The sequence below is a fragment of the Glandiceps talaboti genome, chromosome 21, assembly GCF_964340395.1.
Source record: "Glandiceps talaboti chromosome 21, keGlaTala1.1, whole genome shotgun sequence".
NCBI classification, from domain to species: domain Eukaryota; kingdom Metazoa; phylum Hemichordata; class Enteropneusta; family Spengelidae; genus Glandiceps; species Glandiceps talaboti.
In genome coordinates this window covers 3962613-4101539 of record NC_135569.1, presented here as the reverse complement: position 1 = coordinate 4101539, position 138927 = coordinate 3962613, and the positions used below count along the sequence as shown (strand labels likewise).

The following is a 138927-nucleotide window of genomic DNA, read 5'->3' as shown; positions in this document are numbered from 1 at the left end:
TTTTTCTTGTCTCAAGAATTTCATTTTTGGTAGTGCAGCATGTGCAAGTTGATAATACTTTTGCCTGTAATCTGGGAATAAGTTTATTAATAAAATCTTTTTTGTTTCTTGCAGTCTGGGATAAGTTCAGCCCACGATGCAGCGGCCAAGTTATTTGAATCAAATCCAAACTTTGATGACTTGAGTGCCTCTTTCAGAAGTCTTTATAAACAAGTATTTGAATCCTCACATGGTAAGTCGTCTCTTCTTCTTTCATCTCTCTCACTTGTTGACTTCTAGTTCATTTTAAAAAAGGCCCATGATTCAATCCTAGGTTCTTGCCATTATTACAGCGGCAATCGGGGTTTCAGTTTACTAAGATAGACACAAACTAAAACTGTTGTTGTTCAGTGTGGTAGATTACATAAGTTGATGACAGTGGTGGTGTCTCTGCTATGCAGATGTAATCACCTGGTAATCAAGATATAGTATAAACTCTGGACATCCCAAAAATATACACTGCAAGATCATGGAAGTGATTAGACATGCTACCCTTCTGTGCACATAATTAAAGTTTAACCCATGTCCATTCGACAGCTTATGGCTACATGTCTCAACAATAGTTTTAGTAAGTGTCAAGCTTAGTAAACTGAAACCTAGATTGCCACTGTTGTATCTTATCAATGGAATTATAAGGATTGGGTAGAACCAATGTTTCCTATAGCTCTGTACTGTCAGAAAACCACTTTCAGTTATTCCAATTTTAATCCTAATCTGAGCTGGGCCCAATCTGAATGCATATTTTTGTTTTTAGCTCTCTCAAGCAACTGTTTTTACACCTGTATATTAATCCCTACATCATCTATGCCTATAAGGCCAGGAAATGCAAGAGTAACATTTGCTAGGAATTCTTTTCAAAGACATTTTTTGTACAAGAAATATGGAGATACTCAGTTCTGATATAAAATGCCGTGCTGTGGTTTTAGTGATGGACAAGGGGTGGAATTTTCATCAGTAGTTTTATTGTAGTGACGGTTTTAGGTTTTAGTGACATACCTTGAAAGTGAAATTTATTGTATGCATGTCATTCTCTGATTGGCTGTTTTTAATGTTCACACGTGACTTGAGGTTCTATTGGCCAATCATGATTCATGTATCATCTCAAGACGGGTTGTGTTTTATGGTCCAATTATGACTCCTGTATCATCTCAGATTAGGTTATATTTTATGGGTCAATAGTGATTCATGTATCATCTCAGGTTGGGTTGTGTTTTATGAGCCAATCAGCATTCATGTATCATATGAACAGTTGGTTACACTCCTCAGAGGATCTAAGTGAACGCTTGATTTGTATTAGCGTTCTGGATATGATGTTCAAATGAAATAACGCTCACTTAGTAATTATGTTGTCTGCCAAGTGTACAAGTAAATTTATCAATTTGAAAGTCATAAATTTTAATTTAGCTTTCTTTGTGAATCCATTAATCGTCAGAAAATTGTCAGGAGCCGACATTTCCTGCATATGAACAAATTTCAAATCACTTGTGAATCATAAATCACTTGGCTGTCCATAAAAGTATATAGAGTATGTATACTGATGATGTAGTAACATTTAGAAAAGTTTCACCATCAATAATCCAGTGACCTGTTTCTGAATTTGACATTTCAAAAATTGTTTCTGTACCAGAGTACCGTTTTTGAAACCTGTTAACGGATAATGCACCTGTGAAGTATACAAGGGAAATTCTTTTTATTTTGTTCAGCCCCATTTTCAGTTGAAATCTGGACCAAAAATTTAGGGGCAACAGGAACTATACCGTTCAAAATTGAGTCATTTTAGAATCCAATATGGCTGCCAAATACTGTATTAGGTCTAGTAGATTGATGGGAGAGGTTGTTGATTTCCTTGAAAACAAGAAAGCGAACACCAAATTTCTTTTATCATTTGAAAAGGACCAGGCTCATGCATGGTATTAGTTTGGATGCCAACTGTGGTACTAAACCACAGTGAGTGGACGTTTAATTAATGGTTACTGATACTGTATAGGAACTAGACTAGGTATAATGGCTCTGTCCTGGAATTTAACCCTATGATTGAATTGTCTTGTCCAAGATTACCAGTCGTACTACTTGATGTCTACTATTTTCATGTATATACAGCGCATTGCAGATTACTGTTCACTGTGTATGTTTAATATAATCATGCACAAAATCAATAAGCCACACAAGCTAGACTTTAAGATAACAAGATTGCAATTTTCATGCTACATATAGACTGAATGAAATAAACCATTTAGATGCACTGTAACTAGACGCAGGCGCATGGCTGCTAATCTGTTGATGTCTCCATTTGATGTCAGCATGGTGGAACATTAGTTGATTTAGACAGAATGTAGCAAGAAACTGTTTCTTGGTTTCTGTGTGGTTGTATCAAACAGCCAGTGAACACTAACCTGCAATACACTTTATAGAAGTTTTAGGTTGTCTTTTGAAGTTTAAATTTCACATTTTACAGTGGTAATGGTACCCTTACAGAGGTATTTTACAATGTATAAGGAATGAGATTTAAGAGACACTGTTTTTCAGTGGTTGGCATATTTTTATGGATTTTCAATTATAGCGCCCTCATGAACATGTGTGCCGTTACTTTTGTTTAATCCTTTCTATGGATAATTATTGATTCATGATTAGCGCCTTCACAAAAGTGTGTCCTTTTACTTTTGTTTAATCCATTGCTAATGTAAGTTTTGATATACAAATGTAGCGCCCTCACAATATACTTGTGCTTTTACTTTTGTTTATTCCAGTGCATCACTAACTTTAATACCATGCTTATGTTCATGACATGTGTTGGTCATTTTCACCATATTTATGCTATTTTAGTAATAGCAGCCATAGCAGAATGCAACGCATTACACCCTGCCACAAATACGCTTTTCATTTAATAACCTCAAATGAAATAACCCTCCTTACAGCATAACAGAACACTGCATTGATTAGCTGTGACTGCCCTGACCTTTGACCTTTGCCCTTTAATATATTGAACATGTGTTGTTTGGATTATGTAAGAACATTCCTATGTAAGAAAAAATATTGAAAAACAAGACGATATTGTATACTTTGTTTGAATAATTGTAATAATTTCAATGAATAAAGAATGTACGTCTGATTCAGATTCGGATACTTTATTGGTATATGTATAAAAACATGATAAAAGTGAACATCAGAACTCATTTCAAAATCAAATAGCAGGGTTAAAAACATCTCCAAAACCTTCAGAGGAGATAAGTCTATTGAAATGAGTTAAAATAGGTCACAGCTCAACAGATAATTAATGAATAAAGGAAACATTTAAAAGAAAAAAGCCAGTAATGTTCATCAAAATAGAAACGTTATAGTCACGTTGATCCAAAGATTGACCAAAGCAATGAAATTCTGCTCGATGAAAATAAAACATTACGTACGGCTATATTGAAAACTATTCATCCGATCACAAGATGATAACACTATTCAGAAATAGGAGAGAAAGCCTCACAATTTCTTTTTTCAAGATGACATAGGTTTTAGCTGTATGGATGATGCATGTCATTTTGTCAATAACGACAAAAAAAAAATAAATTCGATTTTGATTCGTAAGATCTTTCCTAATGACTTCAGAATTGTGAGGCACTGAATGACGGGTTTATCCTGAATGTCAGCTTATTATCAACTTTTTATGACTGGTGATATTTTGTCATACCAGGTTTTTTTGTAGAGTCTTTTACTGCAGTTGTTAACAACCAGCAATGGTATGAGATGTAGGCATTTACCATAACTGGATTTACTTTGAAATTACAGGCATCCATCAACAAATCCCACAACAGCATCGGCACCATCAGCACCATCATCACCACCAGCAACACCAACACCAGCAGTCACAGAGTGATTCAGGCTATAGCTCTGTCACCCCAAGTACTCTAGCAGCGTCTACTAACAGCCTTCAGACCAGCAACAATAACAACACAACAGGCAACGCAGGTAACCCCCAAAAAAATGCACCTCTTGTACACCTGCTTACTCTATATTGCCTTATTGCAAGCCCATTCCATAACATGATATGCAAATGTTGGCTGTATTACTTCTAATTATAGGGGTCACAGCTTCACTTCATTCAAAAAAAAAAATATAAAAAAATAAAATCCCTCTAACAGCTGCCTGCCTGCCCTATTGCTAATGGTATGATTCAATTCTATATAAACAAACATGGAACACACCACTAATAAATTAGGTGGCAAAGCATACTCTTGCAAGAGATAATAAATATTTGACAAAGCATTATTAATGTGTATAATATTGCTGCATAGGACTTGCTTTTGTCTGTGCGTTATACATGTTTACAAAAAACATCAACAAATTTACTTCCTTTTGCACTGTGTACGTTATACATGCTTACAAAAACAACCAACAAATTTCAAATAGTCCATAATACGTGGACACTCGTCTACGTCTGACACATTTCTCAACATTTATATTTTTGTCCCTTTTTTTTCACAACTGTTTCAATATATCTATTATGTAAACTTGTTTTCATTATTTGTTTTGAATTCTTAATTATTCATTGTATTCAACATTTTAATTTTGGTTTTCTTTGAAAATTTGAATGAATAATTTGATATGATGGGCATAATTTGAATACTTGGTTTTCAATAATTTGAATGACTGAATGAATGTTCTGATTTGAATAAATGGTTTGATTCAGTATAATTTGATTGAATGTTTTGATTTAATATGATTTGATACAATTTGACAGAATATTGTAATTTGATTTGGTATTTGAATGAATTAATTTTATTTGGTATTACAGTACTTGAATTAATGTGAGTTGATTTGATTTGGTAGAGTAAATTTGAATGAATGTTTTGACTTAATTTGATTTGGAATTATTGGAATAAATGAATTAATGAATGTTTTGATTTGATTTGTTGCAATTTTAATAATTGATTTGAGTCAGTATAATTTGAATGAATGTTTTGATTTGATTTCAGCTTCAAACAGTATCAGTTTAGGAATGTCAACGGATTGGTTACAGAATCTTGATCAGTTAAAAGAAAGTGTACGGATAGCAGGAAGTTGTAATTTTTCCGATATAGACATGTCACAATTCCAAGGTAAGAGACACACAGGAATAAGGCTATCTCTGCTACCGGAATACACAGTGATCTCTTTTTAAATATCTTTGTATATATTTGCTTTTGCTAAGATGATCTCAGACTGACTGTACATTGGGTTACATCATCAAGATACAACTCATAACACTCAAGTGAAATGTTTGCATGATTTGCCTCAATCATATAGTATCCGTATCAAGTGTAAAAGTATATGGTTTTGATCACCAGCCCATTAGCAGAAACAGTTTATAAATAGACAACATTAGAAAGCCCACAAACATGTACATATGTACTAGGTTTATAATTATAGCAATTGAAAGTGTATATGTTTACATTTGATATAAATGCTATGAGTGACAAATACACAAAGTGTGTTACTTCAGTGTTAAGGGTTACATATACAATATTGAGAACACGTTATCCAAGTTCACAGTTTTTCAAATTCCACTTTTACTACTAGTACCATTACTCCTGTACATATAGTTCAAGATGGTCAGTCACTAATTCTGTATACTTGTTATGTTCTCTCTCTCTGTGCAGGCCTCATGGAAAGCATGAAACAAGCAGATCTGAAAAACTGGTCTCTTGACCCAGAACAGTTTGCAGATCTGGCGAATTCATTGAATCAGTTCTTCACACAGGCAGGAATACTTAGCAGTGCAGACATGTTGAAAGCAAGCCATGTTTCAGAAGCAGGTACCTCATCAGGTAGTAGCTGACTGTCTTACAAGACATTATGTGTTATCAACTTAAGATGTAACATGTCTTGTCTTGTGTTTATGTCACCTACACCCTTTCCTTTTCTTTTGCCTTTCAACTTTTGTAGCACTTTTGTGTCTGATTTGTGGAAACTGTTTTGTGGAAAGTACTGTTTCTGAGTTCAATATATTTATGTATATTCTCTTGTGATTTTTGTTGTCATTTCAAAGTATGAAATGTTTGTGGACACATAAGTCATGTTAGCCTTATTCTGATATGATATACAAATATGGTACAATGTATTTACGATATGATACAAAACCACCCACTCCAATATATATAACACTACCCTGGTAATCAAGGCTTCCGTTTACTAAGATAAGCACAAACTGAAACTATTGTCACAACATGTTGATACAACAGTGATAAGCTATTGAATGGAAGTTGCTTTAATTATACTACTACTACTGCTCTTACCACTATAGTCTCAGTAGGACAGCTCTTTGTATTTAGTTCTATAAACTTGCAGTGTACTGTTTTGGGACTTCTAATGTTTACACTAGTTTGATCATAGGGTGACTACATTCACACATCAGAGGAACCGATATCACCCACTTGTGTAATCTACCACATCGAACAACAATAGTTTTAGTTTGTGTGTCTATCTTAGTAAACAGAAGCCTCAATTACCAGAGTCATATGATGATACAATACAATACAATACAATACAATACAATACAATACAATACAATACAATACAATACAATACAATACAATACAATACAATACAATAAGATGTGATGTGATGTGATGTGATATGATATGATACAGTACTATACATGAACTATGTAAATACAATACCCCACTGTACAATACACAATGCAGTACTTTGTAAACAGTACACAACAAATACAATACAATACAATACAATGTATAATGTGATGAGATGGGCAATACAATACAATACAGTATTATACAGTAACTATACAAATACAATACACCACAATACAATATATACTATTTATACAGCACACAATACAATTACAATACAATGCAATACAATTTATACTATGCAATACAATTTCAATACACGTATGATAGTTACAATACAAATACAACTACAGTGCATTACAATGCAATAATGTACAATGCAATTACAATACATATACAATGCAATACAGTACAATACAACTACAATACATATACAATGCAATACAATGCAAGTAATCCCTAATTCCCTTTAACCCTAGAAATTGTCTTTATTTTGACACTTTGCTAGGTACTGGCAGCATATACAGCAATAGTCAGCATAGCAGCATATCTGGCATGGGTAGATCAAGTCATTTAGGCTTTAGTACGGGCTCTACAACACAGATCAGTCCACAACAAGCCATGCAGATGCCACATCAGAGTACAGCAGGCGCCCCATCACAACTAGGCAACAGTGATGACTATGAAGACTTCGATTGGGATAAACTTCTTTAAATATAATTGCTTTTTTCAAAAATTTTATTTTTTTTGCTAGCATGGGATGCTTTTTTTGTAGGATTGTTTTGAGTTTTTCTGTTTCATGCTAGGTGTCCCTAAGAAATGTCATACTCCCTCGCAGGTTAAGTTGGGAAATGTTTGGACATACAGGCTGAATATTCTGAAATTGATTTTTTTTCACCAACAACAAACAACCACTCTGACATTTTTAGTGAAAATTTTTTGTGTTCACAAATTTGAAGAAAATTAAAAAATTTTCAAATCTGTTTTCAAAATTTTTTACCACGTTTTGTGATTTGTAATAAAAGAGAACTGCACTTGTGAAGTATTCTGACAACAAATTTCTTACTTCCGATTATTTGATTTAGCGGAATTTTGATCGCAAAGTCAACAAAGCGATTGACATTTCACCATATAAAAAATCAATTTTTTAATGAAAGTGAAAATTCTCCTTACACCAATATCATCAAGCTCAATAAAAATTCAATGCAAATTAATCATACATGACCCTTGACCTCAACAGAAGTTTGACCTACTTAACCTTTCACCTCTGACCCCACATAACTTAGCCCTCTGCTTAACCTTTGAACTATGTGATTTTACAACATCTCCAGTTGTCAGAGCGATACGAATAATTCAACATGTACAGAGAAACTCAACACAAGTTCTTCAAAAATCGCATTCCATGTTTTAATTGTAAACTTTTAACTTGTCTTTGTAATGTAAATCCATTCCTGCCTGCCTAAAAGTATTTTAAAAAAAGACAAAAATTCAATGAAATTGAATGTCCTTCATTGTGTACATGTACATGTATTATAAATTGTTGTTGTCTGTCGTAACGTTACTTATACAGGGATGGTCAAGTGACACAAGAATTTCATAATTCAAGCATGTTTTTTTCACTTTTTTAATGGAAATTCTTACTCTTCATTTTGGTTTTTTCACCCAGCTTTCATCTTTAATCATCTGACTGACTACTGAAAAATGTGATTTTTCTCCTTTTCTTCTTTCGAATTTCAAATTTTTGTCGTTAGGAATCAGTTCATGTACGACAACAGTTTCCACCAAAACTCTTATCATTTCAACCAAACAAAATATAAATCATCTGAGATCCTTTCCTGTTCAATGGTTTCACTTCCAAACTCAACAAATTTATGTTGTTGCTTTATTTTGCATAAATGATGCAACACCTCTCAATATCACTTATTCTTCCATACTTCAATTGACTCCGCATTTTTGAGCTCACGTTCCACGTTTCATACTTTACTTTCGAATACCGGTAAATACTCTGCAAGGTATGTAGCCGCTATCCAGGCCAGTCTTTCTCTGCGTTAGACTGTAAAATACATCGTGTAGCTCTGCCCTCACTGGCCTACTCTATCCGAAAGGGGTTGACCGATGTTTGAGGGCGCCCCGTCATGGCACACCTTACAGTCTTTCTCTGAGTGTTCACCTTAAAATGTGAAAACATCTTGTGTTAATTTTTTCATTCTTTGTCACTTCACCACCCCTGAATACTTTGTAAAAGAAAACATACAAAAAAATAATCTAAAATACAAAAGTTGTATCCATTTTTAATAGATGTAGAAAACAAAAATAAGAAAAATTTGAATCATGGTAAACTAAGAAACAAGTGAGATTCACAAGAAGAGAGAACTTTTATTGTGCTTTTTATTGTGTAGTAAGTTTTTAACTAGAAGTTTGCAAAAAATATATGAGAAACTTTTACTTACAGTAAATATTTGCCCCGCTGATTAAAAGAATGCTGTGTGAATGCTTTAAATCTAAAGATATTGGGTCTTTTTAGTATATATACAACAAATGAATACATTACATTGCAATTTACATGCAACATTGTGATTTGCTATTGAGCCAGGTGCACTTTGTTATATTGACCAATCAAGAGCTGTACAAAATCTTGATTTGCTATTGGGCAAGTAGACCTAGTTAAAGTGACCAGTCAAGAGCTGTGTACACAAAATCCAGATGTGCTGTTCAGTAAGTGCACCTAGCTACATTGACCAATCAGGAGCTGTGTAATGCAAAATCCTGATTTGCTATTGGACAAGTGCATCTACGAATTACATTGACCAATCAGGAGCTGTGCAATATTTGTACAATATTCTGATTGTCTTCTAAGCAGTGGTATTACATGACTAATTAGATTGTATGTAATAAAGTGTTGATTGGGTAGTACTTACACCTCATTGTTTTAGTAATCAGTCAGAATGAGTGATTGTCTAATTTGCATATGGGCATTTTCTCTCTCTCGCGTTTCAGAATGTATATAATGATATATATATTCATGGATGTTTCAGAAAGTACACCCTTTTAGTTCGACCAATCATATTTTAGGAATTTAGTACAGTGTTTTGATTGGATACAGCGTAGAAAGTACACCTAATCATTTTGACCAATCATAGTACAGCATTTTGATTGAAACTAGCCAATGAGATTATTTGATTGGATACTGAGCAGATGTACCTTGTCACTAGCAAATCAGAATGACTTACAAATAGATTGCATCAACCTGTTTGGCCAGTCATAGAAAAATCTAATACAGGAGTTTTGATTGGATACTGAGCAGGTGTTACCTTGTCACTGGCAAATCAGAATGACTGTTACATATGAATTGCATTTAGTGAGTTTTATATTTCTTTGTGTGTATAAAATAGTTACAAGTGCCAAGGGGATAAGTGAGATCTTCTTATTTCATAGCCCACTGCCTCCAGCTTGGTTTTAGGCAACTGTATATAGTATACAAAACTTGTTACTGATTGGTTTGAAAATTTGGAAATTTTTAGCAAGATGTAATTTTTTTTATCATTTTCAGAGGTTGTTATCTAATTTTTACGTTGCTGCAAAGAACGGGCATGTTTAAATGCCTATAAGTATATATCCACTTAAAATATGCATGCGTCAGAAACTTATGTATCATGCTCTCTGATTGGTGTGTTGTTTGAGATGCCAGCTGTCAATGAAAGAAACAACCAATCAAGAGCATTGTTGCATTTTCTACTATCATGCACTCATTTGTTTGTTAATGTTTCCTCCACTCTAAGATGGCAAGCAAATCCATCATTGTAAGGAATCCTCTTACAACAGCAGAACTTTGCACATATGATAAATATATACCAGAAGTTGTCTAAATGATTTCTAGAAAATTCCTCTTTTCAAATATTCAAAGAAATTTGATTTCATCAAAGTTTTATTGTGTTGTGTGTACGAGAATTTTACAGAAGATAGAGTTTGTATTTGGTAATATTTACTTGGCTAGACGATATAGTAAATCTCTTATTATATATATATGATGGTTTTGACTTCTAACTTCACAGTCATGTGACACAACATATTTAGTTCAGAATTTTATATATAATCAGAAATGTAGTATTACAATAGCTGTCTATGGCTGACGATGAATTATTATACTTTTTCACCTGACCTTAGATTGACCTTTCCGATGACTTCCGATGTGACTTTCACTCAGTCATTTGACATGCAAGTATGACCTTGAAAAGCATCATGGGACATGTCAGAATGACCTTGAAAAGCATCATGGGACATGTCAGAATGACCTTGAAAAGCATCATGGGACATATCAGTATGACCTTGTATGGCATCATGGGACATGTCAGAATGACCTTGAAAAGCATCATGGGACATGTCAGTATGACCTTGTATGGCATCATGGGAAAGGTCACTACAACCTCATTCCATCTCGTCTCGGTTACCCAGACTCTCACCAGTGGGGGCTCTTCTTCTACGAGAACCTATTGAGACCACATTTCAACTACCCTGCATTGAAAGTTACATAGTACATTTCTTCCAAGTCATAAAAAAAGGCCTATTTGTTGTAATTTAGATGTATCACTCACTTGAAAAGTGATGACTTGTCGCCAAAGTACCTAAATCGTTTAGCCTACAATGTTGGGCATGAAGTATTCCCCAGCATGCACTGCTCTAGAAGCTACTTCCTGTGTGGGCGAGTTGGAATCTCATTTCCCTAGGCTCTCACTTGGGGTGGTCTCGTAGGTAGAGAGAGTATGGGTAACCAAGACTACATTTCATCAGGACATGTGTGATCTATTGCATGATGGGACAGGTCACCATCAGGGCCTGTAACTTGCTGCAAGATCTCATAGTCATAGTGTGTCATGGGACATGTCACCGCGACCTTGTAGGACATCATGGAAACAAAGGTCACTTTGACCTCATTTCATCAGGTCAGGTCACTTTATGACCTCACAGTGCATCATGGTACAGGTCATTACTGCACTGTGAACTTAGAATTCAAACAATTCTCTGTCATAGTGCATCTTGGGAGGTCACAGATCATCACGATGCATCATGGGAAAGGTCACCTGATACATGACATCTTGGTACATTAATGGATAGGTCAAAGCTGTAGTGTTTAGAAAATGTTGACCCAAGACAAAGTTGTCTGTCTTCCAGGAAATAACAAATCACTCAGATTGCAATGTTTGTTGTAGTCTTTCAGGTGTACTGCATTAACAGAGGAGGTATGCATCCGTCCACATGATTTTATTTTAGTTGTAACGTTTTGGTTTTTTGGGGTTTTTTATTGTCTAGCTTTCATTGTAAAGTTTCAATTGCTGCAGGTTGAGAATTTTTTATGGAGTTTGGGTAAAAAGACTAGAGGCAATATTTAAAAAGAAAGAAAGAAATTGAATTTAGAAACATTTACAGTTTGATAAGGCAATGTGGAATGTTTTGATATGGCACAAGCTCTACTAATTGCTGTACTATGGTACATCCCATATGTAATCTATGGGAAGACAAACCAAGTGTACAGAAAATAGGGAAGGAAGGGTGAAGAAACAGGGTGAGGACAAAGCTGCTTTTGAACTTGAAATGTGACCTGAAAGACTACAAACAACATGGTAATGATATTGCACTGTGTCACTTGACTGTGAAGAGTTCTCCTCTTTTTATGACTTTGTGAATACTTCATTCAAAATTATTTCTCCTACAGCAATAGGTCAAGTATGACAAGACTGCTACCCCATTTACCGATAACGTCCAGGTTCCTGATAATTGCAACGTGATATCAGAATTTGAGATTTGTAAAAGCTGTTTGCAATAGACCTTTCCTCAAGTACAGCGCCCTCTAGTGTTGAATTCGACATTGATAGTGATGTGCTGCTCACTATGACAAACAACTTTTTCAACATAGTTTACAATCTCTTGTAACAGCTTTTTCAATCACGTCAAAATATAACTTTTCTGAGATGGAATGTTGTAACTGTTACTTTGGGAGACCGGGTTTCCAACAAATGTTTCGTGAACATGGTATAAAAAATGCAACTTACTCACATTTTGGATATTTCACTAATTATATGTTATTGTGACACTCTTCTTGATAACTTCAGACTTCAAATTGTACTTACCAACACGTACGGGGTGACCTCAGAAAAAAAAATGTTCTCGCAGACAAAATAGTCCCAGTTAGCTGTAACTTGCAACTCTTTTGTGTCAATTTTGCACACTGAATAATACACAAACAGATTTAGATGAAATGTTTCAAGCTTTCCTCTCTACCAGTTGGTTTATGGTACTGTGCACAGTGACTTGATGTCCATGTGTAAATATTTGTGACAAAAGTTTCCTTGTTTATCCAAAAATTGTATGTTTGTATCCAGTTGACAGGGTTTGATCATTTAGTGATCATACCTGTGTCACAATGTGAAATTTTATAATGAAAAACAAAAGTAGTTCAAGTTACAACCATAGGGGGCTGTAATGACTGCAGAACTCTTACCCATGTGTGAAAGTGTATCTTTTATTTTATTATTAAGGTAGTATTTGTATGTGGAAATATTTTTGTTATAGCTGATGTATACATTATTGTATTTCTTTATTTTAAAACCGTTTTATATGCCCCCAAGTTAAGTTAGTGACACGAGTGTTTGAAGTGTCATCATTCAAGGAACTGTTGATGGATCATGATGTTCCGTGAAATATGTACTCCCTAGTGTGATGTTGGAACTGACTGTCCTGTACAGTTTCTACCCTTGTATTATGTATATAGTGCTGCAGTTCTGTTGGTTTGTGTTTGCATCAACTTGTGGGGTCTTTTTATTCAACAAAGTGGTGCCGTTATGTTGCATAATGTGGGAATTTGAAGCTGTTCTGTTCACCAAGCTGCAACTTAAAGAGTCCGTTTGTTACAAGTGAGACTCATTTGTTCAACAAATAACTTATGGTGCCTTTTTATTCCAAACTACAGCTTGAGGGATCTTTTATCTCCTAAGCTATAACTTGAGGGGTCCATTTTATCAACAAGTTGCTACTTGAGGGGTCTGTTTGGTCCACAAACGCCAACTTGAGGAGTCGACGAACTCCAGCTTTTTTTTGGCTATTTCTCCCCAACCTGCATGTTGTTTGCAAATATCAATACAACAGGACTTTCCAGACAGTGAAAAAAAATTGTAAAAACTTCAAAAAGTCCAATTTGTGATAACTCACTGCCAGCAATCAATAATCTTGTATTGAAGTGTGTATGGCTATTATCAATGATCTGACTTTCAACATCTGTAGACAGTGTTGTGCAGTTTTTTTTAGCTCTAAACTATGTTATTTAGTGTAGCCACCACTTTTGTATACTGGAGAGGAGAATAGCATTTACACATGACAGCACAATCAGAAATTTCTTCCAAAGAATTGAAAAAAAAAAATCCTGAGTCATCAACCCCACTAGATCACACAACACAAACTTCCTCCCCCATGTCAAAATGGTATCGTCTTTTAGTGACATGTTAGTACCTCCCTGTGTTGAAATGGTATCTTCTTTAGTTTGGTACTTGTATAAGTGAGGTGTTCTGTACACACAGTGGTAATACAAAGTTGTCATAGATGTCCTAAATTGTATCTTTGTTATAGTCAATGTACCATATGTAGCACTTACACTGTAAATAAAACACAAAAAATGTTTTCTATCTTGAATACGTGTTTTGCTCTTTATTTTCCTTTGCTGCGTATTATTACATGTGTACCAGAGATTACTTGCACTGGTTTGTACACAATACTAGTGATATGTATATTACAGTGTAATACTGACAGCATCATTTCTTACATACATTCATATTAGAGTGCTATCATTTCTTTGTGAATTGGCTGCACACCCCTACCAGAGCTAGTCCGTGCACACCCCCACCCCCACCCCTTCCGTTCCTTTGCGAATATTCCTGACAAGAGCCCTGTAATTCTGTGAAGTGTGAATGATTTCAGACTCTTTATATCGAAGTATTGCAGTTTAGAGTGAACCATGACATACAATGTGATGATACGCTGTACATGAAGGCTTTGAATGCCGAGTGGGCAGCAGACTGAGATTTCATGGGACACACTATAATAAAACGTAATACACAAGTAATTTTATATTTTATTCACACACCAAGTTACATGAAATGTATCATGAACTTCAAAGTTGTACAATATTGACCATACATTCAAGTTGATCATATCAAAAAAAAAATTCAGTTATTCACACAAATTCCAATAATAAATTTTTAAATTTCCAATTCTAACTGGCACAAGCTTAGGCCATGCAAAGTAATATCTTTGTTTGACATCACATTGGATTTGCAAAACCATGGAGGGAGGGAGGGTGATTTACAAAATAAACTAATTATATATTCCAAAATATGCAAATTAGATGTACAATTTAAATATGAATGATAAACAGCAATGTTTGGCTGTCCGTACTTCTTTACTCATTATATGGATTTAGCCCTTGTATATGATATGTGATGGTAATAACAATGATATATGAAGATAAAATATGTTGAGAAACACTTCTATTAACATAACACACTTGGTATTCTTTATTTACCTCTAGGTGGAGACCCCCTAGAAATCATGGAACAAAACCACCTCCTTAGAAGTATCACGCTAAGGTGACACTATTTTTAAAAATGTTTCTGATTACGTTTTCATGGCAACTATGGCTTGGTCGGTCGATTTTTTTTAAAAAGTAAAAAAACGTAGGCTGGTGGAGTTATTCACCATATGGGTATAGGTCCAAGAAGGTGCTAAAAGGGTGTTACTTTTAGCATCGGAAGAATTGTAACCCATTGAAGGCTTCCCAGCCTCGAATTTTCGAGGTTAGTTAATATGCTAAGCTGGTAGAAATGTGTTAATTTATATCAACAGAAATAAGGAAGTGTCGGATATTTGCATAATCACCGAATGTGAACAATACACACTATGTTTTGATAAAAAGGACCAAAAATAATTACGTAATCGACCTGAAAAAAACTACGACTTGTTGGCGAAATGAATACAGAATATACAGACCGCTGATGGTAGCATGTTCGGAAGGTAATACTTCAAGAGGTACTATTAAAGAAGTGGCTATGTTTTTTGTGGTGTTTTTTTTAATTTTTTTGTAAAAGTATTCATGGTCTCTCACTAATACATCCATGCACATACACACCTTCTTTTGTTGTCGATGGTTATATAATGACATCACAGACAGAATATGCTAGGGGTAAAAACAGAAAACAATTCGGGTCACCCTAATGGAAGGACGGAGATCAAGGGTTATTATAGAAATAGTAAATGATTCTATCGAGTTTTCGAGATCTCAACGTCTTATCTTGAAAGCATTCGTTATGTTTTTCATTACTCGACCGACCCACATTTTCCGCTCATGGTGGCGATGTCGACACTTGTTCACGAACAGAGCATTGTTTTTTCATGATGGAAATTATTGTTAAGTCGTGGTGGGGGTGTCAGAGAACATTCCAATTGTGAAGAGAAGCCGTAAAAGGGCTTGTTACCAGGAATCCAGTAAAAAGAAGATAAAGAGGAGGAAAAGGAGATGCAGAAAAGCATGAAGAAGTTTCTTGTTTTCTGAAACATTTTTAAAAATAGTGTCACCTTAGCGTGATACTTCTAAGGAGGTGGTCTTGTTCCATGATTTCTTCAAAATTCCTCCAGCCCCCTCCCTTTCCCTCACAGATATCAAATGGTTTACCCCTTGCATATTCTATCTGTTACGTCATTTTATTACCATCGACAACAAAAGAGGGTGTGTATGCTCCAGCTCGCTATCGATTGTACACCTGAAGTCTAGCTGCAGCTGCAAGGTTTGTAAGTAGGACGATCACTTTACATGTCCACGGTGTCTACGAAACGTGGCCTAACCAAACTTCTCGTTGTCAGGATAGTATGCTATTGATGAGAAGCATGAGAAGAGCATGTCCCATGAACGTGTGTCAACTATTGACAATATCTATTCTTTTAGGGTTTCTGATATACACAGGTAAGGAGTACAAATCGTTACAGATTACTATTAATAACTAGACAGCTTGACTTTTAAAAATTGCTCTCTCCTAGCTGCAATAATTGTAGTGTTTGATGTGATTTTGAGGGCTTTTTCGTCTGTTTTTGTGTCTTTTTTCGTTCCGACGTTTAACCCGAATCAAACCTACAATTCCTCTAACGCAAATACAAATAGACGGAACCGATTCAGATCTGAATCGCAAAGTTGGGCGAACCTTGGAGGAATTTAATTCCTCCAAGGGCGAACTTTTCTGCTAAATTACGCCTTACCTGGCAAAGTATCGGACATTTCCTAACGCCAACATTAATTACGGAGCTTTCAAGACCAAAGAGTTTAGAGGTACCCCAATTCCGTCAAAATCGGCAAATGTAGCAAGGCATGCAGCAGTTTGAAACGGGTAGTACGCTGACCCCATCGCTCATGTTTTCAATGTGGTCTCGTCTATTTGCATTTGAATTCTAGCGTTTGATTCGGGTACGTCGGAACGAAATAAGGCACAAAATCACATCAAACGCTACGATTATTGCAACTAGCTCTCTCCATGCACTGTGTATTGGCAGGCACCGGTCGGTGACTTTACGATCTCTTTTTATGTTATGTTTGTGTTATGTATGCTAGCTATATCTACAGTAACGAGTTTCGAGGGTTTTTACGTTTTTGGTCGTTTTTGGTTGTCTTTAGTAAACGAAAAAAAGATCAAAAACAAACGAGACTCAAAATCAATAAACATTGCAATTATTGCAGCTATCCCAGCTGAAGGACGAGCGAAAAGCCAAAATATCACCGAGTAGTCAGCTAAATATCATTCTCTATACCCAGTGTCACTATATTCTATAATTACTTTATCTTTCTTCAACCATGGGTTTACTTCCATGCTTCATTCGTACATATTTCATTTCAAAAACCAATTACACCTGTTCCACTACATACTTAGATTGACATCACAAAGTCCTTTCAGATTTCTTATAGTTTGGCACACCTTTTTACCAATTGATTGAGGGGTATATCATGTACTAATGTCATATAGCCTACTATAGCCAAATTTATTGCATTCCAGTAATTATTATGTGCAGGCACAAAAACCTCATGATTACACTTACGGAAGGCATTCAGTTTAAATCTGGTTTCTTATGTAACGATAGTGATTGATGTGCTGCTTGCCGCACGTTTGGGTCATCATTGTTGAGAAGCGATAAATAGACAGGTGTTTGGCATAGAACATAATATGTGGATTAATTAACCCCAGTCCCCCTAATGACTTTGATCATTTCTGTGAAATGTAAATTTGGGTAGTAAAAGTTAAAGTGGCCATATGGATGAGAATTTGGTATTTATTTTGGATTTTTGTTTGATTAAAAACAACTTCACTATGTTTTTCTACTTGAAAAAATAATGTGAAAAAACATGCCAAGTCCTCAATAAACGGCAAAACATTGAACAATGTGTAAAATGTTTGTTATTGTATGTACAATAACAAACTTTTTACACGTTTTGCATCATTTTGCAATGCATTGAGTTATGAACATGGACTTTGTATATGTTCTTTCGCATTATTTTTTCAAGTATAAAAACGTAGTGAAGCTGTTTAATCAAATAAAAATCCAAAATAAATACCAAATCCTCATCCATATGGCCACTTTAAGTTTTGACATACACATCATATTTACTGCAGATTATAGTTTGGCAGAGGTTGGTAACCATGATGGTCTATTTTGTTGATAGTATCTTTAAAATCGTTGATGAGTGTGTTAACTTGTTTGTTGTCAGCAGAGTTTTTAAAGTCTCTGACGTCACTCTGTCATATCCAAGATATGTGTATGGCTGGTTGCATTTGAATATTGGTATTTGTGCATTTGGGATACATACATACAGAGCAAATCTATGAATTCAAGTTGTTACTATGATTCGAGTCTAAAATGTCTTTTCTCTGTCTGTAGTGCCAACTAACATGCTCATTACGCGGATTGTGCGTGGACAAAAAAATACTGAACGCAAGGTAAGTGCATAATTTTGGAAACAATATGTTAGTCCTTGACAAAAATGTAGAACTACATGTATATGATTATGAACATGCTCTCATGACATCTTAAATATGTTTTTCTTTTGTCACGTCACTTGCCTTTTTTTTAAAAAGGGAGGCTTAGGGGTGGGTGTGGTATATTTGTGGTCTGTTTCTTGGCCTTCCCTCAATTTCCATTCTCTATGAAAGATACCCCCCATTCATATATTTCAAAAACATGTTAGTCAGAAGTGAACAAGGACCCGGTACCCAAGGACTCCATTCCACTACTGCCACCATATAGAATGGGTTGTTTCCTAGTACCAGAGTGAATTTGTGTGAAAGCACTGCGTTAATTACTTCCCTTGTTTGGCAAAAACACACTGTCTAGACAATCATGATTCAAAAAAAGATTGATAACATGATTCAAAACACTAGTGCATTGAGAGCAACACTTTAAATTAAGCTCACCAGTTTTAATTTTGACCACATTCACTTTACATCAGCACAATGTCTATGAAAACACCATCACTAAAATTCATTAAAATATAATCAAAAATTCTTATCTAAAGAAAGTTTGTATTCATATTCGATAGACTGCCACTGTTCCACGCAGCTTCGATGTCCGTGAAATACCTGGCAGTTATGAGGAACCTGAGGGCAATGATCATCCTGAAAGTATAGAATATCTTGAACAACTATTCAATGTTTTGGACAAAGAACAGGTGTCAGGAGCACTGATGTCGTACCTACTGACGCCGACATATGAGTGTAAAGGCGATCTCCGAATGGGGGATGCACCGCCCAAAGATGGTGGTTGGAATATCTGCACAGATGTTGGTCTTAAGTCAACCTCTTGTATCGTCTATTCTGTAGGGTAAGTACAGCCCATTTCATATTAGTGTTCACTGGCTTAGTTTAAGAACACCATCAGTTCAAAATGTTACTTCAAATGTAATAATGACAGAACAATCCTGGACACAACCATATAAACGATGTCGCAATGCATATTGGGAAAATTGACTATTACCAACTAAATGGCAACCTGTATATACAGTACAGTTTTCGCATTTTTCGCGTTCGCTTTGCTTTGCCTTCGCAGTCACATCGCCTCATTATCGCTTCAATCAATTCGCTTCATAACTTGGAATCACTTCATGAAGGCATTCGCATCGCAGTCATTTCGCTTCGCATTCGCTTCTTGTTCGCATCGCATAAAAAAACAATGAAGGTCGCTTCACCTCAAACAACAATGAAGGTGAAGCGATACTGTGAAAGGTATGACAGTATTTGTATACATCTGTTTTCACTGCTGTACACAGTGTGCGAAATTAACGAGACCAACAGTTTTCAGCCAGGACCAAGAGTTTCTGAGCACTGCTGGTCCTTCTGACCAACAGCTCTATGGAATTTAGCAGTAGGGAGATTGTTATGACATCAAAGGCATACAACTTGTCCTGTGGCAATAAACATGTTATCAACGTACAATTAACATATACAACGTATACAAGCTGCAGAATTTAATAGGACTAAATGTTGCGATGCGTCGTGTAAGTAATCTGAATATTCATGTCTCGACGCATATTCATGTACCTATTGTCCTATATACCTATTGTCCGTTATTCATGACCCCAAACTGCGATCATTTACGCGTAGTCTTCATTGAGAAAAAATAACGAAACAAAAAGATTTTCTTTCTTGTGCAAATCAGTTTCATGCTTACTTTTTTTAATGTTATTCATTCGATGCCTTCTATGGCATTCGTACAGTCGGCTAGTCAACTAAGTGTTTCAGATATATTCAGGTGTTTGCCTAACATGTCTTGCCTAAAATAGTCAAAACTGCACTTCCGCAACCGGAAATTCAACTGCATTTCTTTGCCCATGGAAGTAGAACCCTACTTCTACTTCCATGCTTTGCCCTACCATGGCCGCCAAGCATGAGCATGTAAGTTGAAGTTGTAGTGTTAGTTTGTCGACCGTGCAAAAAACAAAGTCTAACCACGATTGATGCTTAGAGACTCACTCAATTGTACGACAACGCCCCATTAAATGTGTCTTAACTAACGTCAGAAAAAAAGTTAAAACCAAATTTTCGTAAGTAAATATTGTAATTTTCGTAAGTTTTAAGTTTATTTGAAATGCGACATTGTCACCGATGTCGGGAATGCAAAAAAAATATGGGGCCGGATACAAAACTTTCAACATAGATGTACGTTGTATTTTGCTTACTTCTGTAATTTGAGTCTTGTAAGTTTCATTTTAAAGGTATAAAGAGAGTAAAGTACATAAAACGGCAAATGAAAATAAAAACTTCGTTCATGTATCGAAGGTAGTGTATTCTAGATAATGTCCGAACAGGAGATCGGAAAGGACTGCGTAATACTCAACATTTATTAACGTAAATTTAACCAAAAGGGTTATCGTGCCGTAGACAGAAAAGTAAAGTACAACCCCACATAATTTTAGTAACCGTAGTGATCTATACTTTTCGTTTCAAATCCTTTATCATGCAAATATGTCGGTACACTAGTGCCTCCACACAATGCGATTCGAAAACAAAGTTGAGGCGATGCGAATGGGGTGCGATGCGAATGCGAACTCAACGCGAAAGGGAAGCGAAGCAAAAACGATGTTTAATTGAAGCGATCTCTCGTAAACTTGACGTTGAGGCGAAAGCTTAGGCGAAAACTGTACTGTACTTATGTGGTATATATTTAAAGGGTTTGAAATTGTGGAAATCAAATAGTAAGTAATAATTTTATCTTCGATTGATCACTTGATAAATGAATGCATTAATGAGACAGATCTAGACACCAGTCATCACGATCAGTTTTACAATTCAACATATAGCCTTGATAAATTGATATGAAAATTTGAAAGAACTCCATTCAATATAAAATGTTTTATTTATTCTGTGTCTTACCATTTATCTCCAGTATTGGCGACAACTGGTCATTTGATGATGATATGGCAGCATACGGATGTAACGTGTACAGCTTTGATCCATCGTAAGTAGTTTTATGACTTGGCTGATTTTATTAATTATTAATATTAATAATAATAAACTTTATTCAGATTCGATAACATCATATGTAAATGCCTTTTTTGTGAGGATCAAGAGTTATTATCATCCCTAGCAAAACGCTAAATCTACACCTGGTCCCCAATTATACAGCTGGGTTGACTGGAGTACAATTGTGGTTTAAATCTTGCCCAAGGACTTTAGCCACTCAGAAACAAATGGCAGTGACGGGGCTGCAACCTGCAGATTCCAAGTCAGCCACTCTAACCATTCATCCATCATCACTCCACAACCTGCAACCTGTAGATTCCAAGACAGGCACTCTAACCATTCACCCATTATGACTCCACAACCTGCAACCTGTAGATTCCAAGACAGGCACTCTAACCATTCACCCATTATGACTCCACAACCTGCAACCTGTAGATTCCAAGCCAGCCACTCTAACTATTCATCCATCATGACTCCACAACCAGCAACCTGCAGATTCCTAGCCGGCCACTCTAACCATTCACCCATCATGACTCCGCAACCTGCAGATTCCAAGCCAGCCACTCTAACCATTCACCCATCATGACTCCACAACCTGCAACCTGCAGATTCCAGGCCAGCCACTCTAACCATTCACCCATTATGACTCCACAATCTGCAACCTGCAGATTCCAAGCCGGCCACTCTAACCATTCATCCATCATGACTCCACAACCTGCAATCTGCAGATTCCTAGCCGGCCACTCTAACCATTTACAATTATGACTCCGCAACCTGCAGATTCCAAGCCAGCCACTCTAACCATTCACCCATCATGACTCCACAATCTGCAACCTGCAGATTCCAAGCCGGCCACTCTAACCATTCACCCATTATGACTCCACAATCTGCAACCTGCAGATTCCAAGCCGGCCACTCTAACCATTCATCCATCATGACTCCACAACCTGCAATCTGCAGATTCCTAGCCGGCCACTCTAACCATTCACAATTATGACTCCACAACCTGCAACCTGCAGATTCCAAGCCAGCCACTCTAACCATTCATCCATCATGACTCCACAACCTGCAATCTGCAGATTCCTAGCCGGCCACTCTAACCATTCACAATTATGACTCCACAACCTGCAACCTGCAGATTCCAAGCCAGCCACTCTAACCATTTACCCATTATGACTCCACAACCTGCAACCTGTAGATTCCAAGCTGGCCACTCTAACCATTCACCCATTATGACTCCACAACCTGCAACCTGCAGATTCCAAGCCTGCCACTCTAACCACCCTGCACCCACCATCATGACTCTACATCTTGACTCTGCCTTTCAGCATGTTACCTTGATCCTTAGCTATCCACACTTCTGCGTGAAAGTTGCACTAACATGAGGGTAAAAATATAAGTTGTCCAATTGAAAACCTTAGGTGTCCATTTTTAACTCTCTAGACTTGACTATTCAGCTTTCTTCTGCATGGAAACCTATTGACTGCTAATATTATTCCAAATAAGCTGTCAGAATAACAGTGAATGAAAAGCTATCAGAAAGCTAAATTAGCTATCCTTTTTGGCATTGGTTTATGTCTGCCTAACAATAAATGTGTACCTACAAAAATGCAAGTTTTACTGACTAGACCTTTATGCTGCTGATACGTTTTGACTACTGGTATGGTACTATCCATTCCACTAACATTAATATTTAGACATTTGAGTGAAATATTTTGATTTTATGAAATGTGTATCGTTGGTCAGAAAGCGTGGATAGTTTTACTGGTTTTGAAATATGTATACCTACTGTGCTAGATGATAAATAGTGACATATGATGTGAATTTTAATGAATTGTTTCTGGGGACATGATCAGCCAATCACAAAGGGAGACATTTTGTCAGTGATGTTTAAATGACTGGACCTATAAATCCATGGTTATCTTATTTTATTTTGTTGTGTATGGATGGGTGGGTGGGGGGGGGGGGGGGGTTGTAAAATGTAAAGTGACTCCATTAACATATTTTGTCATTTCTACAGCATAGAACTTACTGATCACCAGCGTTCTGAGCGTATTTGGTTTTATAACATGGGACTTTGGGATCAAAATGAGGAAGAAAGGCAATACAATAAAATTGCGAATGGAAACAAAAGAGTTATGCAAACGTGGAAATGTCGTACATTGGAAAGCATAAAAAAGATGTTACATCATGAAAATGTAGGTGGTAAATATTGTAATTTCTTACATTATCAGATTGTTACTGCACTCGGTTTTAATCTATTTATAGCTGAAAGGGGCACAAGCTGAGTTTATACATATTTTGGCATAATTTGTGCTGCATATTAAAACTGTACTTGTAGAATTCTATTTACTAAAGCACACTACAACCACCACAAACCCCAGCCACATTGGTAAGAGGCAAAGCGGTTTAACCACTCGGCCACCGACAATATAGTGATGGTATATTGATGAGGTTGTCTCTAGTATTGAACAAGTTCAAGTTATGTTCTCTTAATATTTGCAGGATACACTTGATGTCGTGAAGATAGACATCGAAGGCCAGGAGTACAGAGTATTTCCACAAATGCTAGAAAGTGGTGTTATGAAAAATATCAGACAACTCGTCTTTGAAATCCACTTGTCTCCCGAGTTAGACAAAATAAGACTTTGGAAAACGTATGTCGATATTAAGAAGATGATGACTATGTATGGATTTGAGTTATGGTCCATCCATCCCAATGAAGTAGTCAAGAAATTAGACTTTGGCAAATATGCTGGCATGCATCCTTGCTGTTATGAACTGTCTTGGATAAACACCAACTTCTTGAACAAGGCATAGAGTTCTTGATGCAAGTTCCAAACATAATATTACCCTCACACTTCAAAGTTGAGAAAACAAACCTGTTTTGAACATGCCCTGAGGCAAATTTGAAAAGATGAGTGTCTATACAGGAAACTGTGAGATACAGAAATTGTAATTGTCTACAACTGCTGATATCAAAGTATTGATGAACAGAACCTGTTACAAACAGGGAAAGTAAAGAAATAAATTGGATTGATAACACTTGGTACAGCATATTGGAAGTACAGAGACTTGTATTACATTTCATGGTTTGATAAGAACTGTTTTATGGCCTCTTATGTGAACACGAAATGACAGGGGAACTTGAAATTTATTTGTGAACATGAAGAGGCCATAAAACTGTTCTTATCAAACCATTAAATGTAATACAAGTCTCTGTACTTTCAACATGCTGTGCCAAGTGTTATTAATCCAATTCAGTTGTTTACTTTCCCTGTTTGTAATAGGTCGTATTTGTCAATGCTTGAATGTTGACAGTTGTATTTGAAAAAAAAAATGCAAAATTTTGAGTGTAATGTCATACATCTCCAGCATGTTTTGGATGAAAATTCCACCTAAAGGGTCTAAGATGCACAGTCCATATAGCTTGCCTTGTAGTGACGATTTAAGTATGAACAGAGCCTGTATTCAGGTACTGTGGCACCTACAACTAAATTGTTATTTCATTTTGTTTTTGTTTCAAAATTAATCAGAGTATATCTACACAATGTACACCATATGTACACAATGTACATTGGATAATGAAGTTAAAACCTATAGATAACAGTAAGAAGCTATTCAGGTCAAAACTTGCCTTAACAAAATAATTTTTTTATAAATTAAACATATCGTCGGGTTTGAAATTTTTGGTCTTGAATTGATTTATGTGAAATATTTCTCAACGTAGCGATGAAAAAGTCTGTCTTATCACAAATGTGCGATGTTATTAATCTTTACGGCCCGGATATGGGTTATGTGGATTGAGGTTGTATGTTAGAAGGACCTGACTGTAGGAGGGCCTGTAAGCAGTGCTGTGTGTGAATAGAAACCCATATCCTGGATAGATTATATCATATACCCCATATAGTGGCATGAAAACTTCATTTGAATCACATCACATAAATTGGCTGTGAAATATTATTTTATTTGCAGAAATGTCAAAATGTGAAGAAATTAACAAATCACTGAGCGAATGGATCATATTGATGAGTGAACCACTTACCATATTTGGGCAAAGTGTGCCGGGCCGTGATACAGAAAATTATTGCCCCGGTTCGATGCGCATGCTCTATATTGAATTACTTTGGAAGTGATTCTCGGTATATGATAAATGTAATTATTGTCTGTTGGTCATTGAACACCATTGCATCAGTAACAGTCAATAACAAAGAATTTAATTTTTTATAATGAACTTTTTTGGGTTCTTGCCAACAATTTGCTTTTTTATTTTTCAATCTCAGACTTCTGTTTAAGCTTTTATATTATAATGTAGTGAAGGCTGGGTGTAATTTTATTTTTAGTTAATTGTTAATTTCAAAAAAAAAAATTATGTTTATAGTTGTTGTGATAAATACCAAGAATGTTTAATTGTGGATGATATTGCACATGCTCATAAGTGTGTTTGGTATGAATGAAGTGTAAAGAATGTAATGAAATCTGGTAATGCTACACCAATAAATACCTTACAGTAAATAATCTCAGTCTATTTGTCTTGACCAATCAGAACTCATCATCAGTATGCATTGTGTAAGCCTTGATCAATCACAAGTATTCATTGGTATACACACACACACACACACACACACACACACACAAATACACATTCAGTACTGTCCACCATGAGGTCACACCATCAACATAATTTATAAAGTTATTGTGTATCAAAATAAATATTCAGACACGTGCTGCATACATTTTACTAAGTAATTCAATTTATTTCATCATGATTAGAGTAGATAGTCTTTGCTTTTTATAAAACTAACGCCTTCTAAATTGTAAGGGTCCATTTCCCCTCACTTGGAAGTATGGTACTTTAAAATTATTTAATTCTTTTTCCCATTATATGCCCTTTACATGATTGCGTGAGAATTTAAAACACAATGCTTCCATTAGCCCTGATACAGTGAGCACCTCATACAAAAACCTTAACCTTTTGCTGTTACTTTGCTAAATAAAACGCAAACCCATTCATAGTCTGTAGGGTTACTACTCTGTGACAGGGCGCCCTCATACATCGGTCAACCCCTTTGATAAACCCATTCTCAGTTGAAATTAAGGGGTCACCATATACTTTTTTAAACTAGAGGTCAAAATGATATCAAACTTTCAACCATTTTGGAATCCAATATGGCCACCATCCAATATGGCCTCCTAATATTGTGTTAACTATGGGAAAATAACAGATTGTTGATTACAGACGTTATAAACAAAATAACGAACCCCTAAATTTCTTACATTCTTTCAAAAGGATCAGGATTGACTTTTCACACGGAGGGATTTTAAGAACTTTGGTTTTTAGGAAAACTGATCCACAAGGTGTTTTAATGATGGATAGGAAGTGGATTATACAGCTGTAAACATATGTCTGTCACACATCTCTATTTATTATAAGGAAGACGAGACTATAAGATAGGCTGAGCTGTTCTGCCCTTATCAGTTTTCTCTTAGACTGATGTAGTGGGTAGGCTGATGAGGGCGCCCTGACATGGTGAGTCTTACAGACTCTAGGAAGACTCTATAGTACAGGTCAGGTGAAGAAACTGTTTTCACACTGGGCTTATATATGACTAGCTCCATACTAACACAGCGTCAGCACAGTATGGTTCAATTTAAGAATCTGCTTTTAAACTGGGCTGGCCTTGGATTAGCTTTGTTATAACAGAGCACAGCATCAGCAGAGTACAGTACATCTCAAGTATTACTTTCAGAGTGGACTGGCACTGGGCTAGCTCCATGCTAACATCAAGTCAGCCGAGTACAGTACATCTCAAGTATTACTTTCACACTGGGTTGGCACTGGGCTATTTCCATGCTAACATCAAGTCAGCCGAGTACAGTACATCTCAAGTATTACTTTCACACTGGGTTGGCACTGGGCTAGCTCCATGCTAACATCGAGTCAGCACAGTACAGTACACCTCAAGAAACAGCTCTCACACTTGGCTGACACTGAACTAGCTCAGTGCTAAAACAGGATCAGCATATGCTGTTAACACTATGCTGGCTTAAAAACTTACCAGCATGTGTTAATAGTAATACCTGAAAACATCCATGTCTGCTCCAGCCTGACTGGCACACAGCTATCAAATCAGAATGGAGCCCCACAACACATCAGTAAAATATACATAAATTTTAAAGTCATAAAGGCAGACAATCGAAGGCACAGTGTACAATGTTACATGATAAACTTACATATTATGAATGAATACAATTTTTTTTTGCTTTAGGATGTGCATATGCAATGTCATGTCAGTGCAGTAAGGTCGTATTTGCCTATACAATTGCATAGCAGATACGACCTTACTGCACTGACGAGATGATAATAAGTCGTTCGGCGTTTTATATGATGATATCAAATTGGGCTCTTAATCTCTTTAATGGTTACAATTATTACCCCTGGCTCAGATCAGAATGGCACAATGGCCATTTTGTCTTCCTCAACTCCCTGGGGAGCATACAATCCATTGCAGCCATTTAAGTGCATAGGATTAAAGCCTTCACATTGCAACCTCTATCCTACCAGGTCCCCAATTATACAGCTGGGTTGACTGAGGCACAGTCGTGGTTCAAATCTTGCCCAAGGACTTTAGCCACTCAGAAATAAACAGCAGGCAGCGACGGGGCTCAAACCTGCAACCTGTAGATTCCAAGCCAGTCACGCTAACCATTCACCCATCATGACTCTACGTTACTGGTGGTACACAGTAACACTTTGACCTTTTATTCTATGTAGCTACAAATGTCATATTTATATCTGTCATTGATAATGAATCAAAAGAAGACGATGAACCCCAAAATTCCTATTATTATTTTAAAATGATAAACTTCCTTTTGGCAAAGTTTGGTAATGCTTTAAGAATTAGATTTTAAAGGAAATTCATATCTAAACTCAATGTGAGTTAAATAAAAACGATCAAGATTCCCAAAAAATCTAATTGTTGTACATGTAGTAATAGACTCTCTTACAGTCCTCAGAGCTTCACATTACTAAAGTTAACGCTAAATGAATTACTAGTATTTTGTATGTACTGATACCATCTACATAACGTACTCCATGACCGTACTAGAAAACACGGAGCGTCGCAGTCACACGTCAACGAATGGTTATCTCTATCATGGTCAATGAGGCGCACAGTACAAGGATATTCGAGTACGGTTAGTAGCTAGTATCGGTCCTGGTACATACAAAATAATTCGTTTAGCTTTCATTTTAGGAAAGCGAAGCTCCGAGAACTGTGAGAGAGTCTAATGTAGTAAATGACAATGCTGTGTAGAGTTGTTTATGTCAAGACTTTTACATTAAAATTTCATCTGAAAGTTGATTAAGAATTGTCATTTTGAATGGCCTTCTGTTTGATAATCTTTCTAGTTCTCAAAATTAATAATATTTACTGATCACCAGACTGATACATTATGTGCATTTATAAGAAGGCATTTTAGCCACTACCGGTACTTATTTTTGTGTTTTTTGTTTTCTGGTGAAATAAGTGAAAATAAGTGTTTAGCAAAAAAATGTCCATGTTTACTGTACTCTGATACAATGTATGTCTGTCCACCTAACAGTAGAAGTGATAACATTTCATGATTTATCTTAGTTAAGGCCAAAAAAATATATATCTGGTTCTGGTCAGTGCGCGCGTGCCCTGAATACCCTCACGTCGATCCTTTTTTTCCGATAATTTTTGCTTTCCCGTTCCTTATTTATTCCTGATATCAGGAGAACAAGCAGCTGAAATCTACCCTACATGCCAAGACTGCTTAAATACAAAGCCTAAACTGCTTCGAAGAAAAAGGAAGTTTTTCAAGAGATAAATATGATAGAACAGAGTATGTAAAGTGTCAAAAAAATGTGTATTTACTAATTTGAAACACAGTGAACACTGTATTTTGTGTACATTTCACTGTGATTACTGGGGTCCAGTGAACACTGTATTATGTGTACATTTCACTGTGATTACTGGGGTCCAGTGAACACTGTATTATGTGTACATTTCACTGTGATTACTGGGGTCCAGTGAACACTGTATTATGTGTACATTTCACTGTGATTACTGGGGTCCAGTGAACACTGTATTTTGTGTACATTTCACTGTGATTACTGGGGTCCAGTGAACACTGTATTTTGTGTACATTTCACTGTGATTACTGGGGTCCAGTGAACACTGTATTTTGTGTACATTTCACTGTGATTACTGGGGTCCAGTGAACACTGTATTTTGTGTACATTTCACTGTGATTACTGGGGTCCAGTGAACACTGTATTTTGTGTACATTTCACTGTGATTACTGGGGTCCAGTGAACACTGTATTTTGTGTACATTTCACTGTGATTACTGGGGTCCAATGAACACTGTATTTTGTGTACATTTCACTGTGATTACTGGGGTCCAGTGAACACTGTATTTTGTGTACATTTCACTGTGATTACTGGGGTCCAGTGAACACTGTATTGTGTACATTTCACTGTGATTACTGGGGTCCAGTGAACACTGTATTTTGTACATTTCACTGTGATTACTGGGGTCCAGTGAACACTATATTTTGTACATTTCACTGTGATTACTGGGGTCCAGTGAACACTGTACTGTGTACATTTCACTGTGATTACTGGGGTCCAGTGAACACTGTATTTTGTGTACATTTCACTGTGATTACTGGGGTCCAGTGAACACTGTATTGTGTACATTTCACTGTGATTACTGGGGTCCAGTGAACACTGTATTTTGTACATTTCACTGTGATTACTGGGGTCCAGTGAACACTATATTTTGTACATTTCACTGTGATTACTGGGGTCCAGTGAACACTGTACTGTGTACATTTCACTGTGATTACTGGGGTCCAGTGAACACTGTATTTTGTGTACATTTCACTGTGATTACTGGGGTCCAGTGAACACTACATTGTGTACATTTCACTGTGATTACTGGGGTCCAGTGAACACTACATTGTGTACATTTCACTGTGATTACTGGGGTCCAGTGAACACTACATTGTGTACATTTCACTGTGATCACCAGTGAACCCTTATTTCCACAAAAGTATTGAGGAAAAATGTATGAGAAAGATTTACTTGTTGTAATATACAATATTTCTCATGCTAACAAAATTCAAACAATTTATAAACAAAATGAACATAATACAGAGAAATATTTCTCAAAGGATATACACTTTATGAGCACCATTAAATAATGCCACAATCTGCAAAATTCAAATATGAAATCAAAACTTGTTACCATGGTAATGACCTGACTTGTACATTTTGGTCCATCCTCTTTTTTTTAAATCAAAATTTTAAAAAAATTACCAAGAAGGTACCTGGCCCGTACATTTTGGTCCATATGCATTACTAATACTTTTTTTTTTAAATTCAAAATTTAAAAAAAAATATGGAGTTTATTTCAAGAAGATCAAAAAACAATGTTCGAAATCTCTTGATTTAGTGTTAGCACATTATCGTAACCTTTTTTGCAAAAAGGCATCCCTGCGTGTATATCAATACATTACACATGATTTGGTAAACACCCTGTATATGTCGTCGCAACAGTGCAATCTGATTAAAATTCAATCAAGAGTTAGGCTATTTCTTCAATCTATAAATAAATTTCTATGCTTCAATTGTCCTTTATTATACATGTTCATGATTTGGTCTTTGTCACCCCTTCCCCATCCCCTTCCCCTCCCTTCCCTCTTTGATCAATTTTCATTGTCGTTTTGTTTAATCTCGCACGTATGTCTAGTCAGTCAAAACCCGATCTACAGTTAAACCATGAGAATTGAAACATGGAGGTTTAAGGTGAGAAGGGGGTCTGTATAGATAGTGTTCTTCCCCTTACACCTCCCTGGTTGAAACAGTGGCAGTAACATTCATATTTTAAGTTCTTAAACGGTGCATTTAACATTGTCTTGTGTTGAACATTATCAGTACTGAAAATCGGTCACATGTAGTGAAGCACCCAAGACGCAATCATGAACGTAAATAAAACTATGATTTATCAAGCAAACAGGAAGGGAATAGATTGCACTGAACAACTACCTGACCACGCCATCATATTACCCACAATGCATTGTGGGTAATTCACTGACAAAGGTCAATGCACTGTCTCATTTCCTGACATTGCCTTCTTCGATGTCAACATTTCTTTGCAGCTCACTTTTCCTTTGTCTTTGCTCATATTCTCTAGCTCTGTTGTATAACAAGACACCGATGACCACAATCATTGTACCAAGTCCACTCAGTAGTGTAACAGGATTATTGAATATGACCACAGACAGCCATATAAGGAGGGAACGCTTGGCCGTATTAGCAACACTAGAATTTGGGAGAAAAAATAACAATTTAATATTATACAACTTTTCATTTATTTATTTATTCATTTATTTATTTACAAAAAAAGATGTCAATGGGTGTATACCCAATAAGGCCTAATAAAAGAAATTGTGTGGTTCTGGTTACACTCAAATTTTAGAATAGGTGGGTAGGTAGATTTCTTATTTTATTTTATTTTTTCATGTCTGAGTTTCTAGTTCACGTTTTCCATTGTTTTCCAAATGGTCTCTGTGTTATTGGTTTCTTCCTATCATATGTACAGCCATTACAGATCGGAAGAACAGTTTTATATTGTCTTTTTAAGTTGATGTCAGTTTCCGCATCCACTATTTCTTGCGAGACTTCACAATTTTCACAAATTTATTTTTTTTCCCTGAATACATACAAAGAGTTTAGGGAGGGTAGGCAGTGAAAATCTAGGTGGGGTCGGGTAACTGGAACCAAACAATTATTTTTTCTAGGCCTAATAATGACCTCATAATAACTGTATACAATCATCACAAATACAACATTAACAACATTTAGATATTTGATACTAGATATTTGTGCTATGGGAATATTTTTTTTTTTTTTTTGTTGTTGTTGTTGAGATTTTACAGTTGTCAGCTAGTTCTCATAGATCAATTTTCACTAAATACCAGACTGGTACATTGTTTGCATGTGCAAGAAGGTATTTTAGTCAGCATACTTATTTACACATTTTTGCTTTCCAGCAAGATTAGCGAAAATAAGGTTTTATTTCTTTTCTCTTTTTTTTTTTTTTTTGGGGGGGGGGGGGAGAGAGAAAAAGAACGCAACAATGTCTACATAATTTTTTTTAGTTTTTTTACATGTGTCTAAAAATAAAAACTGGGAAATAAAAGTGAACACTAATAAATACCATGACTTTTTATTGTTATATAGGAATTCCGACACATTGTTTTTTTTTAAATCCATTAATAATAGTCAGATATTATGGATTTGTGTTAACATGATATCTTATAATCTTCAAAAACTTGTTGAGATAAAAATGTCCACAGTCCAATAAAGTGATAGATAGCTGACGTTTCAGGATTAACCTATCTATGAGCCAAAGCTTAACACTACTGAAAGTGTAGGAAATGTATGATAATACTAACATATGTAACACATCATAATACTATATTGGGTAAAGTAATATCCCATAATACTAACATCTGTGACATACCATAATATTATCTTGTGTAAATTAATATCCCATAATACTAACATGTGTGACATACCATAATACTATCTTGTGTAAATTAAGATCCCATAATACAAACATGTGTAACACATCATAATACTATATTGTGTAAATTAAGATCCCATAATACTAACATGTGTGACATACCATAATACTATCTTGTGCAAATTAATATCCCATAATACTTACCTGTGTGTGACTGGAGATATTCTCCTCATCAAGGCATATGCTGTTATACTTTGTAAATGAAAAAACAGACCATCAAAACAGAGTGCTGATATAAGTACATGATCTGGATATTTCATCTGGGATGGTGAACCCTGCAAAAAAGAGAATATTTTACTATTAAACAGAGTATTATGCCTGATATTTTGAAGTTATGCATGCCAACATAAAATGTATGTTATGAATGTGTGTGTATACATGTATGTGTCTGTGTGTCTTTCTGTCTGTCTGTATGTGTGTATGCATGCATGTATGTATGTATGTATGTATGTATGTATGTATGTATGTATGTATGTATGTATGTATGTATGTATGTATGTATGTATGTATGTATGTATGTATGTATGTATGTATGTACGTACGTCATATCTTACAGACTAAGTACACATGCACAATGGAAATAGTTAGTTTTTAATCTTCCTAATCACCATATAGAATAAAAGCTACATATACAATAATAATACCATATGTGTTTTATAAGGCGATATAACCATAGATTATTGTGACTATTATCTTGTAGGTAATCACCATAAGTACTACAGCATGTTTTCAAAATTAATCTTTTACCAATATGTGTCAGCTGACTTCACAACTACTAACTGATATAATAACCATGGTTACCAAGCTAAGAAAATGAGTTGGTCACCAGGTATCATAAATGTGAGGGAAATAGCTGGTGCCAGGATGAACTTACCATATAAAGAAACCATATTGGTACCTGTACAAATATTGCTGCTAAGCTAGTATAGAATTGAAGCTCAGGTGCTCTGGAAGCATTAAAAACAGGAGAAAATTGGTAAAAACTGGTCAAACGGACAGAAATCCCACACATTGTATTACAACTTTTTTTGGGGATCCCCAGTACAATGACAGGGGACCGCAGGTAGATTTTACATATACTTATCACCCATAACACAATACTGGTAGGGAACCCTGGTAAATGACAGAGGGATGCAGGTAGATTTTACCTACTTACCGTCCTTGACAAAAACAATGATATGGTTATGATATATTATGATATATAACACATACGATATAATATGTAGATGATATATAACATGATATGATATATAATTATAATACAATATATGATATGATATATATGATATGATATGATATGATATGATATGATATGATATGATATGATATATGATATATCATATGATGATAAAATGTATGATATGATATATGATATGCAGTGTTTTTGCTAAGGTTGGGGTACCCCAGTAACAGAAAGGGGGAATATGGTAAAATAACTTTCAATGCATACAATCATTATGGTGGCGGTAAAACAACAGGGGGAACTCAGGTAGATTTTACCTGCTTACCGCCCTTAACAAAAATACTGATTGATGTGTATTGAGGATGTAAAAATGGGTCTTATCACAGGTACATTTATCAAATCACTACTTACTTTAAAACATTTACAATTGTATGATTTCCAACATAAAATATATGAAATTATTTCAATACTTACGAATATTTATATTTTTCTCCACTTAACATTTTCTTTGAGAATACATTTTGAAGACTGCAGAAGAAAAAACAAGCCAAATATTGTGATAAAGTAGTGAACAGTTATCTTATTCTTTATATAGCTCAACTAGTGAAAATTGACATTCAGAAACTTCATACATTTTTAAAATGTCAACAAAACTTAGTCTAGATGCTAACGTGGTATCGGATCATCTCAGCCCCATCTAGCTCAGTGAGATAGCATACACCTCAAGCCAGGCACACACTAGAGGAATCAACTGAGCCAAATTTCACTCGTGGCATTTCCCTTGTGCTGATTCCTCTCGTGTGCGGGCAACTTTTATTGAGAATTTGGTCTTTCGTGGCCATGAGTCAAATATCTGGCAGGTGGATGAAAGTAAAAAAAATTGGTAACCATGGTAACCAAGTGTACTAGGAGTAGAGGATGGGAATGAATGATCACGGGATAGGTTCACAGTGGATCAATGCAGTATTATGGGATATAACTGATTAATAACGAGAAAAATGTTTATGCTGTTGTTGTGCTTTATGATGTTTACATACCTGTAAATAATAATTTTGATTACAATAATAAAATAATATTATATATTTATGAAGTGTCTTCAGCAATGAATGTCATTAAGGGAATAATCACCAAACTACCAAACGAAATAACTATCTCATGCTATGACACAATAACCGATGTCTTGTTGACTATTCCCTCTAACGCAATATCCATGGGAATTTAGGCTAAAAATCGACATGTTTGTCTTCTAAAAACCATGAAAATATTGTCATTATTGACGTAGAAGTTGCTCACCTGTATTTTAGACTGGGCACAAACATTTTGTACCTATGTCATCGCCATGCATGTGCTCTTTAAGAGAAAGTCATGAGCAGAATGCTCACATTCATGTGCACAGACACGGAAAAATTCACGCAAGGCCAAAAATATCAAACATGCTATCATTATAAACAACTTACCAGTCTACAAGATTGGTTGCTATGGCAGCCACGAAGCCTATGACGTTGAAGCTGAGTTCATATGCACTAGTAAGTGCTAATCCTCCCATTACTGGTATAAGTGATAAATTTACCCATAATCCAGTTTTTTCACGTAAAATAAGAAATGCTATTAAGACTGTAAATAAAGGTGCAGTACTTTTGATTGTTTCTGTAAATGAAACTGCAATGTTGTTTAAACTGACCAGTCCTAGCAACACTGTTATACATCTGAAAAACACAAATCAAACCAATTAGTAAATGTACAGCATGTCATGTGACCTACAGAATGTCATGTGACCTACAAAATATCATGTGACCTACAGAAGCTCATGTAACCTACATGTCATGTGACTTACAGAATGTGACCTGCAGAATGTCACTGAACTCAAGAATATAATGTGAACTTCAGAATGTCAAGTTAACTCCAGTATATCATGTGCAGCTTACAAAATTTGACCTACAGGCTACAGCATATAAAGTGAACCTAAGAATGTCATGTGACCTAAAGAATGTCATGTGACCTGAACAATGTGGCTCTGCAATGTCATCATGTGACATACAGGATATCAGTATTCAGGCATCTCACCTCATACTTCCTAAGAATGCCATGGTTACCAAAAAACGAGGTGGTTTTTCTTCACGTCTTGAATGTTGATATAAACAGCACGGAATGTACATCTTACAAAAACCACAACATGTGGTAACCAACATTTGAACAACACCTACAAGTACATGGAATGAACATTAGATATATCAATGCATTTTTCAACCATAGACCCTCCATCAACAGGATACACAACTGCGGTAAACATCGAAGGATATCTGAATGTTTACAGTACGATGTTCATTTGCATACATTAAGCTAAATAGTCATTTCCTGGACGCTATCTGAGTTGTTTACACTCAGTGATAGCCCCTTGTTAACCATGTACTTTTCACTAAATTTACCCACCACCTTGAAATTTTCAACTGGTTCAAAACTCTAAGAAGATCTATAGCATTTTATGTATTAAGTGCATACATTGTCTTTGTCGTGTATTTCTTTGTTCTATGGTATGAAAAGAGGCATTGATTGCGTAAGTGTTGTTAGAGGGTCTATGATTCAATAAAATCATATTGTATATTCTGTCAACAATACCTCAAGACGTTTAAATGTGATCACATTTTGAAAAATAGCTTGAGGTTATCAATTTTTTTGTCTGGGCAACCGATGTCAGAGATAGAATTATTGACTTAATGGTTGTTTTGCCATATGGTTGAGAAATAGGTATTTAGTTTTGACTTTTACTTGATAAAATAACTCTACCAGGGATCGAAATTAACAGTAGTCCTGTGTCCAAAGACTACCAATCCTTGTCATAGGGCTACCACAATTTGCAACTGGTAGCCCACTTAGTTTACCACTAATTATGCATGGTTTCAAGGATGGAACATTTACGAACATTATTTTAATAACACACATATTTCCAGTAGAGGAGCTCTGTTTTCAGTTCAGGAATATGGGACTATTGGTCACCATCCTTGGGCTACTAATTTCTGAAATTCTGAAATTCTGAAATTGGTAGTCCCAGTGGAAAAAAGTTAATTTCAAGCCCTGTCTATTAGTTGACTACTTTTAAAAGATGTGAAATATCATATACCATGTTGAGCTCTGCTCTGTAGCTCAATAAATTGTGAAAAAAAAACCTAAAACATATGTGACATGTTTGCACAAATAGAAAGTGATTTAAAAATAACTGTGTTCTGTTCATACATGTGTCATTTCACCATATGTTCAAACATCACCATTATAATCACCAGAGATTACCTATGTGTACCCAACTGGATTAAAATTCACAAATTGACAGTATAATAAATTTGTGCACATTTTTTTAGCTATTTATTGAGTTCCAAATATAACATATGATGGACTTCACTGTAAGTTATTCCATAAATTAAAAATCAAAAATAATACCCATTTCTCATCCATATGATAATGGCCACCTTATATGTAAATTAAATAGAACAAAGTTAACCTTTGACCTACCTAGAGTTGCAGGATCTCCTCCTAGTACAGACAAAATGTACTTATTCAGGAATAATGTACAGAAACTGAAGAAATACCACAATAATAAATACATGACAGCTGTGAAATTAAAAAGCCCATCTTTGCTTTCAGGATCTTCAAATTGGGTTGTGGATTCGAGTTTCTGTGATTCTGAATCTGAATCTGAAACCTTGTGGTATCTTTGTCCTTTAGCAGTGACAGCAGCCTTATGAAATTCATTAGTTTTGCTATTTTTTAACATCTGTGATTTCAATAATGTACTGTGGGTAAAACTGTTAGCTCTTCCGCGAGGTTGTTCTTGCTGGATATCTGTGGCATATCGTTCTCTAGTTGTATTCAAATCAACAGTGGTTGCACTCTGAGAGTTCAACTTGACAGCTTGTCTGGGAGAAGAATTGCTAATTTCTTTTTCGGAATCAGATTGAGTTCGTTTCCTCCCACTTTTGATGGCTTCCAACTTCAGCTTCTCAATATTGTAATGAGATTCATGTTCATTTTTGTATTCGGATTCTGGATGTGATTTTTGGAATGAATGGAATGATTTAGAAATAGTTGGTGATGCAGGTGGTGATGATGATGATGATGATGTTGATGCCGATGTCACCACTTGAGTTCGTCTGTTGAGGAGTACTGGGACTGAGTCATTTGGTGGGAGGGGTTGTGATATCACTCCTTGTGACCATCTTGGAGATGATGGTGGAGACACATGAATACCACTTCCATGCTGGGTAGTTGTTTCCATTCTATGATCACAACCAACTTTTTTATCACGATTCTTTCAAGTTCTGTACTTTTCAAACTCCATTCTGACGGTTATGGCAGTCTCTGTGATTCTATTGAGTACTTAGTAATGACAGCAATATATCTGAAAACAGTAAACAACAACATATGTGAACAACATCAACATATGTAAACAACAACAAATGTTAACAACAACAACAACAACAAATGTAAACAATGTCGTTCATGTACATTGTGTTAAATTTTCTGAGGTCCTTGGGTGAATGAACTTTAACGGGAATGCCACTCTAGCAAATAAAAGTATTTTCATAAACTTTGGGTTCTGGAAAGTCATTCATGTTTTCACATCACATCACTTTCATGCAATTACCAAAAACACCAAATTGAAACACTATTACATCTCCATTGTGCTAGCAGTGATCCACTGATGCATTATGGGATTTAGTAGACATGTATATGTATTAGATGAACACTGAATATTCATGACTATTTATCTGATGGTAATACGCACTTAGGAGTCATGAATATTAAGTGTTCATCTAATACTTTATACAGGCTTTTGCATTCATGGCACTACCTACTACTACATACTTATGTGAAATTGATTGTGCCATCTCAAACATTTTTTAAATTTTGGTCAATTAAGTTAGATGGGGTGGGGACTGAGGTCTAACTAAACAAATTTAGTTTTTTATCCTACAATGAACTATTTATCCGGTTGGTGGCGGATTTATGATTTATCTCACCTCTAATCATGTAAAATTTGGATTAACATTTGAGTTAGAAAAACTGTTGTCAGACAGAGCATAGACCCTCCACCCACAGAGGGTCTATGGACAGAGCCACACAAAGAGTTAATCTTTACCCCTAATCCTAAGTAAAGGAATTACGCTATGTAATCCTTATGGCCTCCACTGATAAGATAATTAACACTAAATTGAGAACTTTGGATTGAAACATTGGGCTTTAAAATAATTGATTACGGATTGATTTATGAGTCAAAAACGTCATCACCAATATATACAATATGTTATATTTGAGGTCAAAGTACACACACACATCAGTCATGGAGTCTCACTAAATTCATCCCTGCTGTAGTGTTAGTTACTTTATCATCGCATCAACTGATAACGCTACAAAATGTATAGTCATAAGTTTTGATTTCAGAGAGTGAAGTCCTGTTCAACGAATTTTTCCAACAGTTATATATATATACTGAGGGAAGATCTCCTCTGTATCCTGCAGCTGTTACTGGATACGATTATCATTTTACCATATACCCTACATGAAATCAATCATGTCTATGTATTTACCAAACCATGTACCCTAACTAACCATATTTTCTTTGGTTGATTCATTTGTCCTTGGATGACTTAGTGGTCAAATACACGACAGTGGACGGGTTTCGAACGAAATCTTACCTTGCTGAACTATCTCCCCCTACCCATGGAAATATCGCCGACGTGATACTTCCAAAGTTCCATACCCAGGTGTAACCATATACCCTAGGGTCAATGGTGTAACGAAATGTAAATACCGACACACTACTACATCAATCATCTTTTGACTTTAGTTCCATATTGTTTGATCACTAGCTCTCAGTGGACGTCTCGTCACCAGTACCAATGATGATTGTAACCGGGTCAAGAAGCAATGTCAACTTATCAAAAATCTGTGTTTTAATACTCACCACATTCACTGAAGTCCTCACACAAGTTCAATGGCAATGTTTATATAATCGAGCCAGGTCACATGCAATCGATGCATGGGGGTCAACGTGCGACGTCAGCAGACCCTTTAAGTTTCTAATACAATATTCTTAAACAGTCAGCCATTAACGTACGGGCATCACAGCTATGTTTGTCCAAGTTTTCGACCGTTGAGGAAAGTCTGTTCATATGTGGTCTGCTGCAATATTGTAACAGAAATGTTTGATGCTCTACCAATATTTACCGGGGTGTTTATGATATCACTAATTTAAAGAGAGTTAGGGGTACCATATTCGTCGTTTGATTGTTTGTGGTTTCTTCAGCGAGTGAAACACGTGAAAGGAAGAGTAAGAAGTCAGACGAAGGAAAATATCACGTTTTACGCTAAAGTAAGTTATGTTTATGGTTACACCAATGACGTAGTAATAGAGAGTTGATTTAATTTGGATAAGAGCGTTTACCCGTCGCGTCGTCCAACAGGTGCAGGCCTTTGAGAAAAAACATCTTCGGTTGAATCGGCATGGCATGGGTTACTTGTGAAGAAGTTCTAGATTTTTACAGTCCCATTAGAATAGAGTCCCGACTTACTCTGTCTGCAAGCAGGACTATCCTGCCCGTAGACAAGACAAAATAAACAGGAAGACCACAGCTTAGATTTGCATTCCATAATTTTGGCGGGAAACCTTGGTAAAATTGATGGCCGAAAATAGATACATGTAGTGGCACTGGGGTGGGGAAGGAGCGCTGTTGAACTTGAAGTTAAACCTGCCATATTTTTTTCTTTCCCATGTCACAATATCATTTTATTTTTAAGCAATGCATATTTGCCAATACTTTCTATTTTTGACTTCTCAGACTTCTGTTTATATTTTGTTGGTGTGCAATTTTCCAGAGGTCTATTTTATTCAGATTTACTCATAGTCATGGCTAAATATTTAGATATTGTTCCCCAATACACCCCCCCCCCCCCAATCAACCAAGAGAAATATGAGTGGCCTAAGGGGCCTTGTCACTACTAGTTGCTAGATGAGTATTTTCCAGTGGAATAAAGTGAAGTATAGGGGAATAATGTAGTTATACCTCCTCAAGCATAATTATGAAAAATCCAGAAAAATAATGATGATTGTGAACGTGTTGATTCATATATAGGCATGGGTTGTCATGATGTGGAACAACCAGGGTATATAATCTATACTTTCTGTTCGGAAACGATAACTTGGCTTGTGTATGGTAGAATAATATGTATATTTGGCCAACATTCAGTATCTAATAGATTTCATCATTTGGTGTACAGGGTGACCGGTATCTTTGTTATATCCATCTTGGATTGAGTTGTATGTAATACAGTATTGTGAAGTGTTGAGACGCCTTGGTGAGAGCTAATTACGTGTTAGTGTGACCGTGTATATCATATGGTTGTGGAGATAATGTTGACACTTGTACTGTGTGTAATACTAACAGCTGTGATTGGATTATTCCTTATATGGCTACATGTTATCAGGTAAGTGGTCTTGATTATCATAGTTTTTGTATCAATTAAAATTGCTCTCAGATTGTTGTATCGAAGCAATGTTTCACCTTTCAAACAATTCATTTGTACAAAAAGATCTTTGGTTAGTGGACACAACAACTCAATCTTTCAGTCTAACGTTTGTACTAATCACAGCATTGAGTTCGACCAATCGGTACATGTTTTCAAACACACTATGAACCTTCATGAAGATCCGCTTTCTAAGGAGTCTTTCAGGCGAGATAAATGCAGAAACATACCCTATGTCAAACCTAGATGGCTTACCAGAAGTCTGTAAGATACAGATATTCATGCCACGCTGTCAGCCAGCACTCATTATAAGAAGCCTGATAGAGCTGAACAACCCGACGTATCTTACAGTAAACCCCCCAGACTGGTTAATATTTATATAACTATTCACTCTTAATGAAATCATGTTTAACAGAAACCCAAGTCATATCAAAGTCAATTGTTGGTTTTGTAATGAAGATACTGTGGTTCCCTATGGTAACAAGGACTGCTGGGATTGTCCTCATTGTGAACAATACAATGGATTTGATGAGGTGAGATTGTATATAGATTCAAACTGAGTGCTAGTCTTGCAGTTATTTGTTCATGGGTCAAATAACATTTGATACGTCAGAAGCATTGGTGGTGCACTATATATCCCCACTCTCACCGTTGGTGGCGCTCTATAGAATGGTCATACACATACCTTGCAGGAAGAACTCATCAAATCTTGTTTTATGCTTTGTCATACATAAATAAAATGAAATATATCCACACACTCACCGTTGGTGGCGCTCTTTAGAATGGTACCAGTACACACACAAACCTTACAACAGGCATCCATGTCAAATCTTGTTTTTTTAATTCTGTTGTTTACAGGAAGGTGATTACAACAAACCCATTCCCGCTCAACGGCAGCAAAATTTAAATCATTCTGTTGTCACAGATTATCACCAACAATATTCCGAACCAAGTAACCATGGAAACAGCAGTAACAATTTACTTTGTGAGGAGTGCAACAGGAATCAGTTGCTGAAGGTGAAACAACTGGCTCTGTTTGTACCACACAGTGAGGTATGTATGTCAAACATTATCTATTTTGCTTGTTGCTCAACAGAAAATATCAGTTACTAACAAAAGTGAATCGTTTTCTCTCTCATGCTCCAATGGCACTCATAGTGATACCAACAAATGAATTTGTGATATCTGGTAATAACCTCATATTGTTCAGCCAGTGAAAATATGAATAACCTTGGGGGCCTTGTCAGTATGAATTGATTATGTGTAGTTACAAATAGTAATAATATGTCTTCAAGTGTAATGTATGGGGATTTTGAATGTTTGATTTGTTGTTTGTGGATTGCGGTTACGTAGTTACAATTTATGTAGATGCCTGTGTTTGTGACATACAACAACCAAGGTATAAATCCTATCTATTTTGTTTGAATGTGTACAACTTGGCTCATGCATGGTGCAATAAGAAAGTGAACATAACTGACCGACTGTTTTATTTTAGGCTAACTTTGATAATGAGATTGAAGTGTACCAGCATCACTTAGAACAAATCTACAAACTATGTTTACGTTGTGAGTTAGTTTTACAACAAGAATTAAGACAACAGACTCAACAAATCCAATCCAGAGTATTAGGAAGACGATTAAAAGAATCGAGTGTCAAAGATGTCAACACGGTAAGTATATTATCACATCCTGGAACTCAGATAACCTCAAAGTTATAGTGCTTCGTGATTATTCTCGAGAATTGTAGCAGATAAAAAACAGAAAACCATTTTGGAAAGAGCAAAAAAGCTGAACATTTCACTAGACAAGGCACTATAACTTTAATATATTGACAAAACCCGATGACACGTGAGTGAAAGTGTATCATAATCTAGGGTATTGCATGAGTGTTTGTGGTGTTCTCTGCATCAGTCATTGTGAGGCAGGCATTGCAGTACACACTACTAGCATGTGTACAATACCTTGAGTACCCACACTGGGACTCGTGTGTTGTAGGGTTCTGACATCATTACATACATGTGTATCTAAAACAACCAGTAATTGTTCCTGTATTGCCGCTGCAGTGCAATTACATCATCAGTTTACTTTTTAGCTCTAATTGGATTTAGCACAACTTTGGATATCAATTTCAAATTCAGAACAGATGTATGTACTAAGAGATGTGACTGTAGTGGTGAACAACATTGTTAATCCAGATAACCAAGTTTTTGACTATATAGCTAAAACATTGACTAGATGTACATGTATGTTTTTGTATTTTAGTCTTTATCCAAGTCTGTTACAACTACACCATGGACTGTTAGTACCCTACGTCTCCTAGCTGTAATCTTTGCATTTGTCAGCTTTGTTGGAAAACTCAATCGTAACTATGGCAACCAGTCAAATTTTGTTATGCCATCTTTACTTGGGAGTAAGTGATACAAGTTTTGTACAGTATAATACATACATGTGTGCATGTGTGACTGTTAGCCTCCTGCAGGCACATCTTTTTTTTGGTGGAGGGATGCAAAAAGTATTACTCATGTTCGTCCGTCCGTCCATATTGCTGTAATTGTGGCACATCCTGTGTGTACATACATCTTCCCCATATATTGAGACATCACAATACAAAATCGTTTAATTAATTGTGTTTATTTGTAATTTAAGGTGTTTACTTATGTTACCAAGTTTGTTTACAAATCATTTCCAGTATGCACAACAACAAAATTTTCACACATTTTTTTTTTTTTTTTTTTTTTTTTTCAGTTTATTGAGTTACAATTATCAACTTGTATTTATTGGGGTTGCTATAGATAAAAGAAACTCGCCATAACATATTTTTTATTTTTTATTTTTTATTTTTTTTATTTTGATGATGCCCTTATATACCGGTATGTTGTTTTGCATTGATTTCTCAAGTAGAAAAAAATTGTAAAGTTGTATTAAAAATCCAAAATAAATACCCAGTTCTCATCCATATTATGACTTTAATGATTATTTTTTTTTTACTTCTGTTACAGATTTTTTGCACATTATTATAACTATATTTCAAATATTTCAGTCGTGTACTTGGATTCTTACACTATGTGGTATGTCATCAACAATGTCATCAATTCTTATAGCTGGTAAAGACAGGTATGAAACATTTTTTAGAATTTGTATGGTATGCTGTATTATAAGAGGAACACACTCCAGGAAATAGAGACATTTTCACAAACTATGGTTTCTGGAGAGTCATTTCATGATTTTACATCACCTACAATTATTTGCAATTTCAGAGAAACATCAAGTTGAACTTGTGCATTTGTAGGGTATCTTTGCTATGCCGTAGTAAAAATACTGATTCTATACCGCTAGATTATTTGTATAAATACTACTTGTAGTGTCTTCCAAATTGCATACAAATACTGCAAAGTAGGTGAAACTGAACAAAACCACATTGTACTCCCGTTACTCCTGTTTTTCCCAACTTGTAAATTTTTGTGGACAAACAAATATTCCCTTGTAGAAATAGGATAAAATATTTTACGTTATAAATATACACATCATTGTGACATCTTTACATTTTGTTGTGTCTGTTTCCTCCTCAGATTGAGTGTTGCTGATTCCCTCTCACTGTTGCTATGGATACTGTTGCTTACATGGCAATTACAACTAGATTTAAGACTGACCATGGCTAGCCTATTTGTGTGTATTTATTGTTTACTTCAAAAAAGGTCAAGGTCAAGAGACATGCCAAGGTCAATGAGAAGACGGTAAGTACACATTTTAAATTTAAGGAAGAATGCTTTGGCAATCATTATACATGAAAATCTGTCCAAAGTTTGCTAAATGAAAACTTGGTTGTGGTGCTTTTGAAATGATAAAAGAGATTTGGGGTTCACCATCTTGTTTTCAAGGAAATCAACAATCTTTTAGTTTATCAGATTTTAACTCAAAATTTGGCGGCCATATTGGATCCTAAAATGAAGTGATTTTAAGATCATTTTGAAGCCCACTTCAAAAATTCATGTGATCCATGATATTTTTTTTCTCTTTTTCAACTTAGAATGGGTTGAGGTTTTCTTAAGTAAAGTAACAATAAAGTTTATGATTTCCCTTTCTGAGACATAGTCTACTTTAGTACACTAACTCTATGACTCCATTGTCAGTTCTCAGTCTTGAGTTGAATGGCTACTTACAGTTGTTTCAATACTAGAACAATTAGATATTATTCCCCAATATTTTTCCAGACAAAGACTTCAGTCTGCAAATAGTCAATACTTTTCATCTAATTTCCCCAACTGATAAAGGTGACATTGACCCAGTAATGTGAACATTTGGAAAATAATTTCAAATGATCGATATACTGTCATCTAAGTTGAAAAACTTTTAGATGGATGTAATTCATATAGAAAGTGTACAACTTATTTTCTATCAGCTATACCAAGTTGTACTGAAAACCCAGAACATAAGAAAGTCAACATTTTCCAGAAATTAGTAAATGTGTTGCATTTACCATCTCTTCATGAAACCTCTCTGTTTTACTACCCAGCAGTAGAAGCTATACCAGTCTATCCAATACCAGTATGTCTTCTCTATCATGTGACAGTACTCCAGGAAGCTCATTGGCTGATGAAAGCGAGGTGATGGGATCACAAGACTTTGTGTTTTTATCATCTTCAAATCAAAAAGATCAACATCATAACTTTGAAACGCAATCAGTGAAATCATTTACATCAACCAATCATGAGAGAGGACTCGGTGGTTTCCTAGCAACCCCATCAATTAAGACATCAATGTCAGCCAATCAGAGAACAGCATTTGACAATTGCTCTATAGCTCCCTCATTCAAGTCATCAGTGTCAACCAATCAGAGAGGAGGATTTAACAGCTACACAGCAGTTCCACCCATATGGCCATCAGTATCAGCCAATCAGAGGACAGGATTTCACAGCTACACAGCAGTTCCACCCGTATGGCCATCAGTGTCAGCCAATCACAGAACAGGATTTGACAATTATTCCAGCTCATCTGGTGGATGTGTAGTTTCAACCAATCAAAGTACAGGTCTTGACAGTAGTTTTACAAGCTCCTTCTCCATAAATTCAGAGCCAGAGAAGAAAGAACTTGACAATACTTTAGATGCAATGTCACTTGGACCACCACACAGTAAAAAGAAGAAAGATTCTGGTATGTATTACTTCCATCACCCTTTGGATGATTTTTACCATGCAGAGACAAAGTAGCAGAAACATGAATTGTGAGGTCATAATTGTCAAATGTTTAGAGTAACTGGCTTGGTATCTGCACATTGCAGGCTGCCTTTTTGGGGGGGGAAAGGCTTAAGTCCTTTGGCATGATTTAAACCACAATTGTGCCCAGTCAACCCAGTTGTATAATTGGGGACCTGCTAGGATAGAATTTGCAATGTGAATACTTATGCACTTACGCTGCAATGAATTGTCTGCTTCCCAGGGAGTTTAGGAAGTAGAAAGGTTGTTGTACCACTATAGGTCTATGCTAGAATAATAAGTGTGTGAAAATGCTATATATAAAAACTAACTTTATTATAATTTGACAATGTAAAAATCAGTATAGCAATGAAATCAGTATAGCATTAGCAATGACATATTAGATATTGATAGTGGCAGCATTCCCTATCCGTTGGTGATCACCATTCCATTCCCTCTCTCTGTCCTTACATAAGGAATGTGGTCAGCCTATGCCACCCAGTACAGCACTACAACAATGGATACATCTACGTTATCAACTCCAATGTCGTCACTACGGAAACAGAAACCATTGATAAGTCCAGCTAGACTGACGTTGAGTGAGATGAAAGTAGTTCCAACTCAAGTATCAAGAGTTACCACTTCTAAACAATTGTTTTCATCCTCAGTGAAAGGTAAGTCATTGTAGGTATAATGCTGTACTCTCAAATAATTTACAGATCTTTCAAGATTTGTTGACCAATAAATTGACTGACAGACAGAGAGACAGACAGACACACAGACAGACAGACAGGCAGGTTTTTGTACTGTTGTACCCTGAAACACGTTTTTGTGAGTTGGACAACTGCCGCGCTTTAATGGTACTATGATTTAGCAAACTATCTGCATCTTTTCCTCTATATAAGCTTGCAGATTGATTAATTGGTTAATTTGAACTTTGAAACTGTCAATTTTGTAAAGAGTTATATAAACTGTTACAACTAAACCCAACCAGATTTTATAATGTCAGAATTCATAATCATATTCCTTTTGCAATTGTATTTGAGTAGAACAAGACTCTGTTGAGAGCCAGTCTTCATCTAGTAGTCATAGCAACAGTAGTGATAGCAACCACAGTAACCATAGTGACAGTGGCCAATCATCACCATGTGATGTTGATACAACAAACAGACCACACACAGAAGGTAAGAGTTTATGTATAGCCATTTGTTAAGGTAGAATATACCCCAAGGACCAACTTTTTTGAAAATCAAAGTTTTTGAAATCTCTCCAAACTCTGCCATTTTAAAACTTGTTCCATATTCTTTTACAATGAAATTTGAATAACCAATGTGAAAGGAATAGTCACAACTGTGATTTTCAAGATACAATGAAATTCAAATGACCAGTGTGAAAGAAATAGTCACAACTGTGACTTCCAAGGTACGATGAAATTCAAATGACCAAAGTGAAAGGAATAGTCACAACTGTGATTTTCAAGATAAACTCAATTGATAAGACCCCTGTATATAAACAATTACACTCTTTGGAAAGTTCAGTTCAGTCAACACCAAGTGTGGTATTTTATAACATCTTGATCCAACCCAAGTTTATATGCAGATTAGACCATTAATTTGGCTTTCATTTGCATACGAATTTCACACAAGCCACTTCCACACTTTGTGATTTCCATAACAATTCCACACTTGACCTTTGACCTCTGACCTTTCTGTCTCATCTTCAGGTCACCAGCAATGGCAGTGGAGGGTTGTCATGCTCCTCAGCATTGGTGTTAATCTATTCTTAGTGATGTACCTAATAACCAGTAATCTAGGGAAACTGTCATATTTAAATACATCTTGATGGATCCCCTAGGTTATTGGTAAATGGTAAACACCAAACTATACAAATCATACTGAAATAGTGACATTTTTCAAAAAATGTTGCCAGTGTAAAAATAATGAAATATTTTTTTAAAAATCGTTTTATTTTGCTTTTTTTCAATAGTTTCTAAAAATGCCATATTTTGCATTGTCTATCGTTTTTGTGTTGTTTTTGTGAAAGTTCAAAGAATTGTATTTATGAATAAAATATATGAGAGAAATACACGGTGTTGCGTACATGTCAATATGAGGAATAAGAGCGCCCTCTACTGGTAGCATAAGCTTGTTACTGTTGATTGGCGAAGCATGTATGATTTCTTGTCACCCAATCATATACTCCTAACCTCATTTTATTTTATTGATGCATCATTTTGACCTATTCAATAAATCTCATATCTTCTAACAACTGACTTGAAATATATCGGGAACTTTTACAACTTTTTATTCCTCATTTGGTGAACTGAGACAACATACCAAACCTTGTGTATTCAGATACAAGTGTTGTAATTTTGTTACGGATGGGCAACCTGGTTTAAGGGAATTGGCCCAAAAAAGTGACAGTTTCATGTACATCATACCACAGTCATTTTTGATAGAATGACTTGTCTACCCTGGTAGATGTTAGTATCGTCTTTGTTTGCACACATGGCCCCCTTCATTGTTTCATGAGGCATGGAGCTCCTAACATTATTTATTTCCCATAATGCCTTGCCCCAGTCTACAGCAGGACTGTCTTAAACCAGATTATTCAATTTTCATAACGCCATATTAGAGAGGTCACATGATGCAGAGTCGATGAAAATGACTTCCGGGTGCCCTAAGCATAAATAAATGCAGGTAAGATAAAATCCATCTTGCTGTGTTTCTGACAGGCCTCTTATCTGATGGTAGCTTCTGTAGTTGGCATAGTAAACTATAGTCTACATATCTCGCTGCCAACATCCTGTGAAAAAAAAAAAAAGGAACAATTTAATAACTCATTGTATACCAAAAGGTTGTCTTTAAAATTAAATTCTGATAAGCAAGATTTGAGTGACTGCAACGGCAAAAAAAATGTCAGATATGAGGATTTTGTTAGAGTGAAACTTTACAGGTTTGTTACCACTTGCTCTGTACACCTAGCTTACCGGTCAATATTCACTGAAAAATCCAATACTCAATCTATGAAAGCAATTCTAAATCTTTTGAGAAAAAAAATATTTGACAACAAAATTTACGATAAAAAGATGTCAGATGTCAGGGTTTTGTTGGATTCAAACTTTTGTAGGTTTGCTAGCAAGGTCAACGACATTGTCACCTTTGACCTCAGGTCAACTCGAAAAATGTTCCATTGAATGAAAATGACATTTATTATTCTAACACCAGGATAAACAAGTAATATTGACAGGAAATATTAAATACTTGACATAATAGGAAACAGTATATTTTAGAATTCCCAACATACGTGAAGGGGCTATTGTAACATGACAAAGTGTAAAACATGAAAATATCTAGTCACGCGACAGCTAGAGACAGACATCAACACACCAAGACATAGTGAATTTTGAATTGTACAGTCTGTTGCCATCCTTGTAATCAATGTACCCGGAAACAAGTCTTTGACTTTGTGGGTTACCCAAGTAATTCAACAATTTGCACCAGTTTTTTATTTGTATATCTGTTCTGTTAAATTGCATTGATTTATTGAAATAGTCTAATCTAATCTAGTCTAATTCCCTGAAAATGAGAGTTTTCTAAATTCTCCAAATTTTACATAATTTCATTTTTTGTTTCATTATATTGACATTTATCACATTTTTGTTTCATGTTATTAGCAATCTTTTAGTGTGTAATGTACTAATTAAAATTACTGACAATTTTTATTTGTATCGGTTTAGGTTGTTGAGTTGTAAAGCTACAAATAAGAAATAATAACCACGTGGCCATTTTTTTAAAAAAAAGATCGTCATAAGTAATCTCACATTAGAAGGATTTGCATAACTTTCAAACCGGAGTTTTAAAAACAAAGCACGAAAAAATCCTCTTTTTGCACAAAATGTAGTAAAAGTCCAACACAGTTTAATATTGCAGCACCATTAGACCGGGTCATAGGCAGTACTATATATATCGTCAGTACAGCTTGCCACTGTCTGTAATTAGACGGACTCTTGGTATCACCAGTGTAGTTTATTAGGTCACAGACAATGGCCAGGGCCTTGCCATGGAGTGAGATGATGGGGCCAAGCTATTTTGATGGATAAAATATCAAAGTATGAACAGTTTTGGTCGGTTGTATGTAGTATATGGATACGGATTACAGGTCTATTTTATCTATAAGTAGTATATTCATAAGTTAAAATCATGATTCGTTGTTGTGCTGTGATTTTTGCGTGCGGACCCAAAAATTAATTCGATTGGATTTATTGTATTACATTACATTTACTCCCAGGTGATTCCATACTGTTCAGGGTATACTATATCAGTTATAACAGTTAAGAATTTTTAAAAAAAATGTTTTCGTTGCAACTATTTCAGATTTGATTAAAAGTTGATTGTGTTGATTGTTTCTAATGTATGACGTCACTCTACATCATACAGTGCTGTACATTTATTTATCTACTTAGATTTTAAACAGTTTTAGCTTAGAAATGAAAACAAAATAACCATTTTAAGAAACGAGCAGTAAAAAATTCACGCGTACCTATGACTTCCATATGAAGTGTCACTAAATTCAAAATCCGACCTATGCAGAAGTCATATATTTTAAACTTTATATGCCCACACGCTGCCAAAACCGATAACCACATATAAACTGTTACTGCATTTTGGAGATAAACATATTTTAACTGAAACAAATTTTGCTCAAAAAATCACACTAAAAATGAAATCACTTTCACTGGTAAATTCGGAGTAACTACCAGTCTGATATTTATTTGATTTACAAGTGAATCCACACATTAACTTCCAGAAGTGATGTGGTTATAAGAACACTGGATAGTCATAAATTGTTTATCTGTCCCCCCCCCCCCAAAAAAAAAAAAAAAAAAAAAAGAGTCAAAAAAGGCCAAAATGTGAAAAATTGTCCTTCCGCTACAAGTTTTGTGCGCCAAAATAGAGATATACTGTAACGTTATAGGAGCTCGTCGTGCAAATAATGTCGTCATGAAACATTCGGTTTGTGCAATTTTAGTCTTGGAGGTGAACCACGTGAACAGTTACTCACCCACTTCACAAATTGCCAAATTTCTGTGCATACCATTTCACCATTTGTGGTTGCGTAGCGAACGGACACATTCTTTGAATGATTGAGTAAGGACGAGTATGTACATGTTTAGAGTATTCGCAGCTCACCACTGGCTTTGTTAACACAACATGATAACATGATCTGGTGTTTGTTGATAATTTTATGGTCAATATTGTTATTTTTAGCCATAAAACTTTATTTTAGTCATTACTGTAAACATCTTGTTCATGGGAATGTGATTTTGTATGTCGTCATCAGGTGCCATACACATGTCTATTTCGGCCAGCATAGTTTTGTTGATACACGTACACGTGTATAGACGTAGCTGTTGGCCCTGTGTGAGTTCTCGACATGCACCGTGTCATGTTGACCCATTATTTGCAGCCAAGCGTTATGCATTACACTCTTTAAATACTCGTTATATCTTTCTGCATGAGATTGAGACTATTTCCCGCCAAAGTTCGGGTATTAAACAGTCATTGACCACGTTGACAGGTGTTTGTAAATGATTATTGAAATACTGTTTGTGTGTTTGGTCCCTGGTGGCCATTATTTGTGAATTAAATACATTCATTGATGTACTCAAGGGAATATTGTCTGAGCGTATCTTCCGCATAGCCCATGGTCTTGTATTAAGACCTCGCTGGAAAGTTTTCACTATTAAATCTAGTCTTTTTTAAACATACGAATTTAATAAATTCGTCAAATGTAAGTTTCTGATATCGACACTTCAGTCCCCTTGTGTGTGTGTGTGTGTGTGTGTGTGTGTGTGTGTGTGTATATATGTATGTATGTATGTATGTATGTATGTATGTATGTATGTATGTATGTATGTATGTATGTGTGTAGTACGTACGTATGTATGTACGTACGTGTGTGTGTATGTATGTATGTATGTATGTATGTGTATGTATGTATATGTATGATTGTTTGTTGGTTGGTTGGTGTGTGTGTTTGTCTGTCTGTTTGTCTGTCTGTCTGTCTGTTTGTTTGTTTGTTTGTTTGTTTGTTTGTTTGTTTGTTTGTTTGTTCGTTCGTTCGTTCGTTCGTTCGTTCGCTTGTGTGAGTGCGAGTGTCTATTAATTGGCAGATTTTATTTATTGAACGACAACGCCCAGGAAACGTTTCCACATGGTTACGATTACCCTGGTGAAACGTTGATACAAAAATGAGTGCATACATGTAATGTAAAAAGAGAAAGAATATATTTTCAGCAACAGTATCACAATTTGTATATTGTGAATATTCTATGCGTGTCTGTGATTTTGACCTTCACCTTGATATGTTTATAAACAATATCATTGATTGCCACCCATACTAGTTTTGCAACCTGACAATGTAGAAATCTATGTTCAAGATTTTCTTCTTCATTGCAAACATTTGTATCGTGTCGAACTCTTTTTCAGAAAAACAAAAGCCTGTTGCTTTTGTTTTGTTGTTTTGTACATAAGGCCAAATAAACAATCGACCTACCCTAGTTTAAGCCGCCGACACTATGCAAAAAAAAAGGTAAAATTATGACAATTTACTTCTATTTCCCAGTAGATTTTCTTGCCAAGGTATCATTGGTTACTTTTAAAAAATCACATTTCAGACAGAAACAATGTCATTTCAGTCTATAAGATCACAGTCTGCATATTGTGTTTGTTTACTTCCGAATCACATAATTATCTTATTTACTTCTTTTACACGTCATCAACTGTTATCGAAGTATTGTGACTGACAAGTATCTTGTCTTTGGGTCGAAGTTATTAAAAATGTAAAAATAAAATCCCGACCTACCTATCCTATTTTCTGCATTAGTCCTGTTATCGGAAACACATATTTTTGCCCAGGTGACAGCACTTTCTGAGTTCTATTAATTTTTTAGCCCTTTCATGATATATGGGCGTGTAGTATTTCTTAGATCATAATGTTGTTTTCCATGTATAACAACGTTTTGACTTGAATATATTTCCCCTACCTTTATGAAAAGAACAGTTCTCTTCTAGTATAGAACGTTTATTGATACATTTGTAGTAGCAGGATTCGTGTGATATTTTCCTTAGGAAAACAACACCTAAGCATTTATACTACGTATCCCTGTGTTTCGTGACTAACCTCGCACCAAATCAGTTTGTGAAGTACAACGTACTTTTGGAGATTTTCTGTCTCACAATCTTCAAATGTTTTGACTTTGTTATTCATTTCAAATTTGGGGAAAGAAAATGTGGTCATCTAAAAATGTTATACCAGTAGCCTCCCAAGTAGCTGGGAAATTTGTATCCAGAATAAACATTTTTAGCTCCGCTGGTTAGGTTGATTCTTTATCCATCCGTTGTCCATCGTCAATCAACTTTGTTCTATTTTCAAATTCTTCTCTGAAACCGTCTTTTGGATTGCTTTGATATTTCATGTACATGTCCCTTGGGGTAGGCTATTCAGGTTTGTTCATGCCAAGTTGATATGATTCGTTTTCCAATTTAGCATTTTTTTTTCTTCCAAAAGTCCCCGTCGTCGTAAACCGGCGCCCATTAGTATAGTATATGTATATGACTTGAGAGAATGCAAATTCCTAATCCGAACGAGTTCTTTAATTTTCGCATTTTTTCAGAGTTTCGGCAAGAGTGTTCGTGGCTTGTAACCACAATTTAAAAACTCCTAAAGCAGTAGATTCCTTGAGATGCGTGCCAATCTGTATAACCAGCGTAGAATGATACTCGGCGGAGTCAAGGTTTGTGGCCACCATGTTATAGTTATACCGTGGTGACAGACTCGTACTCCACAGAGTATACGAAACGATGACAGGTTTATTTTTGTATAACAACTTTTTATCAACAGAAACATTCCTGTTTATATAGAATTAGTCTCAATTGACGAAATAAATAAACAAAAGTCTTTTATAAAGAAATATGTACCATTGGGATTGTCATCAGGGGAAGAGTACATTTTTCGCTTCAAATTTTGTGAAACTTGCAAATATATACAACTTTATTACCAGAAAGTATAAGCGATCTTACAAAACACTCTAAACTTATCTACAAATGTACAAAATACCAACTTTTATAAGTCACCACAAATAGATGATGTGTTAAATGAAATATAAAATCTGGCTATATTTCTTGAGAACTAGTCGAACTTGTGGCCCCGAGGAAGAACTCAGTGTGATTATGCCGTACGTTTGTGTAAGACTGACAGTTTCAATATTGATAAAAATTCATGATGAATAACACCTGAAAATTTGTACTACGTTGTAATAGTGATGTTATTTTATTGTAATCTAGTTTTTGAAGAGACGACGTAGCTTTAGTCCGAATCACTCTTACGTCATCAGTGTAATGATGTTATGCCATTGTAGTACATCGTCGTAAACCACAGCCTCTTTTACGGCACCGCCCAAGAGGTTCGGTCGCGTTATTTCGCAGTGTCGATAACAGCTCTGATTTGCGAGAATGTTCGTTCTTCGTATAAACAGAAATATAGGGTATTTAATTTGAATACGTTATATTTGATGATATTAACTTTCGTTTTTCTACAGAATAAATCCGTATTTTTGGTGTCATCTTGCACAGGATTCTTGTACTCCTGTATAAGGAAAATGCTTAAGGTATGTTGGTTGACTAGTGCATACCTCAAAAGAAAAATGTGCGTCAAGAAAATCTCTCAAGATATTGTCCTGAAGTTTTTTTATATATGGACTCTTTGATTTTTTACCATCCCTGATTTTGATCACAGTTTTTGGAATATTTAAAAAAAAATGTTATGAACATAAATATTTCTCATATTTTGTCTCTTTTCATGATAATCTGTCCATTTAAATATAAATGGGTTTCTATGACAAATTATATCCTTTGGATCCGGTGCTAAGGTGACGTCACTTATAACGTAATTCATATGTTAGACTTATGTATTGGTATTTTTTCCGATAACTTAAAATAACACTGAAGAAAGTTTTTTTTTATAAAGTCAGTCTTGTTTCTTCTGTGTGCGTCGTTACATTGTAAATTTTAGAATCAATATGGAGTTTTAGAGGTTAACACGACAACCTAACATAATATGTCAAACGTTTCTACGTCAAGCTTCAACAGACTTGCAGACGTATGGTCAGACTTTGTATTACGAAATTTATGTTTTATTTAAAATTTTCGTAGCAACTTTTGAAGTTTTCGTCGTATGGTGGGGGAGGACTTAACTTTTGACGTTTTCGTCGTATATGTAGGGGGAGGACTCAATTGGTAATCGCACGGGGATTCTCCGAGCATACATCCAAACTCAGAGTGTTATCATACCACAGTTCTACGGGAAAAGGAGACCCTTTCTTATGGCAGACTCTAACGTCTGATACTATATTGTGATATGGTTATGAATTTGTTGTATTATTGCTTGTGCCGTGGTATTGGAATCCTACCGAACATGAAAGGCAAACGTAGTTACAATTACTTAACATAATCGTGTAGGGAAACTCACTCAGATGAAGACTAGACTCTTACACTGTCTTAAACTCGTTGGCTATTAAGGAGTCCCTTTTGTGACAACCCACCCCACCCCGTCGTAATACTATATGTTGTAAGTTGCTGTGTTTTTCATTTTAAAAGTATGTATGTGTCGAAGTCAATACTCCATACAAATACTCAACCCATGGTCACCCATTTGTGTACCCAAATCTATCCAACGTCGGTGCCATTTGCCGTCATCACAAAATTGGATACTTTCATTAATATTGTAGACATTTTCAACATCTGCTTGATAAGAGAACACTAACAGAGCCCATACATGATGTTTTGATACATGTAAAGTCAATCGTTGCAATCTGTGATAGGAATAATTTGTAACCCCTGTCTCCATCCACCGGTGCGGATGTAGAATCTGTAACATTTTGATACTTTGCGTCTGACAAAATTTGAACTTGAAGCCAGTAAACATATATTTACTGAGCAATCAGTTATGTACTGATTTATATTAATTTTGAGCTATGAACATTTGAACTTGACATACATCATGTACATGGAGAGATACATGTCATTGTCACCATATGGGTGGTTGGAGGCGAGGCGAGGGTAAAGTAAAACAAACATATCTGGCACGCAACTGTGCATTCCAGTCACCGAGGTGAATGGTGTGATTCAGAACGCGATGAGAAACATAACCCATGAAATAAATATCAATTTCTACCAGCTACGAGATAGTTTGTGAATTAGAGCTAAATGATAACTAATTTACAATTTCGAAATCAAGCTCCCCGGTGGTTGTCGTAGCAACAAGGTATAAAAATTGGGTTGACGCGTCAGGATGTGCCACGCTTGAATGGTACATTGGGGGGTTCCGTATGTAATACTGTATACCGTAGTTCTTGTTGTTCCGGCCTCTATCTTTACTAGAGACCGGACACATATCGATGATATCGGCTCGTTCCACTTGTTGATTCGAATTGAGAACTTTAGTGTTAAACAGATTGACAGTGTTTTCTGTACGTTATCATGAATTTCACGGAACAAATTCAACGAAAATTTGTTTTATACCTACTCCAGTGTTTAATATCATCCAAACATTTCAAGTTATTTATCGATCGTTTTAATTGTCAAATGAAATTGTATATTCATTAGCTTTTTGTTGCTTGAGATTTAAGTTTGAAATTTAGCCCAGAGTGTGTTTGTTGGCTATCAAATCCAGACTTGAACGCCAACGACTAGTCTCCATGGCAACTATGGCAGAATTCGCACACGAAAGAAGCGCGTACATTATTTTGTATTCGTGACAGTTTGGAATGTTCTGTTCTTGACAGGGTTTTCTTTGTTTTCTTCCAAACTTTACAATATTTTGAATTTAGTGCAAGTTTATCTCACATATACAAACAGTTAAGTACCCTACCGAAATTTGGAGTGCTCAGAGACATCGTGAAAGACAGGTGCAAAGGAAACGAACATGATAAGTACACTTACTATAAAGGAAGTGTTTCACTTTAAAACCACGAAATATGATAAGATTTCTGATGCGAGTTCAAACTTCGATAATTTTTTTTTTCGGTGTTTTGATTATTTTGACGACATGTTGACAATTTTTGGGCGCCTACACAGGTCTTGTCACTCTCTCTGTACAAGGCTTCTGATAACAAGACGGAAACATGAATAACCTTTGACCCCCAAATAATGAAACAATTGAACACATGTCTGTCATTTTAATTGATACACTATGAATAATTTCGGCGTTATTGTTAACCGACGATTTTTTAAACTTTATTTTTTTAAATTTGGGTTTCACCCACATGGCATTTGTACAACATTTTGAAAGTCGTCAACTTTTTAAATTTACGTTCGAATTTGGGTACCGGTCTTTTATAATTCTAGGTCCTCTCTCCATGGGGCACTAACTGTCGACGTGTCATATGATAAATTGACAGAAAGATCAATATTGATAAAGAAAAACATTGTAATTATAAACACTTGATAACAGAACAATATTGTATTGGCCACAAATCTTAACTTGTATCGGCAATTATCTGAATGGCCTGACTTCATGACCTTTAACCTTTCCATGTGGTGGGTTTTCTGAAGATTGACGGGGCATTGATGGAGGAGAGAAGGTGATTCTCGTTTGCATTTTGTTTGACTTAATAAAACATGTGTTCATTATATCTTCAATTGTCTCACTTCAATATATTATCATTTCTTTCTGTTTTAGAATTAATTGTTGGTATGGCAAGAAGGGAAATCTTCCGAGTCGAAAACTCTAACATCAAATTTATTTCGTCACCATCGTCGAGTAAAGGACATATATTTCATACAATGAGTGTAAAGATGTTCCCTTTCAACATAATATTTAGTACATATCCATTTTTCATCACAAATTACTCATACGGCCAAATGTTATTTTTGATTGATTTTGAAATAACAATCACGAGTGACTTGATACTTCTGAAACATCGGAAAGTTGATTCAGAAGAAATTAAACAAATGCATTATATCGATTTTGCATTCATCTTGTTAACAAACAAACAAACATGACAACAATTCCGATGTCGAATCTATATTTTTGCCTTTTTAATCCGAAAAAAAATGGGTTGGTACTCGAAATGCAAAGTAGGTTCACAATATGAAGAAAGAGTTGGATCACTTATGCTTAGGTATTTGCAGAATTGTTTGTAAAATATATGACTTCGCAGTCTTGAAATTTCGACAAAGCTGGGTGATTTTTTTTTTAGATGCAATTCCAATTTGAAGCAGTGGTCAAATGTAATAACGCTGTATAGTATTTTGTCATTGCATTGACATTTTATTTTTATACGAAATTGGATACGAGTGGCCAGGGTGTTATAATGGATAACACTACGATGCGATTTTGGGGGAAAGTTTATGATTCTCTCTCTCTCTCTCTCTCTCTCTCTCTCTCTCTCTCTCTCTCTCTCTCTCTCTCTCTCTCTCTCTCTCTCTCATATCAATCAAATATCATCATACTTATCATAATAATCACGAAATTGTGTCTATACCACTGACCAATCACATAACAGAATGACTTATAGCGGTGATGTCATGACTTTAGTGTGATGTTTTGCTTATGTATCACTTCACTCCCAGAACTATTTGTAATATTTTGGTACGATATTTTCATATTTTGACTTTTGTTTCCAAATTGACTGTTTTGGCGCCAAATTGCCAGTGTTTAGAAATTCATAGTCACTTCTCCCATGGGAAAGTTAGTTAGAAGTACATTCCCGCCGAGAACACGATTTCTTATTGGAATTATTTTGTTGTAAAGTTTGCAGTGCGCATGTATACAAACTGTCCAAACTTTGACAGAAGGCTTCCTGCGTATCAATTGAGTTGGTAATTTATCTAGCAAGTCCGTCCATTCCTGTCCATAATGTCTAGTTGCTAAGTTATCAACTGTTGCTAAAACATCATTCTGCTTGTACTGAAGCTAACGAGAGAAGTTTACAAATCAACGCAGCGTTCCAGAACACTGATCCAGTGTAGTTTACAAACCCAGACATGGAGTCGGTTATGAACGGACTGAGCATCAAACAAGAACCGGGTGATCATTTCAGCTGCAGCGGTGTCAACGCCAAGAACAACAACGATATCACCGATAATAATAGCTCACCTGTCCACCAAAACGAGTCATTGTCGTGTAAAGAAGAAAAAGAGGACTTTATTACCAAAGATGACAAGAGAACGGACACTCACCAAAAACCACCATATTCTTACGTTGCTCTGATTGCTATGGCAATACGTGAAAGTGTGGAGAAGAGACTGACTCTGAGTCAAATTTATGATTTTATTGTCACCAAATTTCCTTTTTATGAAAAGAACAAGAAAGGATGGCAAAACTCCATTCGTCACAATCTGAGCCTGAATGAATGTTTCATTAAAATACCACGGGAAGGCGGTGGTGAGAGAAAGGGGAACTACTGGACACTCGATCCAGCTTGCGAAGATATGTTCGAGAAGGGAAATTATCGTCGCCGTCGCCGAATGAAAGCAAGACCGTACCGAGCACCACCCCAAGCGTATGAGAAATCATTACTAGCTGATGCTGCGTATGGAGGAGGGTATCCACTCACACACAAGTATTTACCAAGTGCCTACAATAACTGGTCATCCGTACACCATGGCCAACATGCTCAGCTCGGATATAGCAGTTGTCAAGCGACCACAGCACCACGTCTACCACAGACAGTAGAACTAACTGCCTACCCGACACAACTTCATCAAAACACCCCGTCATTACAAATCCCTGTCAATTCATATAGTCAAGTTGACCTCAGTCAGGTTAGTCCAATGTCAACGGCTAGTGCCTCAACGGCAGGCAATGTTACATACAGCGGACTGGGTTTCCCTTGTCACCGCAACGCGGAATCGTCTATGCCGTACACCTACTGGGCTGCTGATCACAAACAACATGTAAGTAGTCATTTGTAAACTCGAGTGATGTAAAAACCACTACAAGTAACATGCTGTACAGATTGCATGGACATGACCGCAGACTACGTTGATCGTTTACTGTGTGACTTGAGAAATATCTTCCGACTCGTTTAACCGTCACGGTCTACAAACGACGAGCCATAATTATTTTGAAAACGTTGACGGTGAACTGGCAGCAATTCCACATTCACATTGAACACTGGTAATCGCCAAGTAACTGTGTACTCTGTTGTCACTATTTCATAATTATCAGATTATTTTTTATATTTTGAGTTTTTTTGGTAAAATATTTAACCGCAAGTTATAATCAAGGAATCTGTCTCTATTTTCATTGTTTTACAAATCGGATCCAAATATTATAAAGGAAAGATGACCAATTTAAAGACATTATGATTAGCTGATAGAGTTAAGATTTTAGTTTCATTGTTTTGATTAGAACATTTAACTGAACCAATAGTCTTATTTTTGTTGCTATGGTGACCATTTCTTGGAAAAAGTACAGTGATAAGTAGCTATACATCCTAGGCATTTGTGTATGGCAGTCAAGGTACATAAAGAGATAGTTTGATTATTGCGTTCTTTGGACAACTATTACGGATACACTTTTCACTTGTCAACATTTTTGATTCAATAATTGTAAAGAATCGTTCTATAGCAAGGGTTTGATACTCTACACATCCATTCCATGCTTTTGAGGATGATTTACTTTGTTTTCTAACATGAGATTAAGTTCATGAAATCTCTTCCAAACATGTTAAACTTTGTTTCTGTGTTGTAAGAGTTCATTGTTATACCCCTTCAGTACCAGAGATGTTGGATAAAATGGAGTGGCCAATTTTATCAAAATTATTTCAATTATGGTCATTTTACAACCACAATTTTGACACCAGGTCACATTTTAGTAACATTTGTGTGATTTCAGTTCAAATAAAGTAAATTTAGGCCAAAAAGTTATCAAACAAGAATTTTTGGTCAGAATATTTTGGCGGGAAAATGGAAAATACTGGGTACTGAAGTGGTTATTAGTTTCGTTACAATTTCCCACATGTTCAAAGATTACTTACTGTTTTAAGTGCAACTTAGTTCTGTTACACATTATAAAAAATAATCACCATGAAAAAAGACTAAAATTAGTATCACTACGTATTAAACAGATAGCGACCAGAAAATGAAGTTGAATCAGCTGTTATAGTATTTAGTTCATTCATATTGTTTGAAGTTTAGTTCTTATTCAAGTTTTAATGTTCCATGTTCTGAGGCAAATAAAAGTTATCAATTTTCATTAGCAGTGACTGGTTTTGTTATTCTGTTGTTTCCTAAGAATGTTTAGGTAATCTTACCACAATCTTCTCTACTATAAGTCCGAATACTGGAGATGTGGAACAGTGTGTTTTTTTTTCTAGTCATCTGTATCAATAAGTACATTTTTTCATTGCTGTATCTTTGAACGTAAGTTTGAAGTTTTCTCCACATGTAATGTTGAATTTCCAGAAAAAATATCAAAGTTATGTATTTCCTACTGCCAAAATTGATCATTTCCGTTCGTACGAAATGTAAAACATAATACTACTAACATTGATGTTTATTTCAAAACGATTTTCCACGTCAGAACTGGTCTCTGGTATGTTTGTTGACTTGTACAGTGCATACACAGAGACTTGCATGAGGTCTGGTGGCCCAACGAAGATCATTTCATGGGTTAGCAAAATGGAAGTTCCAGTCCTGCTGTAAGCATCACCACTGCGTATAACCTTCACTAGATTCAGAAAACATAGTCAAGATCAACCTAGCCAAGATTCCAAGCTTGCCTCAAAATGAAATCATACATTTGATTTCAAAACACAAAACTGACTGCATGTAAGGTCTTCAAAAAACCCCAGATAAATTGACATAGTTTATGATAATCGTTTTTTCGATCGTGTCCATTTTTGTCATCTTGTCAGATTTGGTACAAAGAATAACCGGATTTCATAATTTGATGTATTCTTGGCCTGGAGACGCCACTCTAGTTGTGCTTGTAGATGGAGTAACTCCGGACTCGATTCTGACATTGTCCCTTCTCTTCCCTTCCCTTCTCTTCCCTTCCCTTCCCTTCGCTTGGACAATGTCAATGGAACTCTAGTCCAAAATTACTCCAGCTGCAAACAAGACTAAACAAAAGAGAAATTTTAAATTGACAGAAAACAGCATATATCAGACTATTGTCGGAATGGATTGGTATTAGATTAAACTAAACGAACCCACAGTTTAAAGTACTTGGTGATGCTCTCGCGAAAATGAATGTACACATAATAAGAGTATGGAATTATGAATGAGTTAAGTATTGCCATTGTTGCTGTTGGTTGTAACAACGTGGACGGACTTCACGGTGCTTTACATTTGTTACAGTATCTAAAATATATAAGCTAAGCCCGTAATACAAATAAACCAACTAACTCTTGAACCATTCTCTAGTTGAACACAAAATACCAATGGAATTACTTCACGTCCCTAGCGAAAACCATTGCAAGACAATTGACTAGGCAAGGACTGGTGGACTGTACGTTATCTTAACTAGCTCCGTCCATGTTTGTTTGATTACATATTTTGACAAATAAACACTAGAGGATATTTTTATAAATATGTCAATAAGAGTCAGTGATAGCGTTATTATGAGCAACTCGACTACGAATACAGTCTCCATGTTTTACACTGTCCCGTGAACAAGTTTGATTTGTGCTGCGTTCAAATCATCAAATCTATGAACTGGAACTGTCTGAATGTGGGAATCTGAGTATGGCTGTCTTTCCCAACCGTGAGAGACAGGGCCCATGTTTAGTTTAGCTATCGTGTTCTGTTGATAGAAATGTACGCACTCTCATATCTAAACACAGAGCGAGAAATCGGACTTTAGTTTGAAATTTTATAGCATATAATAGGACATTTCTAAACATCTGGTATATGCAGTCCCAAATACTTGGCAAAGTATTAAATCTCAGAGAAATGGACTTCATTAGTGGTCTATTACAGTTTCTGACAAAGCGTGGTTTAGCCAACTCGGGATAGCCATGCTGTGCCTTTTAGTTTTCATTGCATTTGAGATGTGTGCTCTATGGATTAGCTCTGTGTTCTATGGGTTTATGACTGTCAGGACGGAGTAATCTTATAAGACAGTTTCCTTTCGTAATATGAAAATTCGGAATCTTGAACTTTTTAAAAAATGTACCACGTCTATACAACTAAAAAGAGGCACAAATTGTAGAGCTGAAGCATACATATTTATACTCTGGTGACGTATACAACAGAGGTTATGTGCCTTTATTAAACTTTGCCCGTTTTTTGTTCTGACGAACCCTTTGTTAAATTTTAAATTTGAATATGATATATTTCCAAACTGATCGAAAGTATAGTAAATATGTATGTCCACGATCGAGTTGGTAAGTCTTTTTTCTTCAAGAAAAAACAATGTTTAGTTTGTCTGTAAACGGTGATCGCCAAGTTAAAGCTTACACGTTGGCTGTATGTTTTCGATCACTGGTCACATTTCTTTATCACACCGCATACCCTATCTTCAAACTCCAGTAATCATGGTAATGCGTTGTTGAATACCCGTCTGCAACTCTGACTTTGTTGCGATGGTGACCGTGTTTTCAATTTCGACCACTTTTACTAGTTGTGATAGACACCGCAGTTTGTTCGAAACATCGCATCTATATGATTCTAGATACCGCTTAGAGCAATGTACAGGAAGTTCGGTAACCACAGATTTTAATCCCGTCAGTATGTCCAGTGACTCCAGTCTCTCCATTCCAATCGAGGTCTCGATATAATTTTTTCGACATCGAACTTTTTCGTTTGATTTTCGACAACGAACTTTTTCATTTGATTCTGTGTAACACAGCACAATGACAAATCCGAATTTACAATTGCAATTGTATTTTCTTTTTAAAAAACTTTTGATCATGGTGGCTGGGGACGTTCCGAACTCAAATTTTCTCCCGTGTGGTATTTGGTGCCGTAAAGTTGTCTAGTAATCAACGTGGGTCTGAAATATTCTATTATAAATAACGCGAAAGGGGTTTGCTAGGATTGTTTAACCATGCTGTATACAATTATAGGTGGACCGGAACGTCTCGCTATACTCTGTACTGCCTTTAATGAGATATTCACTTTGACATTTGTTTGTCATTGAGTGGTTTTTCACCCGTCCCCTAATTGTTTGTTATGTTAACTGCTCAGCATATCAATTACGTTATTAACACTACTAAATCTCGCTGGGCAGTCACTTCTATCCCGTGTCACGTGATCTTTGTCTCTCCCTCTAGGACTGGAGTAGAATCGAGTTATTTCAGCACTCTACTAACGTGTCAGTTCTGATCCACATACCTAAAAATCGCTCTATAACTTTTAGAAAAAAAAATGTCGAACCCACTGCCATGGTAACAGTGTTTTCAACTTCGAACAGTTATGCTAGGAACTGTAATATACATCATACTTTTGTTTGAAACTTTGCTAAATGCTTTTATTGGCGATTTACAGTCAGTTCGATCACAGATTGCAGATAGCTCCAATCAATATGTACGGTCCCTCAATCCTCATCGAAGTATTGGATAACATTCCAGTCACTATAGAACGGTCTGAGATAACTATTACAATACAAATGAGTATATGTGTATATATATATTGTGCTCTGCCACTGCAGTATAGAGCACTGTCTTAGCAGATTGATACTCATCGAGTTATATATATATATATATATATATATATATATATATATATATATATATATATATATATATATATATATATATATATATATATATATATATATATATATATATATATATATATATATATATGATACTTAGTATAGAACACTGGCCGTCTAACTATCATTCGTGATCTTTAGTCGTATATCAGCAGTAAATGAACACACGAAAGGCTCACGAATCTCACCTTCAAGTTACCCGTCTTTTATCTTTTTAGTAATTCGCAGCAAACACCTTTCATTGCAATGGTCATATCGGGCGAAGTGTTATGAACGAGTCCGTACACGTACACCCACTAGCAATGGTAAGTGGAGGTATAACGACAATACAAGTACAGAAGTAAATTCATGGTCTTTATTATGCATTGATGCTAGCCTTTTCAGATGCAAGTAATAGTTGCCAAACTTTACGAATTTTGATTTATGGTGCTTTAAAAAGGTTACCGAGACTGAAGTCTAGCGGCACGAAGCATGAAATACTGTAGACTCACTGTACGCATCTGTAATTTTCACACTCCGAACCACATGGTGTAGTCTGCTGATGTGACTCCGTTCATGTTTAGCACTGATCGCGCGGTTGTGAAACTAACGAAAATACAGAAGTCAGCTTTGTGGTGATCACATTTTCAAAATATTCGATATTGATAATCCGTGAAATACTGCAGACTAGCTTGTTGTAAGAATGGTAAGCGTCTGTGTAATTTGGACTGAGCCACACTGGCTGTAGTCTCTTACGCCTATGACGTGTCAGTTCATGTCAACACTGGTACATAGTCGGTAGTGAAACTAACGACAACACAGAAGTCAACTTTGTGGTGCTGACATTTTCAGAGTACTTGCCTAACTGGTCTTATCACAACACTTAGAGTTTTTAATTTGCTTTAATATTCTTACATTTATCTGGTACTTGTTTTTAAATGTGCCAAGTTCTTACCTTCTTCATAAAACCATACCCTTGTGACCCAGGCTTACTTAAATGACCCGTCTTCTTATACCAGTAATTTGACGTGTTAAATTTTTTGTTTTGTTGCGGTTGGACTTCAAATATGTATGTCCTGGTGTACAGCAAAGTGTAGGAGAACGTGATACGAGTGATGTGGCACTGTCTTTACGGAAGTGAGTATTTTTTACACGTGGAACTCTATAAAATTACCAGTAAACGATGTATATGTGACAAGCTAACGACTATGGTACCTTTTATTTTCAATGCGAGAGATGGGAAAAAAATGCCCTGCCATACAAATAAATGGTGTAAGTCGAGATGTAAGAGAATCTGCACTCTTGTACACGTCACGTGGAACGCCATCGTTCTTTCGTAAACCACATAGCAAGTTAACAGTTTGGGAGAGATGAAGAAATACCCTGGCATACACAAATGGTGTAAGTCGAGATATTAGAGAATTTTCTTTACATGAGCAACTTCGTCCCTTTGTAAATATCTTATCGATAGTTACACGTATCTCCCCTTTTTGTGAGCCTCGGAGACGAAAAAATACCCCGGCCTTCCAAATATTGCTAAGGTGTAACCCGAAATGCTAAGAACTTAAACTGTGCTTATCTCGTCCAAGTTCTCTTAACACATGGACCTAGACAAAATCTACAAAGCCAAAGTTCCTATTTGAAAATTTGCTGCTTTGTGTATGCACTCCAGAGAGGACAGAAATAACAGCTGCAGGTGACAACAATTTCCTGCTTGGGAAGAAAGAGTTAAAATTCTTCAATACATGATCAAAATACCTCATCACAAAATGACACCACCATAAGCTTACTTTCTGTATACAATTTTCACTAGTACTTGAGATAAAAAGCATTTTCGTGTTCCGTAAACGACAGAGCTATGCAGTCGCGCCTCTAAGTTTATTGATGTAGTGTGCGATGGAATTATACAAGCTCGTGTAAACAATTTACCTCCAGTGGTTACCTACATACTTTGTTATGGGTGCAACTGCCTTCCGGACAGTTTCACATAATAGGTCCATCAAGCAATTTAATTGCATTATTAACTGTGAAGTTTTATCACCAATTAAAACACTTTACTTAACTCTAGTTAAATTTACGAGTGTTTAGAAAATCTTATTTCGAGTTAACGAAGTGAACCATCCAAGTTGATAAATGTGTAGTTCTTAGTTTATCCAAAGCTATACTGTTATACCTAGGAGAATTGGATTGCTTGAACTATGATGAACCGGTTCCTAGTTATAACTTGTAGAACGAGTGACACGAACCATCGTCGGTCGATCACAGTGCTGTGCTTCAATTTGAAAGCTTAAAGGTCTCAGTCCACTTCTGATTAGGATTAATAAAATCCAGGTTTGAAAACCGGTTGTCTGGCAGAGTTATAGAAAAACAGTGATCCAAAACAAATTAATAATCATTATGGCTTCACTGATAAAATAAACACTTATGTGAGAATCTGGGATCGAAACATTGGCCTTTAAAAGCCGAGTTCAGATAAGGATTAACAGAACATTTTTTGGCAGAGTTCTAGAAAATTCTGGCCCAGAGGAAATTAATGATCCTGTGTTATTCTTGTTGCTCAACTGATAAGATAATTTTAATGCGAGAACTTGGGATTGAGACCTTGGCCTTTAAAGGACCTCTTCGGATGAGGATTCAAATTCAGTTTTGGAAAACAGTTGTCTGGTAGATTTATAGAATCAAAAGAATTTGTCTAGAATAAATTAATAACCTTATGCAATACTAACGGTTCCACTGATAGGATAACACTAATGAGAGAACCTAGGAAAGAATGTTTGTTTGATTGTTTGTTGTTTCATTTGTTGAATTGGCGCAGTGTTGCTGAAACACAACTCACCCTCACTAATATAAGATCTGCTGTATCGCATTTAGGCAACCTGGATATCCGATGACGTAATGTTTGGTACACTTAAAATATTGTTGCTGACATCACAACCGTAGTGAAAATGCACGTACACAAACCTACAACGATATACTAGTATGTAGATTTTACACTCCTTTCAAAACACAAAAACTACAAATCGATGCGATACTATAACTTAGCTGGCTAACGTTTATACTAGTATGTATTTACTAGCCGAAGATAAAGTGTTCTAAAGGAGAACACTCCAGGAGATAAAAAGATATTTTCATAGACTGTGGGGTTTGGAGTTTCATAATTTTACATCATATCGATTGGCCGCCATATGTATTAGATACATGCTGAATATTCATGAATCCTAAGTGCTTATCACCTTTAGGTAAATACATAAAGAGTTTGACTTTGATGTTAAACGTTTCTTTGGCAATTCATTACAAGACATTAATTTGGGTATATGGAGATAACAGCATTTATGTGATGTTAATGAGATGACTCTGCAGAACCCAAATTTACTGAAAATCCATTTATTTCCTGGAGTGGCATTCTCCTTGCAGTTTCTACACATCCTTTTTATTCTGTTAATAATCAGACAATACTGATGTGTATAAAAAGTTCTTTTTAATACTACATATGCATATGTTTGTGTATATATATATGTATGTATGTATGTATGTATGTATGTATGTATGTATGTATGTATGTATGTATGTATGTATGTATGTATGTATGTATGTATGTATGTATGTATGTATGTATGTATGTATGTATGTATGTACGTATGTATGTATGTACGTATGTATGTACGTACGTACGTACGTACGTACGTACGTACGTATGTATGTATGTATGTATGTATGTATGTATGTATGTATGTATGTATGTATGTATGTATGTATGTATGTATGTATGTATGTATGTGAGTAGAAATTTGCTTCATTCATATTCTTATGTAGTTGAAAACAATACCCGTCACAACCGGTATAGATCACTGCTCATTACACATAGTGCATTGATGAGTACTGCTATTTTATTTTCATTATATGTCAAATTTAATGAAAATGAAACTCGTCCTGGTCGGCTATGATTTCTATTTAGTACGTCAACTCACTTGATATGTTTAATGTATTGATATCAAAGAAATTGCACAGTGTCACAAATCCGAACGTGTTGGGTGTATTACGACCAGCTTGACAGAACAGAGAGTAAGAGAGAGAGAGAGAGAGAGAGAGAGAGAGAGAGAGAGAGAGAGAGGGAGAGAGGCCGAACTGACCACAAGCAATTTTGAAAACAAGTGGTGCCCGGTCGATTAACGTCTTCATTTAAGCCTTAATGAGATGGGCGGTTACTATATAATGGAAATAACATAGTAAATTTATTCTAGACCACAACCAATGAACTATGTACTGTACATCCCAAAAAAACAGAGGGAGGTCGAACTGGTTTCCTTGCTCGATAATAGCTTTAACTAGTTGTCATGGTTACCGGGATCTGATTGTAATTATGTGGTAATTATTCGGTATGTTGATGTGATAAATGGTAGCGGAAGAAAGTATCAATTGTAACACGTCATGTTGAATTCCTTGCTACTCAAAACAATCTTGCAGACAACATCTGTATACAATACTAAACACATCCTTTTTTATAAACGGTGTTGCCATGACGACATATGATGTTTTATGATGACAGAAATAAAATAATCAAAAACGGAAAAAAAAATAAAATAAGAAAATAAAATTGGCGTGAAGGCTCGACGCTAATTGGCGACTATTGGTGTGTGATGCAAACCATTAAGACGCGGCTTAATGACGTGCCCAAGAGGTGGCCTTCGTACATAACAAGACATTAATATGAGGCTGTGGAGATAACATTTTAGCACAGTGGTAGACCGGTTGGAAATGTCTCAACATGTGCTTAACAGATGAAAATATGTACAAGCTGTCAAAGCTGATCTCTATAAGCACGTCTCGATGGTAGGTGCTTCGGTCTCTGCTACTGAGACATTTGAAGGTTGGTATTAAAGAAGACAGTAGACCCACATACAAGTAAGTCTGTGGTAGACCATATTAAATGTAGTTGGCTACTCAAGCACGAGTAATGGGGTGGTATGGATGGGGATGGAGGCGTAGGTGGGGATGGAGGGGTGGGGGTCTAGAGCGTTCTTCTTATAATACATGTCATTCACCAATAAACGGCATATAATGACATTATATAAACTATTGGAAAAGTCCACTTCAGGTATATATATAATCCTGACATTCAGGCTATTTATTAGATCAATACGGTCTACTAGTTTTCAGCTGAGAACCTTGGCTGGGTTGACCTTGACTATATGTTCAGAGGTCAAAACGAAGGTCAATCAAGTTAAGGTTTTAAAGCTAACGACAATCGTGATTATATACAATGCAGGGCTAGATGTTACAATACAACGTAGAGGGTGAAATCTTCTACGTCATCAGGTTTTAATCGTATTAGGGATGAAGTTGGTGATTACATTAATGAAGTCGACTACAACATATATAACATAAGATAGAATATTCTAATTAATTATTAATCTAATTAATCTAATTATTGATTAATTAATTAATTGATAAGTTTGTTCATTCGTTCCCGAGTTCGTTCGTTCGTTCGTTCGTTAGTTAGTTCGTTCATTCATTCATTCATTCATTCACTTACTAGACATACATACATACATACATACATACATACATACATACATACATACATACATACATACATACATACATACATACATACATACATACATACATATGTGCTTACATATGTACAGATAGACACAGAAAACCAGACTACCAGGCCACGTAAAAAAACGACCTTTCTGCATGAATAAAAAACAGACAACACATATTAAACAGTGTTCAACAAACAACTCAACTTGTGACTTATCCGGTCTTCCTTTACATGTAAATGTCTCACCCCATCAACAGATTGTGTGAAGTTACGTTGTGAACATGTAATGGGAATAAAGTTGTACGTAGCTTGTGATACTAACAGTAACAGTCTGTTGTTAAATCAATGGTTGTACAAGCATGGAACAGTGTATCATGTGAATGTGCTGTATGTCATCACTGGGTATTTATTGACATTCCAATTAACACCAAATTAAAGTGATTAGATGGCAGTGATAGAACTCCGTTGGACGCCTCCTTGGATGTGTTAACGATGTCATTATGGTGATTGAGTTAACAGATTGGTTTACATCACTGTCCTACCCACGTGATCTCTGTCATATGTTTAATACTATAACTGGAGCCTTGTTGTGTATGACGTGGTAGGCACACGAGTGCGCGCGCACACACAATGCATATTTAAAGTCGTACATCCATCTACTCATCCATCCATCCATCCATCCATCCATCCATACATACATACATACATACATACATACATACATACATACATACATACATACATACATACATACATACATACAGACAGACAGACAGACAGACAGACAGACAGACAGACAGACAGACAGACAGACAGACAGACAGACAGACAGACAGACATGCATGCATGCATGCATGCATGCAGACAGACAGACAGACATACATACAGACAGACAGACAGACAGACAGACAGACAGACAGACAGACAGACAGACATACATACATACATACATACATACATACATACATACATACATACATACATACATACATCCATCCATCCATCCATCCATCCATCCATCCATCCATCCGCACAAACGCACGCACGCACGCACGCACACACACACACACACACACATACATACATACATACATACATACATACATACATACATACATACATACATACATACATACATACATACATACATACATACGTGCTTTCTCTCATGATTTCCAACACTTTGAATTAAAATTTGTAATAATTTGAATTTGAATTAGAAATACAAATGCTAATTTTTTACTACTTCCTTATTTTATGAAGAAAAAATCTGATTAATAAGGATTATGAAAAAAAATCCGAACGAGAGAGATTAAAAAAAGAGAAGAAAATCTCCGGAAAAGAAAATTAAACTTTCTCTCGGGGCAACGGTTAGAGCGCCACCAACGACAATTCAAAGAAAGAGTCCTTCGAGTCCAATATGGCGACTATCATCGCATGAAAACATCAGTGGTTCAAAAATTCGAATACATTTGTCAATTCGTCGAAAAGTGAGAAATACTAGGGAATCCAAAGTAAAAGAATGAGTGAGCTTACTCCTGATGAGGTAATGTGTGATTTATTTTCTTGATTTATGTTAAACCAAACATAAAACTATAAATGTTTTTGTTGCAAGTCATTGTCATTTATTTGTGTGTACAATTTGTAATCTTCGTCACTAGCTTGTTGATTGTATTTCTTTTCCCGAAAAGATAGAATCGTAAGATCCATGTCCATAATTCATGATTTAGACGTTTTCTTTTAATCTTTTACGTATTTTTAGACAGTGTATGTCAAAAAATTATTGGGGACACAGCATTTAAGGACGGCCTCCAGCTGTGTGCGAATGATATACCCACCACGTATTAAAACATTCCATGGCCACAGTAACGTTACATGTAGTGCATACACGCACATTCCTGAACGAAATTTGTGGTGTGGTGTGTTTTTGAATTGTACATGGAGGGGAGAATAGAAGAGAAATCGGCCTCACAACGAACTCGTCCCTATCAAGAACTTATCCTCAAGGAGATCTGCACTATGATCTCCCTGATATGATCTTCTGTGCCTGCTAATCTGTGATATCGACGGTGTCACATTAATTATTTTTTGAGGAAGTACATGTACATGGCAAGGCATTTTAATACATGCAAAATTCGCTAAAAAAACACATTTGCATTATAATGTAGTTTATTACTATTCACTGTGATACAGGGAACAATGACTCTACCTGCAAAACAAACCCCTTGAATTTAGTAGAAAAACAAATAATCATATACACGCCCTCATGATGTAGGGTAGTAGCCTGTATAGAAAATCATTTGTATTGTCTTTGATAATGCTGCTAAAACTTTCCTAACCTTGGATAAAGGAATTATACCACTAACAACTTCAAAAATTTCCACAGAGTAGTGAATTGGGAACAAGTGCAATCGTGGAAACACAAGCAATCTTTCCTGTACAAAATACAAAGGCCTTTGTTTCAATGACCATTGATAGTTAAGATGTGTAGTGGCACACTAGAGTACAGTGCTTTTGCTAAGGTTTTTAGACCCAACCCCAGTAACAGAAAGGGAGAAAGGGGTAAAAATAGCAGTGTTTCTCTGTAGAGTCTCTGGTAATTTTGTTTGGGAACCCAGGTAAAATGAGATGGCAATCCCAGTAGATTTGACCTATTTACCACTCTTAGCAAAAAACACTAGCATATCATTGCAGAATACTTCATATTTGAGGAACTTAAATTTCACTTAAAGGGGCATGTTTCAATCCTGGGTTATCATATTAGTGTTATCTTAATAAGGATTATAAGGGGTCATTCTTTTGTTTAATATTGTTGAGTTATAAGTCTTGTGATGCACCCATGTCCAAATAAGATACATGTACATGTAGAGTATTGTTGTTGAATTGAGGAACTTTAATTTTTCACTTAAAGGGGTATGTTTCAGTCTCAGGCCATCACAATAGTGTTATCTAATTAATAAAGATTACAGGGGATTAGCCCAAATGATATAGAAAACATGTTGCTCTTATTTTTCATGTAGCAGCAAGTCACCTCAAATGTGTACATACATGTAGGTGTGATATTATTTTACTTTTCTAAAATAGATACGACGGCGGCGTTTAGCCCGTCTGGCTGGTGGTCCTAGTCCATCCAGTAGTAGTCCACCTGTACAAGAGACACAGACAACCACCACCACCACCACCACCACACCAACAGTACAAGAAGCCAACTCACCACCACAAGCTGTAATTAGCAGTGATGCTACAATGACATCATCATCACCCCAGCAGGCCATTGCTACTAGCGGTAACAGTACAAGACAAGACACACCCATCAACATACCTCAAGTCAGGACTACCCCACCGAATGCCAGTGCACCAAGGGTAGTACGACAACTAGGGGCATCTTTTTCAAGTAAGAACAAACACATACTAGTACAATGTGTAGTAGATATTGAAATTTAGTTTGCATCTAATAAGTACTATGGTGATGAAATAACAACAAAGTAAAATGCTGTAAAACTAGAAATTTCTTTAAAGAGTTATTTTCATTAATTTCACTGGAAAACAAATATGCAAAAATAAGTAGTAACTATACTAAAATGTCTTCTTATACATATACCAGTCTGGTAATTAGTAAAAATTAGACTTTGAGAACTACATATAACTGAAAACTAAAATTGCAAAATTTTGTAGTCGTGAAAATATCTAGGTTTACAGTGTACTGTACAATGTACATGGTTCAGAGAAGTTAGAGGGGAATGCTATTGCATGAAATGTTGAAATTTTTGTAAAACGAAGCCTTGATTACCAGAGTTGTATTGTTACTTGCCAAAACATCCAAAAGAATAGAAGAGTTTACCAGCTGTATATTAATACACACATGTAGGTTCCCAAGACACTCAACCTATGGATACAGACAGCTGTCCACAGTCTCAATCTCTAGATATGGATACAGAGTCTTGTGAGAAAAGGTAAGTTACCAGTTAGACTGTAGACGGTAGAGAAGAAACATCTCTACTGTCTATGGTTAGACTTACATGTAGCATTTTAAACCATTACTGTGTCCCAGCCAATCCAGTTGTATAAATTGGGAGCTGGTAGGATAGAGATTATGATGTTAAGATTAATTGTGCACTTCAATGTGCTCTCTAAGCCAATTTGACGCGCCACTGATGCACACAGTTTCTGACCCACCAAAATGTGGTGTTCCCCTATCTCTTACTACAAGTATGTGGTGACTGACAAGAAATGTCAGTATTTATCATTTTGACCCACAACAACAAAATTTGGCTATCGTTAGAGGGCACACTGCACTTACTGACATCAGAGATTTTATGTTCTCCCAGACAGTTATAGAAGTTTAGAATATGACAGAACCCAATGACACACGAGTGAAGGTGTGGGACACCTTGGATATTTGTATGAGTGCTTGTAGTATTCTCTGGGGCTGTACTTTCATGAGTGATTTACAAACATTTGGGAAGTAATATGTAAGTGTTATATGTATTAGAGTTATTGTTAAAACGAAATCAATATTTGTTTATTGTTGCCTAGTACGCTATCACAAATGGATGTAGATTCTGGTATAGAAACACAAGAAATGGAAGATTTGGAACGGAAGGATAGTAGAAGAACACTGAGTCAAAAGGTATGTACATAACATATACACTTATATTGCAGGATACATAGGCATTGCATATTACTCAACTGTGACATTTAGTAAAGAGTCCTTCTGCACTTAACATGTGTTCAGTTAATTTTTGGGTTTTCTGCAAGGGGTTGTGGGAAAATTTCTGGTGAAAATTTTTTTAAAATCAGCGTAACTGTGTTAAGATAGTACATGTATGTACCTCTGGTACTTGTGGAAGGACTGGTTAATTATTCTAATTTGATGTTCTTTCATGATTTTAGGAGGGAAGTGTTACTGGTGAAATGACAGAAGACCAATTAATTGTTATAATTTGTCGTATATTCCGGGTTTCCTGGAAGGATAAAAGCCGTGATGTGATTCATCTCAAACAATTAGCAAAAGACTTCAAAGAAGACCCAAAACAAGGTAATCAAATGTAGTTGTTTTTTGTAGCATTGAGCTTGTGATCTGTTTTGGTCGACCATCCTCATCAGAATGACAAATTCTATAGCTACAGCTGACCACTAGGTGGCGGTATAATCAGCCAAGTATAGATGCTAGGTAGTTATAGCCTACGTAAATCATTTGATATACCCAGCTGATGAACATGTTTGGTCGTTATTCCTACAGACTTTACATGTGTACAGTGAGATTCACTATACATGTACATATTGAACACATATTGCCTGGCCATGAGGGCTATAGCGCCTGTTTATTACACCCGAGGGACTGTGAGTTACCAGAATCACATGCTATTTCCCGAGGCTGAAAATCTCATGAAAATCTTGCCCTCTTCTCTTGAGGTTGGCAGACGACATCGTCAGAAACTGCCATTTTGACCTGCTGTGAACTCGCGGTGGTCACGTGACCATGTAACAGTTGATTCCCCGAGGGAAATAGTCATTCTATTTTCCTATCACGTGACTGATTCTAGCGAATCATGGCACAGCATTATCACTAGGTATATTATAAACAGACATATAGATTCACTTAATCTTAACTATTCTATTTTCATTTGTAGTGTACCTAGACTTGAAAGATCTAATAAACCAGATATTAATGGAAGTCTTAACTAACCACTGCTATGGTGCAAATAAACTACCAAGTCTAACAGCCAACTCTCAACCTAAACTATCTACTTCCCCAAGTAAGGGTTACACATCTTCAAGGTAAGCTGAAGGTCTGAGTTAAGATTCAAATTTGGTGTCAAAAATGGTTGTCTGGCAGAGCTATAGAAAAGATTGGTGATGAACAAATGAAGGGTCATATTTAATTTTTATAACTCCTCTACATGAGAATCAGAGTATTGAAACATTGGCCTTTAATTAAGCAGCCTAAACATTCATCATTGTGTGTGTGTGTGTGTGTGTGTGTGTGTGTGTGTATGTTTTTGTATGTGTACGTGTTGTACATTTTAGTATATATGTATGTGTGTGTGCGTGTATGTGTGTGTTCATACATGTGTGTGTGCCTGTCTGTCTGTCTGTGTATCTGTCTGTCTGTCTGTCTGTGTTTGTGCATATGTCATTATGTGTCTGTGTGTGTCTATCACATCCATATTCATTATGACAGTATAACCTGTCCTTCCCTATCTCAGTCTCTGTGTTTTTATTTTCCTGGTTTGTACAAGTGACATACATGTATTTGTGTTGTCTTTCTAGTTTATCTTTTCCCAGTACATCACAAGGTACAACTGAAAGTGGTAATCGACAATTTAACATAGAAGCCTGTAGAGAAACAGAAATGCTGAATTATTTGATGGAATGTTTTGATAGAGTCAGTATGGAAGAAAGAAATGCACCCAAGGTAAGTACAAACACTTTACTAGAATGCTTATTTTACCGTTGGATAGTATTCCCTGATTATTTGCTTCATTCAGCCAACAGAAATACAAGTAAGCTAAGGGGCCTTGTCAATATGAGTCAAAGACGAGTAGTGACAAAGTCCCTTAGGTCTTGAGGATTTTTTGGTCGAAGGAAGAATGATATTGATGAATAGAATCAGGAAGATTAGTGGCAACTTTGAAAGTCATGACGCTTATTTCGAGCGCCACACCATTAAAGATGTAGTGGTGAGTTGTTGTGATGTAGAATAACCAGGGTATAAATCTCGTCTGAACATGCTCAACTTGACTTACATCTGGTATGATAGTGTAGATTTAGATAAATGAATGTAAGATTATTTGTTATATTGTCACACATACGTGGTTTGAAACAGTACAATAGGGAACTTGCAAACCCGCTATGTTGAATATTGCATCATGGGAAATGTGATATTAAATACTAACCAATTAGCACCATAAACACTAATGTTACATTGTAACTACAAATGATAAATTCATAGTCACCTTTACCATTGCGAGAGGTTTATTTTATCAGTAGCTCCAGATTAGGTATTACAATAACCACAGATAATCACATACAGTAGTCCTTTGCGTCTGAGCATGCTCAGTCTGGATTGCAAGTTCCCTATTACAGTAAGACCGTAGCCTGAGTTTTAATGTTGATGTCTACTTGTACATTGACAGAGATCCAGTCAGCCACCACTTAGTGTTTTATTAGCTGATATCCGTCGACAATGTACCTGCCATGCTGCCTTGGTTCTACAGGGAGCCTTCACTCAACCCAGGTAAGTTGTACTATGTAATATCCGTCGACAATGTACCTGCCATGCTGCCTTGGTTCTACAGGGAGCCTTCACTCAACCCAGGTAAGTTGTACTAGCTAATATCCGTCGACAATGTACCTGCCATGCTGCCTTGGTTCTACAGGGAGCCTTCACTCAACCCAGGTAAGTTGTACTAGCTGATATCCGTCGACAATGTACCTGCCATGCTGCCTTGGTTCTACAGGGAGCCTTCACTCAACCCAGGTAAGTTGTACTAGCTAATATCCGTCGACAATGTACCTGCCATGCTGCCTTGGTTCTACAGGGAGCCTTCACTCAACCCAGGTAAGTTGTACTAGCTGATATCCGTCGACAATGTACCTGCCATGCTGCCTTGGTTCTACAGGGAGCCTTCACTCAACCCAGGTAAGTTGTACTAGCTAATATCCGTCGACAATGTACCTGCCATGCTGCCTTGGTTCTACAGGGAGCCTTCACTCAACCCAGGTAAGTTGTACTAGCTGATATCCGTCGACAATGTACCTGCCATGCTGCCTTGGTTCTACAGGGAGCCTTCACTCAACCCAGGTAAGTTGTACTAGCTGATATCCGTCGACAATGTACCTGCCATGCTGCCTTGGTTCTACAGGGAGCCTTCACTCAACCCAGGTAAGTTGTACTAGCTGATATCCGTCGACAATGTACCTGCCATGCTGCCTTGGTTCTACAGGGAGCCTTCACTCAACCCAGGTAAGTTGTACTAGCTGATATCCGTCGACAATGTACCTGCCATGCTGCCTTGGTTCTACAGGGAGCCTTCACTCAACCCAGGTAAGTTGTACTAGCTAATATCCGTCGACAATGTACCTGCCATGCTGCCTTGGTTCTACAGGGAGCCTTCACTCAACCCAGGTAAGTTGTACTATGTAATGCTTACAGTCGAGAAGGAGAAAAGCCAGCAGAGGAGGTACTCAAAACTATCGCCCTTCGAACACTAGGTGAATGCACTACCAATCATACTTCAGAGGGCAATGTTCACCAACCTCACCACACTCCTGTCCCTTTTGAGGGGGGGGGGGGGTATTCAAACTACAGCCAGCAACATAGCTACACAGTAGCACAGGTGCCTTATGCTGATGCATGCCTCAGTTTACCTTGTCACCAAATGAAGTCAGGGGCAGAAAATTTGGTTAGGCCTAGACTCGAACATAGGACCCTTGGAAAACTAGATGGATTCCCCACCGGCCAAAATACCCAGGCAATATCCACAAAACCTAAGACATTGTTACACTAATACAGCAGACATTGGTACAATGAGACAAACTAAAGTAACCATGTCTATTTACATTTGTATTACTAGGCTGTCAACTAAACCTTCATTGATTGTTCCATATCTACTGTGTCGTAATTTACCACGAGGATTCTTGTATGAACTTGTACATGTAACAAGCCAAGATGACCAAACCTTTACCACCGTAAGTCAAAAATTAATCTTTATTCGGGTGCTAAAATTCCTGTTTTGTACAGTAGACAGTGAGATATTATATAATGTAAACAACAACAAAAACATGCAAGATGTGACAAACATCATGCTGCCTAATTGAAACTCGTCACTCTGGTAGTACCATAGACCCTCCTTGGTGGAGGGTCTGTGGTAGTAAATACACCAGCCCGATATTAAAATCATGGTAGCAAATTTGAAAAGGACTCTCTAGTTATGTGAAAAAACACAAATGAAATACATTGTAGATATAGAATTAGTCTGTAAGGTATGCCATGATGGAGTGCCCTCACACATCTGTCAATCCCTTTCACCGACCAGTGAGGGCAGTGCAACACAACATATCTAACCGTCTACGTAGACATTTGTAAATAAAATGTAGGGAACCTCTTCCTTGGTTGATAAGATTTGATCAGCTTTATCAGAGCTCTAACGTGTATAAATTTTGTACACAGGTTTTTACATAAGATTTGATCATCTTTATGAGAGCTCTAACGTGTATAAATTTTGTACACAGGTTTTTACACCAGTACTACTGGGTTTAATGCAGGCCATCCAGAGATGTGGATTAGACTCTGATAACTACAAGTATCCATTGCTGGTATGTAAACAATACTATATCTGTCAGTGATACAATCATGAAAATGAAAATCTGAAGTTTTTATTTGAGTATAAATACAAGTAGGAAATCGACCTTGTTTCATACCTAAGCTTTTTTCTTTTTATAAAAAATCTACAAATAGAAGAAAAGATAAACATGGAACAGAGGGATGTTTTAATTAAAGGGCGCTAGGGGAACACCACTCCGGGTCCTGGAAATAAAGGCATTTTACATATGAGAAATGAGAGATGTTTGCACTGATGGAAATAAGCACTCATGACTCATGAATATTCATTGTTCAGCCACGAATATATTATTTCTGCTGATTCCCATGATGCAGTGGTCCATAGCAAAGATACCCTATAAAGGCACAAGATCAACTTGATGTTTCTCTGAAATCACAAGTAATTGTAGGTGATGTAAAAACATGAAATGACTCTCCAGAACCCATAGTTTATGAAAATGTCTTTATTTCCTGGAGTGGTGTTCCCATTAATGTTAAAATGGAACTGATTTTTGTAGTGTGTAAACATTGTGTACCACACCAACCAGTGAAGAGATGATTAAGGCTAAACAACACAAAATATCTTATGGTCAAATTTTAATGTTGATTGAATGGCAAGCAGTTACACTAACAGCCACTAAACATCATATATTTATACAATTTTCTAACTTTGATTTTACCCCATGTCTATTTTTCTGTTGACAGGCATTAAGTGAACTAAGTGAAATCAAGTTAGGTTCACAGAGACCACTGTGTAATCTGGTAAGTCATTCTACTGAGAGGTAATATCGATAGGTCAATATAGGATAAAAAAAACTACATTCTTTTACTTTGGCCCGATTCCCCCTACTCCACCCCCTTCTTCCTTAATATAATAATTAATAATTTAATTTCTTAAAAAGTGCACTACACTGCGTCTCAGTACTCTTTACAATATTCAAAACATATACCAAAATTGATAACTGTTTCAATCGATTTCAAATCAGTATGTAGTAGTATGTAGTACTAATGCCTATAATATATACAATATGTCTAACTTTCACAGACATAAACAAACTGTTAAAAGCATCACATGAATATACATCTGATTCATCCACTATTGTTTTTGTATCAATGTATGTTAGTTTGATAGTGTGATAAGGAGAAGACTTTACAGCACCTAACAAAGCCAGTTTTGAATGTCTACTTCTGATAAAATCAGCAGAATTTCTAGACAACTGTTGTAAGGGTTGTAAGTGGTAGTCAGTCAAATTTTTAAAGTACTATTAATAACTGTCTTACAGATGACTTCTCTACCAAATTGGATACCAAAACCTATCACCAATGCTGTGGGCAGAGAACTACAAAGACTGTCTTTATTAGGATGTTTCTTTAGTCTCTCTGTCTTTGCTGAAGATGATGTAAGTAAAGAAATGTGTATAAGGTTCATTCTGATTGGTTAGATAATGTGAAGTACTGTATAAGGGACATTCTGATTGGTTAGATAATGTGAAGTACTGTATAAGGTTCATTCTGATTGGTTAGATAATGTGAAGTACTGTATAAGGTTCATTCTGATTGGGTAGATAATGTGAAGTACTGTATAAGGTTCATTCTGATTGGTTAGATAATGTGAAGTACTGTATAAGGTTCATTCTGATTGGTTAGATAATGTGAAGTACTGTATAAGGTTCATTCTGATTGGTTAGATAATGTGAAGTACTGTAAAAGTTTCATTCTGATTGGTTAGATAATGTGAAGTACTGTATAAGGTTCATTCTGATTGGTTAGATAATGTGAAGTACTGTATAAGGTTCATTCTGATTGGTTAGAAAACAAGGGAAACAAGTACATCTGTTGGCTGTATTGTTAATGAAGTATATGTATGTTATCCAATCACTGACAACCTTGTAATAGCTTCACACCATGCCAAAAGGGAAACACCATTCCAGAAAATTGATGTATTTTCATAAACTTTGGGTTCTGGTCTACCGTTGCATCATGGGACTTATCTGATATACATATTCATAAGATGCACATTGAATATTCATGACTCATAAGTATGTATTACCTTTAGATAAATAGTCATGTGAACTTAAAATAATTGTATATTCCAAGCATAGCACTCACTTGGACTTTTTCTTCATATTTTGTAGCCTAAAGTGGTTGAGAAATTTTTCGCTGGTCCACTAACCTCCGATAACACGAGACTTATTAACGTGTCCCTACAGAGTTCACTAGAATTTGTTCGGGTAAGTTTTAGTTGTATATTATCTGGTGTACCAGTACATGAATTGTCATTGAAATGCTAGTCAAAAATTGTTGTGTGTGTCGGCTGTGTGGGTATGACATCTATTTTGAACTGAGTATCTTGCATTGAACTAGATAGAACCTTGTTTTTGTTCGTTATTACTAATGATTACTTGCACCAGTGTGTGCACTTACTAGTGGTATATGTACTGCATTGCTATAAAGAGGCCATAAAACTGTGCATATCAAATGATGGAATGTCTGTAATTCCAACATGTTGCGCCAAGTGTTATTAATCCAATTCCGTTATTTACTTGCCCGGTTTGTAACAAGTGTGGTTTGTAACTGCTTGCCTGTCATTGGTTGTAACACTGATGAATACTAAGCTGTGATACTGTTTCTATGGATACCAACAATATTACATTCTTATGATGAGTGTTAAATTGATGTTTCTAAGGATCTCAATGCCCAATTATGTTTAACTTTAGCCCTGTTTGTCAATATTTTTTTTAATTTTGTTCAGACTGAATTGTTCAAGGTGCTACATAACATACTAGTCAATGGTGATACCAGAGAGACAGGTTTAAAGTTTATAACAGCTGTTATCAATAGGAATCAGAAGAAAGCCCAAATGCAGGTATGTTTGTATATGAACCCTTTGTGACAACCCTCACTCCAACTCCCACCATGTGTGCAAGCATACCCATGCACTGAGTCATACACATAGATAGACACAGAAAGACAAACATATACATACATTTATATACACACAGAAAGACAGATATAGACATAGACAGACAGACAAACAAACAAACAGAGACAGACAGACATACATATACTAACAGACAGAGACATACAGACAGATGAACTTACATACAGCCAGCCAGACAGACACAGACAGACAGACACAGACATACATACAGACAGACAGACAGTTATATAGATTTCCAATGGAATACATGGTTCAGTAATGAGTATGAGAATTGACTAAAACAGACTTTTACATGTCCCTAGCATAAAATACATTACTATATACAAGTAACCAAACATTGAATAATTTTCAATATCATATACTAGAATTTGACCAAGAGTGTGCAAATTGTTTAATTTATATGTAGGTTAGCATTCATAGGGTATTAGTATTTGATAAAACTTTTGTGGCCCAGATATGGGTTTTGCTTACCTCAGTATGCTAACATGGCTTATATGCTCTCCTGAGGGTCTTCTGCCATAAAACCTTGGTCTGTAGAACCCATATCGAGGCCATAGAGGTCTGTAAGCCTAACATTTATGCAACATTGAGTGGAAGTACATAGGTATTAACCATAAGGTAATTCTTTGATTCTTTTTTGTTTTCAGGCCGATGATAGTTTACTGTGCAATGATGGTTTTATGATGAATTTCCTTCACGTTTTACAACAACTTAGTGTCAAAATTAAACTTGATAAGGTAAGTTTTACAACGACGTAATTTCAAAATTGATTTGAGGTTTTACACACTCTTGATTACAGGGTGATTATATTCCCCTAACCAAGACATTGTTATCACCTACATGTACAATGTACTTGTATGATCTACCACATGCCAAATCAGTAGTTTTAGTGTGTCTATCTTAGTTAGCTGGTTTTCCACAGTGCTAGGAATATCCTCAATTTTACTTCATTGCAACGTAAGTTGTTATTTACATTTTGTGAACATTTAAACGACAGCAAGAATACTGTTATTTACAGTTGTGTACATTCCGATTCCTATTTCCATTCTAACTTTTGGAAACACTTTAGGTCGATTCTTTACTAGTGCTCTTTGTACTTTTTAGACTTTAATTGATGGAGGGTTTTCACTTCAGTGTTACATTTTAGTGTTTTCTCTTTCTTTTCTTTTTATTTGTATGGGCTGCTGGCCTGAAATAAAGAATAATAATAATAATAATGATATAGTCAGCACTTTACTCTAACTTGATGTGAAAGTCAAACTCAGCAAGTTATCTGTAATCATATAAACTATGTTTCAGGTTGATCCGTTGTATTTACACCACCCTAAATGTCGTATTGACCTATCACAAGATACCAGGCTGAAATCCTCATCAGATGAGGTGGCTGAATGGCACAAGACACTCAGTAAGTAAAAAAAGTGTATTTTTACATTGTTCTAATGTGTATACTGTAACTACACACACTACAGAATCCAGTGATATTGGGAGATTTAGTTTCTCAGGGAGATATACATATGTAATAGAAGAACATGAATATTTGTGATATAGAAAGGAGAAATTGATGCAGCATTTGTCGTTTGTTTTACAGAAAAGAAGCCCTCAGATTGGACTGATCCCAAATTTACAACAGAATGTTACTTCCTTACCCTTCACTGCCATCACTTGGCACTTCTACCCTGTACTAGACACTACACTCGGAGGTTACGAGCTCTCCGTGAATTGACACGTATGATTGATGAGATTCAGTCGCAAGAAAACGTCTGGAAAAACACGCCTCTTGCGAAGCGAAACAGACAATTATTAGAGAAATGGAGGACCCAGCATAAGGTTGGTTTATATGTACAATTGTTGACAACCAAACATTGACAAGCAGAACTTGTCACAAGTTTCCTCACATTACCATAGAAACTGATAGAAAGGTTTTTATTTTCATCACGTAACCATAGAAACTGATGGAAAAGTCTGTTTATTCATCATGTTACATAGAAACTGATAGAAATTTATGTACATGTATTTTCGTTACATTACCATAGAAACTGATAGAAATATATGTACATGTATTTTCATTATGTTACCATAGAAACTGATAGAAATGTCTGTATTTTACTTCAAATTACCATAGAAACTGGTACGTGCTAAAGCCTGTGCAGATGCTGGTGTTTTAGATGAGTCTCTTCTCAGGAGATGTTTGTCATTTTATGGAAGTGTGGTCAAATTCCTAACAAACTTGATGACACCAAAGAAAGGCCCTGAAATGTAAGTTTAGATCCGTACACTAAATAAACATTCTCAGTAAACAGGTTCAGAAAGTTGCAACTTCAAATAATTAGAATATTTTTCGTTGATACACAACCAAGTTATTTTTTTTCGTGTCTTCGTTTTGCCAATGCTACTGTTGCCTTCCTCAGTGCAAACGGGCAGTGATTACTGTTCACCACTAGAGGGCAGTGTGGTGAGCAAACTGTCCCATAAGTGACTGGGCCACAACTCCCGTCTTTCACATTGCCAAAATGTAGAATTAAAAAAGTAACTTGGTTATGTGTCAATGAACATTGTTCTATTTAGTAAAATAAACATTATTTGCAAGGTTAGATAGAGGTGATATCGTCACGTCAGTGCAGTAAGGTCATATCTGCCAATACAATTGCATAGCAGATACGACCTTACTGCATCAACAGCTTTTACCTTTCTAGTGGATGTTGTTGAACCTACTAAATCTTAGATGACAAAGTTGCCAAGCTGACTGTGTGATACTTACAACTCACTGCCAAGTTTGTAATTTCCCAGTAATTATCTAACGGATGAAAGATACTGTCTGATGGGGTTAACAACAAAAACATAATAAATTCAATTGGGTACTACTGTGTGCAACTGTGTTTTAATACAATCCATAACACCAAAGTGAAGCGTTTTCTGTTTTCTGTTTGTACCACAGTCATTTATAGCATCCATATCAAATGTAAAAATATACTGTTTATTTACTAATTGACCACATGAGAAAGGCCACATGCTAGGCTTGTAAATAAACCAATTGAAACAGTATACTTTTACATTTGATATGAATGCTATAAATGAGTGTAGCACATAGAGAAAGTCAGTGTTACTTGTTACTTTGTTTATAATGACATACAAGTTGCCTACATCTACAAAGCAAAGGCCACGTTTAGTGTGCCACCGCTATACATATAATCATTCCTTTAGTTCTTGACCACCTCTTTCTATAGCTCTGTCAGTTTTTCGTTCCTAAATTTTGATCCCAATCCAGAAAGGGTCTGTAACATCAATTTATACTTGTTTACAGTACATTACCACTTCCACAAGAAGTCCCTATGGAGTTTTCCTCATTGCCTGATTATTATGCAGAAGATATAGCAGAATTTTTGCTGTTTATTCTTCAGTAAGTCACATTTGATTCACATTTATATTTTCATTTATCATTATTTTCCTAACTTGCTGTAAAATGTTTTACATGTGCAAGGAAAAAAAATTAAAAATAGTTTTTGACTCATTGTATTCAATTGTTATACGAATACAAAAAAAATGTTGTCCTGGCTATATGTCATATTCCATTTTTTCAGAAAAACAAAAGATTGTAAACTTTGGTCACTACGAATGCCTTTCAAAAACATCTTTTAGACCAGAAGTGAGAGCCATGATACAATGAAAATCAATAGACCTGAAACAATATGGCATCTGACGTGACAAAAATTGTACTAACGCTGCTACATTTTATCGTCTGGCTCAGCAAAACTCTTACTAACATTGCTACATTTTACTGTCTCGCTTAACAAATATCTCTGTTGGGAAGATTTTTTTTAAAGCAGATGATAAAATGTAGCAGCGCTAGTAAGATTTTTGTCAAGCAGATGAACGAGGTTTTGTTTCATATCTCATGATTTTCACTGTAGTTGAATACTTCAGCCTCCCTTGAAAAATTTACCATTCCTAATGTTTCACTTCAAAAGTTTGTTGCATTTTCAACCCTGTATTTTTTTTGTTGTGATTTAGGATGTTTGTTTAATTATGTTAAATAGAGTCAATGGTAACCGAAACACCGAAATCTTCAATTTTATCTTTTTATATCAAGATTTGCCATCAATCATGTTGACTGTGTTTCATTGTAGGCACTTCCCCCATGTTCTAGAAGACACCTTCCTACCAGATATTGTTTTATTTATTGTACTGATTGTCTGTTCACCACACTACTTGAGTAATCCATACCTTGTGGCAAAGTTTGTAGAGGTAAGTATGACAGTGTGTGAACCAGAGCACTGTCGGCAGTATATGTGTAATTTGCGCTGTGTATGGGTATTGATATATGTATATGTGTCTGTTTGTCTGTCTTGTTCAGTTGGTCGGCCAGCTGGCCCACCTGCATGTTTGCCTGCCTGCCTGTGTCTATGTATGGGTGTATGTCTGTATGTAAATGACTGTGTGTGTATGTGTTTGTTTGTACCAGGTATATGTATATATGTATGTGTATGTGTGTATGTATGTATGTATGTATGTATGTATGTATGTATGTATGTATGTATGTATGTATGTATGTATGTATGTATGTATGTATGTATGTATGTATGTATGTATGTATGTATGTATGTATGTATGTATGTATGTATGTGTGTGTGTATATGTGTGTGTGTGTGTGTGTGTGTGTGTGTGTGTGTGTGTGTGTGTGTGTGTGTGTGTGTACATCTGTGTACATCTGATTGTTAGTCAATCATATTCTCTTTTTGTATTTTGTCTTACAGTTACTCTTTGTAGTCAATCCAGCCATCCAAGACAGAACAAGACACATCCATGACATGTTAGTTAACCAACCGTTAGCAACAATTCATTTAGCGCCGGCATTGATGAGGTTTTATACAGGTTAGTGTGAGCCTACCAACCATTAGCAACTATTCATAATCAAACAACATCAACTATTTAATGAATACCATAGTTAATGAAATTGCCTATGAGTGCTAGTTAGCTCACAATTACTTGTAGCTACTATTCATAACCGAACAATAAGCAAATGTTCTGGTGACTATTTTATAAATGATTATTTAGTAACTTATTTACCATTCTTGTATCTTTCTGTGTTTAGATGTGGAAACAACTGGTAGTAGCAATGAATTCTATGATAAATTTAGTATTCGCTATCACATCAGTATTATATTGAAGTCACTGTGGAACGTTCCACTACACAGACAAGCCATTGTACTGGAAAGCAAGTGAGTATGTGCAAATTATATCAAACCAATTGATGTGTGTTGAAACTATATCAAAACTCATTCACACACAGCCCTGACTACCCCTCCCATGTACACACAAATCATTCAAACCCACACACATACTTGACCTTCCCATACAAAGACATCTAAGACAACCCCTCCCCATCATACACATTCATGACCACATGTGCACACACAAAAACACACAGACACACATGCAGACACGGACACACACACACACACACACACACACACACACACACACACACACACACACACACACACAGACACACACACACACACACACACACACAGATGCACAGATGCACACAGACACATCTATTACTAACATAGACAAATAATCATTCAGAGTTTCATTTCTCATAATGATATCCAAATATTCGTCAGTCGGACTACCAATACTAGAGTTTAATTGCATATCCATGTATTAATTCTGTATACTTTGATATCCTTCTCAGTTCTGGCAAAGACTTTGTAAGGTTTGTCAATATGTTAATGAATGATACAACCTTTCTACTCGATGAAAGTCTGGATTGTCTGAAGAGAATTCATGAAGTACAAGAACTAATGAAACAAGATTCCTGGACTTCAACGACACAGGTAGTTTTCATGCATTTTCATAAACTTAGAGGGTTGAGGCTCCCTAGTAGTGTAGACTTAATTTGAATCATAGATCACAAGTGGTTCATGAAGTGCAAGAACTAATGAAACAAGATTCCTGGACTTCAATGACACAGGTAGTTTTCATGCATTTTCATAAACTTAGAGGGTTGAGGCTCTCTAGTACAGTATAGACTCAATTTGAATCATAGATCACAAGTGGTTCACGAAGTACAAGAACTAATGAAACAAGATTCCTGGACTTCAACGACACAGGTAGTTTTCATGCATTTTCATAAACTTAGAGGGTTGAGGCTCCCTAGTACAGTGCAGACTCAATTTGAATCATAGATCACAAGTGGTTCACTAGGTACAAGAACTAGGAAACAAGATTCCTGGATGTCAATGATAAAGGTAGTTTTCATGCATTTTCATAAACTTAGAGGGTTGAGGCTCCCTAGTGTAGCTTAATTTGAATCATCGACTGGAAGTGGTTTACAAATGTCCAAATGATTGTTTTCATAACGTTAGAGACTTTAGGTTAGAACCCCCAGTGTACAATTTACTCATCTTGAAGTGAGTAATGTGATTGGTTTCCACAAAGTTAGAGGGTTGAGGTCAGACTCCCTGGTGTAGACCCAGTTTGCATCATAGACCATAAAACTGATGTGATTCGTTTCCAGAAAGTTAGAGGGATGAGGTCAGACTCCCTAGTGTATACCAAGTTCGCATTATAGACCATAAAACTGATGTGATTCATTTTCAGGATGCACAGGAAGAAAAAAGACGTCAGTTATCAACTGATGAAAGACAAGTCAGATCTTATCTGACACTGGCAGGTGAAACGTTGGATATGTTTCACTATCTAACAAGAAGTATTCCAGAACCATTTCTACGACCAGTAAGTATAAGATTTACATATTGGTAGAGAACTTCATACCATCAACAAGCCAAATAGTACACATTCAAACAGAAAATATGGCATTTATACCCTGGTTAATTGATTTGATAATTTTGTGTATCTACATCATCAATTCTGCAATGCTAAAATTACAAGTTTAAAATAAGTAAGTTTTCTATATTTTTTCAAAAGTTGCATTTGCTCAGGTATAATTATATTACCCCCAATATTTCTCCTCATTCAGCTGAAATATGATCTTGACATCATATGGTTTTGGCATTTCTCGTCTGCAACTTGTGGGAACAAGGCCCTTTAGGTCACTCAAAAAAAATCATACTTTACTTGGCTGAAGAAATATTTGAGATCGTGATTAGCTTCATCCGCTTTCTACCAGGGGTAATTACAAGTATGCTTGTACACACAAAAAAATTACAAGTTTATCAAAACAGTATTAATTCCTTTAGCAGGAGTTTTTACCAAGCTAATGTTCAGATGTTATCACTCAGATAAATACAAGTTTTGTTTTTATTCTCCTTTTTTATAGGAACTGTCATCACGTTTAGCTGCCATGTTGAATTTCAACTTACAACAGTTATGTGGTCCTAAGTGCAATGATTTAAAAGTTGAAAACAAAGAAAAGTATGGTTTTGAACCTAAGAAGTTACTGGATCAACTTACTGATATTTATTTACATCTCAATTGTCAAAAGTTTGCTGAAGCTGTTGCAGCAGATGAGGTGAGTGCCTGAGGGTGGTGGGTGAGCCCAAGGACGGGGTTTGTGGATATGTCTGGAGGTGGGTGTGCCAGTGGTGGCAGATGAGGTGGAGATTATGGGTATACCTGGGGGTGGAGATGGTGGGTGTGTGTCTGGGATGGTGGGTATACCTGGGGATGATGGGTATGTCTGGGGTGAGGATGGTGGGTATGCTTGCTTGGGGTTAGAGATGGTTGGTATGTCTGGGGATGGGGATGGTGGGTGTGCCCAGGTTGGAGATGGTGGGTATAGCTGGGAATGGGGATAGTGGGTACTTACCTAGGAAAATGGTGGGTGTGTGTGGCTAGCACGAAAAAATCTGTTATTTAGACATGAAGAATAGCAAATTACATGCCCCCTTTTCAGACAGAATTTAAGCTAATGTAACAGTTATGATTCCATGCATGAAAACATTATGAATCCTTGGTATGAACCCCTTTCCCAGGACACCGTAAATACAGAAAACCTATCCAAATCAGACTCAAACACCCAATGTATACCCCTTTGGTTGAGCACTAACCCCGACTATTTCTAATTACAGCGTTCTTATCGAAAGGAAGTCTTTGAAGATGCCATAGGTGTCATGACTAGAACTGTAATCAAGACAGAATCTGACATCAGGAAATTCCGTGACTTGGCAACTTTAGTAGATGAGATTGTCATTAGTAATATGAAGAAAGATATCGACTTTGAAGATGCACCTGATGAGTTCAAAGGTCAATTTCAATGTGTCAAATCTCAACTTGAATATAAATAAAAGATATACTCGATAGGCCTCATTATAATATTTCATCTTTGTTACATGTTTGGGAGATCAGATGATCATGTTTTATCTTTGTTCCATGCTTGATAGCTCAGATTATGTTTCCTCTTTGTTACATGTTTGATAGCTCAGAATATGTTTTATCTTTGTTACATGTTTGATAAATCAGATTATCATGTTTCATCTTTGTTCCATGTTTGATAGACCCCTTAATGGACACAATGATGACAGATCCAGTCCTGTTACCAACATCTGATACAGTAATGGATAGACCAATCATAGAGAGGCATTTATTAAACTCATCTACAGACCCATTTAACAGACAGCCACTAACATCTGAAGAATTGGTTCCAGGTGAGTCATTTGTCTTGGATCTCGGAAGGTTGCCAAACAAAAGCCAAGGATAAATGCCCTTGATGTCCACCTTGGTGCAATGTAACCTTCAGTCACCTAATGTCAAAAGTAAGCCAGACAGTCTAACAGCTAGGCTAAGTCATTTGTGATTGATCAATTGTTCTAGATTGAAGTGTAGCAGGTGTTTTCATCATATTAACTACCTGATGGACGAGGGCAGGCGAGCATTGAGTCCAAGCTATTGACATTGAGACAGAAATGAATAGAGCAATTATTTATATGTGTCAGTGAAATCTCTGTGTTTCAGTATATTTCTGTCAATACTAAGGAAATTTCATGTTTTTTATGACGACTAAAGTAATGACAATAATCAATCAATCAATCAGTCAGTCAAATATCATTTCCCAAAATGAATTTATTTTCTCTACAGCGTTCATTTTGTAAATGTAAACTACCCCTGAACTTCAATTCATTTTTGGAAATGGTATTTGATTGATTGATTGATTGATTGATTGATTGATTGGTTATTATCGTTACTTTACTCGTCAATGTAAAGCACCCCTGAACTTCAAGAATCTATTAGGTTCATCATAGTTAATGTTTTGTTGTTATTAAATTGTTATTTTACAGTACCTGAACTGAAAACTAAGATTCAACAGTGGATGAAAGAGAAATCAATGGTAAAAAGAAGCCAGGAACATAAATAAAGTGTGAAATGGTTACCAGGAAGACATGCCATCATGGTGTGTAGTTGTTACCATTAAGACACTGTGACACCATTATGGTGTGCAATGTGTCAACTGAAGAGGCACAGTCATGGTGTGTAGTTGTTACCAAGAAGAAACATTGTCAGGGTGTATGATACGTTGTATTCTGGTTATCAGAAAGGTAAAAAAGATTTGATGGTTCAGCCACTCAAATTCAGTGTTTGGAAGCCATTTTTGGGCCAGAAGTGAGGGTCAGAATAGTTGAGTATTGTAGGCTGTAGTGTAAGGACAGCAGATAGTAGTCACTTGCTACTGTTTTATTAGTGACTACCAATAATTACAACATGCCTAACCACTATTGTAATGATCTCTTAAGAACAGAGTTCTTTTACACACAGTTTGTTCATGGCTTCTCACATAACCACAAGTGGCCACTACAAAGTTTTGGCCTTCACTTTCCCAACCTGGAGCAGAGTTCTTATACACACAGTTTGTTCATGGCTTCTCACATTACCACCAGTGGCCACTACCACGTTTTGGCCTTCACTCTCCCAACCTGGAACACCCTCTTGCAATCCTTAAATGTGAAGTGGTCTAAACTTTGATAACCAGAATATGGCATACAGTACCCCAACGAGACAATGGTTACCAAGACACATCGTCAAGACTCACCCATTACTGAAATAGACATTTGTTTGTGTGTGTGTTAACTTTTTGAATTATACATCTTGCCAAATGAACAGTAAAAGAAAAACTCATATCGGCATTCCAATGAATTAAGAGTTTCTTTTTTATATGGGTGCTTTTTTCTCAAGTTTGTTCTCAAGTACAGGCTACAGTAAAGACAGTAATTTGTTGTAATCGTAAGAAAACTTGTTACAGAAAGATTGAATAAAGAACAAATCTGCACTAAATACTTGAATTTTGCATTTATTAATGTGTGGTTGATGTACAGTGCTGGCATTAAGAGTGGTTGATGTACAGTGCTGACATTAAGTGTGTGGTTGATGTACAGTGCTGGCATTAAGTGTGGGTGATGTACAGTGCTGACATTAAGAGTGTGGTTGATGTACAGTGCTGGCATTAAGAGTGGTTGATGTAGTACAGTGCTGGCATTAAGAGTGTAGTTGATGTACAGTGCTGACATTAAGAGTGTGGTTGATGTACAGTGCTGGCATTAAGAGTGTGGTTGATGTAGTACAGTGCTGGCATTAAGAGTGTGGTTGATGTACAATGCTGGCATTAAGAGTGTGGTTGATGTAGTACAGTGCTGGCATTAAGAGTGTGGTTGATGTACAGTGCTGACATTAAGAGTGTGGTTGATGTACAGTGCTGGCATTAAGAGTGTGGGTGATGTACAGTGCTGGCATTAAGAGTGTGGTTGATGTACAGTGCTGGCATTAAGAGTGTGGTTGATGTACAGTGCTGGCATTAAGAGAGTGGTTGATGTACAGTGCTGACACTAAGAGTGTGGTTGATGTACAGTGCTGACATTAAGAGTGTGGTTGATGTACAGTGCTGGCATTAAGAGTGTGGTTGATGTACAGTGCTGACATTAAGAGTGTGGGTGATGTACAGTGCTGACATTAACAGTGTAGTTGATGTACAGTGCTGGCATTAAGAGTGTGGTTGATGTACAGTGCTGGCATTAAGAGTGTGGTTGATGTACAGTGCTGGCATTAAGAGTGTGGTTGATGTACAGTGCTGACATTAAGAGTGTGGTTGATATACAGTGCTGGCATTAACAGTGTGGTTGATGTACAGTGCTGGCATTAAGAGTGTGGTTGATGTACAGTGCTGGCATTAAGAGTGTGGTTGATGTACAGTGCTGGCATTAAGAGTGTGGTTGATGTACAGTGCTGGCATTAAGAGTGTGGTTGATGTACAGTGCTGACATTAAGAGTGTGGTTGATGTACAGTGCTGGCATTAAGAGTGTGGTTGATGTACAGTGCTGGCATTAAGAGTGTGGGTGATGTACAGTGCTGACATTAACAGTGTGGTTGATGTACAGTGCTGGCATTAAGAGAGTGGTTGATGTACAGTGCTGGCATTAAGAGTGGTTGATGTACAGTGCTGACATTAAGAGTGTGGGTGATGTACAGTGCTGACATTAAGAGTGTGGTTGATGTACAGTGCTGGCATTAAGAGTGGTTGATGTACAGTGCTGACATTAAGAGTGGTTGATGTACAGTGCTGACATTAAGAGTGTGGTTGATGTACAGTGCTGACATTAAGAGTGTGGTTGATGTACAGTGCTGGCATTAAGAGTGGTTGATGTACAGTGCTGACATTAAGAGTGGTTGATGTACAGTGCTGACATTAAGAGTGGTTGATGTAGTACAGTGCTGACATTAAGAGTGTGGTTGATGTACAGTGCTGGCATTAAGTGTGTGGTTGATGTACAGTGCTGGCATTAAGAGTGGTTGATGTAGTACAGTGCTGGCATTAAGAGTGGTTGATGTACAGTGCTGGCATTAAGAGTGTAGTTGCTGTGTGGTTTTCGTGTCCATTTCCCAAATATACACCAAATGTAATATCCCCACCAAATACCAAGGCAATCAGTCATTTGGTTTGGGGCACACAGACCGACAGACAAGCAGACAGACAGACGTGCTAAAGATGGCAAATACTCTTGTTTTCCAAAGTGACCCCCCCCCCTACTTCAAGTGATGTTTTTCAAAATGACTCCCCCCCCCCAAAAAAAAAAAAAAAAAAAAAAAAATAATAATAATAATAATAAAATAAACCCCCTGACCCCATAAGAACAGTGTGGATGAACATGCAAAATCGATTGGCATCACCCACACCAAGAGACAGAAAATCAGCATCGTGAGTGAACATAAGAAAAGACGGGACACACCATCGCCCATTAGTCACATCACATTATCGACAGAATCAATGGGAGTAATGAGTATTTAGTCCGAGTAACGTAGCACTATTTCTTGTGAGTACAGATCTACTGTGATATGTCCTGACTCATGTGACTCACGTATCAGTAAACTGCTGCGTGATGTCGGTGTCGTTGCCCGAAGGTCATTGCGGGTCATGTCGCCGGTCGATGCGACGTCAATCGCAGCTTGCTGGTCTATCCATTATGATATAGAAATGCTACTGTACCCATCTGGGCTGTACCATGATATTAAAATATTTCAAAGTTATCAGAATTTTTATACGAATATGTCCTTCCATTCTAAACCTTTAACTTTGCACCATATCAAAGACTGATCAGCGATAAATATAATACACAATATAACTCAATGTGCTTTTTCGTTCTAAATACCCTAGCGGCTAGTGGCCTACTCTGTGACGTTATTTCCGCCCAACGTCCTTAAAAGGAGTCGCTGACTTTAACTTTGTGTATTCGTCGTATACGAACTGAGGACACACACTTCTCAAAATCGACTTTCAATTTGACATGTCCGTTATATAACGCGACAGACAAAGACGATGGACTTTTGATATTATACTACGACGATTCTTTGGTAGAAAACTGGTTACAGAAAAAAAAACTCCGTGACTTGGGCTATTTCAGACGACATGTCCTCCATATTGAGATGATTCATAATCACATTAGCGCATTCACAGCGACTGTACGAAGTGTCTGTGAAATCTGGTAGGGCAACCATCGTGTATAACCAAAACTTGGTCGAGCTACAAAGTGATAAATTGGGGCGATTTGCTTTCACTTGAAGAATAATTTGATTTGGTTGTACTTAGTGGAATCCGAGGAAAAGTTGAACTGTATGAACAGCGTGTAAAGCCAGCCTACATTGAGGACGACAGTACTGTGTGTTGGTGTCACGAGTTTCCGGTGTGTAAAAGCTTTAAAATATGGTAGGTAATGTTTGTGTATATACGTTTCCATGGCAATCGAGTAATGGGTATATTGTCTTTAATTGGATTAATCACTGATAATTAATCTATTCCTAATGGACTTTTGACAATTGAGTACTAATAATAGTACAGTATCAAGTAAGATACACTGGAGCTGTTACACAGTGTTTCATGCTTTCGCAATCATCGGACGACTAACGGTACAGTCAGTTATGTTCTCGGATCTCGTCCGATGATTGCGAACGCATGAAACACTGTGTAACGGCTCATGTGTATCTTACTTGATACTGTACTATTATTAGTAGTTATACCGCTCTACATGTATATTTATTGAGCACTGTTTGCTCCAGTATAGACACATTGTATATGCTGAGTATATATATATATATATATATATATATATATATATATATATATATATATATATATATATATATATATATATATATATATATATATATATATATATATATATATATATATATATATATATATATATATATATATATATATATATATATATATATATTTATATACATTTTTGTATATATATTATATAAATTAACTTCATTTGTACATTTAGGGGGGAAAACCCCTCCCCTGAACGTTTACATGTGGAACATTGTTTACATTATATATGATGTAAACCATGGTAAAAATTGTAGCTTTCATAATCTGTCATACCACTATGATTGAAAAATGTTCCAGTTGTGGCTAGAACTTAGTATGCACAGAATATAAAACTAATATCTTACAAAATTTAAATGTTTTTCTTTTCCCTACATTTCATTTTCAAACTCACTTTTGTAGTGCAGTAAAGGAAATTATAGCAGGTAAAAAGTGATACATATAAATTTTAGAATTAATAATTGTCACACTCTTAACATAAATATTTATGTTGTATTAGTGCAGGTACTTTAAAGGGGCACAAGCTAAGTTTATACATATTTGGGTGTAACTTTTTCTGCATACTCACAGTATTCTACTTACTGATGTATACTTAACCACCACTTGCAGTTAAAAGGCACTCACAGTATTCTACTTACTGATGTATACTTAACCACCACTTGCAGTTAAAAGGCACTCACAGTATTCTACTTACTGATGTATACTTAACCACCACTTGCAGTTAAAAGGCACTCACAGTATTCTACTTACTGATGTATACTTAACCACCACTTGCAATTTGCTGAACTCAAACCTTGTATTAAGATAAAACCCATAAATGATTTGATGATGAAATTTATGATACGTATCAAAAATGTTTAGGTAATCCCTACTATGCAAGCAACCTTTTTAACAATGCCAGAAGACAATTGTCCATGTCACACAGTGTGCCCTCTAACGATAGCAAAATTTTGTTGTTGTGAGTCAACTTGAAATGAGAAAAACTGGGATTTGTTTTGAGTCACCACATAGTAAGAGATGGGGGAACACCAAATTTTGGTGTGTCACTAGAAATTGTGTGTGTCAGTGGCACGTCAAATTGGCTTAGAGGGTACACTCACCACATAGTAAGAGATGGGGTAACACCAAATTTTGGTGCGTCACTAGAAATTGTGTGCGTCAGTGGCACATCAAATTGGCTTAGAGGGCACACTGATGTCACAGAAGACATAGATCAACATTTACTTTATTTTGGAACCTCAGTGTTTTTGTGCAAGTATTGTCACATGATTAAAAAGCATATAAACTCAGGTTGTGCCACTTTAATAGGGAACTTGCAATCCAGACTGAGCATGCTCAGATGCAAAGGACTATGGGATTATTTGTGGTTATTGTAATACCTAATCTGGAGCTACCAATAAAAAAACTTCCCACAATAGTTAGGGTTACTATGAATTGATTATTTGTGGTTACAAACAATGTAAAAATATTGTTTACAATACTAAGTGATTAGTATTTATTATCACATTTCCCATGATGCAACATTCAACATGGCGGGTTTGCAAGTTCCCTATTAGCTCCCTTTGGTGTGTCGTGTGCATGCATTATATTAGTATATGTCATGTTCTGATTATCTCTAGCATTTGTTCTGAATATTAGAATGCTACATGCAGTTGTATTTGCATGATTTTGATGTTTTCACTGAAGGTAATATGCATGTAGGAGTCATGAATATTCATTGTTCAACAATTACATAGTCATGAATATTCATTGTTCAACCATTACATAGTCATGAATATTCATTGTTCAACCATTACATAGTCATGAATATTCATTGTTCAATTGTTTATGGGATAACCTCTGATGATAACATCACAAATACCACAGTTTTTTTGTCTTTATAAATACAAAGAGTGTCATTTTTTGTGATAGTTCCCATTCCTACAATCTTTACCAATGATCGTTTTTTGACTTTATTACAGGGATCGTCAGATCTAGAAACCTGTAGTTTAGAGAGTCGTCAATACTCCATTGATGGCCACTGTTGCAATATGTGCAGACCTGGTAAGTAACGGTACAAGTGATTACTTGCACAATGATGTGTGGACATACTATTTGGTATTTTGCACTGCAGTGCAGCATTGAAAACATTGTATATCTATATGCAGAGAACTTCTTGTATACAGAATTGTGTAATCGCATGATCACACGGCGTAATTTTTAAAGGCTTTTGCTGTTTATTATAAACTGGACCCCATAATGCATAAGTGGCAGTTTGCACTCATATTTGGAGTGTCTTCTGCTGCACTTGCACAGAGAACTCTTCAAGCACTTATGCAAATACCCTTGTGAGTCACCACATAGTAAGAGATAGGGGAACACCAAATGTTGGTGCGTCACTAGAAATTGTGTGCATCAGTGATGCATCAAATTGGCTTAGAGGGCACACTGGTGCTACACTCATTTATAGCATTCATATCAAGTGTAAAAGTATACTGTTTCAAAAGCCTAGCATGTGGCCTTTGTAATATGATGTAGTCAATTAGCAAATGAAACAGTATACTTTTACACTTGATATGGATGCTATAAATGATTGTGGTACACACACAAAATGCTTTACTTTGGTGCAGGGATGAACAAATCATTTTGTGAACTGGTGGCCCCCGGACCAGTGCCTTAAAAAATCCTGTGGTCCTGCTGAAAGAATTAGTGGTCCAAGGTCCCGCTAAAAAATGTGAAACATTAAATCTTACCTCTGATTCGTCTGAATCTGTACATTCAGACAACTTTTTAACATAGTTATTAACAGTAAGGTACTGGTCCGACGGACCAGACAAGGTAAAATTTGTGTGGTCCACCCAAAAAAATCACTAGTCCTGGACCCAGAACCAGTGGATTTGTTCACCCCTGTGGTGTTATGGTTTTTTTTATGTGGGGTACACCCCAGTCATTTTAAAAGACAAAGAGTTCCTTACCAACATGATAGAATGTCATGGACATAACTTTGCTAGGTTTTCTCCTAAGTTGTACCTTGGTTCTACACATTTAGCTGAATGTATCTATTCTCTCTCTTATTGAAAAAAATGTGTAGTAGTTTTAGATTTATAAACATGTATTTCTATTTTCTTCTCTCATAAGGCTACAAGGTCTCTCGTCACTGCAATGATTCCCGGCCTGACTCCACAGAATGCAGACCTTGCCCACAAGGTTACTATTCCTCAGAATGGACTGGGGCACACTTTTGTTCACAAATTAACTCCTGTAGTAGACGGAATGAACATATAGAAGTTGAGGCACCCAAAGATGGGACTGCAAATAATGTCTGCCAGTGTGATAGTGGTTATCAGTATAGTCCGTCAGGGGAACATTGTATGAAATCGTTCACAACAGGTGAGTAGTCTTTGATATTATACCATGCACGAACTAAGTTAAGCAAAAAATATTGAATTTATATCCTGGTCATTCTACTTCACTACAACACATGTCTATGTCACGTGTCCGACATTGCATACATGCGTCACTGGTTCTACTGTTTTTTGAAATATGAGTGAAAGCATTCAATATTTTCACTCAGTTTCCCAATTTTTCTGTGATATTACTGGTACTGGTATAATTATGTTATTCCAATATTTGTCCTCATTCAGCTGGAAAATACTGGCAACCTAAGGGTTTTGTCGCTATTGTGTCATGAGACAAGCCCCTTAGGTGACTTATATTTTCCTTGAATGAATGATGAAGATGTAGGGGAATACTATCTAATTACATATTTGTCTTTGCTCAAAAGAGAAAAATGATGAGTGACATAAGGGGCCTTGTTACAATGAGTGGAAGACAAGTAAGGACAAATACCTAATTTCATGAGTCTTTTTGAATTGAATTGGATATTGCATGTCAGAGAAATAATGTAGTTACATACAAATGTACAGACGGGTAGAGCCCATTGTAAATATAGCTCCCCGAGTCTGGAGCTAAAAATGCGAGTAATCATACTTTTTTTTTTACTTGGATAGAGACTTCATTTTAATGTTTAGTGCCATGAAGTGGATAACTTTATGAGTTAGTGAGTAAAAGATTAACTTTTATTGATTTCAGATACAACAACAAATGCCATTCCAACCACAGTAACCTCAATGCCAACAACTACTGGTTCTCAGCTTACAACCAGTACTTCTAATGTGCCAACAGGAGAATCATACTCTTCACAGCTTTCAACAGCATGGATCGTTGGTTTATCAGGTGGAGTCCTTGTTTTGTGCCTTTTCTTTGTTATATTAGCAATTGTGTGCTATCGTAAGAAGTGGTGCCCCTGTCACAGAAAGTATAAAGGTATGTTTATGTAATTCTGCATTGTTTATGTTCTTCTGTTTATTACCTGTGTTATATTTCCATTTTGTTTTAATTTGTCGAAGTTAACAAATTAATGATAGAGAATTGAGTCCGTAATAAAGTCTTCACTTAAAAATAATTCAAAAATCAAAGTATTGTTGCTTATCACATTTGTCATTATTAGAATGAGATACTGATGAGAAGCCACCTTCCCTGTCTTGTTCTCGGAGACTCTGCTTCATCTCTCATTATACATCTCTGCTCAGTTGAAGTACCCTAAATGTGAAAAAAAGCAATTTAATGAAGTTAGTGAGAAGTGTGAAAGAGCATACAATTTGATATGCTGAAGTGGGCATGTAAAGGGGAATACCACTACAGAAAATGATATTCAAAAATTTGGGTTCTGGAGAGTTGTTTCCTGATTTTACATCACATAAATTTCATGTGATTGCCAAGAAACACTAAATTGAAACTCTTTTTCACCTCTGTTGTTTTCACACTGACTGTTGCATTATGGGACTTGGCAGTTATGCATATTTATTAGAATAGAATAGCATAGAATATAATATAATATAATAGAATAGAATAGAATAGAATAGAATAGAATCTTTATTGCATCCGTTAAGAAAACTACGTTTCTTCATTGGATTTTCGGCAATAAGTATTTGGTGCTAAAACAAAGTAGTAAATATATAAACTACAGTAATAATAGTTACAGAGATAACAAAATAACACTAAACATTCATGACTTTATCTACAGGTAATAAGCACTTAGGAATCATTTGATATACTAAAACCTTTCTTGGTCTTTTTTTGTAAGATTGTGTCAATGACAAGATATAAATACAATTGATGGTGATTTGTCTTATTTCAAAATATTTAGATGCGGAAAGGGAAGGTGACAGAGTAGAAGGTGGTGAACCTGCAGATGATAATGTCATAGTGATTGATGAAGTTCATCTCTCAATGTTACCTAAAGGTAATGAAGACGTAGATGAGGGAACTGGTACATGTACAGGAACCAACACAAGACAAACCAGTACACAATCATTAAGCAGATTGTCTGATTCTAGTGGTGTTGAAGAAGATATGATAATAAATTTACCAGGTGCATTATTATTTATTTTTGATCCAAATTGTCTAGAAGTTAACATAGAGCCAATCTGATTAAAATCTGATGTGGTGAAAGCGGCTAATTGCTTTATTTACCTCTATTTCCATCGCTTGTGTCGTTTGTTTTGTTCCGAGTGATCGCCGCCTTCCCACATCTGAACCTGTGTAATAGACAATCCAATTGAATGTCGACAATATTGTAAGGTTTTCACAACCAATCAGCACGCTTCAATATCTCCAGTGTGTGCAGCTGCCAACATAATGCTCATCCTGATTGGCCAATCGAAAGTGCAAGATTCAAATGCAATTTTTTTTGTTTATCGTACGTACAATAACAAACATTTTACACACTTATCAGTCTTTTGCCATTATATTGAGTTACAAACAAAGACTTGGCATCTGTTGTTTCATGTTGATTTTTCAAGTAGGAAGCCGTGATAAAATTGTTTTATAAATTAAAAATCCAAAATAAATACCCAATCCTCATCCATATGGCCACTTTAATGAAAGAAAATGTCGACCATAAAATGACAGGTTTAGTTTTGAATTGATATTTTCAGATGAACCTGGTGCTGTAGGTATGACAGAAAAAGATCGTAATATCCTCGGAAGTTTTATGCCTGATTTGGTTAAAGATCTTCCTGTGGACAAAGTGCTTGACGCTATGCATGATGTAAGTAAAGAATAATGATGTAACTTTTATTTCATTCTCAAACTTTTTGTGTAACTTTTTCAAGCATGTAATGCACAAAGTCACTTGTGGGCTAATATTCTATTCAAGGATGGTCATGATTATGTTATGTTTTTGTGTTATATTTGTTGATTTCGGTATTAATCATTAAAATTGACTTGTCATGGGGTTGATTTACCTAAAACTAATGTTTTGTTTTGTGTCTTATACAGATTTTTGATGAAGAAGACAATGCAGCAATAACAAACACAACACTGGATTCGTATGAGCAAAGAAGAAAGCTTGTTACAGTACTAATGACTAAAGGTCCGTTTGCCTTCAATAAATTTATTGAGGTGCTTAAAAAACTGTCTCCACATCTTGCTACAGCTTTGAAAAAAGCCAAAGCAGGTAATGGCACAACAGTTTAAAATACTAGAAGATTTGAAAACTCCATCAGTTCTTGTCTCCCAAGAAGTCCAGTGACTGCCAGCCCTCATGGTTTTGTTGTTAGTGCAGGAGGAAACCAGAAAGCCCATGTAAAACCTGTGTAGCTCAGTAGAGTCAAACTGAATGGCACTCTTCCTACTTACGGTGTAACAAATTTTATCAAATGCAGACTTTTGGCTCGAACCGTGACAGCATCGGAAAGAAGTGATTTGTTTGAACCACTTGGTCACTGACAATCCCAAAAAATATGTAACTCATTCGTGAGTCATTGATTGTAACATATTCAAAGACGGTCTTTACAATGGTAAATAGATTCATGAGAGGTTCCACAGTATACATGTATATGTATATATCTGATTTGTTGTTATCTGTTATTCCTCAATAGTTTTCTTTGTGCAGCCAAGGAAAATGTGAGTGACCTGAGGGGTCTTTGTGTACCGACTCATAGTGACCTGAGGGGTCTTTGTGTACCGACTCATAGTAACAACCCTTAGGTCACGAGTATTTTCAGGCTGAATGAAGAAAATTTTGGATAATAACATACTTTTAGTAACCGTGAATTTTAGGACAAAAACAAAAAGAATTGTTTCTGGTCAGTGTGTGCATCGCTTAAATACCCAGGTGTCAGTTCTTTTTTTCGTGTTTGTCCAGCCCATGCAGTCTGCAGATCTGGGGGAGAAACACAAAAATAACCCTCCTTACTTCAGTGATGCCAACTGCAGAGCCAATCGTGAACAAGCAAATGACATCTGCCCGACATACACACTTGCTGTAAAGTACTAAATAAAAAATAACAGTAACTGCCATAAATAGTAGATTGAGTGTGACAGGTTTGTTGAGAATTAAAAAAAAAATTGCGGCCTTGCACCATTTTAGATAACCTATCCTGACCAGAAACAATTTTTTTTTGCTTATATTTTGTTGTTTAGAATAAGAAAGGATAAAATCTGTATATTACTGTGTTTAAGTTATTTACCCTGTGTTTTATTTTTGATACACTGAAGTCAAGAAAGACTAAAAAATAAATGTAACAGTACATAAATTCTTAATTACGTTATGTACTCAGTGAATAGTTGTGTCACATTTCATATGTATATATATATATACAACTGCTGACACCAGACCTTTGATAAACAGAACCTGTTACAAACAGAGAAAGTAAACAAATGAATTTGATTAATAACACTTGGCTCAGCATGTTTGAAGTACAGAGACTTGTATTAAATTCCATAATTTGATAAGAACAGTTTTATGGCCTCTTTACATAATAGTTTTACAAGCAAATGTCAAGTTCCCCTGGCATTTCATGTACACATAAGCGGCCATAAAACTGTTCTTATCAAACCATGAAATCTAGTTCATGCCTCTCCTGTTCCAACATGCTGTGCCAAATATTATTAATCCAATTCAAATGTTTACTTTCCCTGTTTGTAATAAGTGCCGTTCTTCAATGGTCTGATGTCGATAGTTATAAATATTGAATGACACTCCTAATTCTTTATTCTAATTTGCAATACTATTCTCATATGAGGTTTGTCTGCTTGATTCTTTTCTGTTGTAAATTAATAAGTTTTCAAAATTTACATTTGCATTGTCAAATTTTCAAATACAACTGTTCATATTTTTATACACAAGTTATATTTTTTTGAAACTTTTGTATAATTAATGATAGTGCCTCCAATAAGCAGTATTATACCAAGTAGATATGTCTGCAATCATATTCAGTACTATCGTGTGTGTGCAGATGTGTGTGTGTGTTTGTGTGTTTCTATGTATGTGTATGTATGTATGTATGTATGTATGTATGTATGTATGCATGCATGCATGCATGCATGCATGTGTGTGTATGCATGCGTGTGTGAGTGCATGTGTGTGTATTTATGTATGTATGTGTGTATGTATGTATGTATGTATGTATGTATGTATGTATGTATGTGCATATGTGAGTGCGTGTAAGTCAGTTCACATATGTATGTTTCAGTGTAAGTATGTGTAATGATACAATTTTGATTAACAAGTATGAATTATCTTTATAAATGAATTGAAGGGATAAAATTGAATGTAAATTGTGCAGTTTTTGAAATTACATTTCTGCTCATTTTAAGTTAATGATATGTGATTTTTTAAAACTTTTTTATTTAAGCAGAATATTGCAATAAATATATTATAGAAAAGATGAACATGACGTACTATAGGTTTAATCATTTAATGAAATTTTAGGGTTATGATATGCAATATTGGATATCAAATTGTTGTTTGGGTGCCATGGTGTTCAATAGTTCTTCATCTTGACATCCCTAGAAACACTGCCATCGAATTTCAGACCAATCCACCCATTTGTTTTTGAGTATTATTGAAATAGAAACAAAACAACAACAACAAACACCCCCCCCCCAAAAAAAAACCAACAACAACAACAAAAAAACAACAACAAAAACTACCACAACAAACAAAAAACTCAGGGGTAAGGTGATTAGTTTTATAAACACCCACCCCCCCCAAAAAAAAAATAAATAAATAAATAAATAAATAAATAAATACCACAACAAACTAAAAAAATAGTTTTATCTTACCGATGGGGGCGCATGGAGAATCGGCCTACGTATAATAGTAGTCTAGTTCCTATACGGTATCATTACGATTTACAAATGTACACCTCCACCAGACTAGACAGCCGACTGGTCTCCATGGCCAAAGTAGATGCGCAAACATAAAGCTCTGCTGTCCATATCTGATCCGGATCCAAACTGAATTAAACTGATCCAGATCACTTCAATCCGCATCGAATCCACTTTCCTTCTACACTAAACAAATAAATGAAAGATGGATTCGATTTGAATTACATTTGCGTACCTGTCCACACATATACCAGCTTCGATTCGGATTACTTATTATCAAACTAATTCACTCGAGTACGGCAACCCTCGAGCCGGTACGCCTGTCCACACCAGGCCTGATCACGATCTGATTCGAATTGCTGTAATCTGTATTTAAATCACCATCCACAGTAGGCTTCGATCTGGATCAGTTCCGAAATAACCACAAGTATGGACAAATAAAAATATTTTTTTCCCCGAATTTTTAGTGAATATATATTATATCCATGGAAGTATAACCCCATATGAGATTATATTTATTTCTGTATTTTTGTATAATATCATGTTTTCTAGGGAATGTTGTGCAGTAAAGATTATCGGAAATAGTCACCAGTAACGGCATTTTTTGAATATCGTAACGTTATTATTTTGTATTATGATCATCCTAGACTAGAATTTCACCATCCTGGAATGGAATATTAGTTCACAAGTGACTGTATGGGTGGAAGACTTGTGTATCGTGTTTAATATATCTAATCAATGTCTGCAATCATGTTGACTTTTTAACGGATAAACTGCAATGACGTAATATGTACTTGTAGGACGTTCATCCTCAAACATTCATAGTTGCTGACTCATGTGCCACGCAGACGTTTAAACCCGAAACCCGTGAAGTGTACGAACGTGTTCAACTCATTCACTTTGCTATACGATGGCGGACTCAGACGCAATGCCAGAGAATGGTCCCCACAAAATCGACGGACAGTACGTGTACAAAGGTGTCCTTTGTGGGGGATATGTCAACAGAGATCTGTTAGAAACTCCAGAGAGCGTGGAAATACGTGATGGCGACGTTTTCGTGATAACTTATCCTAAGTCAGGTAATAACTTTTTGTTTGGGATCGTAACTTTTGTTATAGCGAGTCACACATTTTGGGGGTCTTCAAGTTGTCCAACATCTTCCAAAGTTGTGTATAGATTGATGTATAATTACTTGATGTTAATTAGTATTAAGTAAAGACCCTGAAATAACACAAAGTGTCACTGTGCTAGATTAGGGCGTCTACAGTTTAACTACCACACCGTAGGGGTTGCAACAGACAATAAATATTAACTGGTTGACTGATGTCTTGATTTTATATTCAGTAAGTCAGACACAAAAACCAGGATAAACAATACTATAAACATTACCTTTAACACAAAAAGAAGTTTTAAAAAAAGGAACAAAGATTTTTATTTTTTTGTAAATGACGTTGTCCTCGTAGAACATAAAAATCTATAGAGTCGAGGAATAATTAGAACAGTTGTATGCAATACATGAACAAGAAACCAAATAATATTGAAAAGACAAACAATGACAAGACTAAAAAAGAATGAAACAAAAAAATGAGACTTTCTCAGAAATAACAGAACGTACTTCCTTCTAATTCAGATAATCTAAATTTAATTTGAATCCCTAAAAAGCTGAAAAGAACTTGAGCTAGCATTATGAATACCCGGATGTATACTTCTCCAAATTGTGGTGTACAGAATGAATATTGGCTCTGCGATATTGAAATTTATAATATGAATGGAGAATGGACTTGATCTAGCGTCGTGTCAATGATAGTTGTTACACTGCATTCAATATTTAAGCTGAAATGATTGGAGAGATAATTTCGAACGCTACCATATTCAGTACACGTCGTGTCGCTCCGCCCTCACCGGCCTGCTCTGGGTTTTAGATAGTATGTGTAAGGCATGCAAGGACGCCGCGGACGGCGGACAATAATTAAACATTGTGCATGTTCCTCAGTGGTCGATTTAGTCTGTAAGGTACGCCGTGACGGGGCGCCCTCAAACATCAGGTAAGAGGAGGCCGGTGAGGGCGACACGTCACGACGTATCTTACAGTCTATGGTCGATTATAAGCAGCACAGAAATAGGCAGTATGGTAATCTTAATCGCCGTTGCGGGCGCTGATTTCTGGGTATGGATCCAAAGTATCAATTTGGTTTATCATGTATACGACTGCATAGGTGATGTAATACTATTCATGGTGTACGGTATTACGAGTATGTTATTGTACAAAACATTTCTTTAAAAAAAAACCTTTCCAGTTCCAGCTAATGCAGCTTTCAGCATGCATGGATGATAAGGGTCACATCAATTGCAGATGCATGCATGAAATATGTATTATATATACTAACTTTGGTTTGAAATTTAAAGCTATATCATTTTACGCATTTACTTAATAATTTTGCCTGATTTTACAGCTTGTCATTTATTTGATTATTTTTGTGTGTGTATTTCCTATTTACTAGGCACGACATGGACTCAGGAGATAGTTTCTTTACTTATGAATTCCGATAACCCTGAACTTGCCAGAAAGGAACTTTTACTGTTGAGGGCGCCATTCATGGAATTCAAAAAACAATTTGGGTTGCCGTAAGTTGTCTAATGTTATCATCTACTCTACTCTACTCTACTCCGCTCCACCCACCCCACTCCACTCTACTCTACTGTCACTGTTCGATCCCACTGACATTTTGCTGCAAAAAGTGATGAATCTGGGGGCACAATCTCCTTCCGTCCATCCTGTCTTCTCTCTCTCCGTCTCTCCCCCCTCCCTCCCTCCCCCCTCTCTCTCTCTCTCTCTCTCTCTCTCTCTCTCTCATCATCCTTCAGCTTTTCTCAACAATCTTTAGAAGTGCAGGCTTGAACAAGACGAGGAATAATTACGCTGTAAGTAAGAAGAGTGTAGTTCAGTTTGACTCTACTGAACAACGCAGGGTTTCCTCGGGTATTCCGGTTTCCTCCTGTACTAACACTGAACATTCCTCCTGTTATTGGGCAATGCCTGTTGGATAGTTAATAAATTATCACGTTTCATTCACTTTCAGAGCGTATATATGGATATGGGTTTTGTCTCAAACTCTTGGGAGACTTGCAGGATACCTGCCAACATCTTTGGCAAGGTACATTCCTATATCACCTCCTCACTTACTACGTGGTTTGACTGGTATCAATGTCATGAATAATCTCAAGTCACCACGGCATATCAAGTCTCATCTACCTGTTAAACTTTTACCAATGCAGATTTTCAACAAATCGAAAGTAAGTCACCTATGAACCACTTCCGTGAAAGTTATTATCAGTACGAGATTTGTTATTGTGTGTGTGTGTGAGAGAGAGAGAGAGAGAGAGAGAGAGAGAGAGAGAGAGAGAGGGGGGGGTCAACGCATATAGCCTCGTTTTCATCTCAGGGGTCAACAGCCTCGTTTTCATTTGAAGGTCAACAGCCTCGATTTCAATTTAAAGTTTAGCAAAGTCGTGTATTTTGTCGTATTCACATGTATTGTTTCATGTTTACCATATTGGTCATGACGTTAATCCATTTATGATGATGATGGTGATGATGATGATGATGATGATGATGATGATGATGATGATGATGATGATGATGATGATGATGATGATGATGATGATGATGATGATGATGATAATGATGATGATAATAATGACTTCTTATTATCTCATTCTACAGATAATTTACATTGCAAGAAATCCAAAGGACACAGCAGTTTCTTATTATCATTTCTATCGTAGTACTTCAGTCCATGGATTTTATAAGGGACCTTGGGAGGAATTTTTACAAATGTTCATGAATAAACAAGGTGAGATAGAAGTTTCATAAAAATGAATTAAAGTTGTACTAGTTCCAATTGGGATATTTTTTCCTCAAGTAAACATACTTTGTACATGTCAGTCAGTGGTTGATCTTATCCATTAGTATTGCAATAACAGGTTTAAAACGTGACACCGTCGAGGGCGCTGATGTTTGGGTACAGACCTACAATTCGATTTGATTTATCATGTATACAGCTACAAAAAGTACGCTCACTCAGCTGATTCAACAATCATTTTCTACTTCAGTGTCATTCGGTGATTGGTTTGATCACGTGATAGGATGGTGGAAATATAAAGACCACCCTAATGTACTTTATCTGAAATATGAAGACATGAAAAGGGTAAGTCAACAACTATTTTTATAAGGAAATATAACACAATTATATTTGATTGTGAAATGTCAAACTGACGGACCGTCGTTTTTACTAAATTATCTTTGACATTTTGGATCTTGAAAGAGGTCTGATGTTTTGATGAAATTTTCTTCACCTCCTTGAAATAACGTCAATTTTTTAAACTTTGGGTTCTTGAGAGTCAGTTCATGATTTTACGTCACACAATTTTCGCGCGATTACCATGCACCATACCAAATTGAAACAACGTTTCATTTGGTTTTCTTGGCAGTTGCACGAAATTTATGCGATGTAAAATCATGAAATGATTCTCCATAACCCAAAGTTTACATAAATGCCTTGAAAGTTCAAATTTCCCGGAGTGGTGTTCTTATAAGGATGAATTAAACTGTAATATATTAATTACATCGTTTCATTCCTCCCTCACCGATGTGAGAGAGCGCCCAGTCACGGTGTACTTTCAGCCTAAAGGAGGAATGGGATATAATCTAAAAAAATGCCAATACTCGTATGTTCGCTCAGGAGCACACGGATTTAGACTTAGTCTGGTGTACAACCAGATGGACAGTTTTACAATTGCAAACGGACAGACTACGAACTTAACATTTTAGAAATTTACCTTCCAAATAAATGAGAATGAAATTTGGTGGGAAAGTATTTTGACGACAGCCGGTTGTTATCATATGGGCCTCGTTTTCAACTTTCAGGATCCTCATAAAGCTGTACGTCAAATCGCTGAACACATCGACAGGCCTATATCTGACGATTTCCTCAATAGAGTCGTTGAAGAAACATCATTTAAAAGTATGAAAGGCAGAGAGAAGAAAGAGTATACCTTTAATAGAGCAATTATTGATAGCAAAATTAGTCCATTTATACGAAAAGGTAAGTTACTACTACAAACCATACATTCCATGTGTACGTGGAACTAGCTATCTCCTGGTCATGCTTTCATGATACTGCGGCTACTATAGAGCAATGGCCAATTTTATATTACATGTATCTAAGACAAGTTCACATGGTTCAGCGGATATAACGTCTTGTATCCAACCACAGATAACTAACTGTGTTAGTTATCTGTGATCCAACAAGTGGAAAACTGCATTGTGTCACTCCACCTTCAATGGTCAAGGGGTTGACCGATGCTTGATTGAGTGCACCCCGCCACGGCATATACTAGTAGTACTTTACAGACGAGTCAAAAACTTTACCTTGTACCATAGACAGTGGAGAGTTTATGCTATGTATCACCATCATGATAATGGAGAGTCAATTCGTTCAACATTCTGTGCAACCTGTGACAAATCCCATATAATGGCATGAATATAGGGTATCGCCCTTCTCATGAAAGGTGCTGTTCCAAAAGGAAGTAGCAAAACTGCCATTTTGAAAAGTGCATTATGGGAGATATGATGTCATTTCCATTGATAAGATAAATTGTTTAAAAAGAACGTTAAATTGTTTTTAACCACATCTTGTCTAGGTTACCTGGTTACTAGATCCTGCCTTGTACGGGGACCCTCCCCAAACGTCCTGTCTCTCCAGTTTACGTCTCACTACAACTACAAATAATCCCAGTTATTGCTTTGTACACATGGTTAATACATTTATAGTCTTGGTTACCCAGACCCTCACCGCTTGGGGCTCTTCTATGATACGACCCAGACGAGAACGCTTGGAGAGGTCTCGTTGGCAGAGCCCCAAGCAATTAGAGTCTGGGTAATCGAAACTAGTACATTTTACGAATATTAAATCATATGTTTTCAGGTATCGTTGGTGACTGGGAGAACCATTTCACTGTGGCACAAAATGAAGAATTTGAATTACTGTACAAGGAGAGAATGAAAGATACTGATCTGACCTTCGACTGGTAAATAGTTGACCTTTGACCGGTAAATATTTGACCTTTTGTGAATGGTTGAACTTCGACCAGCAAACGTAGTCTCGCTTACCCAGACGCCACTGCAGCCTCTCGGATGCCGGGAAGTCAAAGAAGTTTTGGTTTAAACTGAGACAATAACATAATCAGATGGTTGACCTTTGACCGGTTAATGGGTGACCTTTTAATTACACCTCATGTATCAATAGGAAACTTGCAAACCCGCCATGTTGAATGTTGCATCATGGGGAATGTGATAATAAATACTAATGAATTGGTATTTTAAACAATACTGTTACATTGTTTGCAACTGCGAATGATCAATTCATAGTTACCCTGACAATTTGTTGGAGCGTTTTTTATTGGTAGCTCCAGATTAGATATTAAGATAACCACAGATAATCCCATAATCCTTTGCGTCTGAGCATGCTCAGTCTGGATTGCAAGTTCCCTATTTCTCTGAAAAATCAAAGTTCTTATTAAATCTCTTAAAACTTTGTAAGTTTGTCTTTAACACTTTTTGAAATATGGCAAGAAATTTTGGTCACCTTGTTGTAAAGAAGGAATTCGACAATCTTTTCTCAACTCGGTGGCCATTTTGGATTCTAGAATTGGTTAATATTGATATCATGTTGACCCTCTACTTCAAAGCTTAATTTTGGCAAATTTAGGTCAGATGTTATAGTAATACCGAACAAATAATATTTCGGTCTTACTATAATAAAATGTGCATTCTTAAGATACAGCCTAATTACCGAAAATTACAATTATGTATATAACTCATTAATATTCATGAAGTGTTTACCAAAACCTAATCAGTTCTAGCTATTACCAGAAAGAATTTGTGCACCAAATTTTGTTTGCATTGAGGCAGCCGTTTGTTTAGAAAAATGATGATACAAACATACAGACGTACACACACACACACACACACACTGACACACACACACACACACACACACACACACACACACACACACACACACACACACACACACACACACACAACACACACACCTTTCATCCCTAACCTTCCTTACGAAAGATAACAACGTAGGAAATTTCAGAAGGAGAACGCAAGGAAGCTAAAACTTATCACAATTCTTGACCACAAACTCTCTTCGAATTCCGCTTTCAGTTACTATTAAAATAGAACTTCCGCTATGTTGGGAAAATAGAAGTGAGAACGAAGTATAATGTTTCACTGTCAAAGTTCACTGATCATCTCGATTGCAACAGTTTTTGCTGTTCGCTGACGAGGGGACACAGGGTTGACCGATTCTCAGTTTTCTATTTTTTGGCGGGCAACACTACACTACATATTTACTAAACGACGTAAAGGGATCCAAAATGAGGAGCGGCGTGTGGAGGTGAGGTTTAACGTTGAAAAACTTTTACATTCATAATTAATACGTTATCCAGTAGCAATAGCTACCCTGAGCCATACCATCGACTCTATTTTCTCCAATAATGGCCGTGTTGTTTTCGTGATGACTTGCTTGAATATTTTCTCTCTACTAATAACCTGTAATTCCGCGTTATCAAAACACCAGAGCACATGTATGAACTGTTTGGTTACTGACTAACTAACGTCATATATTTCTCAGTAAAGCACTAACGTCTACGTGTTATAAGAAGTCATGTGACGTCTAATGGGATGTGCTCTGTATTTAACAATAGTTGTCAATATATAAAGTTGCTATGAGTTGCTTGGATAGAGTTTTTTATAAGACAGCTGTAGATAATTTACATTGTAACGTGATAACTTGACTCAGTATTCGGACACAGTGAAGTATGTGTGCATGCATGTGGTGTGTGTGTGTGTGTGTGTGTGTGTGTGTGTGCGCGTGCGTGCGTGCGTGCGTGCGTGCGTGTGTGTGTGTGTGTGTGTTGTGTGTGTGTGTGTGGGGGGGGGGCTGTTGACATTATAATTGTCTGTTCCAAGCTTAAGACGCATCGTACATCTCGCCATGTATTCGCACAGGGGGTTTGCACTCCGTATTCATGATCAGGGGAGTGGTTGTCACCTGACCGTACCCTATCTTCATCATTAAAATCCTTGTAATGGCATGGTGTCTTTGTTCTAAAAAAATCACTCATAATTAAAGAGTTTAACTTGTCTTTCCATCATTTCACAATGAAAATGTTATTTCAAATCTCAGACCACTAAAAAGATTTTAGTGGTCTGAGTTCAACTAACAAGCCTAACGTTAACAATATAAGTGACAGTCGTCTCACGCAATACATCTTAGTTGGAACCGGAATTTCGAAATTCAACCATAGCTTAACATACATATTTTCGGCGAACAACTCGTAATGTTACTTTCAAATGAAACAACCACGGAGTTTCTCCCTAATCGCGTGTAAGCGACGTAGAATTATTAAACGATTATCAGAACTCAAAGTTAACAAAAATGCCCCCCCCCCTTCCCACAGTGGCGTTCCCCCTCAGGGGCTACAGTCCAGATTTGGGCCCCCTCAGGGGCTACAGTCCAGATCTGGGTCCGTATATATCTACATACAAATTATATTGTGGGTGTCGACATATACATAATAAAAACAATTATTTTCACATATAGATTATTATGGAACTTGTTAGTATAGCCAGATAATCTACAGAGGCAAAGAAAAACAATTCTCGGAAATGTTGTCCCCTGTTGTGAAGTACTCGTAAAATGTCATGCTAGTGAAAGGGAAGTATCAATGTGGTATACTGTTTCATATCAAAAGTTCAAAGGTCACGATAGAAATAACCAATAATGTCTTCTACTAAGGGACTATCGCACAATGTCACACAAGCTCAATAAAATGAACTTTGTTCGTTTAGGCCAAAAGCCCCCCCCCCCCCTCCAACGTACGTGCACACACAGACAAGTAAGTCTTACTTGTCTGTGGTTCACAAGTGTGACGTCAACACGTTAATATGACGTCACCATGATGAAAATTGTAGCGGTTACATCACTACAATCGATGCTATTTAAAAACGTAGTGAACACATCAAACCCAGAACTGTCTAAATTTGGTTAGAAGTGCGAAAATGAAGTTCAGCAATTGCAATGATGCCAGATCCCCTCCTCAATTTTGGCAAATTTAGTAAGAAGAGTTAGAATCGATAATTGATCCAACTGAGTTCTGCATGATTATGTAGCTAGAAAGGGGAGGTGGAAGAACGTATGGTGTGTCTCCCCTCAACATACATTATTTCCGAACAGGTTCAACAAACTGCAGGGCACCATTCCAGCTCTCTGCGTACTAATGCATTTCCTGTGTGTGACGTGTACAGTTAACGCTGACGTCACTTTGTCAGGTCTTGGTGGATATTTTGAATCACCCAATTACCCCCAAGGATATGATGACAACCAGGAAAAGGTCTGGAATATTGAAGTACCATCTGGATATCGCATTGGTCTCTATTTCTCCGAATTCGATCTGGAGGTGACAGAAAACTGCGAATATGATTCAGTGCAGGTCAGTTGGGAAAGGTTCATTGCAGAATTTGATATTTTCAACCCGGAGAAGGTCCATGCCATTAACCCCACAGTCATAAATAACATCTATGTCATAATTGGAGATTAATGTGAGCAATTTGATGTATGATCTCATCTATATTCATTGCTCAATGTGGACGAGCATGTTTAATTACATTTTGAGCAATACATCTATACGCGTGGCATTAGACGCTATCACAGCTTGCCTACTTTCGCTAAACTATTTGTTTTGACCATGCATTTACAACATTTGCGCTAATATCCTAGTATAGTACGACCTCAACGGTTACAGATGACCATCGCTGGCTACATTCGCCGTTTGTAGCAATTATTTAGCAACCGTTGAGGGCGTGCCGTACATGGAGACTGGACTTAAAACTATAGCAAGCATAATGGCACATTTCCTATAATCACTGTGATACAATGCACCATTGAAGGGTGAACGTTAATTTGAATCATTCTGTTATCACCTAGAGCTAGAGAGATTTCGAATTACATATGTTTTATATCATGGTTGGGTAATTTCTCCAGCCCCAGTTGAACCTAAATTTTGGTCGGGGCATGCATCCTCCGTAGACCAACAATACCTTAATTACTGTAGTTCACTGAGACCATTTACTGCGCAACCAGCAAAAATTTTGTTCAGTTCTAGTACTATAAAATACTGAGATCCTTCAACACTTTTGCATAATTTGGTTGATTAGGTAACTGCAAATAGTGAAGAAATCACAAGACTCTGTGGGAGAAAGGACGTAGACTTACCAAAACCACTTGCAGACCTTATTGTTTGGTCTCCTAGCAACCGTATGAGAGTGGTATTTCGTTCAGACTACTCAAACCCTGAGAATTACATCGGTTTTAAGGCACATTACTACGCAGAAGGTAAGATTATGTTAAACAATTTTAGGAGTTTTACATCTCTTGGAACAATGATATTCACACAAAGCTACATCCTATCAATTTTCATTTCCCATAATACATCGCTCCAGTGTCTAGCCTGCCATAGATCCTATCGTTTAGCAGGCTAACTTAGACCTTTTGACACTAGAACATTTTGCGATTTTACAGACTTCGGCTTGTTTTTAAGCACTAATTTTACGAATTAATAATCATTTTGCATTGTATATGTACAGTGGAGAATTTTAGTCACTACCTATTTTCACATTTTTGATTTCCAGCGAAAATAAGTCTTTAGTGAGAATTTCCAGACTGACCGCAGTAGATCAAGCCAGATCTGCCAAATTTTAAACTCCGCTATAGAGAGGGCGCTCGATACCATGATATACACTTGATACAATGTATGGATGAATTGCATGCAGCCTCGCATATTGTTCCCCTTTCACTAAATTGATGTTTTGTACTTGTCATTAACAGATATTGACGAATGTAGCAATGAGAATGGTGGATGTGAACACTTCTGTCATAATGTCCCTGGTGACTTTTACTGTTCATGTCGACCAGAATTCATACTGGACACGGACCAGAAGATATGCACAGGCAAGTTATAATTACGTGTTATGTAAGGGAGCCTTCAGTAATTACAGGCGGGAGAAATCTATTAAGGTGACCCGATACTGTTTTCAAAAAAAAGTGACCCCCACAAACGAGCATCGCCTTTCTCTAAAACATGACCCTGTTAGTTTTTTTGTTAAACTGTGGTGTAATAAAATATACCACTCCCAGAGAATCGATTGTATGTGCCTGTGTGCATGTAGACTGAAAGATTGGACGTTGTTGGCGCTGTTAAACACACGGCTGTATCATACACAATAATGAAAGATCTTTCAGGCCCTCATACTTGACATGTTACTAGCCATCGATTACATGTAATGTCTCTCATTATCTAGGACACTCAAATACCGTAATGATAATTGGCCAAAACTAATTGTTTCAGACAACACCATCAAATTTAAATATTTTATTATGAATGCATTTACGTAGTTCTTCCCTTTCTTGATCTGACGACATATTTCGGCTGCCATTTCAGTCTTTCTATTGTATATGTGATTCCGCGGACTAATACAAATTCGAGTCGGTAGGCGAGAATTTGTAGTCCGCGGAATCATACGAGGCACAGTATGACATAAAACTAACATTGATTTCATGGGATTATATATTTATCACATAATTAAGTTTTTCCACATATTTCCTCCATTGAATTGAATTTTACGAATACTACATCTTTTCATCGCACTTTATTCTTCATCGCGTATCAAAAATGGCGTCCGATGGCTATGCAAATTACGTAATCGCGTGACCTGTTGCGAGGTCAACCATACGTGCAGGTACGTATACACTGTACGTGTGCCGTGGTTGCTCGACCAAAATGATTGGTTATGACCTAGCGACCCTAGCGATGTACATGTTATATCAAATTTAGCTGTAAAACGTAAGTAAACTTGTCTGAATGCGATTTTTGTTCCGACATTTTAATTACTAGTGTATATTAGCTCAGGATTACGTTCGCGTTCGGAGCTTTGAGCTCGATGGAAAATCAAACCGGCTGCGAGCCTACATACGAATTATTATCGATAATCTACATGATTTTTAGATAGAATAAAATCTGTTCAATAAAAATAAAAGTACCTCTGCGTATCGGACTCATGCCACCCAATGATGTATGTAAAGTAATGTGTGCATTTACGGTTTGAAAGTACATAATTATTACGACAACGTGATCGTAGCATAGCAGGAACACTCGAACCGAGAAAAAAGTTTGGTAGAACAGGGATGATATGCGTTTTTGATCTGCCCTGTTTGACGTCACACAGTAGAAGATATGCACGTGCTTATGTGATAAACATATATACTATATATGTAACTAATTTCTTTTTTAAAAACCGTCATATTTCAGTGGAATGTGCTAACAACAAGTTGACTGGGATCTCGGGAGTTATTCAGACACCAGATTATCCGAAGCTGTATCCGAAGAATTCCGAATGTGATTGGACCATCGATGTTGAAAAGGGCTACGTCATCAATTTGGAATTTGAAGACTTTGATGTTGAAATTCATCCCGATGAACCGTGTCCGTATGATTATGTGAAGGTATTATTTAGATAATGTTCAGTCGATAATTATATTAAATTTTCCATATTTTATTTGTTTGTTCCTTCAGCAAAAGTAAATGCGAGTGACCTAAGGGGTCTTGTCACTACGAGTCGATATACGAGTTGTTACATAACTCTTGGGTCACGAGTATTTTCAGTCTGAGTTTAGAGAAATATTTGGAAATACACAGTAAAATTATTCCTCCTCAAGCATAATTTATGAAAAATCGGCAAAAATATTGAGAATTTGGAAGGTTTTAAGCGCCACTGATCCCATGACGTAGACATTGTGTTGTGTTGTCTTGACACAGATCGACCATGTATAAGGCCCATATTTTTTTTTGAATGCCTTCAACCTGGCTTGTATGACTCTTGACAAAGTTTAGTATGATAGGGCTGAATAACCCGACGTATCTTACAGTCTAGACGAACTTCTGAATATGACCTGTCGTATTGAAATTCTTGAATTATTGTTATTTCTTTAAAAATAGATTTTTTATAACATTCCACACGTGTATATATTTCATTCATTTTTTTTTAATGTTCAGATATTGTCCGGTAATGAGATACTAGGTCCATTTTGTGGAGAGAATGGCGTTGACAACTTACCAGCTACCATAACATCTCCCAGTCATGTGATGAAAATAATATTCCATTCTGATGATTCGGGCGATTTAAGGGGTTTTAAGGCCAGGTACAGTGTAACAGGTAAGATGCTAGGTTCTTGGTTTATTTGTCCGTACTACCGTTGGCCGCGTAACACTGTGCTAATAAACTGCCACTAGTTGCAACTGTCCTGGGGACATTAATTTTCATTAAGCAATTTATCGTGCACGGCGTTCATGCTTTTCGTCTTAGCGTTTATCAGCAAATCTTTTCTGTTTACCAGCGCAACCTTGTCCAACGTTGACGGCGCCGCTCCATTCTGAGATGTCCGGCAGTAATTTTGTCTTTAAAGAGTATGTACAGTTCATATGTAACCGTGGTTACTATCTGGTCGGTTCTGAAACCCGGATGTGTACTGAAAATGGCACATGGACTGGAGTACAACCACACTGTCAAAGTAAGTCATATGTCATTAATAGAGAATTAATGTATTAACTACATAACACAAATCGCAAGACACTTCACAACACAGCACATGTAGCACAGTACAGCACAACACAACACAACACAACACAACACAACACAACTCAACACAACACAGCGCAACACAACACAACACAACAACACAACACAACACAACACAACACAACACAACACAGCACAACACAACACAACACAACACAGCACAGCACAACACAGCACAATACAACACAATACGACAAGGCAATCCTATGTTGAATTACATAAGATTATCAACACTCGCGTGTTCAGGACAAACCTTTAATACAACATTACCAGACATTTGTTTTTATTATTAATATTTCAATCCTTACCCGACCTGGCCTTTAAAAGAAAGTTTTAATTTTATTCAAACAATGAACATGAATATCTCTGTCACTATTTGTTGTGCGTATTCATTTCCTTCTTTACATTTCTAAAATTTGGTATAATTCGGAATAATTCGAAGTTCAGTGGATAAATCAAGAGAATAACAAAAAATATTGGGAATGATATTTTAACGAAAAGTTATCACCAAATTAGTGCTGTAGTCTCACAGCCAAGGTAGTAGGTATTTGAAGACCGAATATGTAGTCTTAATTTCCATGTGTTACACTATGTGTCTGACCCCCTCTTCCCTTCCTCTCTATCATTAGTTGTGAACTGTGGTCATCCTGACAACATCACAAACGGTTATGTTAGATCTTATAGTGATAACAATTTCACTTATACCAATGTTGTGGTCTATGGATGTGATGACTTTTATGAACTGGATGGTTCTAGTTTTCGAGAGTGTGGGAGTGACGCTCTATGGTCAGGTGTGACTCCCTACTGTAAACCAAGTGAGTACTACTACTATTTTCTGTAATGTAGCCATTGTAGTTCTTGATTACCATATTCTGCAAATGACAGTGGAATTTTACTGATTTGTTAACCATGTTAACGGAAGGATAAAACCAGGATACACAGTTCCAAATAAGTAAATTTACCAGATGTAAAGTGACTAGTACCTTCCATTTGATCATTGTTCCTATACACTTTGTTTATCATCAATGTGTATACTAATTAGGTGGGGAAAAATAATTGTGCACATGTGGTTCCGATGACATGGCCTAGCCTAGCGCCTCAGAATTGGCAGAGCTGAAGGCCAGAACGTAAAATGGGTGTACTACCGACATTGTCTGGACCTAGGTCAACATCTCCACTCCACCACATCACACCCCAATAACTTACCACATTGTTGCCCGTTTATCCATATGGCACCCACTCCACCACATCACACCCCAATAACTTACCACATTGGTGCCTATTCATCCATATGACACCCACTCCACCACATCACCCCCAATAACTTACCACATTGGTGCCTGTTCATCCATATGGCACCCACTCCACCACATCACACCCCAATAACTTACCACATTGGTGCCCGTTCATCCATATGACACCCACTCCACCACATCATACCCCAATAACTTACCACATTGGTGCCCGTTCATCCATATGACACCCACTCCACCACATCACACCCCAATAACTTACCACATTGGTGCCTATTCATCCATATGACACCCACACCTCTTGTCACATCACAATTCACATTTGATTCCCTGCATGGTGGTCAGCAGTGATTTGACTGATTTGTTCTCATATTATAGCACAATGGTGGCAGCAGTGGGATATTACAGTAATGGTATTTGGAACAAGTGACATCGATAGGAGGCTAAAATAAAAAAATAATGCAACGTTAGATAGCACAATGTGTCCAAGTAAATTATGACCCCTCCCTTAACCCCCCAACCCCTCCCCTGTGATCATCGAAGGCTCCTCGAGAATCAGAGTTCTGACTTTTGTTTTTAAACTGGGGTCCTGTCGTTTACATACCCACCTAATTATATGCTTTAATTTCCTTCTGTAGTATGTGGAGAGACATCGTTCCTACAGAATCCCAAGTCACGCCTCCGTATCCTTGGTGGACAGAACGCTGTAAAAGGTTCCTGGCCATGGGTGACATTAATCACTATCTTATCAAATAGAGCTATTTGTGGTGGTTCACTCTTGAACGAAGAATGGGTCCTCACTGCTGCACATTGTGTAACAGAGCAAGATGATGCCAGACTGAGAGGAATGTTGTTGCCGTTGACACATTTTAATGTCAGTCTTGGGGTCCATAGACGAGCATTGGAAGATCAGCACGTTCAAAAGGTACAAAGCAATAACTTACTTGTTTATATCTCGAGTCCCCAAATACAACCAAATGTAACATATACTGAATGAATGTGAATGTGTTGTATATGTGAGTCATGTGCGTCTTATGTTTTGTTATAATGGTACAGTTACATTGTGTTATGTTATGTTATGTTATGTTATGTTATGTTATGTTATGTTATGTTATGTTATGTTATGTTGTACAGTGTTATTATACTGTCATGTGTGATAATTTGTCATGGTATACATAATCAGCGAAATGAAACGAAACATAACGAAATGTATTATAAGCCCATGTGTCACCCATCCACACACATTAAACTGTTTATAACGATATTTTTGTTGTTCTTTTCCCTCTCATCATAGAGACCTGTTGCCGAGATAGTCCGTCATCCCGATTATGATTTATCGAATTTTGATTCCGACCTGGCACTCCTTCGTCTTAGTTCTCCCATTGATTTTACTGACTATGTTCGCCCAGTATGCCTACCTCCTACGATGACGATTAAAGAGGATGGTTCTGAGGAAACGTGGGAGATTGAAAGACCTCCACCTGAAGACGACTTGGCTACTGTCATTGGATGGGGAGCAACGTTCAACAGGGATGTCAGAGGCTCTGATATTCTCCAGGAAACCTTTGTTCCATTGGCGAATCACTCAATTTGCCAAACAGTCTACAGAAGGTCAGAGTGGGAGGTGACGGATAACATGGTCTGTGCTGGATATCAGGGTGGTAGGTGTAATGTTAATATAATGTTTTATGAAATTTTATGATTTGAAAATTTGACTGACACTAAGAAATATAATGAGTGCATGGTACCGGTAGGGATTGGGTGGGGTGGGGTAGGGGTAAATTCAGTGTTTAGGACGCAAGTATTAAAGGAGACATAGATGGAACCAGATACCTTAAAGGAAATAAAGGCATTTTCATGAACTTTGGGTTCTGTATAGTCGTCATGACACGGTTTTTACTTCATCTACAATTACATGATTTTAAATTTTGTTTCAGGTGGAAGGGACGCTTGTCATGGTGACAGCGGTGGACCTTTGATGTTTGAAGATGAAGAAACGTTCCGTTATTATGTGTACGGATCGGTCTCGTGGGGGCGCCCTGATCAATGTGCTGACGAGGATTCATACGGCGTGTATGCTCGTGTTGGCAACTTCATCTCCTGGATTAAGGAAACCATTAAATAGTCACGATAGATAAAGAAATCTACGTGGTGTTAGTAGTCTTCTTGCTATACTACAAAATGCTAAGATTTAGTTGAGAGATTTTACATCATATATATTCAGACAATAATCGCATATCTTTTGTTTTAGAAAGACAAGTTAGGATTTGTTTTGGTACTTTTAATCTACAACTATATTTTTTCTACTTGGAAATACAATGTAAAAGAACATACATCAAGTCTAGATTTTTCAAAAAAGTATGAATGTTGAACTGAACTGAAATCCACCATTTCACTGCAAAGGATCATGGGAAAATGACGTCATATCATACTCGTTTTGAGTTTCCCACCTTGTTTGTGTTTGAATACCGTTTTTCAAATACTACAGTAAATGTACTTGATCGTTTCATCAGATCTAGTGATGATAATTATATTTTTTTCAAGAATAATCAATTTTCTATTGTAAGCTCATTAGTACTGCAGTTTACAGACTATCCTCATATATATTCGGAATATTATTAGACAGAATAAAGATCTGATAGCAAGCATCATGATGTCGTTTATTCTGTGGTTCTATAATGTGTTTGCAAGTTTATTAAAGGGGCATGCCACTCCAGTAAATAAAGGTATTTACATAAACTAAGTTTTGGTTCTGGAGAGTCATTTCACGATTTCACTTAGTCTGTAATCAGATGCAGATTATATTTTGTTGTATTCTTAAAAAACCTTCTAAAATATGTTTTATTAAAATACTAATTGTGTGCATATACATAACCTATAACATACAATGTGATAGTTAGCATGTACAATGCACATACAGAACATGCGCTACTCGCTGAGAATTCGAACACATAAAATATAATCCGACTTGACTTCATGGAACGTCCCACACACCATGTTATGTTTAATTTTATTAATTTCAATGACAATAGTATTGAAGATAAATTACAAAAAAAAATCAAGACGTCTGTTGACAGTCTAGATTCCACAATGAGATATCACATAAATTTCCCTCACTTGTCAAGTAACACCAAATTGATACTCTTGTTCATCTCTGTTCTAGCAGCGGTACACTGCGACTGTATATTCCTGATTTTTTCTTGTTGCCTTCAGATAAAGTCATGAATACTTGTTCATCTAATGCTAAGACCCATGAGGCAACAGTTTACTGCTGCTAGAACAACAGAGGTGAATAAAACAGTTTTAATTTGATGTTTCTTGGCAATTGAATGAAATTTATGTGATGTAAAATCATGGCATGACTTTTCACAACCAGTGGAATGAATTTCAAAATAGCTATTTTCCGGAGTGGCATTCCCCCTTTAATGTTTTGTTCGTTGTGAGATTAATCTTTAGAACAACTGAGCTTCTTAGGTTCAGTGGTGCTATAGGCATGGAAAAGTGTCAGCCTGTCTGTCTGTCTGTCTGTCTGTCTGACAGTGTATGTCTGCCTGTACTGTGCGTGCGTGCGTGCGTGCGTGCGTGTGTGTGTGTGTGTGTGTGTGTGTGTGTGTGTGTGTGTGTGTGTGCACAACTAAAAGTCAAAGACCGTTGGACCAATTGCCATGACATTTGGTGGAATTTGTTCAAATCAAAATGATCTTATTGCCAGTGTGTGATTTGAGTGATTTTTGGTCAAAAAACTTTGATTTAAAAGTACATCAGTGATATGCAAATTAGGGCTATGTCTTTTTGGTCAAAAGTCTACGATTCCAAAATTAGTGAACAGATTGGGCTAAGATTTGGTGGGAATATTCTAAGGGGTGTTTAGATTAAGATATATTCTTAACGTGATGATCCCCATCTGTGATATGCAAATTAGGGCTAAAATGTGTCGTATTGGTCAAAAATCTATAATTCCAAAACTACTGAGCAGATTCGGGTGAAATTTGGTGGGAGCATTCTTAGGGTGTTTAGTTTAAGATTTGTCCATGACGTCATGATCCCATCATTCTAACAGTCGGGCTTTGCAGATTTATGATTTCTTATTGAGCTAGACGGAGTGAAGAGAGATTTTTAGATTCGACGCCTTAGACAGCATCTAGCCCATCATTAGGTTGGTAAGCCATCTATAAGGTACTCTCCGAATCTCACCGGTAACTCCTATATTCGATTGATTGCACCGAAGAGAATATAAAACAAAAATAAACTTACATTTAATGGTGAAGATCAATTCAAGCACATCCAAGGCATGAGAATGTATGTGAACATCTAAACTTTGGTAAATTAAGACTTAAAAGTTATGTTGCTTCTAAAATAACGGTTGAGTTCAAGTTTAAAGTTGTTCATTTCTCTTGGGTAGAGGTATCGATTTCTCACATGGTAATTCCCCGTCGGAGTAACATGGATTATTGCAGGAAACGAGACTGTCTAATTCTAATTATTAAGTTATTATTAAGTTTTGATCAATATATTGATTTGATATCGCATGTTTTGTCCGCCTTCTTTCATAGTCTGAAAAAAAAGAAGGAAGCAATTTAGGGAAATTAGTTGTGAAGGGTATTCGCCTAACTTTTTGTCTATAGTTCAATGTGGGCCTGAGAACCACCTTATAGCCAAAATCTTCTATAAATTCTATTTCAAGACAATATTTTTGTTTCTTGACAATGTGTAAGAAGAGCTCATGGCGAAACAATTTATCGAGATTAAATAAAGTCAATGATACTAATTTAGAGATACAAAATAGTTTCCATTACAAGTAAAAACCGTGTTTGTCGGATAAGAACTAAAATGGTTCAATATCCCCATCCTCATATTAATAACACTTGGCACAGCATGTTGGAAGTACAGAGACTTGTATTACATTTCATTATTTGATAGGAACAGTTATATGGCCACTTTACATGTATACACAATAGTTTAGGTTCACAGCCAAATTTCCAGTTCCCGTGACATTTCATATACACTAAAGAGGCCATAAAACTGTTCTTCTCAATCCATGATATAATACAAGTCTCTGTACTTCCAACATGCTGATCCAAGTGTTATTAATCCAATTCAGTTGTTTACTTTCCCTGTTTGTAACAGGTTCCGTTCGTCCATGGTCTGATGTCGACAGTTGTATAATTGTCTAGTTTACGTGTCACGCCACAACGTATTGCTATAATTGGAAAATAAAGTGGCTTTCGGAGAAAACAATGATGGAAGTTGTAAAATGATATGCCATAGGGGCACTCTAGCATGGTACTTCCTTGTCCCGGTTCAAGGAACACGTAATCAATCTGCTAGTATCCGAAGTCATCATGGGATTAAATTCGAAAGGGTGCGGTGAAGTATACCCTATTTTAGCAAACCGGACAACCTATGCGTCATGTTGTATTACTTTGATTGTAGTACCTTCCTGGGCTTAACCATCATAAGCAAAACGTGAATTCTACTTTCCTTTCTGATGGTGAAGCAGATAAGAACAGATTTGGGTGGAATTGTCGTATTTTCTGTTCGTAATTATAAATTGTTTTTTCTGCTTATAAAGAGAATTTGTTGTCAGTTTATAGTACCATGAGAAAGCACGATAAGGGTAAACAAAAGTGATCGAAATTTATTTTGCAAACGAATATTTGGCACAGAGAAGGAGAGGTAACATAAAAAATGCTTTTATTTTAGCTGATTCCACTCTGGAATTTAAAAATATATATATTTGCTTAATATTCGCAGTTTATTAGAAATACTGTCATGTTGATCACGTGATAGCTTTCCAGCCCGAACTCAACATGGTACCTGTAACATCGACAATTTTAACCTGCTATTGTACTGTTTGCTAACAGATAAAATTGACCACGTCCACCAATTAATAATTTTCTGTGAATATATTGTCTGTTGATGACAAGTAAAATAAAAATACCCCAGTTGCAGCTCCCAGTTGCAACTACTGCAGTTTTAAGGTTAAGGGTGTACTACTCCCACCCCGTACTTTACACTGCATACGTCTCTGACTAACTTTTCAGCGAAATGTTACATAAAGTTAGATGGGGCTTGGTCTAGTGTTGCATTATAATTTATTGCATTATTGTTACGCAAGCCACGGCCACCATCGGTTTAGTGATTTTGAATATACATTGATGAACTTTTGCAAAGAGTTTCCGTTTCCTTGGTTTTGTTTCCCAAATTGAGATTTTTTTTATGTCTGTGAGGAAATTTATTTTATAAAATTCCTAACGTTAAACTAGTCAATGTTTGTTTGTTTGTGAGTTTGTCATATAATATGGCCCTTTATAGTTTTATTTAAAATGGAATCAATACATCATTGACAGACAGGCGGACACACACACACAGGCACGCATACACGCACGCACGCATACACGCACGCACACGCGCACGCGCACACACATATTATATACATACATACATACATACATACATACATACATACACACACACACACACACACACACACACACACACACATACATACATACATACATACATACATACATACATACATACATACATACATACATACATACATACATACATACATACATACATACATACATACATACATACATACATACATACATACATACATGCATACATACATACATACATACATACTATTACCAACATGAAACTAAAAATCAACGAAAAGAAAAGAATAGAAAAATAATAAACAAACTAAACACGAGGCAGGGAGTGAGAGGGGCAGAGAAATAAATAACTAATAGTTAGTATAGTGTCCCACTGTTGACAGAAACTATTCATCATCGGCATATTTAAATAAACAGTTTCCTCAAACTAAATTTGACATCTTTAGACGCCAAAACACGAAAACCCTCGGTGGTAATTTGACTCTCAACACAAACAATTTACGATAAGTAAAACATATATTGCAATTTCCGTCATAATAACGAGATGCTTGATGTCAACATAAATGACATAAATGGCTATTATTTTATTTCGTCGAAAAATTGATTAACCTTCACAGCGTTTGACTCTGGATTCTCGATACGTGATCTGATATCGTGCGAACGCTAGACCTGTAACGGATACGCCGAATATCTACAAAGTGACTGTACGTCACCATAGCGATGGTTTCAATGACCAATGACAGTCGAGATTACTTATCCCGTCTTTCAACATCCTGTTTCTTGTCAAGTTAGCCTCTAAGCCGAATTGTCATCTACGCATTGCGTTTCTACATCTTGGTAGGAAAACTTTAAGACGCGTTCAACGACCCAGAGTGAAGTTATCGCAATGTCTGACCGACCATCACCGATGAGAACGAACTCTCGGCTTAGGAGTAGGTCTGTGTACGTGATTGGATGTGCTATTTTCGTTCTGCTTCTTGTGGTGTGCACAGTTTCATCAAATTACAATTTACAGCCAACAGACTACGATAAAGATGAAATATGGTTAAGATCCCAATCGAAGAAAACAGCGAGTGAAAGCGTAAAGGTAAGCATACCCTCTTGAAGAAAGTATGTAAAATTAGTTTATTTGCGGGCTGTTAATTCTGAAATTTATGACAAAAAAGTTGAAAAAACACTAGTGTTGAATGTTCGACAGATTGTGTTAATTGTTCTTGTTGAAATAGAGAGAGATAGGTATAGGGAGGAGAGAATTAGAGTGAGGGAGAGAAGACGGAGAGGGAAGAGAATTAGAGCGCGAGACAAAGAGAGGGGACGCAGAGAGGGGGTGGGGAGAGAAAGACAGATAGAGAAAGAGAAAAAAAGAAAGAGGGAGAGAGGGAAAGAAAAGAAAGAAAGAAAGGGAGGGAGAGAGAGAGAGTGTGTATGAATGAGTAAAAAGGAGAACAATAGACGGATTAGATGACGCATTGTACATGTTTTACAACGATAGAAACCACAGAGGTCAAAGTTGAAGGTGTCGAGGTTTACCACCATAGAGTGTAAATGACGGAGCATGTTTATTTGATATGTTGGAAGGGCACAGGCCATGATTTTATATTGTTGAGATTCAGAATGTTAGATATAGGACGTAAAATGTGACCTAGTTAAATAAAACAGCCTCTCATTTATTAGGATAATTTCATATCGGAGTTTAAAAAAATGATTATACGTCATTCTACTTAGTATACGCCTTGGAAATAAAATTCGCCATTTTTTGCTGTTACTTTCTTCATTAAAACTCACACCCATTCTCAGTTAATGTCAGGAAATATAAAAAATAAAATTGTTTTGAAAAGAGGTCAAATGACATCACAATCAAGACTAGTCATTTTAGAATCCAATATGGCCGCCGAATACTGTGTTAACTCTTTGGGAAAGTAAAAGTTTGTCGAATTCCTAGATGGTGAACTTGAACTAACGTCAAATTTCTTTCATCATTTTAAAAGAAACAGGAAGAAGCTTTCATTTGACAAAATTTTGGTATCAAGATTTTTTGATCTTCAGGTAAATTGGTCCCTGAGGCGTAAAGTACTTACAATAGCCTGTTTGTGTGCATATACTGTGAAATAGGCCAGATAGAGTTTCATGTTGTGTGCACAATACACTTCATTTATTATTTTCATCTATAAACAAACTGTGGAATATTGACACTAAAATGAGTGAACCTTTTGACCTATAACCTTAGAAGTAGAAAATATTATTGTTAGACATCGCAACGTCTATGTATTTCCCTTTGTTGTTGAAAATTTCACTCGAAAATCAATTCTTTATAATTATAACACTTGCATTCAGTAACTGTGGACTGTGGGTTTTGAAATGTAGGTTACAGATCTAACAGTTGAATGTTTTATTTAAAAAAATGTAAAGGCTATCGTTGACGGAAAATGTGCCTCGTAAATAAACTCTAACTTTTACTGCTACTCTGTTCAAGAAAATTCCAGCCTATTCTAGGTTAAAATCATTTAAAAAGATCTGGGGTCACCATACAAAGTTTTGAAGTAGAGATCAAAATGATATCAAAATTTAGTCATTTTTAAATCCAATATGGCCGTAGAATCCAATATGGCCGCCGAATAGATTGTTTACTTAATGGAACGATAAAGGGGTTGATGATTTTTGGGGGTTATTTCCTTTTGTTATTTCAAAAATGACGAGGAACAAGCTTTCATATGGCAAAGTTTTGGAAAAAATTGAAGAACTACAATTTTCAGAGAAAAATTGTAAAAAATAACACTTTGGTGAAAATATCGTCGGCTAAAATTAAATTTGGACGTAAATATGGTTCTATGTAAATTTGAGGTGACAATGGTTATCACGATTGAAGCTCAAGTTTTTGACGAAAAATGGACCATTTAAAATCAAAATGTTGACGTAAATGTCGTTATTGATGTCAGACCTTTGGTGCAACTTCAAATAGCAGAGTGCTTTTCACATTTCTTGTCAAAAATAAAAACTGAATTTAACAGAATTTTACGAAAACACTACAATTATTTTGGCAGGAAAAATAATATTGTAAACTTCCACTTTTTCAATCACCGTTTTTTTTTGAAAACTGGAAAGTATTGAGTACCGTAAACAACTTGATTATTTTTTTACTCTTAGCGGATATTACCCTGGGTGAGGCAGGATCCCACAATCATGATGTTTGGTTTATATTTCCAGTTGATCAACAGACGGTGAACACACTAATGAGCTGTTATTATTCACAGCTATTCATCAGATTCCGCAGTCTGTGTATTTACTCGTTTTTTATCACCATAAACAGTCACTGGAATGTGTCCACTATGCTTATAACGCAGACATAATTGATATATGTGAAAGTACAAGTAAGTTTAGACATCACAACAAGAAATATCGTTTATGGTAATGTGAGAATGAAATATCTGACATTATCGACTACTAACGTTATGATATGTATATTGATTGCTGGGAGAAGTTGTGTCAGAGATATTTATGCGATATTGTACAATGTATATGCGAGAGAGAGAGAGAGAGAGAGAGAGAGAGAGAGAGAGAGAGAGAGAGAGAGAGAGAGAGAGAGAGAGAGAGAGAGAGAGAGGGGGGACGGAAGGAGACAGACAGATATAATGTTACACAGCTGCTTTTCTCTCTTTTATTTCATCACTGCCAACACATTCAAAAGAGGGGGGAGGGAGAGAGATGGGAGAGGAAGGGAGGGAGGGGAGACAGAGACAGAGATCTTGAGAACGATAATATAGATAGAAATTTAAGATGAACAGACAGAGAGAGACAGATAGATAGATAGATAGATAGATAGACAGACAGACAGACAGACAGACAGACAGACAGACAGATAGATAGATAGATAGATAGATAGATAGATACTAGTAGATAGATAGATAGATAGATAGATAGATAGATAGATAGATAGATAGATACTAGTACTAGTAGATAGATAGATAGATAGATAGATAGATAGATAGATAGATACTAGTAGATAGATAGATAGATAGATAGATACTAGTAGATAGATAGATAGATAGATAGATAGATAGATAGATAGATAGATAGATAGATAGATAGATAGATAGATAGATAGATAGATAGATAGATAGATAGATAGATAGATAGATAGATAGAAATAGATAGATAGATAGATATGGTAGCGTTTCAGTAGCGCTAGACGTTTAAAAGGTTGTTTAGGGTTAAGGTTAGGTCTGATGATAATTGATATACATGTATTAAAATGATATAATTCTCTCTTGGTCCGATTGTATTACACAAGTATACAGTATTTGTAATTAGTCCATGTCTTATTATGTCAGAGAAGTTGACGTTGATGACTCAAATGCTATTCTCCGGCTGCGCATATCCGCTTTGGGACGTTAAACGTGTTTCCGAAATTCTGACGTTGACCGTGACACCTACAGTGATGATGGCTGATGAGCTTTTGTAAAAATATATACTTATAATGACACATGTCGACGAATTTCTGACTTCAGTCACGTAAGAGAAACATTGTATTCCGGTTAACCTTTGACCTCGTATATATGTTGCATATGAGTTACATGAAAGCTACATTTTTTCGTTAAAATACAATTTTGTGATCACTTTTGAATCTTGATTTCTACATCATTTTAATAGTATTTTTATCTTTAAGTTAAGTCTAAAATTTGGTTAAATTCGATCAAAACGTTACGAAAACATGAAATTTGTTGAAAATCTGTTTAGTGGGAAAATGCGTGGTGTTGTGTAGGCTAAGTGGATAATCCTTCGCAAGCAGGCAAGAGGACAGCTTCCTGACAGCTTGCCCTCGATAACGAGATATGAACGGAAATCTATTACGAAATGTATGGTCCCTGCTGGCCGAGATATCATACCAAGTCAGAGAGCGTACTTTTTTATCACTGGCTTCGGTAATATGCTTGGGTGATGTGTATTCATTGTCTCTTATCAAGACACTATTATTTAATGTGGTGACTATCACTTGTGCACGTCAGAAGTAAAAACAGTCCCCACCGATTATCTAACAAACATAATATTTTGTAACTACAAAGAGTTGGGTACAAGTGCCAATATTTTTGTTTTCATAGTGTGTATCGCCTATGACATTTATTGCACACGAAACCATCGCCAAATATTTCATCTCAACATTTTCCCTCCACAACTTTGTGAACACATTTTTTGCTGTTTTCTGGTATATCTCAACTTTATTTTAAACTTGAATGCATGATAGCAGTAATTACCAATTTGCGAATTTGTGATAAATATGATTGACTTTCAGACCAAAATTATTTCACAGTCATTTTATTTTGTTTTCACTTTTATAATCATTTCAACCTCATTCTAGATTGAAAATATAAAAATGAACTTCTTTGTGGTTATGATATTTTTTGTTAAAATGATTGGATATTGTGTGAAAAACACGGGATTTTTTCTTCGTGTCTTTATATCCGGTAGTAAAAGTAGCAATGGAAACATTTTATAACTGCTAAGTTGTTCAACTCTGATGTGTTCTAGTTGACAGTTATTAGTGTGTTGTACAGCGTATGTGAGCTATAGTGAATACAATATCGTAGGCAACTTCTTATGAAACGAAAAGTATAGTTCAGACAATGCGTGAGCTTCTACAACATCAGTCTCGCAAGTGTAATTCTTTCGCTCGCTGAGTGTGTTCTGTCGTTACCGTAAAGAGGACATAAGGGTTTTACGACGATATAAAACGTTCTTTACGACGAGAGACCAGGGTGGGTGAATGAATCAAGTCGACGTACGTGTTGATGTGGAGTATGAATTTGAAATATGACGTAGCAATGATGGTGTTAGTTTACAATGTGTGGAAATTGTCCAAGTACATTAACGTGAAAGGTATCACAACTGTACTCAGTTCTGCTTGCAGGATTGGAGTAGGGTCTCCATTATAACTCTGTCGTATTTTCAAGAAGAGAACGGACCATGTGATCTGCAAGCAGGACTAGACTAAATTTTGCTACCATTTTTGTTAATAACCTATAGTGCTTAACATTTTTACTCCGTTGCCAAGGAAACTTACCAGAACTCAGCTAAGACATCCTACAAATGTTAGCCTTAATTTTAAAAAAAAAGTATGAGAACGACTTTATACATGTACGTGAGAGAAGATTATGAGTATGGTACTGATTTATTAACTTTTTGTTGTCATAGATACCAACGTGGGGTGACTTTGGAAACAAAGATAACATAAATTATAAGGATGTTGTAGCCATTAAAAGATCATATTTGACCTTTGGTGACCTCAGAAGGGTAAGAAGAGACGTCGCTGACTCACGTGACATCCTCAGTAAGTATACCAGTTCGTTGAACGACATATACGTTAAATGTCAAAGCAAAGTGGTTTTATAGTGTTCGGTGTGTTTGATTCTCTCTGTCGTAATTTTGGGTTGAACATGTGGGTCTCATCTTCTGAACACCAGTGGTGTTCTCATGGCAACAGTACAACACAGTCCAATCCTCGTTAAAGTTCCCGAATTGGCTTTGATGAGAAAGTTAGCGTATATTAAAACAAATATTTTTTTTCAATCCGCCCTAAAAATATATATTATGGTTCACGAAATAGAGGATCTTGGACAATAAGTTTGAAGACGAAGTTACTTTTAATTAAACGTGCCAAAGGTGATAGCAGCAATGGATGTAGGTCATTCACTTTAACCATAGCTGTCAGGAAGAACGTACAGTGGTCCTTGAGCAGCTAGCCTCCACATAGGGCTGAGTTGTCGACCTGGCAAGAGTTCTCTTCATACGCTAGAACGTATAGTACATGTATACAAGGTTGACCATACAGCCTGCAACGGGGAATGTCTCAATAGCGAAGCATCATGACCATGTAAGGGACGGTCGAAACCAAGACCTTAGGCCCTGTATCATTCAACGTTGTGTTGATTTGATTTACAATCATTAAGATCAGTTAATACTAGAGCCTTCCAACTTAATCATTCACACCCTGTCATAAGTCAAATTAGTATAAAAGTTCTCTATTTCGTTTTTCCAGGTCGGACAACAACTTCAGCGTCGCTATTGACAATGGATCCGCCGAGGTTTGCCTGGGACCAAACCATGGAAGGACTGCGTGATTATTGGAGGAGTATGCTTTTACGAGACCAGACGACAACTGAACCCATTTCAGGTTCTGGTTCTGGTTCCGGAGGTTGTGAAAACACCGATGACGAAGATTGCGAGGAATATATATCTGCTTCGGGTGCCGAGCCTGAATCTGGCTCTGGTGACATGGAAACTCCAGAACCGACAACCACACTAAGAACGGTCCCCCTAACAACAAGGGTGACGAAAGTGCCATCCTCTCGACCAAGGACAACCAAGGCAAACTTAATACTTGAAAGCACAACTTCATCAGCACCAGTACAAACTGGTTCGCAATATCCAATCACACAGCCACATTCGACAACGATAGCGTCTTCACTACCAATGTCAAGTTCAACCAATGCATTGGAGGCTGATACAACGGAAATCGACCAAATCACCAGTTTAAAACCAACGACAATTGCCACCACGAAAACTACACAGCCCGAGGACGAAGAGGTATCCGCGTCAACTACGGCAAGAGCCGTCGAAAATACTGACAGTGATTTAATAGGTGGTAGACAACCTGAAAAACCAAAGTCCTGGTTCTCCAGTTGGCGTGCAGCTGTCATCATTGGGATTGTCACCGGTCTGATCGCTTTGGCGTTTGTAACGGTATTTGTCGCTCGGAAAATCAGAAATCGCGAGAAAGGGGCGTATACAATTGACGAAGGTCGTAATTATGTTAGCAGCACACCTGGTCACACCATTATTATGGAAAGTATGCCGAATGGCAAAGAGGAGAAAGATGGCGTGAATAACCCAACAGTTCAGAAGAAAGCGGACCCTAAAGAATTATTTGTCTAAAATTATAACGTTAAATCTTACAGGGATACTGTATTTTGTAAATTTATGTTCATTTTTATTTTATATTTTTTTTCGAAACCACTACAAGTTCAAGAACACTATACTCAGATAAATTGGTCATGCAGTGTATTTTATTCGTGTCACAGCCATGTCTGTGATGATCGACATACTTGACCTTGGCAAATGAAAACTCTCTGAAGTAAACTGCAGCAAATAGTGATACAATGGAAGGTAGTTGACTTGAAACAAAACCTCGTCTGGCTCTGAGTAGACAAAAATCTTACCAACATTGCTACATTTTATCATCTGGTTTGACAAAAATCTTACTAACATTGTTACATTTTATCATCTGGTTTGACAAAAATCTTACTAACATTGCTACATTTTAATCGACTGTCGTGACAAACAATTTTACCAACATTGCAACCTTGCATGGTCTGCTATCATCATCTTAGCAGATCTTCCAGTCGCCAAATCATACACAGTGTAGCAATACTTATTCAATGTATGCACATGTCACATGAGAGAATGCAAATGTGACAATTTTACATTGAGATGAGCCAGACAACAAACTGAAGATGACTGCCTCGAGCCAGCCAACGTGTTCTTCCAATAAACTTAATTCTTTTGTATCAACTCCAGTGGTGTTTTTGGATCTGTAAGAATAAAAAAATATACCTAAGAGAGATTTATCAAATAAATTCAACTAATATGTACAGACGAATATATATAATTTGAACATTCAATTGCTAGTAAGAGTAAGACTGTCTGACTGAACTAAGCTTAACACACCCTAAACATAGATAAGTTAACTAACTAAGTAACTCCACTCACTCACTCACTCACTCACTCTCTTTATACTCACTCACTCACTCACTCACTCACTCACTCACTCACTCACTCACTCACTCACTCACTCACTCACTCACTCACTCACTCACTCACTCACTCACACTCACTCACTCACTCACTCACTCACTCACTCACTCACTCACACTCACTCACTCACTCACTCACTCACTCACTCACTCACTCACTCACTCACTCACTCACTCACTAACGAGCTCACTAACCCATACCAATCCACTCACTCACTCACTCACTCACTCACTCACTCACTCACTCACTCACTCACTCACTCACTCATCCACTCACCCACTCACTATCTAACTATCTAACTAACTCACCAACGCACCGTACCAATCCACCCACCCACCCACTCACTCACCCACTCACTCCACGTGACAACAACAAGCTTAATCTCTTGGCCAGGAACTCAATTATGTTTCTAGATTGCGCATGATAGTTACAGCGCTAGCATAAAGATGGATAGTTTGTCATTCCGTTAGTGAGACACAATGTGTTTACACATTTCAACTCCAAACTAATAATAGCAAAGTCACCACAAAACAATCGACGATAAACGAATTGAGGTAAATATAGCAATTTAGCCGTATCATCCCATTACATAAGATTGGAATCAGATCGAGGTTCTTATTGATTTCTACGTGAGTGTATAAAACAGAGCCGCTGAATGAACTGTAATTTGAAATCGGCTGTATTGACTGACAAGTTATATACTGAGTCGACTTTGTTTTCGAAATTGTGAATACGATATATTGATTTTTGTTGTACACTGATATAACTCAATAAATATGACGTGGTTTTTATGAATATTTGTCTGACTGTATGTTTGTATGTATGTATGTATGTATGTATGTATGTATGTATGTATGTATGTATGTATGTATGTATGTATGTATGTATGTATGTATGTATGTATGTATGTATGTATGTATGTATGTATGTATGTATGTATGTATGTATGTATGTATGTATGTATGTATGTATGTATGTATGTATGTATGTATGTATCTGTGTGTGTGTGCGTGCGTGTGTGTGTGTGTTTGTGTGTTTGTGTATGTCTGTGTGTGTGTGTGTGGGGGGGGGTCGTGTTAGTCTTTGGCCATGTTGAATAGGGGTAAAACGTACATTCACACATCCTTGGTAGGAGTCCAGTGTGACTCAATGGTTTGACCTAACTTGTAGCGGTGACCTTGCAAAGGTCTGAGGTGATTTTTGCAGACCACACAGGGACTATCAGTGTCAAAGAGTCCGGACCTACAAGTCATTTCGAGGTAATACTAAACTTTACGACGAAATTTGGGTTTGCGGATGTTAAATACATTAATTACCACTTCATCCCCATATCGAATTTTTTGGTAACTAAATAATTATGTCAGGATGAAATGTTTCGTATAAAGTGAGCATTTCTGGTGAAAGTTGCAGTCGTTGCTAGACATGATCCTATGCGTTTTAGTGGCTGGAATAATATACTTGGAGATTGGCACCATTATCTTAGGAGATTCCCCGTTTTCAGTCTCATGACCTTTAAAATGTTTCAAAAGTGTTATTCATGTTCAGGTTTGTAAGGGAAAATTAATGAAAATTAATAGTTTTCCAAGGGACTGGTATCAGTCACTAGCACTCATTTGTTTTAGTGGTCTGAACTCTGACCACTAGGTTAATGTTTAACAGCACTCAAATAGAGAATGATACTATGATAGACAGGAACATCGAACATGCATGGAAATGCGGATACATTCCCATACCAGATCTAGAGTGTGTTGACAGGACAAATGATTGGACTCGTTGCAAATTACGAGGAAACAAATTCAGGGCTCTCTTGTGATCTAGTACAGATCTGATGGAAAAAAAAACGTCGCTTGGACTTCGTACCAACTTGAAATAAACAGTGGAAAAACTCGGAGACCGAAGCAAGCATATGATAAAATATGATACATTTGTTTTTAAAGATGTGAAACTCACATCCTTCCATAGACCATAACTTACAGATTGCGCTTCTCTAAGGTTACAACCTGCTAGTTGTTTATTGAAAGTTGATGTAATTATATCAAAAGGTGACATCTGTCAAAACTGACATAGTGATAAATCACGTTAGTGATAACTGTCATTATGGTGTATCGGTTGACATGTTTTAGAGTTAAAAGTTGACGAGGCCTGGCCATGCTATTAGTACACGTATAACGAGCGCATGGCGCGACACGTATTGAAAGTGCGCCGCTTGCGGTGAGACTACACTATAGCTACCCTAATTTGTAGTAAGTTTCCATTGGGTATCTAAGAAGAGGCTATACTGTAAAGTGAGAATACTTATATCTGTTTAAATATTTT

At 36.5% G+C, this 138927-nt stretch overlaps 10 protein-coding genes across 14 annotated transcripts in view; 9 read left to right on the top strand and 1 right to left on the bottom strand.

Moving 5' to 3' along the window:
- The window catches only part of LOC144451680 (forkhead box protein J3-like), a 51881-nt gene extending 37634 nt beyond the window's left edge, over positions 1 to 14247 (top strand). The window contains exons 5-9 of one of the 3 annotated variants that reach the window (XM_078142576.1): positions 115 to 232; positions 3817 to 3996; positions 5004 to 5126; positions 5667 to 5834; positions 7105 to 14247. In XM_078142576.1, the coding sequence (XP_077998702.1) occupies positions 115 to 232; positions 3817 to 3996; positions 5004 to 5126; positions 5667 to 5834; positions 7105 to 7310 (795 nt within the window). In that variant the 3' untranslated portion in view covers positions 7311 to 14247. Of the gene's footprint in view, positions 1 to 114; positions 233 to 3816; positions 3997 to 5003; positions 5127 to 5666; positions 5838 to 7104 lie in introns of all 3 variants that reach the window. The other 2 variants (XM_078142577.1, XM_078142578.1) reach the window with 2 other exon arrangements.
- A 4067-nt stretch (positions 14248 to 18314) lies between these two features.
- Positions 18315 to 24635, top strand: LOC144451635 (putative methyltransferase-like protein 24). The gene is made up of 5 exons (XM_078142529.1): positions 18315 to 18616; positions 19216 to 19496; positions 21558 to 21629; positions 23655 to 23832; positions 24140 to 24635. Exons 1-5 carry the CDS (start codon positions 18569 to 18571, stop codon positions 24452 to 24454), a joined length of 894 nt encoding a protein of 297 aa, XP_077998655.1. The 5' UTR covers positions 18315 to 18568; the 3' UTR covers positions 24455 to 24635.
- A 7081-nt stretch (positions 24636 to 31716) lies between these two features.
- On the bottom strand, positions 31717 to 38705 carry LOC144451721 (solute carrier family 35 member E2A-like). Its single transcript, XM_078142625.1, has 7 exons — positions 37943 to 38705; positions 36503 to 36638; positions 35896 to 36144; positions 34913 to 34966; positions 34130 to 34202; positions 33400 to 33530; positions 31717 to 31988 (listed from the first exon to the last, which is right to left on the bottom strand). The coding sequence occupies exons 1-7, from the start codon at positions 38703 to 38705 to the stop codon at positions 31781 to 31783; spliced, it is 1614 nt and encodes a 537-aa protein (XP_077998751.1). The 3' UTR covers positions 31717 to 31780.
- Positions 38706 to 40732: 2027 nt separating this feature from the next.
- LOC144451568 (uncharacterized) lies at positions 40733 to 49155 on the top strand. Of its 2 annotated transcripts, none has more exons than XM_078142449.1 (12): positions 40733 to 40802; positions 41708 to 41914; positions 42369 to 42486; positions 42812 to 43006; positions 43449 to 43622; positions 44215 to 44362; positions 44952 to 45066; positions 45522 to 45686; positions 46469 to 47103; positions 47621 to 47818; positions 48194 to 48328; positions 48868 to 49155. In XM_078142449.1, the coding sequence occupies exons 2-12, from the start codon at positions 41826 to 41828 to the stop codon at positions 48984 to 48986; spliced, it is 2091 nt and encodes a 696-aa protein (XP_077998575.1). In that variant the 5' UTR covers positions 40733 to 40802; positions 41708 to 41825; the 3' UTR covers positions 48987 to 49155. The 2 variants fall into 2 exon arrangements, with proteins under 2 accessions (XP_077998575.1, XP_077998574.1); XM_078142448.1 differs by having other exon boundaries at positions 46466 to 47103.
- An 11038-nt stretch (positions 49156 to 60193) lies between these two features.
- On the top strand, positions 60194 to 62282 carry LOC144451575 (forkhead box protein L2-like). The gene has a single exon (XM_078142455.1). The coding sequence runs from the start codon at positions 60194 to 60196 to the stop codon at positions 61121 to 61123; it is 930 nt and encodes a 309-aa protein (XP_077998581.1). The 3' UTR covers positions 61124 to 62282.
- Positions 62283 to 72821: 10539 nt separating this feature from the next.
- Positions 72822 to 93875, top strand: LOC144451086 (ubiquitin conjugation factor E4 B-like). The gene is made up of 28 exons (XM_078141855.1): positions 72822 to 72946; positions 74485 to 74794; positions 75269 to 75353; positions 75937 to 76030; positions 76294 to 76438; positions 77034 to 77181; positions 77674 to 77818; positions 78540 to 78640; positions 79980 to 80094; positions 80638 to 80721; positions 81431 to 81487; positions 82009 to 82125; positions 82861 to 82956; positions 83478 to 83591; positions 84314 to 84403; positions 84966 to 85071; positions 85255 to 85493; positions 85789 to 85922; positions 86968 to 87063; positions 87791 to 87908; positions 88418 to 88535; positions 88756 to 88882; positions 89362 to 89503; positions 90270 to 90404; positions 90949 to 91140; positions 91700 to 91874; positions 92126 to 92275; positions 92906 to 93875. Exons 1-28 carry the CDS (start codon positions 72923 to 72925, stop codon positions 92980 to 92982), a joined length of 3534 nt encoding a protein of 1177 aa, XP_077997981.1. The 5' UTR covers positions 72822 to 72922; the 3' UTR covers positions 92983 to 93875.
- Positions 93876 to 96309: 2434 nt separating this feature from the next.
- Positions 96310 to 105547, top strand: LOC144451492 (uncharacterized). Of its 2 annotated transcripts, XM_078142356.1 has the most exons (8): positions 96310 to 96817; positions 97628 to 97650; positions 99187 to 99268; positions 100343 to 100594; positions 101297 to 101530; positions 102414 to 102638; positions 103204 to 103316; positions 103547 to 105547. In XM_078142356.1, exons 3-8 carry the CDS (start codon positions 99256 to 99258, stop codon positions 103742 to 103744), a joined length of 1035 nt encoding a protein of 344 aa, XP_077998482.1. In that variant the 5' UTR covers positions 96310 to 96817; positions 97628 to 97650; positions 99187 to 99255; the 3' UTR covers positions 103745 to 105547. The 2 variants fall into 2 exon arrangements, with proteins under 2 accessions (XP_077998482.1, XP_077998481.1); XM_078142355.1 differs by lacking the exon at positions 97628 to 97650.
- Positions 105548 to 107291: 1744 nt separating this feature from the next.
- Positions 107292 to 112646, top strand: LOC144451720 (sulfotransferase 1 family member D1-like). The gene is made up of 7 exons (XM_078142624.1): positions 107292 to 107460; positions 108883 to 109006; positions 109462 to 109675; positions 110106 to 110235; positions 110495 to 110589; positions 111309 to 111486; positions 112369 to 112646. The coding sequence occupies exons 1-7, from the start codon at positions 107292 to 107294 to the stop codon at positions 112473 to 112475; spliced, it is 1017 nt and encodes a 338-aa protein (XP_077998750.1). The 3' UTR covers positions 112476 to 112646.
- A 1051-nt stretch (positions 112647 to 113697) lies between these two features.
- LOC144451328 (mannan-binding lectin serine protease 1-like) lies at positions 113698 to 124053 on the top strand. Its single transcript, XM_078142134.1, has 11 exons — positions 113698 to 113850; positions 115693 to 115948; positions 116673 to 116850; positions 117343 to 117465; positions 118823 to 119016; positions 119567 to 119726; positions 119908 to 120081; positions 120779 to 120964; positions 122041 to 122327; positions 122697 to 123063; positions 123340 to 124053. The coding sequence occupies exons 1-11, from the start codon at positions 113831 to 113833 to the stop codon at positions 123525 to 123527; spliced, it is 2133 nt and encodes a 710-aa protein (XP_077998260.1). The 5' UTR covers positions 113698 to 113830; the 3' UTR covers positions 123528 to 124053.
- A 4535-nt stretch (positions 124054 to 128588) lies between these two features.
- LOC144451494 (uncharacterized) lies at positions 128589 to 137406 on the top strand. Its single transcript, XM_078142359.1, has 3 exons — positions 128589 to 128893; positions 133993 to 134128; positions 134837 to 137406. Exons 1-3 carry the CDS (start codon positions 128693 to 128695, stop codon positions 135730 to 135732), a joined length of 1233 nt encoding a protein of 410 aa, XP_077998485.1. The 5' UTR covers positions 128589 to 128692; the 3' UTR covers positions 135733 to 137406.
- The last annotated feature ends 1521 nt before the right edge of the window (positions 137407 to 138927 follow it).

Excerpts from the sequence above, each read along its gene's own strand:
- LOC144451635 (XM_078142529.1), top strand. The coding sequence starts at position 18,569 with ATGCTCATTACGCGGATTGTGCGTGGACAAAAAAATACTGAACGCAAG. Across the intron at positions 19,497-21,557 it reads TGTATCGTCTATTCTGTAGG|TATTGGCGACAACTGGTCAT; the intron begins GTAAGTACAGCC and ends ATTTATCTCCAG. Across the intron at positions 21,630-23,654 it reads GTGTACAGCTTTGATCCATC|CATAGAACTTACTGATCACC; the intron begins GTAAGTAGTTTT and ends TCATTTCTACAG.
- LOC144451721 (XM_078142625.1), bottom strand. The coding sequence starts at position 38,705 with ATGGAAACAACTACCCAGCATGGAAGTGGTATTCATGTGTCTCCACCA. Across the intron at positions 36,639-37,942 it reads AGGAGATCCTGCAACTCTAG|GTGTTGTTCAAATGTTGGTT; the intron begins GTAGGTCAAAGG and ends ATGTACTTGTAG. Across the intron at positions 36,145-36,502 it reads GCATTCTTAGGAAGTATGAG|ATGTATAACAGTGTTGCTAG; the intron begins GTGAGATGCCTG and ends TGTGTTTTTCAG.
- LOC144451568 (XM_078142448.1), top strand. The coding sequence starts at position 41,826 with ATGGTTGTGGAGATAATGTTGACACTTGTACTGTGTGTAATACTAACA. Across the intron at positions 45,067-45,521 it reads CTTATAGCTGGTAAAGACAG|ATTGAGTGTTGCTGATTCCC; the intron begins GTATGAAACATT and ends TTTCCTCCTCAG. Across the intron at positions 47,819-48,193 it reads GTTTTCATCCTCAGTGAAAG|AACAAGACTCTGTTGAGAGC; the intron begins GTAAGTCATTGT and ends GTATTTGAGTAG.
- LOC144451575 (XM_078142455.1), top strand. The coding sequence starts at position 60,194 with ATGGAGTCGGTTATGAACGGACTGAGCATCAAACAAGAACCGGGTGAT.
- LOC144451086 (XM_078141855.1), top strand. The coding sequence starts at position 72,923 with ATGAGTGAGCTTACTCCTGATGAG. Across the intron at positions 81,488-82,008 it reads AGAGACCACTGTGTAATCTG|ATGACTTCTCTACCAAATTG; the intron begins GTAAGTCATTCT and ends ACTGTCTTACAG. Across the intron at positions 91,875-92,125 it reads TGCACCTGATGAGTTCAAAG|ACCCCTTAATGGACACAATG; the intron begins GTCAATTTCAAT and ends CATGTTTGATAG.
- LOC144451492 (XM_078142355.1), top strand. Across the intron at positions 102,639-103,203 it reads TATGATAATAAATTTACCAG|ATGAACCTGGTGCTGTAGGT; the intron begins GTGCATTATTAT and ends TGATATTTTCAG. Across the intron at positions 103,317-103,546 it reads TGCTTGACGCTATGCATGAT|ATTTTTGATGAAGAAGACAA; the intron begins GTAAGTAAAGAA and ends TGTCTTATACAG.
- LOC144451720 (XM_078142624.1), top strand. The coding sequence starts at position 107,292 with ATGGCGGACTCAGACGCAATGCCAGAGAATGGTCCCCACAAAATCGAC. Across the intron at positions 109,007-109,461 it reads AAAAAACAATTTGGGTTGCC|AGCGTATATATGGATATGGG; the intron begins GTAAGTTGTCTA and ends ATTCACTTTCAG. Across the intron at positions 110,590-111,308 it reads AATATGAAGACATGAAAAGG|GATCCTCATAAAGCTGTACG; the intron begins GTAAGTCAACAA and ends TTCAACTTTCAG.
- LOC144451328 (XM_078142134.1), top strand. The coding sequence starts at position 113,831 with ATGAGGAGCGGCGTGTGGAG. Across the intron at positions 116,851-117,342 it reads GGCACATTACTACGCAGAAG|ATATTGACGAATGTAGCAAT; the intron begins GTAAGATTATGT and ends TGTCATTAACAG. Across the intron at positions 120,965-122,040 it reads GACTCCCTACTGTAAACCAA|TATGTGGAGAGACATCGTTC; the intron begins GTGAGTACTACT and ends TTCCTTCTGTAG.
- LOC144451494 (XM_078142359.1), top strand. The coding sequence starts at position 128,693 with ATGTCTGACCGACCATCACCGATGAGAACGAACTCTCGGCTTAGGAGT. Across the intron at positions 128,894-133,992 it reads CAGCGAGTGAAAGCGTAAAG|ATACCAACGTGGGGTGACTT; the intron begins GTAAGCATACCC and ends TTGTTGTCATAG. Across the intron at positions 134,129-134,836 it reads TGACTCACGTGACATCCTCA|GTCGGACAACAACTTCAGCG; the intron begins GTAAGTATACCA and ends TCGTTTTTCCAG.